General features: G+C 39.4%; 2 protein-coding genes and 1 long non-coding RNA gene across 9 annotated transcripts; all 3 read right to left on the bottom strand.

The window, feature by feature from the left end:
- Positions 1-68,139: 68,139 nt before the first annotated feature.
- Positions 68,140-80,473, bottom strand: ALDH8A1 (aldehyde dehydrogenase 8 family member A1). The gene is made up of 7 exons (XM_059842050.1): positions 79,161-80,473; positions 75,010-75,157; positions 74,483-74,638; positions 72,569-72,718; positions 71,697-71,953; positions 70,741-70,902; positions 68,140-69,344 (listed from the first exon to the last, which is right to left on the bottom strand). Exons 1-7 carry the CDS (start codon positions 79,296-79,298, stop codon positions 68,892-68,894), a joined length of 1,464 nt encoding a protein of 487 aa, XP_059698033.1. The 5' UTR covers positions 79,299-80,473; the 3' UTR covers positions 68,140-68,891.
- Positions 80,474-81,704: 1,231 nt separating this feature from the next.
- Positions 81,705-141,395, bottom strand: HBS1L (HBS1 like translational GTPase). Of its 7 annotated transcripts, none has more exons than XM_059842044.1 (19): positions 141,232-141,291; positions 138,585-138,650; positions 138,077-138,277; positions 136,662-136,799; positions 134,334-134,528; positions 107,053-107,161; positions 98,674-98,930; positions 98,047-98,212; positions 96,871-96,988; positions 94,134-94,280; positions 93,414-93,488; positions 92,535-92,652; positions 92,283-92,351; positions 88,949-89,053; positions 86,835-86,925; positions 85,117-85,225; positions 84,403-84,503; positions 83,351-83,495; positions 81,705-82,369 (listed from the first exon to the last, which is right to left on the bottom strand). In XM_059842044.1, the coding sequence occupies exons 3-19, from the start codon at positions 138,090-138,092 to the stop codon at positions 82,358-82,360; spliced, it is 1,971 nt and encodes a 656-aa protein (XP_059698027.1). In that variant the 5' UTR covers positions 138,093-138,277; positions 138,585-138,650; positions 141,232-141,291; the 3' UTR covers positions 81,705-82,357. The 7 variants fall into 7 exon arrangements, with proteins under 7 accessions (XP_059698027.1, XP_059698028.1, XP_059698025.1 ...); XM_059842045.1 differs by having other exon boundaries at positions 136,722-136,799; XM_059842042.1 differs by lacking the exon at positions 138,077-138,277 and having other exon boundaries at positions 141,232-141,389.
- LOC132325120 (uncharacterized) lies at positions 116,867-117,339 on the bottom strand. The gene is made up of 2 exons (XR_009485832.1): positions 117,244-117,339; positions 116,867-116,984 (listed from the first exon to the last, which is right to left on the bottom strand). It is a non-coding gene; the product is annotated as an uncharacterized LOC132325120 (long non-coding RNA).
- Positions 141,396-144,179: the final 2,784 nt, after the last annotated feature.

Raw genomic sequence — 144,179 nt, 5'->3', positions numbered from 1 at the left:
TCAGGTGAAAAAATGAATTATTGTTTTTTTACAGGCACACATATTTAATGGGGTATTTTTCTTCTCTTTTAAAATATTCACCTAGTAATTAGTGTCACCTAATTTTCAAAATTTACTGTATTACTCAGGTATTTATGCTCTTAATCCTTTGTTTTCATGAAACTTGTTTTTTCTCTTTTTTCTTTTTTTCCCTTATAATTTTTTTTGCTTTTATATAATCCACCATTTATTTGATTACTATATAATTCTGTAGATTTTTTTTTTTGGTGTGCATATATATACACATATATATGCACATATAAATTTTTTTCCACTTAATGTTTGAGTAATGAAGTCTTTTTCTTCCTGGCTATTTGGTTCATTACTACTTCACAGAGTTAACAAGCTGTACAGCTGTATCAAGAACACAGAAAGTAGTAGTGTCTTAAACAAGGGACATGTTTTCACTGACACAGACTTAGCAAAGCCTTCCTCTGATACAAAATCAAGAATCTCAATGACTGCATGAATTTTTGATTTCCTAGTTCAGAATGGGACATACACAGTTCCCTGGGATTGCAATATCCTGGCCTACCCTGAGCTACAAAAGACAGCAAGAGAGGAGGCTAAAAGCATTCCCTTTTCTTCTTGCCCCTCTAAGCGCCCTCTCCTTGCAGCCAGGCACCTCCAAAGACCTTCTTACAAAGCAATGCTAATCAAGGCTGTACAAAGTGTTTTAAAACAGGAAGAGACCTCAAAAGGGAAAAAAAAACTTACCCCAACACCTCTAAGATCTATAAATTGTGAAGCTGAGGTGAAGAATATCATTAACTGCTCAGAAGTCATTTCACAGGCAGCAGAATAAAGTCTTTGTTTATATGTCGAAGGAAATCCAAAACCCAGGTTGAAGCAACCCATTCCCTGGCCAGTATAAAGTTTATAGACACAAGTCACTTTCTTCCTTGTGCAGATAATCTGTCCAAAAAAGCAAGTTTTTAAGTATTGCAGTCTGTCAGGGGAGAGTGACTCCATCCAGTGAAGAAGCACGGAATATTTCACAAATTTCAACTCAGGAAATAAATAAAGGCATGGGGAGACAATTGTGAAGGATATATTGTAAACACGGGGAACTATTACAGGTCAATTATCAGCTTATCTGTGCCTCATACTCATTTATCTGTACAAAACTAAAGCTACTAATACAAGTCATGAATTTGTCACCCACTCTTCAGCTTCCTCTGCCAAACCTCTCCCTTCAGCTCAAATGTTTGTGAAGTTTTGACTCAGAAACAAATTCAGTTATAACAATAATTTTTAAGCTTTTGGAAGAAAGCAGTGTATTAATCATGAAATAAATGTCTTTATTCTGTTTGGTGTTTGGCCCTGCCTTCATTATCAGGAAATGGAGTATTTAAAATGGATGATTAATTTCTTCCCAGCCCTCCCTCGTACTTTTCCACCAGGATGAAAAGCTCCATATCCCAAACATAAAGATTTGACATTTAGGAGAGCAAGAGATAAGTTAATAGCAAGGCCAGGTGCAACAGTGCCCCCTTATCTACTTTTCTTTCCATTGTTCATAAATAACTAGTACAGTGGTCCAAGGAGGAACCCTTCCAGCAGAACTATCACAAGGCTCATCTGAAAACAGACTTTTTTGGCTCTTTTTTTACCTCTTCCCCTAAAGGACTTGTGTATTTTTACACTTTGATTTTTGCAGGCTTTGAGCAAAGACAAGGTGGGGAAGTCAGAATGCAAAATATCTTCAGTGTTAAAAGGGGAAAAAGTAATGAGATTTCACACCCCAAAGTGGCTGCACAGATGTGACTTTGCTGTTTATATCTCAGCCCTAACCAGAATTATGCTGTTACAGTTCTGCCCAGAAGCTCTTTCCCGAAGCAGGTGCTTTGTAGATCCACAAGAAAAATCCCTGACCTGTCTCTCAATGCCTGAGAAACAGTCAAAATCACTCCTGTACAGCAAAAGGAGGTGTGTTAGAAGTACAGGTAGACAGCATTCCAGTAGCTCCAACCCCTCATTCCCAGTGAACAGTAGCTGTTAAGATATGACAACAGGAATTTTGGAGTTGTACAGTGTGCCAAAGATCCAGGAGATTAAGTCACTTTTTATCCATCCAGTAATTTTCAACACTACCCACCCTTGCTAAGTTAAAGTGGAGTGGGTCAGCTAGCCTTATTACAATCTGTCCTTTTATTCAGCTTTCTAAAAATGCCTAGTCTGACCAGGGCCTTGTGAAAACTCACTATCTAAAAAGCTAAGTCTTGTTTCAAAAGAAGGACTGCCTGTTCCCCCTGCAACCCTGTGTTTTATTTAACATGCATTATGAATCATGCAATGCTCCTGTGTCACCATTTTGCACCAGTCATTCTCAAGGATTTACAGGGAGTGTGCACAGATGATGTGACTGGATGAAGTAACATGGATTTGCAATTATCCCCTGGTACACACTTTCAGTCACTGGCATTAGGAAATGAGAGTTCATTGCACAGAGCTAAGCTGCTTTGGGAAAATACTCAGGAAACATGTGGAAGAGATATTAACAAAAGCATTTCAGCTACCCCTCATTGGTGCCAGATGCTGAGTAGCCAGCAGAAGCAAATTATTTTTAGGTTGCTGCTCATCATCTGTCCTCGGGTCAAGAGTTTATGCCCTTCAGAGAGGGGAGGCATGGCACACTGGGAGGCAGCAGGGTGATGCTTCTGCTGTAGATTGAGCTTCCTTCACTTCCCTTTCAAATGCACGATAGTCCTTAATGAGAGCACTCTAGAAGGGAGAAGAGTTTGTGGATAGAAGCAAAGGCAGAGACTTGTGAACAGACAATTCACTCATTTCTCATGCTGATTTCTATTCTGTGTATCCAGGATTTTTCTGCCATGTTCCTACACCATGTACTGTATTAGATTTCAGGGCCCAGTTAACAAAAAAATGTTCCTCTGTATGGATAGATCCATCACAGCTCTGGTTAATTTGCCACTAGATCCTGCTGTAATGCTAATAAAAGCTAAGACATTTTTCCAAGATCAAGTGAGTCCCCTCAAAAACTGTAAAACCCCTGAAGTGAAACTTTTCTGGAGAGACAAGAGACTGTATAAGAAGCTGCAGTGGAAGGAACTACTTAAAATCCTGTGACCTCTCATATTGAACTAACATTGATATAACATTTTAATTATATCCTATCAAATGTGCACCATATATTAAACACTTACATTTACACTTTCAGCAGGACTGTTTTCACTGATATTTTGTGTGCAAATGCTATTATTTGTAAAAGTGCTTACTCCTGTGCATAGTTTCACATTACACAAAGAGAGGTATGCAAAGGTCCTAGGGTGAGAAGGAGAACCAGAACATTTAGTGCTCAGTCACTGACTCAGCTTAAGGTCAGTAGCAAAGTTGTTTCCAGATGAGTGGAGTTCAATGGTTCATATGAAATAAATCATCACTCTGGGCAGTCAGATCCATAAAGCCAATCATTTGTGCTCCCACAAAGCAACATGAAGAAAAGAGAATTCAGAAGCTTGTTCCTGAGCACACATGTCCTGCAAAATCCCTTGCTGCTAGCTCCTGTCCTGAGCAGCACTGCCATGATGGGCAGGAAGAGCCATGTATCCACCAAATTTCTTGAGCCTATTACATGAATCCAGAGATTTCCTTTTCCCAGCTTGTGAGATGGTCCTTGTCAAGGGAAGAAAATAAATGAAAAGCTTCAACATAAAGTTTTCAAATAAATGAAAGCTTTATGTTGAAGAAATAGGAACTTGTTTCTGTACACCACAGGAAGTAATTTGCATCAGCAAAAAACAAGTGAAAAATGCCACCAGAGATGTAGTGTCACAACTTTGAAAGAATGCAGGAGGTGAAAAATGCCCCACCACTATCAGCCAGCCTCTGTATGCTGATCACTTTTGTCTTGGCCAGCTTTGGGGTAGCTCTTCTTCAATCTGATGGTGGCTTCCAAGATAACATTTCTCTGCCACTGACTCACAGTCCAGATTTACTAGTGTCAGCAATCCAGTGTCATGGGCCAGCATTTGGTACAAGCCATCTGTCACTAAGAAGTCAGTGCCTAATGAATGCCTTTCTTCAAGGGAGCAGATTTCAAAATCCAGGTGCTTCTACTCAAGGCTCACCTCTGCCCAGCTGTGAGCTCCCCCTCAGTCTAAGAAGACCCAGAACAATGAAGGAAAAGAACCAGAGGAAATGGAATGTAGAGAATGAGGAGAGAGGAATCTTTGATCATGACCCCCTGAAACTCATAACAGCATCACTGTGCAATGCAAGGCAACACTGATGTGGACAGAATTTAAAAGGCACTTATCAAGAAGTTGAGCAGACCTGATTTTGGACTCCTTTGTCACACACTCAGTCTGGGTTACTCAAAGGTATTGCTACACATGGCAGAATTCATGAGAAATTTTTATTTTAGATAGCTGTGACTGAGATAAGCCTCAGTGCTAACAAAGTAAACTGTTACTAAGGCACACAAACTCTGTGATATCTGACAACAATCAAAAGGCAAACTACCTTAGTATCCCAACCAGTGGTCTTTTCCTCCAAACGAGAAAAGACTGACATATACCCCATGAGAATCTGCGAAAATTATAGCAATAGCAGGAGGAAAATTAGCATCTTTTGAAAGCAATTTGTATATATTTCCTGGTAGCTCAGCACACTCAGTTGGAAAAGCTGTAGATGACAAAATTTCTAATGACCTTTCTGCCATAAAACTTACCTAGGTGAGGTCATAATTCATAGTTGTGCTTCAAAGCAATAATGTTGTCTGATATTTCTGTCCCAAGCCTCCCTAAATTACCATTTTATTGTTTTGTTCAGACACTCTAATTTATAAAGGAAGGAAGAAAAGTTACTGACAAACCGAGTAACTGTTCAAGGTGTTGTATAGACAGTGTAATGAGATCCTGGTTATGCTGTGCCTCTCCCTGGAGAACAAATCAGCTCAGAGTGTCTTCTTGTGGCAGCGACCTGCAGTAGAGATTTTATCACAGGCTATTAAAAAGCACTGGGGATGGTTTCTTCCGGTTTTGTTTGATATTACAGCCTTGCTTTTTTAAAAAAAAATGATACACGGTGGCAGTGAGAGCTGCCAGAGGAGCAATTCAGAGAGGAGAGCACCAATTACTGGGTACTTTTAGTTCATGCTGGGTTTTACGGATGTTCAGCACCCCAAAATCAAGAGAGAAGATATACCAAATATTGAAAGTCAGATATCTCATCACCAGCCCACTTTTGTGTTAAGCCTATCTCTTTGGTTTGATTGACTTATGTAGGTCACAGTCAGTGGTGAGCCGTGAAAAGGGAATCCAGCAGCAGTCACACAGCTTCCCTCACAGATAGGCTGGCAAGGCAAGAGGTTGACAGTGTTGTACAATCAAGTATAAATGACTCAGCACAACTTGAAACTTCTGATTTCTTTGGCAATCCATTTCTACGGCAGCAGCTACTTTCCTGCAGCTACTTCAGTGACTAGTAATATCAACTATTATTACCAAAAGACACCTCTCCTTGTGACTCAACTACCAGAAACACTACAAGTGCCAAGTGTTTAGAAATGTTACCTACACTCCTGAACAGAGTCCCTATTGACATATGACTAAATTCAGTATTTCTATGCTTTCAAACTTCTGTAATGAGTATTTGAAGGTCAAAGAAAGAAGAATCATCTGAGATTTACTCAAATAAGCCTAGCTCAGCAGTTTCTATGGCATAGGAAGAATAACCATAGTAAAGCAAGGAAGAAAAGGAGGCTTAAGGGGAGACCTTATCACACTCTACAACAACATGAAAGGAGGTAGGTGGTGAGATTGGTATCTTTCCCCAAGTAACACAGGAAAGGAGAAGAGTAAACAGCTTCAAGTTGTTCCAGGAGTGGTTTCTATTGGATATCAAGAAAAAATTATTCACCAGAAGAGTTGTCAAGCATTGGAAGAGGCTGCTCAGACAATGATTCACTATCTCTGAAAGCATTTAAGACATGCACATGTGGTTCTTGGAGCATGGTTTACAGGTAGGTTTGGCAGTGCTGGGTTAACAGTGGGACTCAATGATCCTAAAGCCTTTTCCAAACTAAACAGTTCTGTGATTCTCTGCTAGCTCACAGAAGTGTCTGCACTGGAGTCTGCATTACCAGGAATTACACAGCAGGGACACCACTGGAGAATCTGTCTTGAACACTGAGCATTCCTACCTGAGTGCAGCACTGAGGACGTGAAGAAGGCAAACAGAACCATGCCAGTGTCACCCTCCTGGGGACAGGACCTGTGTTCCCATCACATCTGCCAATTCACCTGGTGTAGTTTCTGTACGGTGCAGTATGGGTGCCCTGAGAGCTGCTGCCAAAAGGAGCTGCTCTAGAACACACATATGATAAAGGGGGAGAAGGGTCTTCAGAGTCCTCTCTTTTTTCAGGCAGATAATACAACCAATAAAAAATACATCACTTGAACAGTTATCCCTCCCAGCACTCATCTGATTTATTTCCCAAGAAAAAAATGCTAGTTTGTTTCTGCTACTGAAGGGTTCCAGAAATCTACTGGGGACAAGCTCTGATGACTAATTTATCTGCTGCCTTATTCACAGCCCACATCAGGTTTCTGGGTTTGGGAATGGGAACAGTTCAAGAAATCTTATCTCTAGAAAAGCATTTACAGGAAATGTTCTGCAAGACTGATGCTCAAAAAAACAAGCAGAATTTGTTTTGAATAAGAACAATTTTAAAAAATATTTTAAAAATTGCAATATTTATTCCAATAGCCTTCAAATGAAAGTAAGAAAAATGGATTCAGTTTTAAACTGAAGCATTCTGTGTTGAATCAAACGAGAAAAGGTTGAATAATTTTTTCCATTTTGCTTTGGTTTTAATCACAGATGATTTTTTTTTTAATCAGCACAATTTTATCCCAGGGAATTTAGACTAAATAACATTAAATTAATTTTAATTAAAAGCTTTAGTTATTTCCTTGCATGTTTGTTCCAAAATCAGAAAGAGGCATGGAAGCTACTGGTGTTACTCAGCAAATAATTTTTTACTAAAAGTGTAGAAAAATTTGGGTTGGAGGGAATCTCTAGAGGTCATCTGGTCCAATCTCTCACTCACAGCAAGAGTGAATCTACTGAAGGCCTCCTCAAGGTAAGTTTTCAAAATCCAAGGATGAAGAGTCTCCACCTTTCTGGCATTAAGCTGCCTCTGTCAGATGTTTGCTCCATGAAGTAGCTTTTGTGGTGGTCTCCCACTGTGGGATGTGACCTGCACACTTATCAGAGGTAAAGTTACAATGGCTGCAAGTAGAACAAACTTCACCTGTTTATTCCTCTGGATTACGAGTAAACATGGACAGCTTTTAGGGAAGCTTAAACCTTCAGTGAGTTTTTCCCTGAGCTGCAAACTTTCACAAACTCTTTTTCAGGAAAGCAGAAATTAATGTCCTCATGAACAGCAACAGTTCATTAGCTTACCAAATCCTCATTCAACTTACTCTTAGTATTATAATTAAATACTAATAGCTTTTATCTAGCACATCCCTGAAGTAAGATCTGAATCAGACTCTGGAGGTACCGATCTCCCTCTGCAGTGTGTGGAAGGAGCTGCCAGTCAGTGAGGGGGCAACCTTGATTATTTGCCCAGATATGGTTAGGAGGCATCAAGGTCAACATGTATGTCTTTTAGGAAACACATGCCCTGTGCTTTCATCCAGCAGTTAAAAAAAAACCTGACAGTTTGCCATTGTTTTCCTTCTTCTCAGCTGTAAGAACCACGCAGCTATAACTACAACAGCATAACAGGAAAATACAAGACCATTTAAATCTTTGCTCTTGTTACCATTTCCTGTTCATTTTTAGTGTACTCATTTCCACACAGTTACCAAAAATTTCTCAAAGCTTCCAACAGTGTTGTCATAACAATTTAAAAAACTAGTTACATCCAAGTTTGTCAGATACCAATAAAGACTCAACTGTTTTTCATAAATCTCTAAAAATAAAGCCCATGACTCCCTACATACTGATAGTGCACAACAGTCCCATGATAAGCAGCAACATACCAAAATTCTGATTTTTTTTCTTCTGTAATCTGTTTGCAAACTCCTATTCAACTGGGATCTTCAGATTCAAGCCTTAGTGTGTTTCACATACTGATAGCAATATCCTGTAGATGTAGGAGTCCTTGACAATTTTTTTCCCTTGATGCCTCTAGATCCTTCATCTGGCTTCCTTCATTGCATTTTTCTTTCTGCTCACCTTTGTGGTCCTCCCCACGTCCCCTGCTTTCATCTGTTATGCCCCCTTCTTCCCAGCCACATATCCCAACAGACTACTTTGCATTTCACTTTTTGTCCTGTGTTTTTCAATACTCTGTCCATAATTGCTGCTGACATTCTTTCCTGATGGGCAGCAAGCTATCATTCAGTCTTGAACATGCACTTCTCTGTCCAGAAGATGTCTATAAACCATAGCTCTTCTCCTGAGAAATGCTGATTGACCAAAGGAGTTAGAGAGAACAGATGTTCTTGGGGGTGAGACTGTGGTCAGCAGAGCACAGAGCAGAAGCAGCAAGGGTTTGATACTCTCCTTTCTTTGAATATGGTGCATTTGCCAGCGGGTTTCTAAGATCATAATTTCATAACTATCTGTAAAATGCCTCATTAATAATAGTAATAATAACCACAGTCATCAGTTCTGTCCAGTTAATCACAATTATCAGTCTTAAAATTTTCAGGGAGGTTTTTCCAGACTGAAAACTGGCAGCAGTGCACGGGGCAACAAAACCTCAATGCTTTACCACTCCTTGTTTCCTGTTTCTGGAACAGTCATCCTGCAAAGCATCTCATCTCAACAGCCTCATGCAAGAAGGGTTAGTGTCTTTTGTACAATTTTAATTGGCTGGAAAGTATTTTCCGATCCTCAAGCCTTTGAATTCCAGCTTTGCCAAACAAAGTAGTCCCAGCAGGGTCCCAATGGTTATTTCTGCATTGCTTTATTTGAAAGGCTCATTCACTTGAGAATGAATTATAACATGTGATAGTAATTAGCTGCAGAAGTTTCATCAAATTCTAAATAAATTCCTTGTGATCAAAATCATATTAGGAAAATAAATACAAAAAAATTGATAAACAAAGGCTTCTGCAGGAGTTCTTTGTATGAAGAATAGCTAATGAAAGTATTGTGTCCTCAAGAACTTCCCTGAAGAATGGAAAAGCAGCAGGGACAAAAAGGCAGCAATAACAGCAGGATTAACATGCTCTTAAAAGGAAACAGAAATTAAAATAAGAGAGGATTGACGAGCCGGCCAGAGGATGTGCATGGCAGAAAGTTGACTCACTCAGAGACTCCTGGGCCTGGAGGTTACATGATCACTCCTCAGCCTTCTTTAAATGCACTGAGATGAAGTAGGCTGGATTATTTAGTGCAAAAAATACAGCCCTACTGATCTCAGTCTACCTTGCTAGGGTAGTTCTCTTTTACACCAGATGAGAACCTGTCCTACTCATTAGACTCATTCTTAATACCAGCAGGTGTTTTGTTGGCTTTACACCAGATATTACAGAACATCTCTTGCTATTTAATCCAGAATTTGAAATAAAATAATCCAAATCCATTTGGTTTTTTAAAAAATATTCTTTACACTCCATGCAGGAAGCTAGGGGGGTAGGGAAAAGGGGAAGGGCAGAGGCAGGCCTTTTGCAAAAGGATGAAAACCATTTGAATTTTCTATATTTTGTTAAAAAGAAAATGAAGTATGAAATTTAGAGGAGCAAATTTTCTCAGTGAAAATCAAAATCCACTGGACTATGATAGAGTCTCAAGTTATCCCTTAGGGGATTCATAAATCTTCTGTTAATTTGAGGAAAGTTACCCTCTAGGGAGATAATACTCTTAACGGAATTGACAAAACAAGTGGAAAATGTCTTTCCAGTCAGATTCACACTCTTCCTTACTCAGGAGGAATAAAGACACAACTGAGAGCTCAAGGCGAGTTTTCTTGAGGTTTCTTAAGAACTGGAAGCTGGAATAATCATCTTAGTCATCAAAAGATGAGTATTTCATTGGACCAGCCATGTCCTGGATTTTAGAATCAGAGCATGCAATGCTACCTATAAGCCATATTTATTGAAGACAGCTTTGTCATTTGGAAGAATATAAATAGAACCTTCCTAAAGCAGAAGAATTTTCTGTCGAAAAATCTCTTTTCTGATTTGAATGTGGAAAAAACAAATATGTATAAATGCAAACAACTGAGGAGCAGCAGGTAAATGAAAGGCCTTTCAATGAAATATTTCTCCTCTCATTGCACAAAGGTTTCATGCTGTTCATCCAATAATAAATGACCACACTTTCAATTTAAGGATATTTTCTCAGAAGAGAGTGCTATTCAGAAGACTTCAGCTCCATCTCTAAAGCAAGGTACCTACCTCTGTGTCAAATAAAATAGTGCCAAATTTGTTGCTGTGATGACGGGACAGTCTTACAACAAAGACCACACACAAGATAAGGCAGATTGGTATCCTGAATGGTACTTTCCCAAATCATCTATCTCTGGGCATCAGGGAGGAGAAGCATTGAAACTTTTAGCAGGGAAAAAGAACATCTCTCCATAATGCAGAGGTGAAGAGTTCAGTCCATGTCAGGGTTGGATAAATTCAGCTGCTGGAATGGACTGTGCTATTTTCTGCATCTGTGATCTTCACCAGGTGAATCAATATGAAAATATGACCAAAATCTTGATATTTGGCAGCCAACTGACTGGATTTGCTAATTAATCAGCCAGTGCATTTATAAAGGTCTTTGTGATGATCTTCAGGATTCAAGAATAAAATTCAAATTTCCTTGAATTACATCTTCAAACCAAACAGACAAAACACATTTTTTGCAACCTTCTTTCAAAGCACAGCCATGGGTTTTCAGCATGATATAAACCTTTCCTCTTACTGGAATATGATATTCAAAGCTACAAAGCACTTTCAAACGTGTTTAAACCCCAAATCTCAGAGCAGCAAGGACATACTCAGAGTTAATATAGCCAAAGCATTCTTGACACCACTTCATTTTTCCCAGTTGGTGCGCACACTGTCTGCATGCCAATAGCTCTTACACAGCAAAGTGTGCCTGGAATAAGTCTCCAGGCCAGCTCTCAGAGCTGCTGGAATGAGCAGGCAGGAAGGTTTTGCTGCTAGGTCACTAATTAAACACTAGCCTTGAGATAATAATGACTAATCTCTTTTAGCTGGTGTTTAATAACACGTGCAAAGCAGGGCAGTGGTGTCAGCCCTGTTTCCAGCAGCCAGAAGTGACAACACAGAATGCACTAGCACCCCAGGAAATTAGTAGTTATTTGTTTGTTGCATTGAAAGTCTCCAAAGCAGAAAGATACCAAGGACATGAAAAAGAAACTCGTCAGGCACAACTGTGACATTTCCTAATGATGCAAAATGTTAGAACAATGGCATGGGTGAGCTCCAGGACTATCCATAGGCCTAATTAACTGTCTCACTCACTGTTATGTCAGGGCAAGGACCTGTATTCCAGTTTTCTTATACCAGGGCCCAAGAAAATCAAGCTTTTCTTCTACTGACATGTAAAGAGGGTCAGGACCTGTGTTCCCTCTCTCCCATTCCATTGTCCTGCAGCAGCACAGGCTACGTGCTGTTCTTCGGGGAGGGCCTCTCTCATCTCCTGTCTAAAATCCACCTTCTACACCTCCAGCTCAGCCCCATTCCTTCTTCTTTAGGAAATCAAAGGCTTTGCCTTGATTTGGAGGAGCCCTGAGCTGGGGTAGGAGACCTGACCTGCTCCAGTTCCAGTCAAATGGAGAGCTCACCCACCCCACGCTGTGAGTCTGTCTCCCCACCCACCCACACAGCCCAAGCTGGCTGCCATGCACCACTGCCTGATGTCTGGCTGTGGGACCTCCTCCACCAGTCCCTCTGCCAAGTTTTCACTGTAAGAGTTCATAAAGGAATTATTCTAATAAGAGCTTTGCACTGCTTAGTGCAACATTAAATCCCACTACTATGTACAATGGTAAAGGAAACTTCTGATCATTACAGTATCTCTGTGTATCTCTAAATGCAATTTGAAATCCCTTTGGCATTTCTAAATGTATCTCTAAATGCAATTTGAAATCTCTTCGGCTTTTCTTCAGGTATGCTGCTTTTTTTTTTTTTTTTTTTTTCCTTTTTAAGTAAAGATTAAATTGCTAGAAAAATTGCTTCTGAAGACTTGACCTTGGAAAGAAATTCAAATTCAAACCCTTACATGCTTAGACTGTGCAGTGGAACCAGTTACTTCCTCTTGCTAGCTCCAGCATTTCTCAGAGAACTGCAGTTGAAATAAAGGCAGCTGGTGACAAGGAGAAGTCAGACAAATGTGTACACTAAGGATATCTTCTGTCTAGAGGATTCCAGCTTTCTTCCTACATTCCTTTGATGAAAATATGGAAATGTCAAACTTCCAAAGCAGCCCAGACTTTCCTTTGGACCTCTTAAGAGATAAAGGCACTCAAGACCTGGTTAGGAAATGACCTTTAAAAAACCCACAAGCTGTACCCTGCAAAAACTTACCGACTCCAAAACCCCTGCTGACGTAAAAGAAGAGAAAGAACACGAGCTGTTTTTCAATATCAACCCTGTTAAATGACATCTTACAAGCACTTCATAAAAGAAATCCACTCGACTATACAACAGCTGTAGGAATTTACTTTGCAGGCACGCACTAAGGCACACTGAAAGCTGTGCTCAACATTCCTGCCCAGTCACATGGAAGCTGGCTGCTCCTGTGCTCACACACGTGAGGCAGGAGCGCTTGGCTGCAGCCTGTGGAACGCTCACCCATGACACGTGAGGGTGGCTCTCCCCCAACACCAGACTTCCCCCTGGCTTTTCCTTCCTCCTGCAAATGTCAATCCTACAGTTATCCGCTTCTTAAAATATTTTCATTTATTTATCACTGCTGTTTTGAACTGTATAATGAATTCTAAACCCATCTCTACATGCACATGAAGGGGTCTTTTTGAACGAAAACCTCGGAGGAGACAGGGAGTCTGGAACAGCCATCTTAGTGCTGAGGGAGCCTCGCAGCACAAATTCTCACAGGCTGCTTCATTAATTAATAATCTGTAAGCATTTAATTGATACCACTGGATATGTTCAGAACATAGAGAGTCTGAGAAATGAGGCAGCAGAGGTAGAGCTCTTTCAGGAATGCACAGGAAAACTGTGAACATTCCTGTATCTTGTAGCCTGACACTGGAACACAGCTCTGCCTTCCACATAACATCCAGGGTGTTTCTGTGGGGTGCCTACATCTCATGCTTACTTCAAAAGTTGTTGTTGGTATTCTTGGGGCTGTGGAGCAAGGAGAAAGGCCCACCCTTGGGCCCTGCCCAGAGGTCCCAGAGAGCAATGGAAAAGTTCCTGCTGACTTTGAACACAACTTTTCCTTAGCATACATTCAAGATGGGGGATGGGTTTTCTTTATAAGGGCTTGAGGGTCTGCTCCAGCAGAGGGCTTTGGAGTCAGTAAAATCTTACCCAGCTGAAGGTCATGACAGTGCCCTTAAAAGGTCTTTTATTACCTAAGGGTAAGCGTTAAACTTGTTGAGGACTATTTCTAAAGCATCAGGGCAGAAGGCTGAGCCCCATTAGACACAAGGACATCACTTCCCACTCCTCCTCTTGCTAAATATGTGCATGACATAAAAGGAAGCACATACCTTATTTTCTGAAAGACATAGGTGGTCAATACAAATTAGGGCTGCTGTTAGCAGGATTGGAAAGCATCTTGGTAAACTTACATCTTCAATTGTATAAAATGTTCATTGATTCAAAATCCTTCATTAAAGTACTGCTTTGCTTCCTCTACAAAAGGAACCATGTCCCTGCATTGAGGCCAACTCCCAAAGGACAGAGTGTAGGAGTGTGAGCATAGCTGCACCTTCCCAGCTGGACTGGCAGGTATGCCAGCACTGTAGAGGCAGCTCACAGCTCAGAGCTGCCACCAGGCCAAGGTGGAAGCTGCCATGGTGCCCACTGCAAGACCAGAAAGACCTGTGACATAGGACACCAAGGTGTGAGAGGTGGAAGGGAAGATGCCTGCTGCATGAAACCTCTTCTCGCCTCCTTGCCTCAGAACAAGTCCCACTGCACAGAGCAGGGACAGGACTCCTTCCCCCTGCCACATCTCCAGGAAGAAACCAAGAGGAATCAGAGCTTTGTCCTGTGGAAATCTGCTGAGTCCAAAACCTTTTAAAAAACACACTGCAGTTTCAGAGAGAAGACATGTTTTTGTTAAAGTGCTTTGTCAGAAGATTTCTGACTAACTCCAATTACAGCAAGAGCTTTCAAAACTCAACAGTCCCCAGTGTTGTTCTTGAGTTGTTCTACTAATCTTTGACATGGCTCTCCTTCCAACTTCAGCTGGGCCATAGCATCACTTACACTCTTCTTCTGCTGAACTCTCTAATTTGAAATCTTCTCTGCAGTTTCCTACTTCCCCAGGACTGGTATGGAACCAAATTTAAGCTCTGTGCCCGCATTATTCAGGTTGTTGCTGACTAAAAGTCTCCCTGTGCTGTCTGACCTACTGACTTTGGCTTTCAACTACCCACTCACCATCTCACCCAGGTCTTTACAGACAGCTAAGGGAGTGATTCAGCTTCTAGTGATGTGAAATGGTTTCTATTTCACTTTGCAGCACATGCAGCCTGAGAGGGGAACTTGAGCCCCACTCCCTGCTCTGTGAGCAGAGCATCATGCATGGAGCAGGCTCTGGACAGGAAGGGTGTGGGGGTCTCCAGGGAGGGCAGGCGTGGGCTGCCGATCCTGCCTGTCAGAGTGCTCAAGGCACACGTGGTGGACACGAATTTCCAGGTAAGTTATCCTGCATAAGTTAGGTTTATACCCAAACCACCTTCTCTGTTCATGGCATCATTTTTCAGCTGGGCCTTTTGGAATGTTGGCATTCCCTTCCTAAAGTGTGAGTCATGGCAATATTGAGGCGAGCACAAAATGCCTGGCTTCCCAGATCAGGGCACCTGACCCCACAGGCCTGGGCTCAGATACTCACTCAGGCAGGGAGCTGTGCTCTTCTAAAGAAAGATGATCAAATTCAAGGTTGAGTTGAAGGGCAGGATTGCTTATTTTTTTGGCTAAGTTCCAACTAATTCCCACCTTAAGTACATAAGGCAACAGTCTTATATATCAGTCTCTGTGGTTATTTAGAATTTGTATGTACAGTTTGCATAGGAAATCTGATTAATTTATCTGCCAAAAAGCATCTGGCAAATATGAGGTTAATGTAAAGACATAAAGACATTCCTTTGAATGCTTTACAGAAGTGGTTAAGGAATTTACATTACTTTTTCAGAGGCATTACCTTATACCTGCTGAGTTATGACAGACAGGTATAATAGCAAGGACATTCTAACAAACAATAGCTCCTGCTGAGGAAAATAATATTTGCTCCTCAGATAAACCAGTCAGGGTATGTTCTGATCGTCTGGTGACAAGACCTTGTAAGTGTGCATAGTATCTGCCAAAGGCATAACTTCCAGAAGGCAGTGATGTGTTCTCAATGGGTGACATATTTCTAATCTTTTGTGATTTTTTGCCATATTTTTTCTTATATAGCAGCTATTATATTGTATTTAGGGATAAATACTACTTGTGGACAGCAACACTTGAGTCAATCATAGCAATCAGTGGTCACAGCACATTAGCACCATTACAGACCATAGGGCAGTACAGCAGAAATTATTACATATTTTATATTAGACACTCATTAGATTACTCATTAGATTGCACCCACGTCACACCTCCTTTCTCCCCCACTGCCCCAAACAGAGAAGACAACTAAAAACCTAGCGTGATAAAACTAACCACTAGAGTGTTAATTCAAGCATTAATCTACTATTATGAAATCTGTGCAATCACTTTCTTGTAGGAAGGAGAATTATAGGCCATAGGACCACCAGTTAAATGTATTAAATGGCACTATAAATATTTTTTCAAGCAAGAGAACATCTCCTAAGTAAGCAGTAGAGAAGTAAAAGGTTCTTTTATGGATATTGGAGATTGTTTTATATATGCTCTACTTTTTCACATAATGCTGTTTCTCACAGATCTTTGTCTAACTGCATTTTAGAGCCATTTACTAAGGTTCTATCTCTGTTCACCCTTGAGTTGCAAACTTTGCATGCTACCTCCTCTCAACACCTGCTTAACAGTACGGTGACAGACTGCAGGTGCCTTCAGACTGCTGATCAAATTCTAAATGCAAGGGAGGGGAGAATTTAGAAACTGCAAATGGACACATAAAAAAATACCAACAAAAAAATCTGAAATTTTTTATTCAGAAACCTCTCTTCCTCGCCTTGCTCATGGCATTTGTTACAGTGAGAGCTCATTTCCAATAATAGCAGCTGCAGAGTTTGTCATACATGATTAGGTCACACGTGTGGAGCTTCCCCAGCCTGTCTAATTCCCTGTGCTTATCCCTTCTCCTAGCCTAGATAACTTTTTTTTATTGACCCAATTTTTTCTTTTTTTTTTTTTTTCTTTTTTTTTTTTTTTTTTTGGTTTTTATTCAGAAAGTTCTGCGTGCTTTCATTCATCTGAGGACTTACATCAATCCTTTATCTGTGCTCAGCCCCAAATCTGCCCTGGGGATACAGCTCTGTGTACCCAGCTCTGCTCCTGGCTACACAGAATAGCCCATACAGACAGTCCATAAAGGCTTCATTCAGATGAAAGTCCTTTAAAATAATCAGCTCCCTAATACCAAGGCTGGCTTCCTTTTCTTAGAGATGCAAAGCTGAGAAGTTGCCAGAAACTTTTATTTCCAGAGATTTAATTACCAATTTTAATTTCAGATGTATCTGAATTTTGATGTCTTCAATGGGAAGGTTTCTGACTTGACTTGTACCTACACTTTGAAGTTGACAGCATTAGCTGTCTCACCTAAAGTATCAGGTGTTTAAGTGCATCTTCTTGCCTTGGTGGCCAGTGCCACTGGCTTTGAGGATGTGCTTCTTAGGCACCCCCTCTGAAGGTGGGCTCAAACTTGTTCCACTGCTGGTCCTATACAGTGACATGGGACAGAATTTCTGAGTTGTCTGATCTCTTAATTCTCTTCCGAAAGTAGAAAGTTGATAGTCATAGTCTGGGGATGTAGCTAGAGGGTAATTTCAAGGGGCAAATGTATGGTAGTGATAACTGATCATGACCAGTGCATTAAAGAAGAAGCAAGTTCACAGCAACCATAGGTTCTATTCAGTCAGGACTATCAATAGAATGCTTCATACTACTGAACTTCCTGAGCTACCTACTTCATGAGAAAAGGAATGAATCTGACCTCTGGGTATTATTCGTAGTGCTCCAGTACTTGTAATTGAGCCAAAGTCTTGAACAATGTTTTCTGTCTAACATAGTCTTGTATTTCCTAAAAGTTTTGCTATGGGGCCTACCAATTGTAACAGAGATTTTCAAGAGGCCCACGGAGCAGAGTTCATCTGTCAATAGCTATTATAATTCTTTGAGCCTCTGTTGTGAAGAATTGGGCTATTGTCTTTCAAGCATCTCTTAACACCAGGTTTTTAATTGTTCGGCTAAATCACTTTCCTAAGATCTGAGTCACTAATGTTGTACATCTGGTGCTGTCATTCACCTTCCAAAATAGTGATACATTATGAAATTTCACTGTTCTGATTGGTAACAAGCCAAAAGATTCATTACATTATTCATCCTGTTAAGATGCAACCCTCTCTCTAAAAAAAAAAAAGCAAGATTGCTTCAACTGGCATAACATTCACTTGCCCTAAAATTCCTCTGATGTCTTCTGCTGGTGGAAAATGCCACTCTGGCAATTTGGTGCAGGGAAGTTTAAACTTTAAACTAAGATGGCAAGATTTGCACTGAAGTATAATGAATGGTGAAAATTTTCTATACCAAAGTTGATCACAGGTTTTTCAGAGCATTTGTGAACATCTGTCATTGCCAATGAAAACAATGCTGTGCCTACACTGCAGTCACTAATCTCAGCTCTTGAACAGCAGATTAGAGAGCTCCATGCTGCCTCACCTGCCCATTCCCCAGCAGCCACCCCAGGCACCTCACAGGGCTGACAGGCAGCACAGCCCTGGCTGACAAACTACTCCAATGAACTAGGCAGCATCGGTGGAGACCAACCAGAGCAGTGGCATGAAAGCTTCATTTTCCCACAGAGCACTCTTACCTTTTATTTCAGTGCTGCCTTTAATGGCTCATTTAAATTGTGCTGAGCAATTGTGGTGTTCCATTAAACCAGGTCCAGATGTTCCCTTGCTCGAGCCCTATGACCACCCCCCCTCACATATCACAACCTCTTCATTCTGAGCCAGCTTCTTGTCTCATCCTCACACTCAGCAGCTGCTGCCAGCACTGTCATTCCCTGATGCCAGCTTACAGCCTGCTTAGTGGGTCTAGGTGACATTGCAGCAGATGTCACCATTTAATAAAGGAGAGAGGTTATATATATATTCTCTTATCCTAGAAGAAAGGATGGGCCAATGTATATGCGAATAACATACAAGTGAATTTCATCCTTTCAGAAATAACAAATGATTGCTGTGCCTTGAGAAACTGAATTCAATTAAGAAACATTTGCATCACTGTTTTTTGCTCTGATCCTCCTGCGTTACAGTTCTCCTTGGAAATCTGCCTTCCTAGCAGAGAGCTGCACTGGCACAGGCACTTTATAAAAACACTTTGCAGAGGCATCCACTTCTAACTTGATATCCGGGCGATTACATAGCAGTTTTAATGAAATCATGTTAATTCAAAGGAAAAATCTCTTTTAAAAACAAAGTTTTTAATGATGGAAAGCAGACACATATGCTTAAGGGAATTCCACTGTGTGCAGTCAGTGAATATGAGAAACCAAGAGCTGCTATGGGAAACATGGGTAAGAGGGCCACTGTTGCCTAGGTTTGCATGAAACACATCATCTGGTTTTGCATAAAGATTTTTTTTTGTGTTTCACTGCTACCTGATCTCTCAGTGGTCTGTTTTCTACTAGACAAACACGAGATAACCCACTGTTTCTCTGGTGTCCTATGCAATCATCTCTGGAATTTAAGATTATTATGTTGCTTACCGTAGCGGCCCGTCCCTTGGTTAATGACTACAGTTATAGATGAACAAAAAGCCTTTCATGTACTTACCCAATCTGCCAGACACAGGGCAGCATGAAGCAGGGTTCAAAGTCCAATTGATTCTAATTCCACACCCTGGTAATTTTCACAGCAGCTGTTCTCTGATGATCTTGCTGAGCGTCCCTATATGTTCATGAGAGTATGAGAGTGTAATAGCAGAAAATGTCTTACCACCCATACAGCACTCCTTGCCTAAGGGCACATTCTCTGAAGAACATCATAACCATCCTGACCATTGCTATTCCCACCACGCTGGCAGCCCCCAGAGCTATCAGGAAATTATGAAAGAGTTAGTTTTGATGAGAGAGTACTCCTAATAAAGAGAGAAAAATACTTGATCCATCCACATCATTTCAAGCAAGAAGAAACATATCCAAAAATAGATGATTAACCAAAATGTGAATCACTTGTTGAAAACTTTGAGAACTTCTCAGACTCTGTGGGCAGAATTGAATTTTGGTTCCCAACTGCAAGCAGATAGGATAGTTTGTAAGATTGCAGATAACCTTCCTAAAACCACATCTACAACACAGCCTTCTGCCACAGCATGAAACTGTACACAGATGAGTCTTGGCTGCTGCTGGCTTTGTCTAAGTTACAGTGGAGGCTTCTCTATTTTGCTTACACCCAGGCCTGTCAGCCAGACCAATGAATGAATGGCAGCATGTTTGCACACACCCTAATATAAGCTATATCAGAATGTACTCCAGGTATAATTTATCATGAACATGGAAGTAAATTATATAGCTCAGAGGAAAGTTTTTAGGGCCAATCTATATAAGAAGTGGGATGAATGGGCACTTCCCAAGATGGACCCATGTGCTCTCCCCAGTTGTGTCCTAGCTCAATGCTAAAAGGAGACATGGTTGTGACCTCTCTCACACCTCAGAGTTCCTCTGCATGGCAGAAGGGAGCCAGAGCATATCCAGGGCTTCTTTAGCTGTCAAAATACACCTGTATTGCAAATATAATTGTGAAATGCCAGACTCTTCTCCTGAGTGCTACCATCTCTCTACAGCTTCTCAGAAAGTCATCTGAAAAGCTCTGCAGCTCTCAGTGCTCAGCTTTTGCATTAGAGGTGATCAATTTTTAGCCTTTGAGGAGGCATGATCCACCAACACTACAGCAGAGATCCTTAGAAAATGAGAATATGCCTCATGAAAGGAGAAGAGGGTAAGTCCAGATGCTGGTTTTCTTATGGTTCTACTACATCATTGTATAGTGAATGCCAGCTATGACAAATTGTGGAATTTTCATATACCTAGTGATGTAAGCAGCAAAACTGTGGTAATGCAGACAATATAAAGTCTTTAAAACAGTGTCATAGAGCAGCTGTCATAGTGAGCTGGTAAAACAAAGGTGCACAATAAAGTGTAACACTGCAGCTTTTCTCTACCACTGCCACTTCCCAATCACACCTTGTAAGGAGAAATCCACTCACTGGGCTGCTTCTGATTCTCATTTTGAAGTTGTTACTGCAAGTGCAATCCCCAGCAATGAGGTAACAGAGATATTTTAGTTTCTCTGTGGGAGAACTCTATTTTTCAGGCTTGTGATTGCAGGGATCTTCCAGAGCATTACACCTCCCCTGCTGACAAGTGTATCACATCAGAGGCGTGCTGGAGGGAGGGAGAAAGCAAAATGATGCTCACATAGCAATGTCACCCACAGCATCACTCTGCTCTGGTAACATGGGTTGGAACACCTGCAACCAGACTGAGAGGAGCTGAATTTCTATCAAAAGGCACAGCCTCAGAGAAAGAGCCTTACAAAAGGAATCCTATGAGATATATGTGTATGCATATATTTATATATGTACGCATGTATATGTGCGTGTGGATATGCATTTCTGTAGGTGATGCCATCTGGGATGCTGTGCCTCTGGCTGGCAGCCAGCAGGCAGTGGTTGTTAGAGCCTGGTTCCCCCTCCCAAGAGTGAAAAAGCTGCCAGCTACCAGTGCAGGGCTGACTTTGATGCAAGATTGTCCTTGAAAGAGATAAGGAAGCTTGAGGATAGTTAACCTGATCATGAGCAGGTCACTGAACTGTGTTACAACTAAGCAGGTATTATAGAAATGTTTTTCCTTTAGTTAAAATTCCAGTCCCACAGGAACAATTGAAATTTTGTAGATTCATTTTTATGTGTACTGTTAGGCTGTATGATGACTGAAAATAAAATCAGTTCTGCTTCAAATCCACAAGCTTTCTACAGTTTCCTATGATAAAATACTGTTACTGAGGCACATTGTTTCAAGAAACTTGTTTTCCTGGAAGCGTCTGGGAGTTTAGAAATAATCAAGAATAAGACAAAAAATCAAAATGACCATTAAGTTCACCAATGAAGCTAAGTAAGAAAAGAAGCTTTTGAAATCCTTCAAGCAACAGTTGCAGGAAAAAAAAAGCAGTCCTCAGAGACATGACTGACAGTTTTGTCTTTTAATCCCAAAAGCTGATGTTGCAAATTTTAAATTTTTATGCAATTAACTATGGTCACAGAAGGTTGTTTGGGGGTAACCTGATTCAACTATCAGTGAGACATACATGCCTCTAGCATGCAGTAGAGTGTAATTGAACTAAAACCTTTGTTTATTAAAGGTGGGTTATAAAGGTGAGTGCCAGTTTTGACTATTAACAATATTTAGGTTTATGTCATTGTTTTTTTCCTTGAGAAATAAGCAGAGCCATTTACAAATCTGAGTGAGTGAAGCCTTGCCATGCCTTTGCAGTCATTAGTGCCCCTTCCCTGCTGAAGACACCATGTGCACAAGCACAGAAAGGTAACAGGACCTTGCAACAAGCAGCAGAGAGGCTCGTGGTCAGGCTAGAAACAGGAGCAGAGGAACCAGGGTCCTTTGCATGCCTGCTACCTGCAGAGGTTCAGTCTGAGGCTTGCTTCCCATCTAACACGAGCAGAAATAAAATGAAAAATGCCACAAGGCTTCAGACTACGCCTTATACCAATATGCCTGTCTCTCAAATGGCAGTACCCTCCTTCCTCTGGGTCACCCAAAGTGGTCTGGCTTCTCCTTCCCTCCCCAGCAGGAAACAAAGATCACAGCTAGGCTGTGGCTGTCTGGTGGCAGCAAGGGCACACCAGGCAGGGAGTCAGCCCATTACTGAGCACAGCCTGGCCTCCTCGTGCCCGTGAGGAGGGTGTGCAGGATCCTTGTGGATCTGTAACCAGCCCATTCTTGTTACCAGCAGAAGCACAGAGGTGATTTCCACAGTCACCCAGCTCAGCCTCTGGCATAATGGTTATTATGAAATGCAGCCTGAAACCAATGACATTAAATAGAGGAAAGTGTGAAAGTGTGTAAAAGGGCTGGCAGTGAAATTCTGAGATTAAGTTTTAACTTTGCTAGCTCCAGGTACAAGTATAGGGACTTGAGACAGACATTTAACATTATTTCTTCTACCATCTCCAGATTTCTATGCATAATTCTACAGTTCTCAAGGCCTTTCCAGAAGAAGGAATGAAGATGAGCTTCATGAGACAAGAAAATTTCACCTAGGAAAAAAGGGCCATTTTATACCAGAAGAGAATTAGAGCTGTGTAACTGCACATACTCATTTAGAGCAGGCAATACGGTGAAGCAAAACAAGGAAAACAAAAGCACAGACATGGCTATCAGTATGAAATCTTCTCATTTACTTCCCACTGTGTAATTTATTCATGCCATAGCATAAGGGAACATCAAGAGAAACAAGGAAAAAAGTGGTTTGTCAGAGTTCAATCAGTGTTGTTGAAAAAGAAAAAGCCCTCTTTATCCTCTAGGCAGCCCTTAATTGTGCACAGAGTCCAACATTCTTACAAGGATGCTCATTGCAACTTCTCAAAAATTATTAGCATGGATGATGTTCACAATTATCAGTTTTAAAGAGGCCAGAGGAACTGAGACATCAGTGTAAATCCCAGCTTCCTGCTGCACAGCATTGGAAGAGCAGCAGACCAACCCAGCCTGTTCACCTCATTATGCTGCTGATGGCATGTCCTCCACATGCCCCTCCAGCTCTCACAATGAGGAGGAAACAGGTATGCAGTAAGGACAGTCTCTCTTTGTTGAATATTTTATGGGAATGGAGGGATCCAGCCACTCCATTTCCTTCCTCTGCCTCCAGTGCAATGAAAAGGAACTTCAGGGCAGCAGAGAGTAATGCCTGAAGAATTTGATTCCTCAATTTTTTATGCCTTTTAAAAGTTTTTTAAACCTTACTGCGTAAGGATAATGGCATTTTCTACCAAAAGTGCATTGCTGCTGACAATGGCAAAGCATTGAGTATTCAACCCCTGCTTTTATCCGATTCCCCTCTGTAATCTCCCAGATAAGAGCAAGCAAAGCTTTTTACTTGTAGACCTTTCATATCCCTCCCGGGAAATTAAGAGTTGCAAAAATCCACCGTGGGATACTGAGAAGCTTAAGGGAGAAATAATGAATGCTTGTTAGTGAGAAAGGAAGAAAAGTCTGAGGAACCTGAGGACAGAACTGTAAGGAAAGTCAGCAATGACAGAATGGCTCTGGAGAGGAGGATATTAGCCAGCAGCACTGAATGGATCATTATGTATATGGCCTTAAGGGACTCCACTCAGAGATAGCAGGGAAAGTTTCTGCAAGACAGGAGGGAGACAAAGTTTCTCATCCCTTTCTTTCAGATTTGTGAGAGAAAAGGAGCATCGCACCCTAAGGATGGCTCCATGCTGAAGGGCACCAGTAACCCATCTGGCCTGCAAAACTATTGAGAAAGACCAGGCTTTTCAACTGAACTTCATTTCAAGTAAAGAATTTACTTTGAAGAGCCACACAAATTTGGCATCCCTTCATTTTTATTGTTGCAAGTTATTTGCAGCGGAAACAAAGAACAATGACAGAGAGGATATACTCTGGTTTTGAAGGATTTTTTTATTATTTATAGCTGAGGAATGAACACCAACATGTTTTACATTTCCCACTTGCAGATGTTGTTTGATGCCCAGTGTTAAGTGTCCAGGTTGCCCACTGCAGCCTACCTGTGGCCCTGGGCTGCTGGGCAGTAAGAGTATTTCCTGAGAGTTTAGGACACTCACAGAGACTGGGGCAGCAAGTGCTCCCAGCAGAGGTGAGATCCATGATCCCACTCTACAATGCCCAGCACTGTATGAGACTGATGGAGTAGAAAAAAGCAGAGGGAATGTGTATAAGGGAGGCTCAGAGTCTATGAAAAATACATGAGGAGATGAGGGGCAAAGTGGAGTTGAATATCAGCTGAGAACCATCACCTCATGTGGAACCATAATCCTTACTTTTACCATTGCTGATTGTTCTTAGCACTCTAAAACACACACACAGATCCATTTCAGGTGAGTCTCAAACCATGTGTTTAACAACCTCCCGATGTACAGGGTTCAAGCAGGGTCCTGTGTGCTAAGACAAGCCAAAACAAGAAGTCACTCCTTATGTGTCAGTCTATAATGAAATGAATCTGAACATTCAGAGTGTGTTATTGAATAGCATGCAGCCATTAGTGAAATATTAATCTATTTTAATAAAACCTTAGATGACAACTTTCTAACCTGAATACAGATGGCTATTGACCTTATAATAGTAATATGGGTATAATGAGTACTGCAGCCAGAGAGTCACCATTTCCTGGGTACAACATATGGATGAACAGGTCATCTCCCCCTCCACAACTTACTTTTGCTACATAAGCAGGAATCATGACAGAATCAAAGACAATCAGAGAAAGTTCCAGTCAATAGTGTTCACATTTCTGTTTTCAAATAGCTAATTTGAGGATGATCAAGAAGAACCTGACTGATAATGATAAAATACTTCCAGTTAATTTGCAACGAAGTAGGAAGAATATTATGGAATTTTAATTGGAGAGAAATGGATGAGTAGATTAAGACAACTTATACCAAGGAGTGCCAAAAGTGATGGATGAGGTGTTAGCTGTTGAGAAATTTTCATGGTTCTGAAAATTTCAGATGCATGTCAGTGTTTTATTTTTTACTAAAGGAAAAATTGAGGTAATTCATGTAACTCTAGCTGACATCAGTTTCAGGCAGAATTGTGGCAAACTAGGCCAGGAGTTTATGTCTAGCAAGATTGGAGTGCAATGGAAAAACAAGCCCACTGGAATGTGAGCATTCCAGTGAGATTTCACTCCTGTTTGATAAAGTTACCAGCACCGGTGTAGAAAATTCTGGTAACATCAAGAGAAGTAGCTGTACAAACTTGTGATGAAGGAAATGCAGCCATAGCCCTCCAGCCCCACAGGCAACAGCATGGCTGTCAGAGAGGGAGTGACACAGATGTGGTTTTACATGCCCTGTGGAGCTGGGTTGCAAATTCGGTTTGGAGACTAAGGACCAGAAGAGCCTGACACTCTTTATGGTGTGGATGTTTCATATGGTCAAAAAATTAAGAGTGTGTTGAAGTATGGAAATGGCCTTTGATGCCAAAGTTCAGACTGACACAAGAAGACCTGGTAACAGCATAAGAAAGAAAAAAGGAGGAGGGAAATATGCCAAAAATTGCAAATTAACAGTTATTTAAAGGAATTGTTTGGTTGATAAGAAAGGAACTGTGGTTGATAAGAAATTAACTGTGTGGAAGACACGCACACTGTCAGATTCTATCAGGTTCATAAATCCTCCCCTTTTGACCAACAACCTCAGCTAATAAGCAAAAGTCTTAGAGTCATGTGCACAGCTGGGAAATGAGCTTTTCAATGCACAGGTGGTCCAAGCCCCAGAGGGAAACAGCCCCACGTGGGACTGGGACAGGGATGCAAGGGGACGCATGGGACCTTATGGTTGGCTCCCTGGAGATGGGAATCTAAGTCTAAGCCAGAAGAGATCTGCAGCTGCCAGCTGAATCTGAAGGAGACTTTCCACAGATAAGACTTGAAGTACTCCCACTTTAGAGGGGCAGAGATGGCTGACCTGACTGCAGGCTGAGAGGGAACTTACAACAATTGTGAAGCTGAGCTCATCTCTAGATTCAGGCATGCTGGTCATGCAGCAGTAACAGAGACTTTCTGTATATCTCAGTGAGGAATTTATTCTGATTTTGAAATTTATTATCTAAAAAATTACTAATGTTATTTCACCTTTACAGACAACTATAGCAGGGCACAATTTTCCAAGGCACTGATTTGTGAAATATGTAAGATAGATAGATGTGAAATATGTAAGATAGATAGATATGAAATATATATAGCCAGTGATTATGGGCCAAAAAAGGAACCTTCAGATTCTATTTGCAGTACAATTCTGCCACAGTAATCAATAAAGGCTTGTAAAATGCTAGTGAAGAGAGAATAAATGGGGAAGTAGCATAGCAGAAAGATACCACTGAGATTTCAATTAGCTATCAAAACCCTTCTCTTTTTAACCTCCAGCAATTCAGCATTATTTGGCATTGTCATTTGTCTCCTTTACTTACATAGTCACTCTGAATGCTTGCAGCAGTCTGATGGGAAACATTAGTGGAAAAAGATATTTCTGAAAAGACTTTGTTGTGTTTGGAAGAGCCAATTCAATAGCACTAAGAAGAAAATGTGCCACATACATGCTTACATTTTTATTTTTAATCACAAAACCAGAATGTGAACTAAAAAAAGGTTTGGAGTGTTGCTTTTTTTCCCCCAAAACAGAATTTTAATGGAGAAATGGGAAAAACCAACTGAAACTGGTTAAAACCAGCATATCTGAGCAGTATTGTCTTCATGTTACCTCGGGTTCTCTCTTCTGAGTGCTCTTCTGGCTTTAGCACATGCCCAGGACACAGAGCACAGCGTAGCAGTGAATGCCTCCAGCTTTGAGCAAGCTTCCTCAGGCAGGCCAACAAGTCCAACAGCCTGTGCTGCACCTCGTGCCCTCACTCTGGAGAGGTCAGGCTCACCAGCACTGGGTCACAACACCAGCAGCAAGATGGTTGCTCACAGACTGAAGCTGTCCACAGTGATGCCACAAGTCTGGCAGTCCCCAGGACATGGGTACTGTCCCCACATGACACCAAAAAAAAGTAAATGTGCTGTATTATAGTCCTCCCAAAATTCAAGACCTTTTGAAGAGTTCAACCAGACTTACAAAACGGCTCTCTTCTCAGACAGATTCTCTGTTATAGAGGAGAGAGCAATTTTTCAAGAGGGAATATTCTCCATTCAGTGGCTCTCTGGATATAACTAACCATTAACATGATGAGGAGATGAAGCCCCTGGGGATGGTGCAGCCACATACCATTGCTCATTAACTACCAACAGCAATGCAAACCAAAGCCTAACTGGCAGGTTTTTTTAATCTTAATAATTTGACATTTAACAGCTAGGAAATGCACCCCCTGGAAAAGGATTGTCGAGTTAGGGTGATCACCAGGGAGCAGGATATTAAAAAAGAAAAACAAGTAATGATTCATAAACTGCTGTAGTGCCACTGAATGTAGCAGAGTTCTACTGCTCCATGTAAGCTCAGGCTCTGTCTGAAAGGACCAGATCCTGTCAGGTCTCTACAACAAATAAGTGGGCCACACTGCCCACACACTAATTCCTCATGCTGTCCCACAGATTTTCCCAGTCTACCCACCCCTGCACAGCTCCTTTGACAGCATGGTTTTGCAGCACAAATATTCACATGAAATACTGCTCACTGCTGACAAAGGTTCACAATGTCATTTTCACCCAGGACAGGTGCCAGGGAACTACTGCTCAGTCAAAGTGGGGAAGATATGCTTCAAGGAGATAAATCATAAGCAGTAAATTAAATACACTGAAAGTCTCCTTGAAGAGTCATCTGCAAGCCCTTGTGCTTATCCAATGCTGACTACACAATGAAAAGCTCATTTGATTAGGAAAAAAGGCTGACAAATCCATGTGACTAAGAAAAACACGTCCTGAGGAGGCTGTCCCTGCTACAGTACAAGAAAGCACATTGTGAAACCACCATGATGTGGGTGGGAGAAGCAAATTCCAGAACTGCAGATGGTATGTGGAAGCATATTGATCACTCCTGACAGGATTGTCCCAGCTCCACAGAGGCAGTTTGCTTGAAGGAAACAGAAAACAGAGAAGCAAGTATTCCTGCAACACAGGAACTATTCTAAACAGTCAGTTCATCATCTGCATGAAATTGTCCACTGAGTTTAGAGCTGTTTAGTTTATTCAAAAAGTCTTCATACTCCTGGGGTTTGTGCTTTGAGACTACAGAAACTGTGAAAAGGACTTTCCAAATCAGCTGTTAAGCTGCATTACATTTACTTTAGCTCATTATACAAAAGTACAGGTTCTGTTTTTATAATAACGTAGATTCCTTTGTTTGTCTAAAGCCCTATGCAAACTGTTAGCTATGTAGCACTAAACTTTAGAAGACTTGACCTTGTTCTTCATAACAAAAACATGTGGTAGGGAACCTCTAAGATGAAAGGCTTTCCTTTCTCACCATATTCAGCTGTAAAAACAGTCTTCACACTCCTCTTGAGAGCTATTGAGCAGGTTTAGCAGTGTGCTGCCTCAAAAGGAATTGCCTTCATGGCTCAGAGAGCCAACAACCCTGTTTTAGCTCATAATGAGGGAGAAACCTGAGGGGAATGCTGCTGAAAGGCCATCACACACTGGTAAGTGAAAATGGGAACAGATTCAAGTACAGACATAAGGTTTTTGCTCCTCATGACTGAGGAGCATGTGGGCTTTTTGCCCACATTTCAGGCTTTGTTTGACCCAAATCTTCCCAAGTCATGCACCTACAACTCACAGCCTGAGTTCAAACACTTAAGAGATGGCAGCATCCCCTGAGCCCAAGAAAGCAAATTACATCTGGAAATGACTGCCATGCCTTCTGGGAGACCTGTGGTGAGTCCTGGACCTGCCTCTGATCCATCCAGGCTGCCTAAACAGGCAGACTCGGGTCTGCAACATATCTCCAGTATACTTGATGCTCTGCATCTCCAGAGACTGGGATAGATTTCAAGCTGTGCAGAGACAGGGAACAGATCCAGTCCTTGATCACACACCCAGGAGTTATCAAAAACATGTTCTGCTTCTCCAGCCATGTCTTGTCTCACTTGCCTGCTTGGTGGTCTTCAGTTCCCTGAGGTAAAATGATAGCATTTCCTATCACTCTTCTCACACCTTTGCAGATAGTCACAGCGAAATATTCTTGTTAATGAACATCAGAAACAGGCCTTTTTGGAGTGAAACACATGCTATGAGCAGCAACAGAGAACTTCAGGATGAAGAAATATTTCCAGCTCAAACCAGATCTTGTCAGTGCAGATGCAGATTCAGGATCCATCAGCCTTTTCCCAAGCTTTATCCAAAGCAGGCAGAAATACTGTTCTGCTTCTAGCTGGATCAAGCAAACAAGCCAGCCAACAAACAAACACGCAAAGCTCAGAGATTTAATTTTGTAATAGACAATTTTGCTACACAGCTCTTCCACAGCAATAGGGATGATGTTTCACATCAATACATCAGCTCTACAGGCACCCTGACACATTTTTGTGAGGATGAGAGATTAAGGTTTGTGGTAGTCTATTTCTGTTAGGCAGTTGGACCAACTGTCAGAATTATCAGGTGCCATTTACCTTGGATGCCTTGTAATCTGGGTGCCAAATTTAGGATATATTGACACAGGTTTTCAGGTTTCAGGCACCAGGTAGTGGCAAGATGGTTTCAAACCTGTGGAAAATACAGCTCTCCACACCTCAGAAAGGATACTGACCTCTTTATGTTTTAAAACAGGTGATACTGATAGGGACAAAAGATCAGAAAGATCAAAAGACAATCTTTCAGGTACACAAGCTTTTGAATGGAATGAAAGGAAACTCACTCTATTTGCCTGATGCTGTGCACCTGCAGACTGAATCACATCACAGTGCAGATGTACTCTTTTACATCGTGGCTCAAGGAACTGAAAAAGTTATTTGCTTGTTTTACGTGACAGCTACTGATGTCCTATTGAGAAACAGAACCACTCTCTTTTAAGCTGCTTTCTTTGCTTTAGTCACTGGATCGTGTTTTCTGTATTGGGGCAGCTCAGTGAAGAGTGGGAGGGCTGAAGCACAAACACCAAATGCTAGGACTTCTCCTCCAATGGCTCTTTAAAAAAGTAGAAAGCCATAGTCAGTTGAGCCAGATGATAAAATAGAAATACAAATGTACTACACTACTAGAATAGTGGGGAAATAAATGAAGGCAATGAAGGAATATGCCTGCTCAAAATGTAGTCATGTCCCAATAAAAATGAACTCATATAGAGCAAGGCACACTTTTGGTTCTATCAGAAGTCTACAACCTCATGAGTTTAGGACCTCACAGACAGATATTAGCCCTTACTGAAATCATTTTAAGTACTTCTAATGACGTGTACTGAAAATTTCCATGGTCCAACTTAATGATTAGGTGCTAGATAACTAAATTTTAAAAATTCTAAATAAAAAAAAAATCCTCCTAATTCTAGTTCCTGCTAAATTGTTCTAGTACTAATTTAACACATTCCCAACTAGGCTGAGCCATTCTGTATGGCTTACTGCAGTACATATAACAATATTGTCCTGTGCACACTGTTTGTTACCTCAAAAGCTTTTCATTCAGGCCGTAAAAAATTGTTATAGATGGAACAACAGTTATAGATGGGCTTGGAGAGGCTAGAAAACTGGCAGACAGCTGTTTCCTCCCCAGCATGGCTGTACCCTGACTGCTCTGGGCAGGGAAAAATCCTGATAACAGGTGGAAGTACACAGAAGTGAAAGCATCTCTATGCTGTCAAAGATCATACTTATGGCTTTCACTGAAGAGCTGTGAGCTGCAAACTGTGCATTCTAGCCATTCTCCCTTCATTTTTAATAAATAAAAATGCTCTCTTGCAAAAATCAACGACTCAGGGAAAGGTTTGTTTGTTCTCTGAGTGATTTGGGAAGGCAGAGGAGAATGCTGTTGGGGAGTTCTTGGCACGGATTTATGGTGTGGAGACAACAGCCTGCAATGGAAGTTGGGAAATATTTAGAAAATTTGAAAACAGATAGCTTTATACTGTTCTTGTCTCCAGTGATGTGTGGATGGTGTTCACCTCCTGGTGGGAGGGATAGGGGTGAATGGCTGAGGAGGGAGCCAGTGGAATTCACACACTCTGGTCCCGCTGGCCTCTGCTTTGTTTAGGTACAGGGGAGGATGGAGGGTGAGGAAAGGACACTGCTTGTATATCTGAGAAATAAAGAGGTTTTTTAACTGTTAGGAATATATTGTCTTGTTTTAATAGTTTATGGGCAGGGGTAGAGGTAGCAGGGAGAAAAAAGGTGGAGGTAATTTTTACCCCTGAACCAGGCAGCACAGGAAAGCACATATTTAGATGGCCAAAAATTTTTACCATGTTAAATTTTGCTAAAATTCTGCCCATTTTGCAAAACAGAAGCTGTCATTGTTTTGACCGGAAGGAAGGAAGAGGGTGGGGAAGGGGAAAAAAGTAAAGAAGAGAGGAAGAAAAAGCACATGAGAACAGACACATGTAGCACTTCCCAAACAGTTCAGAAAAATATGCATAGGCTAAGAAGAATTAGAGCACTTCAGGAAGTTTGGGGTTCAATTAGGATCACCTGGCAATTTAACCAAAGCAGCCAGTCCATAGTGACCCCAAGTAAACCACCCCAGATTTTGACAGATTACAAGAGGGCATTTTCAACATGATTGTTTGCCTTCCAATTACAAGCAGTGATGCCTTGCTTATGTAAGGTTACCCCTATTACATCAGGTGTAAAGCAGATCAAGGTCTTAGCAAAACCAAAGCCCAGTAGGCTTTGTTTCTAAGCAGAAATCTTATATTTCAAGATCAGTGACAAGATCCAGGACTGCTCAGCTCAGAATGCAATGGGTTGACAATGGCTGTAGAAAAGAGCCAAGTTTTCACCTTCCCTGCCTGCCACTGGCTGCAGCAGTCACAGACACATGTCAGGAAGGGAACTGGACGCCACATGTGGTTACAGAGCAAAGTGTCTGCATGGTTCCTAGCATCGCTACAGGCCATTACTTAGGAGGGAAGACTGGCAAGATCCAGGCATCTGGAATTTAAAGTCAAGAGGGACTCAGATGTGTGCTCCCCAATGCCCTGTGCCACACAGCCCTTCTACATAAGCCTTCCTCTCTCCTAGACCGAGAAGAAGCAGGTACTTGCCTGCGTAGTGCACACGCAAGTATTCATCACATCCTGCTCAACCAGAGGGACCAGGGCTAGATTTCAATATTTGCTACAGCCATCAGTCTATTTCATTCCACTTACGTGATCTGTGGGAATCCTTAGGGGAGTGCTTGCACAAGCTAGTCTGCAAAAGAAGGTCAGCCAATGCTAATCTGCTGAGAAACTGGCAGCCCTATAAGCTCATAGCACCAGAACTCATTTGCTTTCAAAAGCAGCAACGTCAGATGCAAACAAGGTCAGGTCAATGACCTCCAGTTTGGTGCCAGTGTACATCATGGTCAGACTGGAATGGACAGTCTTGCTAAATGTGATAAAGTGCCTTATCATATCTTCCCTGGCATCTAATTTCCATGTTAACCCTTTGCTGAGTTTTGTATTCCCCATCCCTTAAATATCATCATGTTCAACAGTGTTCTAGTAGTGACTTAACATAGCTGGGAATGTCTCCATGGTAGAGGTACCAGTTCCAGGCATTTGTTTATTGCACACTAACCCTGTCACTGAGTCACTAAAAGTCTAATGTATGTGATACTCTGGCTGGTGTCTTTCAATGCATGGTAAACCATGAATTAGGTTTAAAACAGCAGCATTAGGTATTGCTGTTATTATGGCCAGCAAGAGCTGTGCCAATAAGTTAGGGTGAAAAATCTTAGCTCCTCATAAAAAATATAAGAAAAGTTGTTTACTGCTGTGTTCACATCTTCTTGTGCATTTTTACTGGAAGCAGTCAACCAGCTATTAAATTAGGCTACAACATCTGCAGAGCTTATGCTTACACATTCAAGGGTTTTACATTTTTACCTCCCAAAGTCGTCACAGAGACCTGGTTGCAATCATATTCTCACACCTGAGTGCAGAGAAACAGTGCCTCTTATCCTATCCAAACTTCCAGTTCTGAGCTACAGAGTTTGCATTTTGCATTCTTAGCTCAAAAACATAGGGTCAACAAAAGCCAGGAACAAGTTTGTGAAATAGTTTTGATTGATGATGGTAAGTTTGTTCACAGGACATTTCCTCACTGAGCAGTAGGAGACATTTCTACAGTGATGAGTCAGTGTTTGTAGCTGGAACTAGAAGCCTAACAGCAGGTTAATACAAAATCTAACACAAAGGGATCACCAAGGACTAAAAATCATGCTAGCACCTTCAACACCAACAAGTTGCTGCAGGAAAAGGACACAAATATCCTTAAGTATGCTCTTGTCACATATCCCACAAAAGCATTTCTCCAGACTAGCACTGGATGGCTTTCTGAAGGAACTGTTGGCAATCAGGACTCCCAGGTGTTTATTTAGGGTTGTGATTACAGGGCTATGCTCCAGTATTCTCTGAAGTGCTCTCTGAATGGGAGCACACAAGGAATGTCAATTGCCCTGAACTCTTCCCATGCAAATTGGCACATGGACATGGTGATACTCTCTGAGACACATCTGAAAGCAAAAAGTGATGCAAGCCTGCATCATAATGAGACATCAGATGGCTAGAGGAACATCAGGTTCTGTTAGTGGGTTACTAAACCCTTAGGGAACAAATAGTGCATTTAACCTGTACTTCCTGAAAAGATCAGGGAAGCAAAATAATCCAATTTATTTCCTGTGTTCCCTTATAGGACTTGCTTTCTAAAGACCCATGTATTTTGGCACAGTTGTCGTGGCAAAATTCAATGGTTTTAAATACTTAGTACAGATGCACAGTCACATTTTTCATCATACACACATCTGGATACAGATCTCTCTATTTTTTTCTTAAGAATGGATGGTATGTGTTGTCTTTGCTTCTGGTTTAAAATTTAAAAAACACTCAGGTGCAACATATGCCAAGAGGGGCATCTGAATTAACACACAGCTTTGAACGAAGCACTAAGTATTATCACATGTTTCACTTGTGTATGCCTGCTCAGTCCTTCCATGTTCATCATGGAATATCCATTGACTTAATTCCATTCAGCCCAATTGAGAAAAAAATTTAGCAGGTAGAAACCTGCCTACTTTACAGTGAAGGCTGAGAGATACTTGTTGGTTGGATGATTTCAAGTATCCAGCTTGAGAATGTTTTCATCTGTCCAGGTTTTGAGCTGAGATAATCACATTTTATTGGCTCTACACCAGAGCAGTTCTCCCAATTGAAATATGATAGCTAGAACACTCATCTGCTGAAAAACAGTCCATCTGGAATGATGAATCATCAGCTCTTGTCTGCCAGTACCCACCCATGCAAAACGTATGTGTGAACCATCCTTTGGATTTACCGAAAGTGGATTTACCACACTTGTTTCTGAGGAATCCGCTAAATTAAAAGCCCATTCATTAAAGTACAGCTTTAATTCATTTCAGGCTCTTTCATGCCCTGTCATGTTATGGATATTCCTATTTCACAATCCAAGCAAGCAAAACAGAACAATCCATCCTTTGATTTGTCAAAACATTCACATGAGTTGATGACAAATATCCATCATGGAAGAAATAAGAGCTTTCACATGACGCCTAAAAAAGAAATGTTCAAATGAAGTAACTTCAGTAAACAATTTAAGTTATTTTGAACAAATATTTGTGCACATCAGGAAACAAAACACTCATTTTGTTTTTCAGCTACTCGTTATAAACAGCAAAAAATGAAGAGCTTTTGTGAATTCAAAACCACCACCAACTCCCTTCTTTCCCCTGATGTTTGTAAATTGTCTGCAGCAACGTCCCACATACACTGAGCAGAACTTGCTGATCACTGTCAAAAATGAGACAAATGGCACTACAGAGAAAATCTTAGACTGAAGACGAGGTGATTGACCTTTCCATCGTGCACTGTCTGAAAGGGAGCCACTGCTGATTTGTGAAGAGGCAAAATAAAGGAGCAGATTTTCCTGATTCTTGGGCCAAAGGGCTTGCAGCACAGTTTGTATCTCTACCCTTCACTCAGAGTAAAAGGCCAGAGTGTGCTGAGCTTGTTACTCCCAGCTGCCCCTCGAGCCATGCAGCAGATTCAGTTTAGCCTCAGTTACGTGACTCAAAAAAGCAATATAATAATTACAGGATACTTGTAAAAACTGAGGGAATTTTAGAGTCTTTTAAGTGTCTTCTCTCCTCATATATCTTTTTTTCCCTTTCTTAATTTCCAGATTGAAAGTCTTTCGGCTTTTGGTCTTGACTTTTTAAACCCTGCACAGGATGTTTTAAGCTCTCCTATCTAAGTGCACTGGATCCTTTAAGGGGTTCAGCCCTGAGGACATTGACTCTCTATAAACAGCAGGAAAACGATCCATCTGTTAAGAGGGAGTTCTATTGCAAAACCATACACAGCAAAACTTTGATTTTGTATGCATTCCATGGCTGAGCTGACGCCATTTTCTTTAAAAATCTTTTGTTTCTTTCCTTTAATTTGATTCACAGTTTGCTCCTTTGCACTCAAAGGCTGTCGGTAGAAAAGGAAACTACAATAAACAAATACAAGAACAGCAGAAGTGTCTTGGTACATTTTTTTTGGTTCTAATCTTGAAGAAGTTTTACCTTTAGAAGGTCAGCAAGGGGGTACCTGCTGATCATACTGGACATCATGAGTTAGGCAAAACAACTACTCTTAAATTCCTTTTTACTATGACTCATAATAGTTAATATGGAACCTTTGAAATAGACCCCTCTTGCTTTGACTCACTCTTTAAATTGTCTGAAAATTCAGGACAAGGGTCTGCTCTCCAACAAAAGGATACAAAAGTCAGACAAACCAGTCCAGGGGCAGCAAAACTACCCCCTAATTTTTCCCTTAGAGGACATGCCCACAATGCTCCCCACCACAATTGTTTCTTTTGAACTGCTTGCAGAAGGTGATGCAGAGGATGATTGTCTGGCACCCTCTGGCAAACATCTGTCTCACAACTTGACAGGCGACTCACCGATACAGTGAAAGTTACATTATGGGAAAGCAGTCCCAGAGTGTGGAAAAAGAGAATTTGTGGCATAAGAGGGAGGGAAGGAGCCCTCTAGCAAGCTCAAGCCCACTAGAAGAAGTGGTCTTGGTTTTTCAGCTCAGCTCACAAGGGATAAAAAGGGAAATTACTTCAGCCACTTAGTTCATCAAGATTGTATTTAACAACTTCAGGTGGGAACTATCGGGCCATAGGGAGCCTAGACCAGTTAAAAGATGTGGGAAGGATGTATGAATTACACAGATGGAATAAAGGATTTGAGTTAGATAGACAGAAAGAAGGATTTAGTGTAACAGCATCACTTCTTCTCTCCCTGTTTTTCTGCTCTGTCTCCACTCTTTTCTCTCCAAGAAATGGAGGCAAAGCAAGGGTGACAGTGCTCTAGAAACCCGGACAGCTGCTGCCAGCAAAGAGGTAAGAAAAATGCATTTATGTAACTTTATGAACATTTTGCTTACACAGGAAATTTAATCAGCAAAGACATCATGTACTTTAGGACTTCCTAAATAGCAGTATTATCTGTAAAAGGAATGAATGCTATTGCATGAATTCCCCTTCCGGAGGCAGAAGTACATTTCATCCCCTTTGCCTTCTTGACATGCCTATAAACCCCAAAGTATTTACAGGTAGTGCACTCCAGGGCTACTGAGCAGTGAATATTTGATTTGGGCAGCTCTTAACCTCTTAAGCTCTTCTGAGTACCATATGTTGTGCAGAGGTGAGTTATAAAAACTCTAGGTTCTTTCATACTAGTGACTTCCAAATCACTCATTGCTCTACAGATGTGGTAACACAGGTCCTGCCCTGTGAAATACCCTAAAATCTCTCCTCTTTCAGAGTTACACAACTGAAAATCACATTATAGGTCTGAAATAATAGAGTCATTTGTTCTAAACTGCAGCATCCCCAAACATTTCCCAAGCCCCAAATCCATTTGGTGAAAAGGAAAGAGGAGGCAAAGCCGGTGTCCATACGCTCATTGGAAAGATATTGACCTAGTCAGGCTTTAAGTTCATGCTTTCTTGTCGATCTCTTGTGGTCCCAGAAAAGATACCAGGAGGAGGAAACAAAAAAAAAAAAGTTGCCATAAGCTGACTTATTCTGTATTATATTCTTCTCTGAGATTTTTTACACAGCTAGCTTGCTGGAGACTTCCTTAGGCAGCTCCATGTCACTGCCACATGGGAGCTAAGGAGCTTTTTAGAATGTCTTACAGGACTCTGCAAGTCCCTGGGGCTTTACTACAAAAATTAAAATATTATGATAAAGACTGCTTATATTATCTTTGTAATTCTTAACACTTCTTATTTCCTGCTTGTCAGGGAAGGAAGAAACTAGAAATAAAGAAACTACATATTAAATCCTTTGAATCTCCCTCTTTTTAACAGATAGACTACACAGTACCTGTAATGTCTGGACAGGAACCTCTCCTACCTACATATCCATATAATATATATAATATCTATATGTAAGAGCATGAAAGTCAAGCTCATTTCATGTACATAAATTCTTCTCAACTTTGTCAGAAAAAAAGCATATCCTCTCCTTTCATTCCTGATCCTGAGCACCCCTAAAAATGCAGGTGTTAAAGTGGTAGGTCATGGGATGTTACAGACCCCCATTTAGCTTTATACCCCTGCTGCCATAATTTCAGGACATTTCTTTCAGGGTTAGTCCTGCCTGCCTGTTGTCTGACTTCTCCCCACCTGGCCCACCATATTGTGAAAGGTGTTTATGCACAGACAGGTGAGACTTGTTTAGCCCCTCACATTATTAACTGACAGGATTTGTAACAATTACAGCTGCTGATGTGACTGGTACTCCAGCTGGGATTTATTTCCATGGGCTCCAGAGCTAGCCAGAAGAGAAAATGTCACTTCAGTTAGAAAGCAGGCTCTGCAAGGGGACTGTAGTGTTCTTCCACCTATGTGATCCATTAAGGCCAAATGAAAGATTCTCTAATCCCAGTACGTGACAACAGAAATGAGGAATACGATGCTGTCACAGGAGATGAGTTCAGACAGTGACCAAACATAGAAGCAGATGAATTCATGGGCAAAACCTATTCTGTCTTGCAAAATCAGTGTAAATAAAAAGAAATAAAAAGCAGCAGGAAGGACTGTGAAGATATTCAGGCAAAACTGTTCATCTGCATTTAATGGAATCAGCAAGTCTTTAATAGCAACACTGTCACTCTTCAGGCCATGTGTCCAGTGAATGACAAAGTCCAGTGCAGCCTTTTCTAGATGTTCTCAGTCCTTTTATCCACTTGAGCAATAAACTATTACTCATTCATATGCTATCATGTCAGTAATTCAGTGTGGGTATTATTACACTTGCTGGGGAATTTCCCAACAAAATAGATTTTTATTGGAGCCTGTTGACTAGTCAAAACCAAGAAATTTTAGGCAAATTGTAGTAAAAGACAGGACCTTGTCCAGAATTTGTCCTGCCACTTTTCCTTTGGGGCATCTTATGGTATCAAAGGTTCCAGCACCTCAGCTTCTTGAGCGTTTGCCATAACCAGCACTAGCTCACCCACAAGGTCCCAAGCTTTCAGGCTTCTTAACTTGATTTTTGGATCATAAGGAAGAGCCTCAACTACCAGATCTCTATCCATTTTTCTTCCTCTGTCTGTTTCCTTTGCATAGTGCTACAAAAAGTTATATCGGATGATCAGCTTCACTTATTTCACTTTGCACTTCACTTTTTCAGGACTGCATTTTAGTTGTAGGAACAGCCTATGCTGCTGAAATACAGAGACACTACAATTTCTATAAAGCAAGGAGCTTTCTACTTGAGAGCGAGTTACCTCCTAAGACACTGAAGGACAAAAATTGAGAACACTTCTCATTTCACCTTATGCCAATGTACTATTTGTTGCAAATATCTGAAGAGACAATTTCTTCTTCTCAAGGTGAACATTAAAACCTGATGGGCAATATGCTGGCCAAAATAAAACCACACAGGCATATTAGGCACTCTTAGAGGCAAATGAGCTCTGCTTGTTAGGCATGCTGTTGAAAGAACCAGAATGAGAATTAGAAGTGTTTGAAGACATCCCCTCAGGGCTAAAAAGAACAAGCTGAATTGAATTTGACTTGTACCATGAAAAGTACACTACCTAGAGCCCTAGCAACAGCAAGTCAGTAAATGAAAGCCATGCTATGCTTGGGCACTACAGGAGAAACAGAACAAATGTACAGCGCATTAATTATGTCTGTGTAATTGCTCATTAATCTGAAAAGACAGAAGGGATGTTCATCATTCATCTACTTCAACATATGACTACAGAATAAATAAATACTTTCATAAACTTGACAAATTTGGGGAAGAAAACATTGTGTTCTCAAACAGAGAAAGCCTGGATTGTAATCCAACCCATACCAGTGAGTGACAGAGGACAAACACAGGTGTTTGATGCCCTGAGAATTAGAATACATCAAGGGCACCAGGGGAAAGAGAAGGAGGCCTTCATCATTCTTCATTGATTTTAGGTTACAACAGGGGAAAAAAGAAGTCCAGGTTTTGATCTTATGGAAAAATTGACAAGTTTACCTAACTATGTACTTTGCACTGTTATTATTATTTTATTATTTGTTTAATTCCTGTTCTCAGATGTTGATTTAAAGCTGAAAGAGAATAATAGGAAATCAAAGTTATCATCCTGAAGTCAAGAAAGGATTTTAACTGTTACCACATTTTACTACACATACAACTATGACACAGTAAAAATTGACTGCTTGTTAATAGCAGCACTGTATAAAACAGACTGACTACAAGCCTCTTGGTAAATCTTCTGAGGATTGTAGCTCTCCTCACACAATTTGTTAAGATGTGAAGCTGAAATACCCAAGCCGAAGCTCTTAAGCAGGCTCCTACTAATTTGTCAGGTGGCATCAAATAAACAATCAACACTTCAGATTATTCCCTTAGAATATGGGGAATTATCAGTGTGGAAAAACACAAGATTTTTTTTTTTCAAATACTGACCAGTTCATATGTCTCTGTGTGAGTGTGTTTGTGTGTGTGTTTGTGTTTGTGTGTGTGTGTGTGTGTGTGTGTGTGTGTGTGTGTGACCCCAAAAAGAAGGAAATTAAAGTTTTAAAATCCCAGACTTTGAACATAATTTTGCCATTAAAAAAAGGAAAAAGACACGCAGTTTCAGCTAGGCAGAAATGCTTCTTTTCCAAAAATGAAAGTTATTTTGATATTTCTGTTAGGGAGAGGTAGATACTCCTTTCAAGACAGCACCAATGTTGCAGTTCTTAAATAGGAGGAGACCTTCTATTCTTCTGCTGCCATTTTACTTATCCAAAAGTCTTCAACAGTCCCCATTACACATCTCTGAGCACTGCAAAATCTTTTAATCTGTTTATCCTTATGGCACCCCTAAGAGACGGCAGAGCACTGTTATCCCCATCTGCCAGGTGAACTGATGAAGGGAAGCCAGTCCCTCATGAACCCACAGTGAGCAGACCAAACAAGGGCAGAGCAATATCCTTCCAGCAAAGTGGCAGCAGACTTTATCCATGGTAAGATACCCCACCAGGCAAGGAAGACTTTGAGTCTTTGCTCTCACTTACGCAAAGAACTGAATTCTTCTCCTTGTCATCTTGGATATTTTTAATGTAGTCCAGCAGCTACTCATGCATATTGTTTGGTACCACATTTGAACAATGAGACAGCTTCAGGAAAAGGTGAAAACAGATAGGAATTCTGTAAAGTATCCACTTTTTTGGATAGACCCTCTATGTAGGTCCAAAAAAACACTTCCAGTGTATTTTGCTCATTGTTGCCTCTACACAGGAGGCTGCTTCTCCTGGCACACAGCATAGGAAACCTCCACTTTCAACACAGTGCATGGACTGGCCCTGAAGGAGTCAGATCTCGCAGCACTGAGGAGCAAACCTGAGTACAGCACCTCTGAGTGGTCTGCCAACAGTAATAGGAAAAAGGTGGTTAAATATGAAGCAGAGATAAAAATCTAGGCATTCCTGACTTTGCTTGTAAATTCTGGTGTTCCAGCCCTTGGACTATCCTCACTGTTGGGCCATATAGATTTTTGAAATGAGATAAGAAGCATTCCTGCCCTGACCAACCAGGAGTGTTTTCATCCAGGAATATATTAAAAATTTATTCTCTCGACCATCTGCCAACAAGGTGAGCACACATGGGCTGGGAATGTTAATGCTTGACATTGTCTTCCTTCACCTCCTCCAATTGATTCCTGGAGTTTACAGCTATGTGAGTCTGACTTATGTAGAAAGAATAAAATCATTAAGCATGGTTGACTTGGCCAAAAAACATCTAAGACTGAGGTAACTGTAAGCATTTGGAAGGCATAAAAATTAAGTAAGGAAATTAACTGGCTAGGTTAATCCAAAGGAGTGGAAATTGTTCTATATGGTGATGGTTAAGTGCTATCAATTTTTATACTAGATTAATGCAGAGATTAAAACTTGCAAAAAGCCCAGTTTTCTCTTACAGCTCCCAATAAGACATGTATTTCTAGAGCAAAATAAGGTAGTCTGTGTCTCAGTATCAGACTCAAAAAGGGCACAAATAAAGGACAAGTGTATGGTAGAGATGAAAGGATTCAACTTCTGGACCCGGATACGCAAGCTGCAACACATTAAAGGCCCAAATTGCTGCCTGCATCTTTTCCACCTAAAGGCAAAATGGGCTGCAGTCGTCCCTGTTTGCTGCTTTGCCACATTTCACAGCTCAGTCAGCATAAACCCCAAAGGTTTTCTCATTTACATTGAAGTCAACGCTTCAGGAGAAAGCAGCAAATGCTTCTGTCTACCCCACCACAATATTACAGGTTTGCTTTCCCCTTCTGCGTTCTATTTTCTAATTTCTGTTGTATTTCACAGACTCACAGGCTGATCAAAGTTGAATGGGAGCTCTGGAAGTGATCTTGTCTAAACCCTCTGCTCAAACAGGGTCATCTAGAGTTGTTCGCCTAAGTCTACACCCAGATGTCTTTTGAATAAATATATTTATATTGTCTAAGAACTTCATTCAGCAATAAAGTCTAAAACAAATTAGAGCTAACATATATCCTAGGAAGTAAACATTTTATGCTTCTAGGCATAGCAATCATTCAAGTTACAGATGACCTTAGAGAGCCCACACAGGGCAACTGACTATCCACCTACAGTGAACTTGGATATTGACTGTCACTGACTGTCATCCACGTTAGATTCCCTTCATGTTCAGTCTAAAAAGATACGGTGGATGAATAGAAGATCTGCCCCTCTGAAAGGGGCATCTGAAATCTCATTTGAGATTTCAGGTGATATTGGTGGATTGGACCTGAATCTCTGTCCCAAGATGTTACAGTGTAAACGAAGCTAATGAGCATGAAAAAGGAGAGCCAACAGTAGAAGGAGATGTCTCTTCCATCTTTTAAGAGAACAATGGCACAGAGAACAGATGAGCTTCAACTAACTTGCACCAAGTTCAATGCCTTGTACCTTGACCCGAGGTGTCTGGATCATCCAGTTTGAAAAACTGATCATCCAGCCTTTCCCAAAATACCTTTCTTTCAAAGCTGTTAAAAATAATACTGCTTACCTATGAAACATGGCTGTAAACAAACATTCAAGTCACAGACACAACGTTTTTATGAACAGTTCTGTGAGCACATACTGAAGGAGTTTTTTCAGAGATTGGTCTGAAAAATCTTGTTTCCCTGCTATTTGGACAGGTTTTACTACTGCATCAGAAAGCTTTTGCATTGAACGCAGCTCATCACACAGAGCACAGCAGGCCCCAGGTTTCAATCAGGTTCCTACATTGCACACACTGCTTTCTTTATAAAAGCTTGATTGATAAGACAAGCGTGCCACCTGAACCAGAGAAGCACATTAGCAGTAAACTTTCCATGCAGGCATAGGCAATGGCTGTAAACAGCAGACTAATGGAGCAGAGTCAACAGGGATCTCACAATCCATGAACTGATTATGTAAATGTTCTCTGACTGTTTACTTGAGCCATTCTAAGCATGGCCTAAACACAAAGCACATGGAGTTTTTCAAATGTGAATGAGACTCTACTAAACATCTAGACACTTTCTTCTTCGGGGTGTTTTTCTCCAGTGCATTTGACTTTCTCAAACCAGTAAGTTAAAGGTGCAGCTGCCACTGGAATGAGGAGCTAGCTAGTTGGTATCCTTTAAAAACAATATTCTTCTTCAAATATTGCAGAAAGGAAAAAAGAAAAAAGTGTATTATGAAGCTTGAAGGGTAGCTGTTGTAAATCTTGATGCTGAAAATGATCATTTCAAGTTACACTCATGCACCTATAAAAGGCTACAATAGCTGGTTTTTTGTTTGTTGGGGTTTTTTTTTTTTTGGTTTTGTGGTCCCAGACAGTTAGTTCTAAATGGAGAATTGTACTTCATAGACTTAAGTTAATGTAATGCTGGAAATGGTAAGGCACAACTACAGTACTATAGATGCCCAGTTCACATTCCTGCAACTTAAGTACAAACCCTCCTTTCCATCTCTCTAACCAAGCATATATTCTTTTTCAGCATATGCAAACATTCCACAGCATGTACCTGTCCCACCTAAAGCTCCAGTCCTTCAGTATTCCAGGTAGTCCCACATAACAGATGTCAAGATCTGAGGTTTGCCATCCATGGCCTGCATGCCACAAGTGGTGTTGAAAACTCTTCCATGGTGAATATGGGATGGGTGGCAGCAGCAGCTCTTGCCTCTGGCTGCACAGATGTTTCCCCAGGAGCTGCTGGATAAGTCCCCCACATTTCTCACAGAGCAACTGGGAGTTGAAGCAATAGCAACCAACACAACCATGCCTTTAATGACAATGAAAATGTCAAGAACTTGGATTAGGATGGAAGGAAGGCTAGATCATCTTTACCCCTAAGGTGAAAGAAGAAGAACAATTAAGAAAGAAGGATAGGATTGGATTCCTCATTTTGGCAGACAGAAAAAGAAGGGAAGAAAGAAGCCAGAGAGTGAACTGCTGCTTAAGGGTGTGTAAAAGGAAGCAAGGAGCTTAAAATTGGGAAGGGAAGATGGCTGGGAGCAAACTCCTATTTTGGAAAGCAAGCAAGGACATGCAACTTGCCCTGAAAGTTAGCAACTGCTGCTGCCTTGAGTAGTGCTTCCCAAACAGAGTGGAAAGTGAATTTCAGAACAAAGGGTTTATGGCAGAGAACCCCCTTCTCATTCTCCCATCCCTTTTCTTTTATACAAAGAGGAATCAAGAGAAGGGCTCAGCTCTGGAAATATGGCTCTGCTCTCTGTCCAACTAGTGTCAGAACCAACTTTGGGATCAAAGTGCACCCACAGGACTACAGGGAGCCACAACAGCTCTGAGGGCAGGGTGTTTATCCCATATTCCCTCTCAGGTATGCTGCCTACTGACATGATTCTTTTCCATTGAGACTGGACTACTAAGAGAGTACTATGCAGCAGCTTCCAAGTCTGTGAAAGCAGAGATAACATTTGCGGTACAAAAACCGACCAAACAAAAAAACCACAAACTCACAACATGTGTCCACTGGATATAATGCCAGGGAATGTCAGTCATAATTTTTTTTCTTTTTTTTTTCCCCATTGACCACTAATGAACACTGCAAAAATTTCATGTTACTGAAGAAAAGCTCTCCCACAAATGCCGATGTAATTTGGCCTAGTTAAGCAGGTGGTTCTGAGCCCTGACTTCAACAGAAATCAGTGATTAAAGTTAAACCCATCCATAAGCATCTGCAGGATCAGAGACTGTGTCCCCATAGTCAGCTTTTCCAGTACAGTTCACAGCACTGCCAGAAAATCATATAATATCTTAGTATATCCAGTCTATTTAGCTGGTAAGTTGTGCATCTCAGAATAGATAATTTCCACAAAATATTGTTGAAGATTTGCTTTTCTGACTCCGAGTTCTCCTGATAATATGCTTTCTTTTTTTGTCAATATGTGATTCATTAAACTGATTTAAATGTACTTTGATTTTTCTTTAATGTTGACATCAATCATGTTTACTGAATTCTGTTTTTGTATTATTTGTGATATGCATAATGTTTAGAAACACATGAACAATACACTCACTAACAATAGAAATTACCAGCTACAAAGGCAAGAAAATGATGTTCATTCCATTATCTAGATTCACCAACAGAAATCTCATAGATGAACTCTATTCTAATACACAGCCAGATAAGCAATCTTCTTATCTCATAATGATTTTTTTCTCATTTAAATCTCCATTACTTCTGCCATCTCACTTTTATGTAATTTCCTTCTTACAGATGCTTTTATGTTAAATTTCCCCAAGCAGACAATAGATACTGTGTTTTCTTGATATCTCTTTCAAAGCCTTTTATGTGGAATGAAAATAAGTGTAGAGAAGCTACAGGAAGGTTTTGTGTTTTTACATGCACTCCCCAGCTATACATATTATACACTGCAAACTTCTTCTAGATGGAAACTACACTCCTTCTTCTTAGAAACAATATCATTTCCAAAGGTAAGGATTAGGAAGCTAAGTTCCAGGCTTAAAAAACTCTTGATATAATAGTATTGCTCATAATACTGGGGAAAAAAAAAATCCAGACAGTCCCTATAAGCTGAAACATATTCCACAGACCTGATGCAATAATATCATCCTTGAATTCACTCCTGCCCATCAATACAAATTTCTTCCTCTAACAATCCTATGAACCTCACCACATTTATCTTATCAAGGCATAGGTTCTGGAATCTGTCTCTAAAAGATGGAGGAGAGAAACCAATCCTGAATGAAGTGCCCCTTGGCTTTGACAACTGTCATATCAACCAGACAAACCTGATTTTTCTCTGTGAACTTACTGAGGCACTCAATCCCCTCATCCAGACCATCAATAAAGATGTTAAACAAGGCTGGGCCCCATACTGACCCTCGGGGAACCCTCACTAGTGATCAGCCATCAACTGGATGCAGCCCCACTCACCACCACTCTCTGGGCTTGGCCATCCAGCCAGTTCTTAACCCAGCAAACAGTGCACCTGTCCAAGCCATGGGCTGCCAGCTTCTCCAGGAGAATGCTGTGGGTGACAGTACTGAATTCCAGGCAGACAACATCTGCAGCCTTTCTTTCACCCACCAGATGGGTCACCTGGTCATAAAAGAAGATCAGGTTGGTCAAGAAGGACCTGCTTTCCTAAACTCATCCTGGCTGTGTCTGATCCCCTGGTTGTCCTGTATGTCCTACATGAGAGCACTCAATCTGTTCCATAACCTTCCCCTGCACCAAGGTCAGGCTGGCAGTCCTGTAGTTCCCTGGATGCTCCTTCTGGCCCTTCTTGTGGATGGGTGTCACACAGACCAGATTCCAAGCATCCGGGACCTCCCTGGTTAGCCACAACGGATGATAAGTGATGAACAATGACTTGGCAAGCTCTTCCACCACTTCCCACAATAACCTCACATGGATCTCATCCAGCCCCATAGACTTTTGAGAGTCTAAGTGGCCCAGCAGGTCACTGACTACCTCCTCCTGGATCACAGGAGGTCCATTCTGCTCTCCATCTCTGCCTACCCGCTCAGGGGCCAGTTGCCCTGAGAATAACTGGTCTTTCTGTTAAAGACTGAGACAAGGAAGGTATTAAGTACTTCAGCCTTTTCCTTATCCATGGTGACAGTGTCCCAAATGCATCCAATAAAGGATGGAAATTTTCCTTGGCCCTCCTTTTGTTGTTAATGTATTTATAAAAACATTTTTATTGTCTTTCATAGAGTGGCCACATTGCCTTCTATCTGAGCTTTAGCCTTTCTCATTTTTTCTCTCTGTGATCTAACAACATCTTTGTACTCTTCCTGAGTTGCCTGCTCTTTCTTCTAAAGGCCAGAAACTCTCTTTTTTAACCCTGAGTTCCTGTGAAAACTCCCTGATGTCTTCTCTTTCAGCACATAGGGACGGGCTGCCTCTGCACCTCTAAGATTTCCTTCTTAATATATGCCTGGCCTTCCTGGACCCCTTCACTATTAAGAACTGTTTCCTAAGGGACTCTCTGAACCAGTGCCCTGAACAGGACAAAGTTCACCTTCCCTAAGTCCAAGGCAGAGGCTTTTTTGACCACTTCCTTAATCCATCAAGAACCATAAAGTCCTGTAGCTCTGTGGGCACTCTGCCCAAAACAGCGTCTGACCACCACATCTCCCACCAGCCCTTCTCTGCTCATAAAGAGCAGATCTAGCAGGACCCTGCCCCTGTAGGCTCCCTCATCAGCTGTGTCAGGAAGTTGTCTTCCTGATGCTCCAGGAACCTACTGGACTGACTCCTTTCCACTGTGTTGGGTCTCCAGCAGACACTGGCAGGTTAAAGCCTCCTGCAAGAACAAGGTCTAGTGATGGTGAAGCGTCAGCCAGCTGCCTGTAGAATATTCCATCTGCCTCTTTATCCTGGTTGGTTGGTCTGCAATAGACTCCCACCAGGATATCTGGCTAACCAGCCTTTGCCCTGATTCTCAGCCCTAGGCACTCAATCTTACCATCACTATCCTCAAGCTCTTTAGAGTCAAAGCGCTCCCTGAGCTACAGAGACACCCCACTGCCTCTTCTTCCTTGCCTGTCCTCTTGAAGAGCCACCCCCTGCAGCACTCCAGTCATGACAGTCACCCCTCCACATTTCCCTGATGGCAGCTACATCACAGCTTTCCTGCTGAAGGATGGCCTCCGGTTCCTTCTCTTTGTCACCCATGCCACCTGCACTGATGTAGATGCAATTGTGACTGCTCTGCTCTCCTCCAAAATCAGCTTCTATGTGTCTCAGGTTCTGCACACCTGAAGGGAATTGTAAGCATTTGAAATACTGATCCTTAAATCAATGAATATTTCTAACCACCGCATGTTGCTGAAAAACAAGAGTGTGTGTGGCTCAGATTGGTTCATGTGTGTATTTTGAGACTCAGAAGAGAAGAGGTTTTGAATTAACAGGTTTGAAAAACAGTATGAAGAACATCCTGAGGGCAAATGATCTAACAATTGTGTCATGACATGTATTTTAGTAAGAAAAAATATTAACTGCCATGGTGAGCTAAGTGATCATTTAGACATTTGCAGACAAAAGAACCACTGCCCTGCTGAGTTTTTAATGACTTGAGAACAAAAGCATCTCCATTTAGACACCAGAAGCATTTGACCCTCACAACCCACTGTTTCTGTGTTCACTAGGCCCATACTGCCCTTCTGGTTCAGTGTTGAAGTGAAACCTTGACTGTCCTAATTCACCATCTGTCAGTTGGATTTGCAGTGTGGTTTTAGTATATTCAAACTAGATTTTCTGAGCAAGAAACCTATCCAAAAGCTCTTCTCCATCCACCTATGCACCATATTTACCCCAGTCTGTAATGGAGACAATAAACAGATGAATTGATGACTTATCCTTCAGACAGCCTCAAACTACCAAATGATCAAGACTGCTGAGAGAATTCAAAGATATGGTATCAAAATTTGCAGGGACTAGACACCAGGTTTGAGTTACCCATCCCAGTTTACACAGGCAGATGTTCAGAAAAGCAGTTGCCTTTCAGCTTTGGGAATAATGCTCAGTGTTCCTATTACAAAACTCTAATGGATGTCTCCATCTCATCTGCCTATTGCTACTATAATTTTATAGCTAAACATGTCTGGGTTTTGTCCCTCAACCATCAGTCTAGAATTACTCTCGCAATATTGCCAAGTTGGGTCATTTCTGATTCTTTTTTCCTCTTGTCCATTTCAGCTGCAGCACTGAATGCCACCTTCAGACCGTGTAACTGGTTATCCACATGCAAGGTAAGTAGCCTCACAAAGCACATAATGCAAGATCCACACGGGGTTGCCTACTGCCAAGGTACCCCAGCACCAAAGTACTAGGACACCCCTCCTTGCTGCTGCTTCTCTGTGTTCACCATCCTGAGTTCTCCCTGCATCCCAATGTGCTGAATATGACTGTACTTTGCAACTGAGCAAAGCAAAGGTTTAGTGACCGCTGAAAAAGCCCTCTTCCATGATAACTCTTGGCTGCAGCCCTAGGAAGTATCATCCATGAGAGCTCCAGGTGAGGATAATGCAGGGCATTGTGGGGGCAGACTACTGCATCTGCCTTCCCACAGCTGCTGTGTGCCAGGCTGCACCCGTGCTTGACCCATTTACAGTTGCCATGGAGAGAATGAAGCGTATGGAATTATCACTCCTCCAACTGCAATGAGATCTCATGGAAATAAACATCTATTTGTGAATTTAAAGGGGAATACAATAAAATCATTATGAAAACCTATGTCCAGTGACTGCTGACAAACACGCATTATTTGACAACGCGAATCCATCACCCTTTGTTATCAGCAGGCTGCTGCTCTACCCGAACGAAACCTCTTCACAAGAAAAGAGAGGAAATTGGGCACAGTGGTGGCACCATTCCTTTCAAGACTTTCACATTCAAAACTCAAATACTTTTCATCTTAATGGTCTTGTAACACAAAAATGGATTAAAGCAGCATTAAGCCAGAAATCAGATTTTTATGTGCAGTGTAATTTCTTGCAAATTCTGTGAATAGGTTGATCTCCCTCCTAACAATTAGATTTCTTCCCTCTGTAATTGTGTTGCAGCTACTGCAGCTACTAAAGAGAACAGCACAGTGAGACTGATTCTCTGAGACTGCAAAGAAGAGCTCCTTCCAAGTGTTACTACTCAGCAAGGTTTCTCAAAGAAAGAAACACTACTATGTAAAGGGTCGTTGAGTTGATAAGAAATGACCAAAAATTTTTCACTTAGGCTTCAGTAAACATTTTATACATCTTAATGATTTTTTCATTAGTTTGTTCTCTTTTTCTGGTAAACTGTGAATTTATGAATTTCAAGGATGTACAAAAATGTTGAGCTATTGCAAGCAATTCTGCAATCATGAGACAGCTCAATTTTGCAAGCTTGGTGGCTGAAAGTAATTTTGGTCAAGCCTCCGATTAAGGATATTTGCATCACATAATAGCAATAATTTATTGAAGCTATGGCTCAGTGAACAATGCTATCTACACTCACGTGTCAGTGGATGGCCCTTGATTAGCCATTTATGTCCATGTAGCCAGGCACATTCATTAGTTCTTACTTTCATTTTTTTAAACAACTTAGAAGCTTAGCTGGGGATCAGCGTTCCCAAACATCACCCACTTTTGGAGAGTTTAGTCTTATACCAAAAATCTGATCCTGCTTTTTTTTTCACTGAGCCTTCTGATTATTTTACATTTTTGATAACAGGGAGAGACAAGTTAAAAGAGCAGAGTGCAAAAATCAAGGCATAAAAAGTCTGTTATTCTAACCAGAATGTCCCACAGGGAAATGATTCAGGGCCAGCAACCCTGAAGAAGGAGGAGGAGAAATTGTGCTAAAGCACATCTGAGTGACACAGACCCAGGCTGTGAGTTTGTGAGGGTTCGGGTTTGGTATTTTTTTTCATTTGTTTTCTGGTAAAAATTAAATCTGACAGCTGAAAACTCAGAGGTAGGCAATGCCTTTCATCCATCTTAGAGACAGAGGGAGGCGGCTTGTCCTGCGGTAACGCAGTGCCATCTACTGATTCCTTTCTTTAAGGAAAAAAAGGGGAAAATAAACACAAAAAAGAAACCAGACTAAATTACCCCTCGTGGTAGGGCAGGTGTAATCAGTGGCTGCAGCATCAAATGGCAGCTGTCCTGATTCTTACTGTGAGCTTTGCAGCACACCTGTCTCAACTACCCATAGTTAACTGCAACTAAACCCAAAATATTTATTTCACAGGTGTGAAAGACCACAAAAATGGGAAGGAAGTTTTTCTTTTAAAGAAAATAAACCCAGAATTTCTCATCACAGAAGACTTCATGACATACTGTGATCTTTGGATGCTGGCAGTTACTCTAAATCTGATTTATCCCCATTCTGTGAGTTGAGGTTGAGGTGCAGGTGCCTTCCAGAAGCCACACACTCCCATGAGCTAAGTGCTGGGCTGCATGCCGGGAAATTCCACATATTTCATTTCTGTTCCCATTTGGCCTGCAGACACCCATCCCTTTGTATTGCTGTGTAGCTGCCCTTGGCCAGGAGACAGCTGCAGGCTGCACAAAAAGGTGGGGAGTGGGATGCAGCTGCACGGTCGTGACTTTGGCAGGTGAGCACCATGTGTGTCCACTGCTTCAGCAGTGCTGTGTGGGACTGCTATCCCTCACCAGCAAACCTATGTTTTATCTTCTTTATTCCTAACCGAGAGGAAGATGAGTGAGAGGAAGACAGGCAACAAACCTGGGATTTAGAAGTGCCAAATACACCTCATAGCTTCCCACAGATGGGTTTTTTCTCCATATTCTTTCAGTGAGAAAGAGCAACTTCTAAAGCAAAACCCAAGAGAAACTTTTGCACATTTTTGATTGAACAAGTTTTTACGCACTGGTGCAGCATTTACTTTTTCCTAAAGATAACATATTTTTTTCTCTTCAACTCAAAATACTATCCTGAAAACTATTGTTTGCCTGTTGGGCCATAACAACACCATGAATATACAGAGTCTGAGATGGTGTATTAAAAACAATGGTGAGCAAGCTTCTAGAATAGTAGAAGAGCAGATCCTGAGAGCTTTAATAGTTCAAAGCTGATCTATATTCACCACTAACACATCATTTTCAATTTACATGGCAGGTAGGAAGTAGTCCTTTTGCCTGTTCTGTCCTGGAAAGCTCTCACATCCAGGATTTGGTGCCACCTTCACAATGTGTGTGAAGAGACCCAGGGGAAAGCAGGGAACAATGAGAGATCTGGAACACATGACATGCAAAGAAGACTTGCATGAGGTAATATCACCTTAAAATATCTTAAAAAGCTACTGAAAAGAGCAGTAATAAAATAAGAATAAAATGTTCCTGTCCATTACGGATGGGAGGAAGATGTAGTGACCTTCATTGGCAGTTAAGAGAATTCAGGTTGCATGCTAGCAGAAAGCATTTCAGCAGCAGAGGCAGAGATAGGGGAATAGGGTGCCTGAGAGGCTGTAGACTCCCTTCAATCAGAGGTCCTTACTAACAAATTTAATAGAAATACAGGTATAATTACCCTGGCCAGAAGCAAAGCCTGAAACAAGTTCATGAAGTTCTTCAAACCCTCTTGCTCCGTGAACTTCTGATGTTAAAATTCTAGCCTAGAGAAAAATGAGCTTCCTTCCAACCAGTAATGCAGGGTCAAAATACAAGAACAGCCTGATTTCACACATACTGGTGTAAATGAGGAGGTACTAAATGAGTGGCAGTGGAATTACACTGCTATAAAGCCCAAAAAGATGGCCTTTAAGATCATTAAGCAAGTGGGTTCTACTGTAGCAAAAGGCAATTTCCAGATCTTTTGTGTATCTAGTCTAGTTTCTTTGTTATGTTCTATTCTGGGTTTTATAGCAGTAATGATATGATCACCTCATTGCCCTGGTATCTAAGTAGTATAGCAGGTGGGAAAAAATATTAGCCAGGAGAAAGATAAGTTGATGTGATGCCCCTATACCCTATTTTAAACCCATCAACAGAAGAATGGAGATGAATACATTCTTTTTATTAAACTCTACTTAGTAACCCAGTTTCTCTGCCTTCTGTGTCTAAATCTTCTTTTGTGAACTGGCTAATTTTGTATAGGAAAAATGTTAATTAAAAAGTAAACCAAAGGGCTTAGCTAAATCTTTGATTTCCTCTGTGCCCCTGTTGCTCATTTGTAACAGAGAGATCATAGTTTTCTCACCCCAGACATCTGCTGTATGATTCATTAAGACTTGTAGGGTTGTTTGCACATTCCCAAGTTATTAAAATAGATCACAGCAGATAATCCAACACTACATTAGAAATTGATTTCCCTTTACTGGACTTTTGACAGAATGCAGAAAATTACTGGATGTTCTGTGGTTTTCTTTCCAAGCTATACAGTCAGCCAGTGTGACTGCCCATGCTGAGCCCAGCAAATAAATCTCTCAGCAGCCTCAGTGGGAATGGGATCAGCTCATAATTTCCCCACTTTTTCTACAGGAAGCCTGACACCTTGCCCACACAGTGAGCACTCTCCAAGAAGTACCTTTATTTCTGCATTTGCATCCTCTCCCAGTGGATCTCCCTCACTAGCACCTCCCAAAAAGCTGATCTGCCCCTTTGTACATGGATAGACAGCTCTTATTGCACACAGGAGTATTTAAATGTCCTTTCTATTTAGAGTGGAGGGCAAGCAGTCAGTACAACTTTGGTTTTGAGGTAATTTACTTATTGACAAGGATCAGCCTAATATCACCGATTGAAGGGTGGAAATAGTTCTCTTTGGGGTAAAGGGGAGGCACAGTCTGCCTGGCTGCATGAAAAGCATCATCTCTTGTAGTTGTGATAATATTTAACTGCCCATGTGTGGACACTCTTACCCTAGGAGTAACAAGTGCAATTTCATATTTAATCCCCTTCTGAAGATAAATGCTAAGTGTGAGTAAACTAAGCAGGAAGAAGATGCTCATTTGCCAGGAGCTGATAAAGCAGAGTTTATCAGACTTAGCACAAAGACAAAGCAAGACACCCCTGAAGCTGTGGATATCAAAAGTCCAGGTTCCAGGCATGAACAAATCACCTTAAAGCATTTGACCACAGACGAGTAGCCTGCAAACCAGGAAGCAGGCATTTGGAAGTGTGAGGCAATGGCCACTAACCTGCCAAGGGTATCTGGGACAAAGTGTCCTCACTTTCAGCTCTTGATGCCGTTGGCCCCAGACAGCTTTATTTGTCATGGGTGTTCACTTCCCCATAGCTGAGAGGGTACCAAGCAAGGACAGCTTCCACTGAGCACTACAGCAATGCTCTCACTTGAGCAGTGCAATACCTTTGCTACTTCTCACATTATTTGATAATTGTGTCCTATAGTTTTGCTGCAGCAAAGCTCCTTAGTTTCCACTGTTTCAAAATATAATTCTGAAATAAGGAAGCCTTAACTTTGGATTATTAACTTTGAATGCCAGATTGTGATTTCCATCATTTATTTATTGCAACAGACTATTAAAGAGGCATCTCCACCCAGCTAAATGCAAGATTTTGTCTTCAGGCATAATAATATCTCTGGGAGCTGCTCAGCTCTAATAAGTATTTAAACATATATTTAAATTTAAGCATGCAAGTTGTCCCCTGACGTCAGTAAGAATTCTGTTTAAAAATAAATCACTAAAGACTTTGTTTTCTTTTACTCAATACAGCATAGTTGCTATGGCAATAATCAGTGGCAGAGCACTTGTGGTGAAAGGCAGAATGATTTGATTGTCATGTGAAGATTCACACCTCCAGAATTCAATTCTTTTACTAGCTGTTCCTCCTGCTGGCTCAACAGACTGCAGTGAGTCTTTATTAGCTCTGATAAGCAGCACCAAGACAACAATTGTCCAGCTTGCTCTGAAAGGCCACTTAGCACTGAGGAATTAACAAGGCCTTCACTCCCTGTTCAAACAAACACCCCAAAGATGATACTACAGAACAGGTGTTTAATCTACAAGGAAAATTCCTTTTCCTTGGTGAGGAAGGCTTTTCATTCGCTTCCTCTATAAAGCACACCTGATGGACTCTATTACGCAAATGCTAATCACCATCAAAGCAGTTGTAAGAGGGGATATCCAATCCCTGATCACAGATCTGCTGTCTTCTTGTGTGTGCACAATATGTATTCAATTTTTATCAGAGTTTTATGGAGCAAAGAACAAATATAGTACCAACTTGTCCAAGAACAGAAAAACATTCCCAGCTAGTCAGACAGAAAAATAGATGTGTGGGAAAGAATAAATGAAAAAGTATCAAAGCAGGCAGAATGGCAAGACAGAAGTTGCTGTTTAGCCTTAAGGTCACAAGCAAGTTCATAACAATTTCTGAAACTATTTGCTATGTTGAAAAACTGGAGACCTCCTAAACTACCTGCTTTTATAAGGTATTCTTAAGGCTGGCCCTGAGCTACTTCTTGGGAATTTTAGGAGAAAAACTCAGTTCCCCAACAGTGTCCTCATGACTCAGTTGAAGCACAGTTGGACTTCTGCAGCTTCCAGATATTCCCTTCACCCTTTCAGTGACCATGCCCAGTATAAAAAAGTCAGATGCCTTCCTTTAGGTCACTGTAGGATAATTAAGGACCCAGTGTCTTGCTGCCACCTGTCAGAAAGGCTCATGGCCTTTATATGCAGTCTGAATACAAGCTGCTACAAAGACAACATCCCCACAAACAGTGAGGTCCCAAGGGTGTCCTGGGATTAAGCAGGCTCTGATGCTCTGTTTCAAAAGTAAATCACACACAACATCCCTGAAATTCAATGCAAATACTTCTCTGATAGCAAGAAACACACATGAAGCCTTTGAGATTATAGCTGGGAAAAAAAAAAAAAGGTAGGTACTTTCCATAGCACGTTCCTAGGGAATCTGTATTTATTCTGACAGTTTTCATGTTAGAGAATGGTCACATGTTAATACAGGAAAGTAAATAAGTAAAAAGAACAGTGTTAGTAAGAGCTACTTCACAGTGGATCTGAAAAGTCACTTTATCTCTGCTTAATTCAGCTGGCTCTGAAATGGGAACACACCAGTGGAAAATTTTTTTGCTTCTGCTACCTATTTTTGGACTTGTCAAAAACATATCACCTAGATTTTTCCAGTTTTCAGCTGATAAAATGCTTGTTGCTTTCTCCTATATCCTTTCATCCTGTTAAGCTTTTCCATACACAGTAAAGTAACTGAGCTTGCCTTACCTCAGTTAAACCCTGCTTCATAAACCCTGATGTCTATGGTCCATTTCATAACCTTAGAGTCAGGTCTTACACAACTGCAAATGTCCAACACCCTCCCATTTACACACTACACTAGTTTAAAGTCTCAGCATAGAAAGTGGAAGCTGAATAAAACCCCAACAGCATCTGCCACTAGAAGCGGCTGGACCTTTTCACAGGCATAGGTTGACACCAATTTCAGGCAAATATCCAAAGATTTGTTATTTCAAAGTATATCACATCTGGATCTGGTCTAGTACCTGAACGTGAAGCCTTAGGTATTCCTAAGATTCCTCACAGGAAAAACTTTCCTGATACCTTTTTACTGCTTTGTCTTTTTGCTGTGTTGTACTTCAAACTTGCAGAGGCAAAGGTAAAGCAGACAAGAAAAACATCACTGTAAAAAGATGAGAACAAAGGGGTTTTTAATAACCAGAACAAAATTTATTTTTTAGCAGTTGGTGAGCTTCAGTAACTAATTTTTAAAAAAATCTTACTTATGATTTTAAAATATTTTTGAAGTCTTTCACCATCTTTAATACTGGACACTGACCCCAGTGATAAAGACAAATAAGCTTTGAGATGGAAACCAATATCTTCTCCTTGTCCAGAGAAATGCCTGAGAACTACTTGCTGGGAAATCATCTGTGACAGGGACATTGGAAAGCCTTGTGAAAATGTTCTTCACAAACTCAAAAGTAGGGAGGCCCTCCAGCCATACACCTTCCACTGTTTGAAATGAGTATATGTGACCCAGTATGAGAACTTTTGTTCCTTTTGTTTAGACACTAATCAGCTTTCACAGAATGGCGGAGCAGTTTCATTCATTCTCTGTTCAATTTATATAAATATTAGATTTGTAAATATATAAAAAATCACTTTGCACTTCTAAAATTTAAATTACTACAAACCTGAAATATAGCTTCGTACAATACTTGAAAAAAACCCATAACAAAAGCAGGAGGGAAAGAACTGAGAATAATTTCCTAATATATATGATCAGTCAGATAAGTTTTCTACAGCTAGCAACAAATTTGTTTCAAGAACATTTCATTTGCATTTCATCACTATTAAAATGCCCCTAAACTTAGCCCTCCTTGCTATGTATTTCCACAGAAGCTTACAACTGTCAGAATTTAGTCTTGCTCAAGCAAAAAATCATGAAAACACATGCAGCACCACCACTCCCTGCAAATTATTATTTTCATAAAATTTCTTTTGTGCTTAAGGTAATAGATATAAAACCACCTTAATCCTGAAGACTAAGCCAAACCATTCCTCCAGTAAAGAGCCACCTGGCAGAAAGGAAAATTCCTTTCTTGGCCCAGAAGTTTGTGAATGCTGAGAAGGAGAGAAGACCTCTGCGGACAGGGGTAGTTCCTCAGCCTCCTCCCATCCCATCCAAATCAATCAGCAGGACAGCTCTACACACCCTTCAGGGCTGGTCCATGTTTAGAAATTAATAAAGAATAAAAAATAGCAAATCATACACCCACTCTGCTTTGGGGAAACAAATGTGCTAGTCAAGGGAAGATATAAATAACCGCACGACGACACAACGAAACGCCTCGTCCGGTGGCTCCAGTGCAAGCCGCTGTCCAGGGGCCAGCAGAGCTGCTGGATGCATTCCATTAATCCCTTTCTCAAAGTGATGGATTTCTGGTTTTGGGAACGAGCCCAGTTCACCGAGGAGTCATTTTTTCCCCCATCAGCTGAGATCAGTCACCACTAACTCATCGCTTCTCATCCAGCCTGTGCTCTTCACTTGTAGCTGAGCCTTTCCAGCAGCGATAGCACAGCTGGCCTGCAGGAAACAACCCCGACCTCCCTATTCATAGTCTGGCAAGGGCAGAGGAAGGAGAGAGCAGGCAATCAGATACTGAGCCATAGGAAAAGTGTGACCTTCCTTTCCCTCCATAGCGACACCATTTTCTCCCTCAGCTTTAACCTTTTAAAAACATTCAAGAAGCCACGTGAAAACTCGCAACCTCAATGCAATCTAGACAGAATTACTCAAAATTTTTAGGTGTCAGAGAAAATCCATAGTGCTGGGTATAGATATTAGGCCAGAGAAGGTGAACATGACCAACAGCTTCAGGGAAGAGCCATGCTGGGTTATTACTCCACCAACTACAGGCATTTCTATTAAAAACTGGTTTTATGTTTCGTTAAATAGGTTTGACATGCCGTCCTGAGAGCAAGAAAACAGGAGTTTTGTGTACCTAGCTCTCCAGCTGTGGCACAGTTTACCTTTAGGGGATGTATGAAAAATAAATCTTTATCAGGGACTTCCATGCCCCCTCCTTGCCAGCTGCAAGTGAGGTTGGCATGAGGCAGAAGTCATAATGCTTCTAGACACTCATGGAGAAGCCTGGAACATTTGGATGCTAAATGCAGGGAGGATGGCAAGTTTGTGTGATGGCTAAGCAGAGGCCTGGGAAATTGCAATGGAGGTTACTCAATGTCCTGCCTTGGCCATCCAAAGCTGGCTCTGTCAGTCTACTCAGCTTCACAAGAACTTGCAGATACATGGCTGAAGGTGTACAGGGACAGAAGAGCAAAATATGTGATGGGTTTATAGGGGAGAAACTGAGATTTTTACTGCTTTCCAGCTGCCTTACAATAAAAGAGGGCTCAAATAGCAGGCTTGTGCTCTCAGGGTGGGCAACAGCAGGGTGTAAAATTGTTGGGAAGTTTATTTACATGCTCAGTCACTCTCTCTAATAGGAGCAAAAGCAGCATGAAATGAGGCAAATGAGGCCCCAGCTACTGTGAAGAACTGCCAGATAATGGGATTTATGGAAGAGTAAACATGTTTATGCACACCCCTCAGCAGTCAACCACTGTATCGAGCAAAAGACATGCTGCCACTTAAAGGGTTAAAACAGAGTCATAATTAGAAGGGACAGTACAAGACCGTGGTGCAACCCCACTGTGTAGGACAAGGAGGAGGGTGGTGAGTGTGCACACACACCTCCTTCTGCTCGCAGCAACAATATTTTTATTCACTTTCCCAGATAACAGAATCAAAGAATCATAGAGCAGTTTGGACTGGAAAGGAACTTTAAAGGTCATCTAGTCCAACCCTCTGTCACAAGCAGGAATACCTATATTAGATCAGGTTGCTCAGAACGCCTTTCAACCTGGCTTTGAATGTTCCCAGGGACCCTAGAGCAGCTATAAATTGCAGAGCTTTTTGTTAGCTGGGCTATCACTGCAGTCCTGAGTAAAGCTAGTGCTGTAGCTCAAAGCCTGGGCTGCCCAGTGCCTCTCTGAGGAGCAGCACAAAGTGAATGAGTTTGATCCAAGCCTTGGCATTAACACGGCTGCCCGCACCTTTGCTGGTAGTTTCTGGGCACACAGAATTTTTCTTAGTCCTAGCAGGGCAGAGCTGAGGCACTACTGCAGAAGACATTGCTTGGTCTGCCTCCATTTGGGGAGGAGTGAATGTCGGTCTCTTGGGCTGTAAATCCTACCAGCATTTCTCCGTATTTTTACTTATGGTTTTCTGAGAATTAGGGGTGGTGGAGGAAACAACTCTAAATAACCACAATGCAAGCACTTTACAGTAGAGAATACACCACCCTAAAAATGGCACAGAGCCATCATTTTAAATTACCCAGGGCAAGAGCAATGCCCCTTTGGAAAGTGTCATTTCAAGGTAATGAGGATGTTGAGGAAAGACTGTGTGACCCTGCCCATATTTATCCTCCTGAATAGGTGGGGATGTGTCACAAATCACCAACCTCAGCCACTCCTCATTCCCACATGGCAAGCTCTGCCTTGCCACCAAGGGACAAAGCACAGCCACCACCATAACTATTCCATGGAAGCAGCTCACTGCTTCCATGGAATAGTTATCACTGTGAGCCTGCATCAGGGAGCCAGCAGTGCCAAAGGACAGAAATAGCAGCACTCCTTTTATCACCCAGGGTTTCACAATGCACAATGCCGTGCCAAAAGTTCTTGGATGGGGTGGGGAGATTCACCTCACCTTTTCCCAGGGCTCATCACTTAGTCTTGACGTTTACAAGAACTGTAAGAAAAGGTTTCTCATTTCCAGGTGTGGCAACGTGACCCTCACCTCTCAGTTCAGGATGAGGTCTTTACAAAGATTGGACTGCACGGGATGCTTCCTGAGGAAAGGGTGCAGTGTCACTCCATGTGACTGCTGCCTGAGACCATGAGCTGTATTAACCTTCTGGAGGGAAAGAGGGAAAACGAGACTGCCCCTGATCTGAGATATACAGTCACCTTTAAACAATACTTTGGTCACACAGTCTGACCGCCTCTTTACCGTAGCTCCATCCCACTCCAGGGAGAATTGCTGCACTAAGTGGAAAGTTGAGAGCTGGAGCTGTGCTTGGCCAAACTTCCTATTGTGATGACCAGAAGCCAAGTATTGAGAATGGGCTGAGTCCTCCCAGCTCTGGAGGGCTGGTCTGGGCTCACCCCCACACTTACCCACCCAGAGCAAAACTATCCCTGATGGGAGAAAGGCCTCCATTGAAATTGGAAGAACAAAATGCTGCATTCAGCATCTTCCCTAGGACTAGAGAGCACTTTCCTCATTCACATTTTTCCATCCACAAAGTATGTATCAGTCTCCCCTACAGAGAAATAAGAGTTATTACCATTCTGATGTTTCAGATACCAAGTGTTCTGCATGGAGAGCTACAGGACCACAAATCATATCTATTCAAAGCACGATAAATTGTTCAGGGCCACATTGAATAAAACCAAATCAAAATTCACATGAATTTCATTTGTGAAACCCCAGGAAACTTCCAGTTCAGTTAAGAACTAAACAACCCTGATTTGGCACACCTAATGCACCTGCTGCTCTGATCATGCAGGGCTTAGTCCATGCACAATCACTGCTTTGAGTGTTCACATTCCTCAAATTTAACTCAGAGGATAGCTAAGTAGCCACATGTAGAAAGAGTGCTGTGAATTAATCATAAAAATTACCTGACTTAGCTTCAAGGAGCAGAGCTCTTTTGAGAGCACTCAAAATCTGACAGCATCCCAGCGACAGCTCCATGGAGTACAACTCCAGCCCTTAAGGGCTGTTTCCTAAAACCAAAATAAGTTAAACTCTTATATTATTTCATGGCAGTGAAATCCAAAAGAAAATTTTGTGTTGTTCCGAATATTGCCATAGATTTATTATTTTCCTTCACACAGATGAGTGTCAGCAGTTGCTTTTTCTCTCTCTACATGATTTGAATGATCTCAAAGGCAAAAGCCAACACCCCCCAATAAAAGTTATTTAATTTTTTTCTTTTCTGAGCTTCATCTGAGTCCAGTCCTCACTATTCTGCCTCTTTACATCTGCTGTTACTTTAAGTATCTTTATGATTTAGAGGAATATAAATTGATTTACAATATTCATCTACAGTGAAACAAGAAATAATCAGCCTTCCTGAATTAGTGTCTGACCTCCCAGGGATGCACACTGAAATCTTTCACTCTTTCTACCTCAGCTCTGCTCTAACTCATCCCTACCAGACCCAGCAGCCAGAGTACACACCAGCTGACACCTTTTTCCTGGAGTTCCAGCAGCTAGTTTTCCAGGATGCCTGAAGACAACATAAATCATATTACCACAAAAGAAAGGAATAAGCAAGAAAGTTTCAGCCAGGAATATTCTGCCTCTTCCGTACAAAGCAACTTTCTTCTCTGCTGAGATTAGTCAAACCGTTCAGAACATTACTGCATGAGGGAAAAAACTACCCTCAACTCACTTTGAAGAAATGTCTTGCAGGCATTACAGTATAGTCTGTCCTTAAATAGCCTCAGCAGCAAGAAGAAAAATGGCTCGCATTTCCAGATGTAAGATGTGCAAAGAAGGTTAATTAACTGAAATTCATACACTGCTTTGAAGGTGGAAAGACCTTCAAAGGAAGTGTTGAGAACAGATAACCAGAATTCATCTTTTCCAACCTCATAAAAAGCAGATCAATGCTGCATAGGATGTGTACAACAGAGAAATTGCCTAATTGAAGGATTATTCATCTAAGTTTTTCTTAGAGCCTAAGGGGTTGCTTAGAAACTGATGTTTCCCAGCTGTATGTCAGTCGAGCTCTGATTTCACCACCTATTTTTGACAGGTAACCCAAATGGGACATTGGAGTCAATATGGCTGGAACTTTACATCATTTTCTTCAGCATTCAGGGCTCATTGTGTTAAAAAGCAGATTTCTGACAGCTCCCTCAAAAAGTAATTTTTTCTGTGTCTGTCCAAATACATAACAGCCCAGCTAAAAATGCTGTTTCTGTTGCACAGTATGCCCATTAAATAATTCATATCACTGACTAACACTGGTGAGAAGTGGTATGTAGTAGCAAAACAGCAAGTGAATCTGAGTACATGGCAGCACATTTCTAAATATTAATTAGGAAGGAAAGAATGAGCATATTTAAAAATCAAACTGATATGTACCTCTTGCTGTATTTTGTCCTTAGACAGAACATTATCATCCTTACATCCAAACTGCATGAACTGCAATAGCTTAGCCAAACCTCAGGAAGAATAATGGGAGGAATTACTTTCCTCCCCAGTGGTGAAGAGCTACATCTCTCAGGCAAAGAAGATTTGCTTTGGTAAACAATGCTCTGATTCCACTGTGGAAAAGAGGTATTAGTCAGACCCTTGGAGGAAAAGTGAGTCTCAGGCAGGATGACAGCAAAACCAGAAGCAAACCACCAGCTGACTATCAAAGGTAGACATTGATTTGTATCAGCTAAGAGGAATGCGACCTCCTCTGAACCCTTGTTCTCAAAATAAGGTAGTTTTATTATTTAGATGAGTGGATGGTGTTAAGTACAACAAATACATAGCGTGTTCTGCTATAGAGAGCTCAGGAATCTAAAAAACTTGTTTTCTTCCAGGTTGCTCATGGAAAGAAACTGAAGTAAGGGAAGTAAGGTCTCAGACCAGAGAGAGAGTTTCTTTGGAAGCACTTGGATCAATACCTCAGCTTGCCCTTCTAACTGAAGCACCACACTGTGGAAACGGCATATCTAAACAGTTATGCACATACACATAAAGCAAAGGTTTCAAACTTTTTAATCACCAGCAGAGGAAGCAGCCTGAAGCTCCTTGCAGGGGTCAACTGATTAGAAGAATCTCACAGCGCTGTAACAGCAAATTTCTCTCTGAATCACCAACAAACTCTGGTGCATGTGGCTCTTGTAGAAATTTGATTTTCACCCCTGTCCCATATGACTCAAAGCCACAAAGGCCAGAGATACATCTGAACATCCAAAAAGCCTCTCCACACTATGCATTTGAATAGGCAAAACTGACAACTCGGGAAAAAATTATTAACTGTAGGAATATAATTATGGATTACAAAAGTAGCCTTTCCATCCTCAAAAAGCTTAGTGCAGTTCTGGAAGCAAACCAGCACAGGAAGGAGGTAATTTCCTAGTCAAACTTTTAAGGATATCTTATCAAACCTACTCCATGTCCTCTGCTTGGAAAAGTGGCTCCAGTGTCTCCTTGGAAAAGAGTGACTGAAATATAGCCATTCAACAGGACTGAAATTACCTACTTTCAGCTAATAAGTACTCATGGGAAAACATGGATATTTCACCACAAGAATCCCAAAGAGAATCCCAGACAGACATTCTGCTGTTTCCACCAACAAACATTTTGGCATTCATCCTGAGGACAAGAGCTCATATTTTTGTCTGTGAAACACAGTCAACTCACTGCAGCCAAGTAAGTGTAAACAAATCAGTTTTAAAAAATTAAGGCAACATTAGGAAATGTTCCTTTTCTTTTTTTCTTTTTTTTTTTTTTAATAAGTCAATCCCTGAAAATGCCATATTACAGCTGCAGAAAATGTGACTTTGCCTGACTTTTTTGTTGGGTCAGCCAAACTTGAAGAAAAACATGAAATCTCTCTGTAACCAAGGATATACTGCTACTTTAATAGGCACTGCTCCCAAAGGAAGAGAAAATCCAATTACTAAAATGGTAGCATAATCTTCTCATTATTATTTCAGGAGCTCAGAGTTAATTGGACAAGTTTAGCACCCTGTGAATGAATGTGTGTCCTCATTTCACAATAAATAGTCTCTAATTACTTCCCTTTCTCTGAAATCAGGAGATAGCTCTCCTTAGCAATACCCTGGAAGAAGCCTTTTGTGGGTTTGAATAATATTACAAACCCCATCATTATCATATCTGGGCACCCTACAGAAGCTCTTACACACAGAGAAATGTCCTTATTTCATCTTTCATGTAACTACACAAAGGCCCCACATGCCTATGGGGAAGCTGCACAAGTGCTTTTGCCTCAGCCTCCACTGCAGCCCAGCATCTGTCTGTCACCTCCTCATGTCCCAGTGGGCTCCTTGGACCAGGCCTCTTTGCCAAGCTGCACAGCTTCCCTAAGCACAGGACAAAAACAGAGGCGTATCATCCAGGTGAGAAACCTGGGCCTGATCCACCTGGCAGGTCACAGCTTCCATCTTCCTCTTTCCACCTTAAACAACTGGCAATCCAGGACCCTTGTGCTCCCTTCTGTGGGAGCATCTGCATTTTCTAGGATGTTATTAAGGACACCTGGTGCCAGAGAGAAATGCCACGAGGCAGGCTGTGCAGTGGTTAACTCATCATCCACCAGAGAACACACCAGCCAGGTGTGCCCAATCACCTCCTGTGTTTTAAGAGACAAAACTAGCTCATCAACCCAGAAGCCCAGGAGTGTGCATCTGCCCCTCTAGACTCATCACTGACCCCTGCAATTTCTTTCTGGCATATGAACACACACACACACACACACACACACACACACACACCCACCCCAGTTGTCTTGTTAAGACAGGTGTTTGTGAAGCCAAAAGGTGTTGCAACACATCATCCAAGTCCCACGCTAGAAGGACTTTTTTCAGAACTTGGAGTCATTTTTCTCCCTCCAAATCTCTTGGTTAAAGAGAACAGAAATAGATGCACAACATGACAGTAATGTTATATATAAGGGTAAAGACTGTTTGCAGATTTAGCACAGTTCTGCTTATTCTCTCCAGCATCATGCTGGCTCTCCTGTTAATTGCAATGACGTGGCAGAGCTCAGGCTGAGTTCTACACTGTTGGGCTGCTTTGGCTGAACTGGTATTCTCACACTGATTGCACTTTCCCTCATCATCTCCAAATCCATTTCAGCTGCTCCTTTTCAGGAGGCAGCACCGTACACAGAGGTTCTGGCTGCATACCCAGCCTTCAGCTGCATTAAGATGCATCCTGTTTAACCAGTTATAATATTGCAGGGCTTTCCTCTTTTTCTCACTATACCCCAATCTTCACCTAAATTGCAACTGCTACCAACAGAGATTTGATGTATTCTAGAAAAAAAACCTTGTGCATTGTTGTCCCTTAAGTACAAACATCACCCTCCAAGTGCAAAAACAAATGCTTGGAAAGGAGGGGAACAGAATTCAATGAAGAAAATGTCCCAGAATTTCCTGCAACTGTTGTTGGTTTCCTTTATTCATTATATTTAGCTTTCTATAGCATATTTAATTACCATCTAGGGTGGAAAGTGAGACCCTGATCTTACTCTAAGACTAAAATTTCATTCCATTTTCATTTTTCACTCTCCCACCACACAGAAAATCCTCTAATTTAATAAGAAGCTTGAGGACAAGTACTTGGACACTCCAGCCAGTATCCTTTCTAGAGCTGAGACAAGTGCTGAGCTCAAGCTTCAAGTCTGAGCAAAAACTTAAACCTAAGCCCTGAAGACAAGCCTGGACAGAAACTCCTCACTGTTCCCTCACAATCCCACTGTCTTTTTTCCCCCTTTTTCCTTAATTTGTTGTTGTTCATAAGAGGAAAATCTTAAGTATCTGATTCTACCTGTGAAGTTGAATCTTAAGGTATAGCTTTCTGAAGTTCAGAAATTCAAAGCTCGGGTTTTAAAACCAGTCTAGCTTACTAGACTGGTTGACATTCTTGTTCTGCAGATTTAAGTTACACATGAAACTTTCTCTGACCCAAAAAGTCAAGTCTGTTTTCATCCCTGAGACTTTTCCAAATGTCTTGCTTTGCCTAAGTTACACTGTGGGAACATGTACATAGCTTGATTTGAATATAAACATTACAGCTGATGTGTCCCCTCTCCAAAGTACATGCAGAGTCTCCCTAAGCAAAGCTGCTTTCAGGCATTATACAATAACTGGCTGCAGACATAAACAGGTTGAGAAAAGATGTGAAATAGAACAGAAATAACCCTATGCTAATTGAGAGCTGTAAAGGATGGCAAATATATTAATACCTCCCCATGTAAAGTAATCATCTCACACCAGTGAGATAATCTTCTAGTGTTAAACTGAACTGTACTCGCTCCATCAGTAAGAATTAACAGATGGAGCAACTCTTTGAGACTTACATAACAGTAATTAAACAAATCCTCACAATGGCCACATGATTTCATGCTCAAGCCAGGGCAGTATACAAAAAAAAGCTGTACTGTCATCTTGGAAAATTCCAGAAAACGTAGCCTGAAGAGCTCTGCAAGAGCCATCACCTCATAACTTGGATCAGCCTGCCTCATCCTCCAGGATATCCTCTTCACTGTCCACTTAGAGTGAGAACAGAAAACTCAGAAACAAAGCAGCTGTAATAGACACCTTCATTATCTGTAGGAAGAAGTCCTTGGACTGCTGCATCTGTAAGATGAGACAGTTATCCATACACTCATACATCAGACTACACTGGAAGTCAGTCTGAATAAAAAACATGGGAAATCTCGTAGCTGTTGGTATATAGGAAAATTCTGTGTGCCCACAGAGAGCTCCTGGTACAAGCAGGTAACCTGTCCCATGGCACCTGCTTCAGTGCCACAAGCACCAGCAGCTCCCTGTGGGGCTGGGACCTGAGGCTGGAGGTAGACATGGGAAATGCAAGAATTACCCATTACTACTGTCAGGAAATGTTCCCACTGGGTAACACCCTCACATCTGTACATGTGTGAATGTAGAGTAATCTAAAAGGGCAAGAAATAGCAGAATGAGCAAAGTACTTGAACTGCACATTAACCATAGAAGGAAGAAGTCCAGCCATTAGAGATGGAAAATGCAGAAAGGGACAATATTTTGTATCTTCACATGAGCTCTCCCTCCTGCAGAAACGTCAGCAGCATCATTAGCACCAGCAGACTTCCCCTACCTCTCTGAGGTGCTGGACACAGGGATGATGAAATGGGGCTTGCCAGAAGTTCACCTCTGAGAAATCTTCACAACCATGCTGGACAGAGGGTCACCACCTCCACACCCCACACCTGGGGGTCCTGCAGAGCTCTGTCTCCACCTCACCCAGCACTCCACCTCTGATGTCTTGGGCCAGAATCACGTAGATGATACACAGACCTTTGTTTCCAGCATGTGAAAGACTTCTGAAAATCTCCCATCACATTTGATGCAAAGATAAAATCAACCCCTGAAAGCAAATTCATCTCATTAAACCTGAACCTAGACCAGATCCAGGGAAGGTATCCATTAATTTCTACTAATTATGCAATATTCTATTTGCTGTTGCTGAAAATGTCTGCCCCCCACGTGCCCCCATCACCCCCAACTAATGAACTGTTCCACAGCTTTCGGGTTCTTGTGCTCTTCCAAACAGGATGTGTAAATAGAAAAGAAATTGGCAGAATGAAACACGCACTGATATAGCTGCTTATTCCCCTCCCAGCTGAGCGACTGGGGATTAAAAACACCAAAGCAGGTCTTCTGCTGCCACCACTCGGTCATGAATAGACCTAGGCATTTTCAAAATAAAATGTTTCTGCTTCTTCAGAATACATCAATTCAATAAGCCTATAATTTTTACATATTTCCTTAACATGCCTTCAACTGGGGCTTCTTGTACCAAAACCATCAAATGCCCACAGTTCCAACCTGGCTGCTAGGTCTGCCCTGCAACCAGGTGGCATCCAGAGATGTGGAGGTGTGTCCAAGTCTCTCTTTTTGTTGAAGGCAAAGAAGTTTGTGAGATAACCAATTAAAAAATCTCTGCAAACAAATGAGGAAGAGTTGGAAGTGGTTTTATATTTTGGTGATAAACATTTCCAACAATTCATTCTCTCAGGAGTAAATTCTAGGTTTTATTAATGAAGACGTACACTGTGTGTGATGCAGCCAATATTTTCGTGCAGGGATGCAAAAACCACCATCACTGAGGTCTTGAAGTGACAAAAGGTTTTTCATTTCAAAACAGTCAGAGAACAGGTATTAGGATGATTCAGCTCCCTACCATAAAGAAGATTATAATTAAAACATTTATTGTCTCCATGAATATCAAGAGAATGTCATGACCCCACGGTTTAAAGCCACTTAGAGTAGGTTGAAGATAGCTCCTCAGGCTTTCAGTGTAGTGTAGTATCAATCCTGTCTGATATCAGGGAAGTGTGGACCACACTAGAGTGAAAATGAGCTGATTCCCCTTTACAATATAAGTCTCACCACATGCTTGCTACTTTGTCCCTCAAGGTAATTCACAAACCAGAGCTATTGTCATATACTCTTTCTCCAATTTGCCTTAAAGGGACAGATTTTTGAGGCAGGAATATCAAAAATATCAAAAAGATCTAGGATCTGTAAGACAGGCAAGTCATCTGGCTTGGGATGGGTTGATTGTGGAGTCCACACTGACCTTCTCATCCAACACGAAAAACTGACTTTAACATCAGCATTTGGGATGATCTTTTAAGCTGTCATTTATGTTACTTGACCAAAGTTCAAGAAAGGAATGGCCTGTATTCTAAGGAGCCATTTTTGGTAACTCATATTGCTGTCATTTATTTAACTCTAAAATACTTCTGTTGACATAGGTCAGTGCTTTATTGTGATGGTTTTGACCTCAGTGAAGAACTCATAGGAATCCTTTGCTCCCTCCCTGCCTATGCCTGAGGCTTTCATCCCGCCAAATGGCAAGTTCAGGTCTCTCACAAGCCAGCAGTTGGTCCACACCAGTCCAGACTGCAGCCTGTGTGCCACCCTGTGAACGCGTCCCACGTTGCCAGACCACACCGTGGCTGCCAAGCCGTACTTCACACCGTTGGCTCTTCTGATCACCTCCTCTTCTGTATCAAATGCTACCACACACGTCACAGGACCGAAGATCTCTTCTTGCATGCAACAAGATTCATCCTTGACTTCAGCAATAACTGTTGGCAACATGAAATAGCCTTTCTGGTTGCCAGGTGGGAGGGCCAAAGGATCCACTCCCTCTCCACAGAGGACTCTGGCTCCTTCAGCCCGGGCTTTCTTCACGTAGGTCCTTACCTGGGGAAGCAGCAGAAAAACATCACTGCTAAAGGACACCAAATTCCAAGGGTTCGCACATCAGCAGGAGCCCCTGAACAACTCCAGCTGGAACATGCTGCCCTCTTACAATAGAGGGCAGCATTCCCTAAATTTTGTTGTTATGCTGCTTTGTAGGCAAAGCTGCATATTCCTTACTGAAAGAAGCAATTGTTTTCTCTTTCCTAACACTTATTAGCCCAGCAGACAACACTGCTGGCCCTTCCCACTAAGTATTGTCAAAAAGGTAGGACCCTGGGCTAAAATACAAGTGGTTCCAGAGCCTCCCTCCCTTCTCCCAGGAGCAGTTTGCCATGTATCTCATGCCATGGTTCACTCATTTACTCCAATGAATCAGTAGTATTTTCCTGCCTCCAAGCAAGGCTTTTGAATGCTTACATGCCACTATGATGATGAATGCTACAGAAAATCTCATCAATAAATGATTAAAGATGTTTCCGTGGCTGCTGCTGACATAAGCTTGCTACCTTGAACACATGTTCTTGTACTGTTGATCCTCTTTCTGCTGTTCTGCAATCATTGCCTGGTTTCCCTCCTTACAGAAAGACCACAGAGATACCACAGGACTTCCTTATCTTTTCCTTCTTTTAGGCACCTTGGTAGGTAAAACTTGGAAGTTCTCTTTGGTGCTACAAAGACCTCAGGAAGTGGGTGTTGCTACCACTCTACTTCAAAACAAGAGAACCTGGAGAACCTTCTGAGGCATCAGGAAAGCATATCAAAGGTCTGGCTTTCTCTCACTCTGTGGTTTTTCAGTCTGCTTCTTGCATCAGAGTGTTCTGGGATATAAGCCTCTGCTCTCCCTGAACTCTGACACCTTTCATTTCATATAAGCCACTAAAGCAGACTGTGTCTAACTGTGCACCATCTCAGCTGCTCTCCACACACAGGCCATTACAAATTACTGCAAACAGTTCTAGGAAGCTGTATTGTAAAAACCAGTATTTGCCAGGGTTATATAAAAATAAAACTTTTACCTTGTCAGCTAACTTATTAGGTAAATTAGTGATCTTAGCAAATGCACTATTAAAATCCAATAAAATGTAGTTGAACTCTAAGATTTCTGATTATAAATTCAGGACTTAAAAGACACTTGAATTATCTCATTCAAACGGGAGGAAATATTCTTTTAAATTATTTTCCGCAGGGAGTTTGATTTTTTTTTTCAGAGTAATCACATGATCCCAAGCCACAAGCAACAGAAACCTCATTAAAAAGATACCTTATGATGGCTTTGAGTTATCATCCCTCAGAGCTGATCTTGGAGATGACAAGATCCTTTCCCACATAGTCCTGCAACCACCTTTTAGCCCTCTAAAAGATGAGATGAAATCACATAAACTTCACATAGCATCACCTTTTCTAGATGCTCTTTACTTATTAGTGCTCCCACATCACTTGTAGGATCTGAGGGATTCCCAGTCTTCCACTTCTTGGCCTCTGCCACAAACCTCTTCAAAAACTCACTGTATATTCCCCTCTGAACAAAGATCCTGGAGGTGCAGAGACAGATCTCACCCTATCAAAAAGAAAGAAACAAACTAGAAATCAACAATATTGGTTCATATTACATTGCACTGTTGACATGTATTAGGAATTACAACCCAGTTCAATTGTGTCCCTGCATCCTTGGGAGTGCAAACTACATTAACCAGCACTGCAAAATGGGATTTTTTTCTAGATTAAAAAAAAATTGGAGATGCAAAAGGCAAAATTGTATCAGTATCATGCAATCACTACCATAAGTAAATTTAATTTTATAAATTACATGTTTTCTTCTCCAACATTTTTTATAGGAAATATGATCTCCAACTCTGAATGATCTCTCTCCATTTCCTGATAATCCTTCTCTGATACCAAGCTATTTTTCTAACACCTGCCCAGATACAATTTCCTGGCTTTGGTGATCTCTCCTGAGGGTGGTGATGAGGGAAGAATAATGTTGGTAAAATTTTGGGGGAAGCTCCCTAATTTAATTCCAAGAAAACAACGAGCTTCCCACTTTCTTACTCAGTGGAACTTAAAGCTGCTTCCCTGAGAGAAGAAATGTACGTACTTTGAGAGGAGTAATAACACCTTGTTATCTTCTGATGGAGAGCACAAAGAGCCTTCTATTACTCTGTGTCCCTCCTTGTGGAAAAATGAAACCTTTTTCCTAGTTTTCTACTTAGGATTTTCTCCAACACGATCTTGAAATAGACCTTGACAATTTGAGATTCAGATCCAAAGGCAGGTGCAGCATGCACACAAACCCTCAGGCACGCACCCCTCCTGCTGCCAACGGGGTTCATGTGTTACAGGGGCGGGAGGCACCTGGTTGGCAAAGCTGGACCTCACGGTGGTGGGGATGCACTGGCTCAAGTCGGCGTCGTCGAAGATGATGGCGGGGTTTTTGCCTCCCAGCTCCAGCGAGAGCCGCTTGCAGTGCGGAGCGCTTCTCTCCGTGATCCGCTGGGCCGTCAGCGTGCTGCCCGTGAAGGAGATCAGAGGCACGTCGGGGTGGCACACCAGGGCCTCTCCTGCCTTGGCCCCTGTCCCAAACACGACATTCACCACGCCAGGAGGCACCCCTGATGGGAACAAAGGCACACGGTCATTGTACCCTCCTGTCCCTCCGAGGGTGTCGCCTCACTTTGTGAAAAACACTAACCCTTAGCTTCAGAAGTAGCTGAAATGCACGTGTTAGACAGCTCTATGGGTCACGGCTTAAATGATAAAAGCAGCCCCACTAATCAAGCTTGTCTGACGTGAATCACCAGGGATGCAGTGTACAGTCATTCAGGGAACAAGCAATTGTTCTCCCAGTTTTAATTAGGAGTGCACCAAATACAGCTGTGACAGAGTGACACTAATAAGTAAAGAGCTCACCAAGAGCTGATTCTCACTCCTTTATTCTCTCATGGCTCCTTTGCTTGCACCACAGACTTAGGATATCTGTAAATGGAGTGCAGGAGGGGCAAAACTTTTCATCAGAAGATAGTGGAAAAGAATGAGCAACAGCTGGATTGTGGAGACAGGATAGTACGAGGACAGAGAAAGCCTTTTGTTCTCCAGTGCAACATTCAGCTACAGCAGTCTTTCCCAGAGCCTTTAAATACCTTCTGGTTTATGCAACTAAAAAAAACCTGGTGCACCGACAAGCACTTCCATTCTATTCCTGTTCCTTAGCATGCTACAGGACTTACCTGCTTTCTCCAAGAGTTGGCACATCATCCAGGCTGTGACAGATGTCATCTCACTTGGCTTGGCAACCACAGTATTTCCACATGCAATGGCAGGAGCTATTTTCCAAGTCAACAAATACAGTGGCAAATTCCAAGGACTGATTAAACCAGCTACAAAACAAAACCACAAAGACAGGAGGTCAGTCTGCTGGGATACAAAACTCATTTCTCTGACCTCAAGAATTATATACACCAATTCAGATCTATGAAGGGAATTTGGCCATGGCTTTTATTTCCAGACAAATTATGTCTGGAAATTACATATTACATTATAATTATATTTATAAGTTATTATGTAAAATAAATTTTCAGCATCTCTCACAGGGAGATAATTTCTCAAAAGACCTGTGCAAATGATTCTAAAAGTGATCAGCTGAACTGTCTGAATAAGTTTTGCTGCTTCTTCTGTGCAGAATCTTATATTCTCAGGAAGTTTTTTAGTGTTTTGCAGGAGCATTAATGCAAGGTTAGCTGTAACAATAATTTGCAACAATTGTCTGTGGTAATACTTTGTGTTAGCAAAGAACAAGTGAAAGTAATTATAGAATGGTTTGGGTTGAGAGGGTCCTTAAAGATTATCTGGTTCCAACCCCCCAGGAACACCTTTCACTAGACCATGTTTCTCAAAGCCCCATCCAGCCTGGCCTTGAACACTGCCCGGGTTGGGGCATTGTCCATTTCTCCAGGCATCCTGTACCAGTGCCTCATCACCCTCCCAGGAAAGAATTCCTTCCTAACATCTAAACCTACCCTTGTTCAGTCTGAAGCCATTACCCCTTGTCCTATCACTACATGTCCTTGTAAAAAGTCCCTCTCTCTTAAGCTCTCTTGCAGGTCTCCCAAGAGCTTTCTCTTCTCCAGGCTGAATGTGCCAGCTCAGATCATATTCCTGCTTTCTCTTGCTCTTTAAAGCTGTTTTTTATTTTTCAATTTTAATATTAAACAAACTCTGTATAACATACAGTATGCATTTTCCAGAGAAATTTTCGTCTAACTTATGAGTGCCAGCATTTATCACTATATAAACTGTTGTTCTCATGAATTGCTGAATGACCAGAATTATTTTCAGTCATTGCCTTTAGGAATATTTTCACTTTGCATATTAATAGGAGTTGTAATTTTCAGGTGTGACTCCTTACAAAAGCCACGGGATTTCTTTCTGTTTGATGGAGCAGATTGAGTGAAGGACTTTTCCTTATGAGAATAATTTTACCAGAAAAAGTCATGTTCTCCACTGCTCAAGAAAAGTTTTAACAGGGTCCTTCCTCTAAGCTAGCCAATTTTATGCTTTAAGTAATTGAAGTGTAAATGTGGAGAACTCACATATATTTAATGGTAGATGTTATTTAGACTATTATGTATAACATAACCTAATAATGAAATTATTACAACACTGTTACTTGTCACCTCAGGACAACCACTTTATTTTCTGAAGCAGCAGCAGCATCTAGTGGCTGAGTTCAGGAACTCCCCAGCTAGAGTGGTTTCTTCACCCATGTGCACTGGGGCCACAGACTACTACAGCTTTCCCAAAGGAGAGGGGGATCCAGTCTCCCGCTGGAGCAGGAGCTCAGTGCTCTGCACATCACACTGACCCACAGCTGTAACGCTCACCCACAGACACACAGAGACAAAACACAGGAGACACTGTGAAGGCAAGAGCAGTAGATGAAGCTTTTTTAGGTATGCAGACTTTTTTCCTTTTTTTGCCATGAAGTCACATAACTGAATTTACACGGAGCTGCTGATGCTTTAGCAGACAAGCCCATGTTTAGCACATGACTGAGATAATAAATGCTTTCAAAAAACTCTTTGATGAGCCCCTAGGGAGGCAGACATTCTGCCAAGCTTTTCAGCACGTGAGGATCATCATACCAACTCCCACAGGTGCCCTAGAGGTGTAGTGCACACAGCCCATGGCCGGCATTTCGGTGCATTCTGTGACATGATGAAGGATGGAAGAGGCGAAGAATCGGAAGTTGTGCACAGCCCGAGGGATGTCCACCGTCCTGGCAAATGTAATCGTTTTTCCTGAAACAAAAACAAACATTCTGTCATCATGGACAGAAACATTGCTTTATAGTCTGCTCTCAAAGTTGATTTGTGTGTCTTTTGGGAAATTTCTTTTGTCCTGTGCCCAAGGACAGCACAGTACAAACGGAGTCAATGACAACAGCTCTCCTCTAGTAATTCCAAATATCTGACAACTGAAGTCAAAGTCGGTAATTCCAAAAAGCAAGAACCACCCAGGAATCCCAAATCCAAAACCTCCTCAAGGTTCATGCACATATACTCCAATTTGGTCCAACAGTTCATACTATAAAAAAAAAATTTCATCCAAATCCTCCATTTCAGTATTCAGCAAGACACACTTATTTGAGATCAACAATTCCAGTTCTTACCCTGATCCTTTGACTCTGCTTGTGCAAACGCTTCCAGGTCATGTTCAATCAGGTCTGCCAATTTGTTCAAGATTTGAGATCTTTCCAATGGACTTTTTGAGGACCAAATTGGGAAGGCATCTTTGGCAGCTTTGACAGCAGCTTCCACCTAAAAAAGCAAAAGAGGGATGGTGAACGCTAATGAAAGGCTTAAGAAAATATTAAACACTCAGCAGATAAATTAATATTTCAGAGACTAATAATCCAGACCACATTGCTGGGGAGATGACAATTTCTTAAAGCTAGTAGTAGTGTCATTGTTATCAAGACACTACCCCATAACTCAAGAAGTGTTACTGAAACAGAACATCTAGAAAAGAAGCTTCCACTGGAATTCTTGTTTTTCTCCAAATTACAGCAACTTGTGGGCCACCCTCCAGGCCTGGAAGAAATGCTGGAATGGTCAACTGGCACCAGCAGGTGCCACAGGCCAAAACAAAAACAATCTTTTTTCTCATGGAGGAAGGAGCAAGAATCTCCCCAGAGCAAATGCAGCTTCAGTCTAAACCTGCACAACCCTTGCAACACAAGACTTCAGCCACAGCAGGCAGCGGTGAAAGTAAGGGGCTGGATGCTCTACCAGCTCTTGATTTCCACCATTTGGTTCAAGCAAGGACTAAGAATATATTTAGGGAATGGACACTCAGAGGAAAATTTTATCTTACCTGATCACAGCTAGAATGTCATTAATGCCCTCACAGAAAAAAGAAAAAAGTTCCTTTTTCAACTCTGGGAGTTTAGTCAGTTCTCTTACCAGACACCCAACAAAGCCTACAGGTAAGAATACTTATATGCATTTATACAGATACACAGCACTCCTATCAGTATTTTGCTTGAGATGTACATGACTGCTGCACAGTTCTTCAGCCTGAGGTTTCTGAACAGTGGCAGATTAACAGCACTTTTCTGAAGCAGACCCATCTTCAAAGGATTAAAATTCAGCAGAAGGCTTTCTGTCCCATCAGTCATTTCCTCTGGACTCTTCAATGGAAGTTACCTTCATGCATCATTCATCTGTTGATTTATAAGCAGTCATGTTTACCAGTCTCACACTAACTAATATCAATATCCATCCATATTTTAATTAACTGCCCTATTTCCCAGCTTTTGCTTCCTGTGTAACACTTATGCCATACTCCCAATATCTAAGATATGTATCAAAATGGTGGTTTAGTCAAAGCTGTCTTAGCTGAGTTCCTAAAATTTTGCTCATATAATTTCCTCAGTTTTGCCAAAACCAATAACTAGTAGGATGCTGATGTAATATTGATCAGACCATTATGACCTCTCTGAATGTTGCCATATTGCTAGCTCCCATGAAGTCACTGAAGGTTCCTTTCCACCAATTCCACAAAACTGAGTTTTGAATTTGTTCCTTCAGATTGTCATCGCTCTTATAAAAACCATCACAAAATAATTTACAGATACTCCAAAGACTTCTTACTAATGAGGGCCCAGAAGTTCAAGCAAGCAAAAAAATAAAATCTATCTACCCCTTCTCCTTCCCCCTCCCACACGCATCAGAATTTATGGGCACTGTAAAAATAACACCCAGAATTTGAAAGCCAGAACACCACCAGTGCAGGGGGCAAGGTGGGAAATTAAACCAAAGTGCAGAGTCACATGGATCACTGGCCAAGCTCAGACAACTAGATTCTTCTCTTTCAACTGTAGTTCAACAACCTCCCGCTCAAGTGCCCACGGCAGCAGGCTGTCAGCCACTGAACAGCTGAAGCTGGACCAAACCAGGCCTGGGAAAGGGGAACTGCAGCTTCCTGAGTGAGTCCAGTGCAGATGCCATGCTAGCCTGAAAACGTTCACCCTCTGTGAAACCACAGCACCTTCACTAATTAACTTGTTCTTCCACCCTCCCAACCTGTGCTGTCCATCTGTCCTCTTCTCTGCAGCCTTTTTCACCAGGTGCTGCCAGGAGAGGAGATAGTCAATACTGTATGCATTTTTAACCCTTCAGTGGGTTTAGAAGAAGGACAAAAATACTGCTTTTTCACAAACAGCAGCAAACTACCAAAGGAAGGAATTAAGTGCCAGTAGATTAATCTAAGAAAATAAAAGAGGAAAAAAGGAGAGAGATTTGTAGAGAAGAACTAAGCATACAAAGGTTAAACAGCTACTTAGTTTGACTAGCAAAAACCAGCAAGCAAAGTAAAGCCACAAAGAATGCATAAGAATTCAACTATGAACTCCTGTGTCTGAAACACTTCCTTCTGCTTTCCTCTTCTGCATGAGACAGACACAGAGAAACAACACACAATCCAGACCAATCATAAAAGGTTCCTATCAAAACACCCCATGCTGAACATCCCTCAGGACAAGATGTTTGCTTTTTCAGGGGATGAGGTGCAGGAGCCAGGTTCTTTAAAGAGAAACGTTTTTAAAGTAGATATTTGCCAGCACTAATTAGTCCTCATCAGCCTCTCTTTTGGATATACAGGGCACCTGCTAGCCTTGCTGTGGTACTGCTATGCAGAATTTAAGATATCTAGCTAGGGAAAAAACTAACCCCTAGAAAAAAAAAATACATTTAGTGTTTTTGGCAGAAAATGGCTAAAATGGCCACAGCAGCCAAGCTGGTGTTAAACTCCGAGGTCAGCAACAACCTCACTGTCTCCCCTTGTTTCACCTGACTTCCCAGAAAAATGTACGAAGATAATATGCAACTGGACATTGAGCCTTGCCAGAAACCAGCAACCTGAGTCCTTTGCTGAACTCTGGTCTAGATGCTTATTTGGTATCTCTAGATAAGCTCAAGTAGTATGTGATTGCATTTTCTTCAGCATATTCCATCAGTCCCCAGTGGATACTAGCTCTGCAGAGCACAACTTTCTTGTACAGTTGTCTAAAGGCAAGACCAAAGCACTCACCAAATTTACAGGTCTTTAAACTGCGTTCCCATTGCTACACACTAACACTGACTCAGAAAGCTGAAAAAGGAAAGCACTGCTCTCAGGATGCTTGAACTGTATCTCTAGAGTGGCCAGCAGCCTCTGGCATTCTCAGATCTCTTTGGTTTTAATTACTTTGTAAATGAGTGGACAGGAAGATTTGCACCTCCACATCAAAGAGCAAACTTTTCAGGCATAATTAGGAATGGACTTACACAGACATATTCCAACAAACCCAACCTGTTAGTCTTTAACCCTTGGTCATCAGCATCTAACAAATATTTACCCAGTTGAAATTACAGTGCAAAGGTTTCTGCTGAGAGAAGCTGTCAATAAGGCTGAAATGCAAGCAAAGTAGTAGTCTGTTTTAAAAACCATTTTCAAAATGCTGTCCATATTTGACAATATAGTGGACAAGCTCTCAGTGCTATCCAAGCTTGTCCAGTCACTTTCCTCTTCAGGAAGTCTGAAACACTATTTTGGACACAGACTTGTAGGTCCTCTATAAAGAAGCATCAATGAAACTGCAGCTCCCCTGATGAACATCATTTATCCATCCACACCCGAATACATACAATGCTCCAGGAAACATTCCCCCCCCCGTAGAGAGCACAAGACCAGGAAACCCTATGGATGCAGAAGACAGGGTATAAGGAAACACACTCATCACAACCACTGAATATCCAACTGCTAGTATCAAAATCAGAGAGGTCTGAAAGCTTTTTACCATTTTCAGAGAAGAGACAGCAAGCCAAAAACCCTTTTAAATGAAAACTGCAAATCATCATGACACTAAGGGAGAACACAGTTGCATATGGTGCCTCTAAATTTATTTACAGAAACAATCAATAAACACTGTTCTCACAGATTGTTTATATTTACAGTCTGTCTGGGTGTTATTCTGAACTTATGCACAAGGCATTTCCCACCATGTGAGCTGAAGGAGCTCCATGCAAGTTACTGAAGCTTTGATTCACACCAGCTTAGAATCCAGACCATGACTTTCTAATAGCAAAATGTAAAAAAAAAAAAAAAAAAAGACAGCATTTGCTGCCGCAGCAGTGGATTATGCAATACTACAATATAATCAAGAATTTACTTGTTTAAGCATTGGAGTCCCCATTTTTCTGTTCTCTCACCTCCAGCTTCTCTCACTCAAAAAGTTATTGTTACATTTTTCACTTTTTTGTACACGTGGATAATACTCACCTCTTCTTTGCCACTGTCTGGAACCCTGCAATAGACATCTCCAGTGGACGGATTATAGGAGTCTATGTAGGAGGAACAAGGAACAAATTTGCCACCTATGAAGTTTTCCAGCACTAAGAGAGCCTTTGAGTGAGCCATTGCTGCCTGCTTGCTTCACCTGTGACTTTTTTCAACGAGGCATCAATTTAGATTAGTATGTTTGTATGTATTTGCACAGTAAATCCAAACTCCTCCCCCATCTCTGAGTCTTCCCTGCACCACTTGTTTACAAGTGGGAACAAACCCTGGCAACAACAGCAGGAAAGAGCAAAGGGGAAAAAATTAGTATTACAGTAACACTTGGTTCTTTCCTAGGACTTGAAGCAAAGAGGGAAGAACAGCACAGTTGCTGGAAACCAGCTTTTCTCATCTGTAGGAAATGAAGGACTGAAAAAAAGAGAGAAGAAGAATGGTTTGACAGGGGAACTTCTACCTGTAACAGTTTTTGAAGTTACAGCTTGAAGACATTTTGCAACAACTAAACAAAATAATTCAGCACTCAAACATCTGGCCAGGAACCTTCTTCTAAGAGTCAACAGATAAAAGACACTTAAGACCAGCATGTCTGCAGCTCATGTTCACTGTTCAGTCAATACTTTTCCTTGTATCCCCAAAACCAATGCACCTACAAAACCAAAAGGTTTTAAGCACTAAGAAACTCTTTTCCACCAATATCGCCAAACATCAAACAATACAAACAGCTGAGTGACACCTCAATTCAAACAGTTGAGAAGCACAATCCTACCTGGTACACTCTTATATGTTGTCAGAAATTCATCAGGTTTTTTCCCCAAAAAAAGCAAGACACTGGCTGTCATGCTCTCCCTTCCATAGATATTCCAGTGGAAGCCACCTTACTACAGAGAAGCCTTTTACATATAATTAGCTTTTCCATTTTTAATAATTAACTTCCCAAGAACCTAAACTGACCAGTAAGAGTTGTATAAAAGACATTTTCTCCAAGACATGCTGAGGATTATCAAATTGCTTTAAGATTGTATGCCACCTCATTGTTCTCCAAAACACTACATCCAGAGAGCAGTATGGTCTCACCAGGAGATTGTGAATATCTTAGGAAGGTTTTGCATCCTAGACAACTGCCAAACCATCAAGTTTCACGTGGATCAACATGCAATCATATTTTGATTGAAGAAAGGTGATATGCTTCTATTGCACAACAACAGATCATTTATGCTTCAACCAAGTGGCACCTCTGGGCAGAGTTCAAATCTGTGTTGAAAGGCAGTGCAGTCACGTTGAAAGTGGATTATGCAATACCTCTGCTTCTCCCAAGCTGCAAACTGGGAAAGCATGCAATTGCTTTTCAGTCATCACGGAAAAGTGAGCCTCAGAATTTAATGCAAACATATGTGAGAAGAGTTATCAGAGGTTCACCCTGTTTGACATTTCCTTGTCCATAAACAGTAAGGAATTTATGCAAGTCTTAGAACTGAAGACAGTAACTGCCCCCTGACTTAAGGGCAACCTAAATATTTTTCAAGTTTGAAGGCAAGCTCAAGTAGAGCCAATTCAATGCAGGAGCTTGGCAGTATAAAACTCTGGAATCCAACAAGGGCACCTAAGCCTTCACAGTGGCATGTTGAAACTGGTAAATATTTAAGTGCAACTTTTGGTCTATAAAAAGACATAACAAATAGTGGTAATTCATAAACTTGGCAGTAACAATTTTCAGGTATTTCAGATTCATAAGCTTTTACAAAAGTAATTTCCATATAAAGCATTGCTGATACTTCCATAAATATCCATGCAGTCAACAGAACAATTCATCAATGTGGTCAAGGGCAGGTAGCTGCTCAACTGGGGCTAAAGCACCTACGCACAAAAAAAGTTACCTACCAAAAATAATCATGTGGGAAGAGTAGGTGCAGACCATACAGGACTGTGAACTAAATAACTATAGCATTTTTGTGTTCTCCACTACTCTGGACACAGCTTGATTTCAGTTTACCCCCTAGACCAATGCTCTGCAGTGAGTGCTTCAGTTCCTGCCTCCCACTGCTAACTCCGGGCAAAGGTGAATTATCTCCACTCTGCACTCACATACAGGTCCTGAAATACCTGAGGTCCTCTCAAAATTCCTACCAACATAACTTGCAAGTTGTAGTAAAGTGTGTCTGTCCTGAGCTGGAGGTGGCAGAAGGACCCTCCTTTCAGCTGGAAGGTCTCATCAGCCCCATTACTGAAAAGCAGGAAGGAGCTACAGGCGTAAATCAGCACAATTTGGCTTTAGCAGACACCACAAGATTAAACTGTCAGCCTTTTTTCAAAAGAGCACTAAGTCCGGATAAAAGAGATGTGTATGCACAGTGGCTGCACTGACTAACATGAGAAAAACTGAAATTATTTCTTCAGAAAGCCAAATTGGATGCCAGTTTCGCATTTTAACTCATAAGTTTACTCTGAAACTTCTCAGTTATGGTAAGTAAAGAATGATTTAACACAATTTAGGAGTGTTTAAATAACAAAAGATGAGGGAGACAAAAGTGCTCAGACAAATTTATTTTATTATTCTCACTGTTTAAAAAATAAAATTAGCCAAAGTTGGCACAGCTTCCACTACACAGCAAAAGAAAGTTTCTTTTTTCTTAAATAAATTTTGGGACAGGGAAAACAATCCCACAATAATATTACATGCCATTCTCTTGAAAACAAGGTAAATAGGTTTTCTTTCCCCTGAATATGCATTCAACTCAAACCTAAAAATATTTTAGACCAATAAAGTTACTTTACTGAATTAATGTGCAGCAAAAAAGCAATCAAAGAAAATATGTAAACAATTTGTGTCTGGAAGTAAGAAGTTTTTTTCATGATAATTCACCACCTTTTTCTCTAATTCAGCTTTCTAATATTTTTCCATCAACTTCTCTAAGGGCTAAGTTTCACATGGAGAAACTCAAAAGATTCTTGAGATCAAGAAGTGCAACACTTGCAGTTCCTTGTCAGTTGGCATCTTGTTCTGCAGCAGGAGAGACTGATGAAGGGATCCCCAGATGTCTCACACAATTCTACTTTTGTCACCAAAATCTTCTCCCCAGTTAATTGCACTTGTTCCTTCAACTGAAATAACTGGATTCTTACACAGAAGTTTGGATATCTGATTGAGTTTTGCTTGGACGGTGGAAATTCTGTCACCACTGTCATTCTTTAATCTAAAAATATAAGCAAACAGAAAAAAAACCTATGGTGAAAAATTAAGTACTAAGTGTAAAATGATCTCAGTGTTTTTCAGTATTATATAGTTGTGGAAAAAAATAATTGCTTTTCCACTTAAATTCTCGGAACAAGAAGACAAGTACGTAAACAGCAATTCCCAAAGAGATTATTTAGTCCCAATTCTACAAAAATTAGTCTAGCTCTAAACATTACAGATCTAAATAGAATCTCACTCACCTCAACTTAAATTTAATGAAAAATGTGTTCAATCCATCCATATTTCTGGATCTTATTTAAGACCAGACCAACTTTTAGGAGTATTATACATCCGTAAGGCCTCTGACTGACCTAGCACATCATTCCTACACATACATGGAGAAACCAGAAAAGCTCATGCTCTAATTCTAAGTTTTGACATTAAATGACTCAGCCTTAAGTTCTCAGTACCAGAACTTGATTAATGTGCAAGATTTTTTAAACAGACAGATAGAAGGACATTCACATTTTTTGCTTCTAGTAGAAGATAAAACATTTATGTTTAGCCCTACAGTCTTTGCTTCCTCTTGGGAAGAGGAAGCTTCCTCATAGGATCAGAAAATGTTTTTTGGCATCAGTAAGAATCAAATGTACAACTGCCTTTAATTTTAACAGAAAAAGACCTTGGACTCAACCCACTCACAGTTAAAATGGCCAACACTCCTTATTTACAAACTGCTTCCAGAATATTCATACAGGCAGATGTCAAAAAGACTGATGCATTTCAACTCAAGGAAAAAGAGGGAAAATTTTAAACACAGTAATTTTTACTCCTAATAAATTAGACAGAATCATGACAAATTTTTCTCACATCTTGCTGAAGTATTGTCTCTTTTTTAGCAGAAAAAAAATCCACTCTTTGGGCTAGAGGATGTAAAATAGGTCTTAACTGTAACACCATTTCTCTGCAGTACAGAGAGTCTATTACAAAAATGACATACCTCTGTAACAACTCCTGCAGCAATAGTGGAACCACTGTAGCGTAACATAAACCTCCCCAGCTCTTTAAAATCTTTGTACAGCTCTAGAGCAACAGGTCTTTGAGTTTGTAGTTCTATTAGAGCATTCTGGCCTTTAGCCAAGAACCTGCAAGTAAAAAAGCAGAAAACTCTATTAAAAATGTATGCATGGATAAATGATGAAAAGAACAATGAATAAATGGGAAAAATCATTTTAGAAAGCCCAGAGTACAATTATCAAACTTGATCTCGATTATAACCCAAGCCATGAGACTGAAAACTCATTTGCCTGGAGTACACATTTTAATAAGGCATCCAAGTTTTTGAAGAAAACTTCTTGGCACTCACCACAGCATTTAACAAATTGTTTTGCAGCTAATTATCTCATTAACACCATGTTTTTTCATGCCATGTGGAAATCAAGTCTTGTTTCAACCCCACAGCTAAAAAGCCCATTCATTACTTTGTAGAAGTCTGCAACAGTTTCAGCCCTAAAATTTCTGGAAAAGGATTATTCTGAAAATGTTGTATGTCTCAAATAGCATTTCTATATTATTTTTAAAATCTTATTTTAAATAACTAGAGGGCTGTTACTGCAGTTGTATAGGAAGATTCCCTAAATTTCTTTCGCACCGACCCATTGTCTAGTCAAGCACGTTTTAGGCAGTTAGCCATCTCCAGAATTATATAAGGATCCCATGCTTTAACAGTAAAAGAAGAATTACTGTTAAAAAAAAAAGAGAGGAAGAAAAAAAATCCTTTAAGTTAAGCGCTGCTGATCTAGGATTCATTCCCAATTATGCAAGTGACCTTAGGCCTAGATCACTGTACTTCTCAGGTGCTCTGCAGTTATCAAGAGGGCAGGAGGCTTTTCAGTTTGCAAAGCACATTGAAATCCAAACATGAAACCAACTAAAACAATAAAAGGATATTCTTAAAACATACAACTGATTCATAGTAGAACCTGTTTGATATACTGTGTATTAAACATCAACCCATTTCTTGAGTAATTATTAACTATTCATAACACTTACTTAGGTTTTTTCTTTGTCACTTCACCAGTACTTTTGTGCAGGACACTCAACAATCTTGTAATAGTAGCAGGTTCACTTACTGTTTGATAGTGTAAAAGCACCTGAAAATATTTTTTGCAGTTATTAAACATCCTACAATAATCAGTAATCCTAGGTGCTAATAGCTGAAAACAGCAGCTTGTTTTAAGACTTATTTTTTTTAAAACAAATACTTATAAAAAACTTCTCTCACAGGAGTGTGTGCGTCACATCTAGCAACTGTTCCTAGCTCCTAAACTTTGTGATCACAACCAATATGACACAAAGGCCATATTTCATGTCATCATAAATACATTTTTCATCCTTCAGTGTTTTGCCTTTGCCACCTCAGTGCAGTTCTGTAGCATGAACTGCTATTTTATTTCTTTAAAAAATTATGTTAAAAGGTATCTTACACTTAAGTGCACCACTGTATTTCCACAAAATGTGAGCTTCTAAAGCCTAGCTGTGGTAGAACTCACATTCTCTGAAATGGCTCAGCTATGTATTAAAAGCCAGTAAGAATATTCATAAACAGCAACAGTAGTCCCTTCTATCCACTTCAAATCCTCAAATCTTTCCTCTGTAGAGACAGAACCACTTCTGGTTTCTGACTGTGTTTCATATTCAGGAGGTCAAACAGAGAGGAAAAGCCCTGAGCAACCTGCCATGAACACAGTTTTCACCAAGACTTACAGGAAATCCTTTAGTGATTGGAATCTCAATATTGAAGATGAGAACCCGAGCTCTGAACCGAGTGCAAACTTTAATGGGCTCCTTGGGATCACAAAATACACAGCCCACACTAGGAGAGAGAACAAAAAACAAAAAAAATCAAACAAACAGATATCTCTTGACATAGAAGTGTCAAATAATTATCCTTTTCCAGGGCAGTGATTAAGACAAGCAAAGGAAAAGCAGCACCACTTTAATATAAGCAGGGTGGTGGGGGGTGTAGGTGTGTGGATCTCCAGGAACACTGTATCGACACCTGTAACAAAATGCATTCCTAGACAATGCCTACCTTATTTTGTGTGTATGCATGAAGGGCTCTGTCTAGTTCAGTGAACAATTACCTCCACTGCTAATCAGTTTCTGAAAATGTCATTGTTTCCTGTGCGTAGATATTTTTAAGAATTAGACTTTCATTCAGAGATTCAGGGTTTCCGTTCAACAGCATAAAATAATGCAGGGTGCCCAAAACTGCAGTACTGCTGCCTGTGGCTCAGGTATTTTCTGGATAATAAGGGGACATCATGATCAGGATTCAAAACCTGAGCTTTCAGCAACACTCATTTCCTAAAAATTTGACTTTGAGTCGCAAGAAAGCTGCCACTTGTAACAAGTTGGTAAGCAGCCTAGACACAGCTTTTTCACAAGGGCTAGTTTTAGCCATGTGAAACGAAAGGAAAATTAATCCCACACAGGAAAACATGACAGAAGAGAAAAAAAACAACATGAATAAACATATACATCAAATTTCATTAATATCAAGAGGACTTGAAAATTGACAGCTTTTTTTTGACAACCCTAACATATCTCCAAAAGATGAAGACATCAACGTAACAAATTGACTCAAGACTTCATTCAACAACTAAAGCAAGACTTCCCTCAACCTTTCACCACTGAGAATCCCACCCCACTATGAAATGGCAACATAGAATACCTGTACTTTTCCCTTAAATCAGAGGACAGATTTGAAAAACTATCAATGCAAGGAGATTTTCCAAGAGTAGTTTGAAAGCTTGCTGTCTTAAGTTTAACTGAAATGTAAAAAATGTGAACAAATTGTGGACATAATTATCTGGCCTGAGCAACAGCTGACACTTAAAAACTTGAGGCTAATGCTTAGCATGAATCCTACAGACTGGAGAAGACACAAAGAGATTTGCTGCACCTCACTATTAGACCACCCCTTAGCAAAACATTTAGGAAAATAAATCTTACAAGTAGCTAAATGTGTTGAATAAACAGGTTCCATCAATTCCACTTGTACAGATTTACTTAGTAGTACAAAATGACAGTTGTTGGCATGTGTGCTGCTAGAACGATTGATAATTTGAGAAGTTCTTTAAAAATTTTCTGTTTTATTTAGCAACACGGGTTGAATTTATTTGGCAATTAAAATGTCCAAGGGGTAGTCTAAAAGAAAAGGGCTCAGAAGGTTACTGGTGTCAGCACTAGGGCAAAGGATGAAAACTGACAGTATTCTTCTGAGGCTGCCGTTGCACATGCAGCAGATGTTTCCAACGTTTGTACATGCAAGCCAGGTGATATGCATCACTTTGGTTTTAAATATCCCGGTAGCCACATCATTCTTCAAGTAAACCGCTGTAATATGGCCCAGTGTAATAGTTATACAGCTTTTCATTAAAAACAAACCGTTACTTAGACTGAAACCCAGCTTTGCTCACTTGATTTTGATGATATCCATGCCGGTCAAAGTGAGACTAACGTGATCTCCTGCTGCAGCCCAATCAACTGGTTCATCGTGCAGTGTGATTCCTGGAAATGAGTAAGAACAGAACCTCACAGTGAAGTACCTAGGTTCTGAGCTACAAACAAACAGCTCTGTTTGGGCCATTTGTGCTTCATCAACCATTACTCATCAATTTTCAGTATGAATGGGTTGAGAGTAAAAGCTTTTTAACTGAGAAGACTGAGGAAGCCTTTCTTTCCCCTTGGTGAGGATTCACTATTCTCTCTCACCGCACCCTGCACCATAACATGGCCTTATTCGAGCCAGAGGAGGGGACCTGGCCCTTGTCAGCAGCACAGATGACGCAATCCTGAAAACGCTGCACTACTAATATCTCCATATCTGCCCCACCCATCCTTTGAGGCACACGCACACCCTAGACCGCATCTTTCATATACTTTAATGGTACTGTGTCAACTTTCATTTACCTTGAGTGGGTTTGCTGACTCTTTCATAAAAAAGTGTAACTGAAGCCTTCCGCTCGCGACATCGTGTCTGTTAGAAAGCACCTTTACAAGCAATTTAATTCTGATTTTTATGTGTTTTAATTTCTTTAAAAGACAACCTGCCTGATGGGGGAGGGCAAGACTAATTAGCTGTGACCGAACATCCTGAGGTTTCGGGTGGACACCAAGAGAGAAAGAAAAAAAACCTGGATTTTTAGAAACACTACATGTATTTATAGGACCTAGGTCTATTTTGCTGCAGATTGTACCTCTTGACTTGCAGATTTGTTCCCAAAACCACTTGCCAAAAACATGCCAGAAAGCATGATTCAACTATAACCATGTTAAGTACCATTTTTTAAGCAGTGCTGATAATTATTGATAGATATATCTGTCATCATCACAGAATGAAAGAAATTCAGCCTCTTGAAATTAACAACTTGAATCTTAATGTGCACATTGCATTAATTAAATACTGTATGCTAAATTAAATTATTACTTCTTTACATTGAATATAAATAGTAAATGCTTAATGAACTTATATGCCCAACCTTCATTTGCACTTCAGTCACAGGAGTGGCAGTACAAAATAAAAACCATAGAATCATGCTGCAGGAGATACTCAGACAAAATACATCTGTTTCCATGGTACTTCCTCTACTACCGACACAGAGGAATGACTACAGTGGTCTGCTACCCAAATTCATCCACATTATTGTAACATTGCTGTGCATGTGAATAAAGGGCACAGAACTGGGTAAGTTGATAGACAGAAGAGCTTCCCAAATTAGCACTGAACAAGCTGGGTTTGGAACAGAACAGACAACCAAACCAACACATTGCTGTATTCAGGCTAAATACTTAGATACAAAAACCTATTTGTATCTCAAGGACTCAATTTTTTATTTACTGGCCAATGTAGGAAAATCATAATTTTATCTTTGTATTTGCATATGAAGCAAAACCAACTCTGCAGTACAAAGACAGAAAGCTTAATCAGGAAACAGCTAAGCACTTAATGTCTAGCTATTTCTTTCCAGAAATCAAATACATTGAAATTTAAATCCAATTTTCTTCTATTTTCTAGTTGTTCAAGACAACTGTATCCTGAAAGTTTGACACTATGAAAGGATCAGTGACAAATCTTACAACATCAAACAGGAGCAATGACTTTATTCTCAAGCTTTTTCACAACCAATTCATAAGATTAATTTCTAAAGGTTGTTCAACATCCTCACACTTCCTAACAGCAGAAACACTCCACAGTAAAGCTGAATACTAATGATTCCTGTACTGAATATCTTTATAGACATTGCTGGAACTGAAATGCTTTTACAGGCTCTTCATAAAGCCATGTCAAAAGCCACAAGGCTATAGCATTTGGATTATCTGATACAGTAAAAAAAAAAAAAAAGGCATGCAAGATTTCACCTACTCTTCACAGACATATTTATACAGACACAGTCACATCTAAAGAAATTCGTTTTATGCTTTCACAATTTATGTTTGACAGTTAGTATCAGTTTGACAGTCTGTTACCATTTCAGTAACTGTTTCTAGCCCAGTATTGACCTGAAAGTAAACACGCTTCTGAAGACTGTACCTTTTGCAGTGCAAGTTTCATTGGGAGGCATTGCCAGAAGTCGTTCTCCAACCTGAATATAGCCTGCTTCTATTTTACCAGTCACACAAAATCCTGAACCTTGGTCTGTAATAAACACAGCAACAATTTCAAAAAACTTCATATTACAATCAGTTGCCCATCAGAAGTTAGTCCTTCACCAATGCATAGACAAGTTTTTAATATAATGAAGATTTTTTTCCCTTCTCAGCAGTGTTCAGTACTTGCAAGTTAGCCAGCTGTGCATCATAATGAAAATGAAACATTAAATTCAAAACCTCTAGATCTTAGTTTTTCAGAACTAAGCAAGAAATATTCTTCTTTAAACAAATGTAGGTACATAAAGAAATATTTTTTTAGTTTTTTCAGTATTAGACTAAGCCCCTTAATTTCTAGCAATATTTAATTCAGCACTTTCTCACTATAATTACAGATTAAAGGAATATGACAGACCTTTCATAATAATTTTCATGCATACAGGTGCAAATTCCTATGCCATTTACTGTTTAACTGAGTCAGAATCCTACATACTCTGTCCGCATATTACTTTTACTCCTGGAAAAGTGAAAGAATGATTCAGTACTATTTAATATGAGAAACCATTATAACTGGAGATTATTAAGTATTTCTGAATAAAAGATCTGCAAAGTTTTTATCTTTAATGTCATAAGAGCCTGTTCATCATTTGAATGATATGCCAGTTACTTTCCAAAGATATGCTACACATGGGCATTTCTGCACATACACCTTAACAAATGCCTCATCTTCTTAGCATGTGTTTGCAGGTGTGTTTAAAAACAACCCTCTGAACTGATTCTACAATGAGATTTTTAGGATCCACACAAACAACAAATAATCTTTTGCTGAACATCAGAATTCAGCGATTCAAGCAAGCATCTTAGTATTCTGTGTCTCACATTTAATTAAAAGCTGAACTTGGAGCTGAATTTCAAAGCACAAGTTGATCTCCAGTCTTGAGGTCAATTACTACTTGCTCTTTCCATTTACCACAGATACTGATGAATGCTTCTGTGCAGTGAACACTTCCATCTTTCTATCTGGAAAAATATTACCAGTATGCCTGCATGCTAGTTTTCCTCTATTCCTTTCAGCAAATGAGTTGAAACACAGACAATTAGCAGATGACATCAAATGTCAAACAGAAAACTGTCAAAGCTGGTATTGGCTAGAAAAAGAATTCCCAAGTCATGTTACAGACACCACCTCAATACCCTGCACAAAACAACCTGAAGTTGGCTTTGCAAGCACTCGCGGCAACCAGAAACATGACTGATTCCAGGGTCTCAGCCACTTCCAAGCACAATCAAGAACAATTTATGTTTTGTTCCCATCATCACCAGGTTTGGCTTGGTAAACCAATGTGATCTTTGAAGGTTCACCAACTTCCATGCTGATAGCTTCCTGAAAAGTGTCAAGTTCCTTCAGTTGCCCCTGAAATCAGTGCAAGTGCAAAATGGACAGTGGGAGACAGAATCGGGGCATAAAAAATGGTCCAATTTCTGTGCATCATTTGGGTTCTGCTAGGACATGCTCTTTGTACTCAGGATTTGGTTGGTGGACAAGGCGTTTTAGGGTCAGATCAGTCAGACCCTAGACAGAATTATAATATGGTAAGTGGGGACTGATGCAGCAGCAAAGGGATTTACAGAGACCTCTCAGATCAAGAGATAGTTAGCTTGGAGAGAATGAATATTAGGAGGACTGTGGAGGATAACAGCTAAAAGCTGGCTGAGGCAGGTGAATCATATGTGAGCAGCCTTAATAGAGAAAGGGGTTTTCCAAACTATGTAGGAGTACACTCATCACTCTCACTTTTTACACACTTCTATGGACAGCTCCTCCTGAGCCTGCACTGGTACTGGAACAGAGTTGAGAACAACTGCTGCTCCATGTACTTGTATCTGCAGCTACTTCCTCTGGTGGCATCAAAGCTGATTAAGTTTTTAAATCATAACGTAAGAAAAAAATAGCCTAAAAAACACCTAAAAGGCCACAGTTAGTGATAAACATTCTATATGTAAATTGTGTCCCTTTCAAAGTCATATTTTTTTGCATACTTTAGCAAAATAGATGTAGTCAAAATTGCTCATTTTGCAAAACCTTTCTCAACCCAAAAATGATTATTGCACGCTGAAAAGCTGTGACATATTATTTTGAAAGATTTTAATCAAGAATCTTAACACACTTTCCCACAGCTCATGAAATCAAAGAGGAAAAAATAAACACAGAGATGGCATAGATGACAAAACCAGTGATATCACACTAAGGTAATTTCCCATGCAACTCTTCAATATTTAGCATTATGGCTTCAGTTAAATCAGCTAACTGAGGGCATGCACAATATCTAGTGTTTTCTCAAAGGCCCACATGAAAATTGCACAAACCTGGTATTTCCAGGTTTATACTATTTACAATCAGTATTTCGATCTGATTTTTTTGTACTTCCCCTATAAACATCCTAAATAGAAAGCAAAATTTCCTAAAATATGAATTTCAATAATCATATTCGATTACAAATATTTACAACGGTTCAAATCATGCTGTCATTTGGTTTGCAATATTTCTCAAGGGACATACAGAATGTTTCAAATTGGCTGAGTCTAGAAACCTTATTTCTTCAAAGTTATCTGCAATTGTAAATGACTAAATGGAAAAAAAAAAAAATCAAGTTTACCATGAAAATCTTATAGCCTCAACGCACTCTATTTCTACCAGACAATCAAAGTAATAACTGGTTATAGCTCTTGCTGTTCCTATCTTTATTAATGCTAGGGAATAGCTCACTGCCTTAAATCCTTGGCTGGTTGTAACAGTCTCACCACCACCATCATTTTCTTCCACCTCACCTGTCCAAATTTCTATACAAAAATTAGGGAACACATAATTATTTACAACTACAACAATGAACAGAAAAGGAACAAGACATACTTGTTTAAAATCTAGGATTGGAAAGCAAAAGAGCCCAAAGCCACACTCATAAAAAGTTTGAGAAATATTGATTTAGTCCAGCAGAACCAGTCTGGGAAAGTCCCACATTCTGTCCCACAGAACCATGAACTCATTACACAGACAAGTAATTGGTCATGCAGATTAGCTTCCTTAATTTCTTTTCCAGGATGCTTCACCTTCAGCAGTACTATTTAAAATTTGGCAAGGAATAGAACTTGAAAATGTCCTATTCTGGCCTAGGACTACACATGAAGTTCCAACTATAAGTCTTATTTTGACAGCATTTTTTAACATTTGTGTTAAATATCAGTGAAATTATGGTAAAAACATTATAAAAACAACCAACCTTTAAAAACATCAGCAACACACAGTCTAAATGGTTTATCCACTGATCTCTGTGGTGGCTTGAAAGAATCTGCAAATAAATTGATAAAATCTTTAGAATGTCTGTATGTAATAACTATCTCAGCAACTTCTCCATTAGAGAAATTAATTATGTTGCATTCCATTGACTTTGTCTCACGTTTTCCCCGAAATAAAACTTTTAACACACACAGGACTAAGAGGTATTATTTTAAATGAGGAAAATTGCACTTACCAATTTGCTCCAACAAACACTTTCCTTTATACCATTGTGTGAGGTCACTTGACTGACCCCTTGTGACTAGATTTTCTCCACCAAGGCCACTTGTTGGGATATAAGCCACATCTGTTTCCTAATAAAGAAAACAAGCAGATGCGAAGCATACATTAACAAGAGGATCTCCTAGCAGAAGGGAGAGGTGCATTTTTTCAATGTTATGCACCTGAACTTTAAAAGAATAGTTGTCACATTTGTATTTCCCCTGGAGAAGGCAGGTTACCCAGTGGATCCATTTCCTTTGTGGTTACCTCTTGCCTGATCACTCTGCCCCAACAAAGAGTTGGAGATAATTAAATATGATGGTATCAATGCTGACAACTAGAAACTGAGTTCAGGTAATAAACTCTTCAATGTTTGACAGGAAATTTGGCTTGAATTGCTGCTTTATGCATAGGGATTGCAGCAAGATCAGCCAGTCCAAAAGAATAGTAGTTGGAACTCAGAAAACATGAGAGGAGGGCTCTCATGAGCTCATAATCCACACTGATACCTTCTCCAGTATAAAACTATCTACTGTCATTCATGTAATCCTGAACATTAAGATAGACAATCCTTGGTCTCTTCTGCTTCGTAGACAACAATCCCAAAAAACTACAAGTGATCTGAGTACCCCAAAGATTCAACAGACCTAAACAAAGATGATGACACAGAGTATCAAAGTACTGACTACCCTTATGCAGTACTCAATATCATCCTACCAGGAAGAAAAGGCATCTGCTACATTATGTGCATGTAGCAGTTGCAGGAAAGTGACACAAAATAACCTGATTGTAGGAAAAGTTCATCCCACCCAAGTGCTCGAAAAAAGCAACAAAGTCCTCACAAATATATTACCTTAAAGCCAGCTTGCTTAAGAAATTGGCCAAGCTTACTCGTAATTTCCTGAAATCTTTCCTGTTGCCAATTGACCTAAAATGAAGGACAGATTATGATATGATAATAAAATTATAGATTTTTAACCATGACTTGAACATACAGCTGCATGTCATCAATTCTGTAGTAGAAACAGATGTGTATTTATAAACATGAGATTTCCAGGTGCAGTCATACTTGAATATATTAGAGCATACACATTAGCAATTACTGATCACAAACACCACTAAAATTGCAAGCCCTTTTAATTTCAAGAGTAACTTTTTTTTTAAGTTTACACAAAATTCAAGTTTGGTAAGATATATTCACTACAGGAGTAACTTGTAACATAAACAGGAATCTTTAACACACTTTGCACATTTAAATAAAACTATTGAGGTCTTGACCTAAATGACCACCAAGATGATCTTACAGATTCCACTGAGATCAACTGTTATGCAAGACTTCCACAAGTATAAAAGGTACCCCTGCTCATTTTAGCACCAAAATTAGCTTTCTGTGTATTTTGAAAATACACTCATAAATAAAAAGATTGGCATCATAAAGTCTAAACATAAAGAACAGAGCTGGAAAGCAAAGAAACAATGCTTTATCATAAGTTTCACAATACTGATCCTTAAACTTAATATCTACAAAACTAGACAGAAGCCCTTCACTTAAATGAAGAAACTGAATGTGTACCTGGTCCATTTTATTGACTGCAACAGCCAACTGTGTCACTCCAAGAGAGCGCACTAATAATCCGTGCTCTCGAGTTTGTCCTCCCGTCTCAAACCCTGCCTCAAACTCTCCTCTGCTGGCATCCACAACCAAAATGGCCACATCAGCCTACATTATTAAAAAAAAAAAAAAAAAAAAAGTGGTTAAGAGGTGGAAATAATCTGGGTAAATACCTCAATCAGTAACATTTCACACAAAATGTACTTTGCACAGAGGGAATTCTGATGTGCTCCAAATGTAAATCAAACTGCTCAGTCCCATCTGTACCACACCCATTTTGGTGAGATATTATGGCATTATGTCATCCTTTGTCACAAACCACCACCTCCTGGTTAAACACAGGACAACTGCTCGTTTGGGGAACCTGTCCCCTTCAATCTATCCACTGTGGATGTGGCACAGATCTAAACAAAAGCCGCTTACGCTCAGAAGCTTTAGAACAATGTATGAGCACAATGTCCAGTTCTCTCTGCCTCAGTCTGTACACTGTCTTCTTAGTGAGAAGCTGCAAAAATTACAAACAGATCACCACACTGTACAACTGGGACAACCAGTTGTACTGTACTGTTGACTGTATGCTGGATGTGAATGCTTCACAGTCCACTCAAGACACTGGAGCATGCCAAAATCACAAGGTGACAAAAGACAAAGTAGCCTATTTTATCACCTAGACAAACCCCCTGACAAAGCATTAAGAGCAAACAGCCTATAGCACTGCATAAAAGTCAGCATATAAGCACTGGGAACGACACTGATCTTGCTGCTAGCCTTAAATTCTGCTAATATTTTTTGTACTTTTCCTGCTTTGGTAAGTAATTGCCAGTTAGATCATCATCATGTACTAAGCGACGGCAACAGATGTGAACAACAAAGGTACTGGTGTCAGCAGGTAGGTGTAAGACAATTTCAGAGGTCTGAGGAGATGGACATAATGGAAAGATAGAAGAAAAAGTGGTACTTTTCCCCTTTTCCTTAAATGCTTATGCTTTAGAATTCCAGGAAAAGGAAGAGTCCTGAGTCTGAACTTCCCTGGTCTCATCCTCGGCATGAAATCTCCAGAGCTCAGAGACAGCAGAAGAGTGAGAACAGGAAAAGGATAACTGATGAATTTCCTCAGAGCTCCCAGCCTCAGAAGTGCATTGCAGTGAACTTCTCCTCAAAACAAAAGACATTCTGCATTTTCTAAATTATAAAATCAGTACCTCAAGGACTTGTTGAATGTGTATCGAAGGCCAGATGCTGGCCTTGATAAGGCTGATTTGCATTTTGCATAGCAGCAGTTGGGGGTTCACCTCCTAGCAGCATTCTCCACAAGAAAAAGGCACTAGAGCCATTTCCAGCCGTTGCTTCAGCACTAAGCAGGCAACAGAAAGTTGCAAAGTTTCAGTGATTCCTTAACAGGCTCCAGAACAGACCAGTCCCCCATCACCCTGAGAGCTGGAGCACAGAGATCCCAAGCTTTATTCAGTCAGACCTGTCTTCTGCTGAACTGATACAATTGCTGGGGGATCTGCAACTCTTCTCTTAATACTTCTGCCCGTGTTACTTTTCCCCCAAAAGAAAAAAACTATTTAAACAATTGCAAAAAAATAGCACAGCTGAGTCAATATTTTCCACTGCTCTGAAACCAAAGATTCACTTTTAATTTTAAAACTCATAAAATTGCTACAACACATATTCTTCCATATGGATGGCTGTATAAGCACAATACCACAATTTGCAAACTTCTGACTATTCTGCAGCCTAACCACTGGGTCACAAGGTCTGAATTCTCACCCAGGCTCTACTTCAGAGCTAAAGCAGAACTTGGGACAAACCAGTCTTCCTACAGTGCAGTTCTCTATCTAAGATCATACTAGCAGTACTCGTCCAAGTACTCAACAAAGATCTTCAGATATAACCCATATTTCAGACAGTTATGACACAGACAAAGCAAAAACCTATACACAGCTTAGCTCTGGAAAAAAAATTATTAAATCCCTACTCTGGAGAACCAATCTTATTATTTAAAAAAGGGTGCCTTTAAGTGAAAAAAAAAATCATTCCTTTTACATCATGTAACCATGTTATTTTTCCCTCATCTCTGAGGTATTATTTCAACAAATAATAATCTATAGGAGACTGGTAAGTGCCATACTGATTTCAATGGGTAGTGTCCAATGCTATTAACTTCACCTACTGCTCCTGTACAAGTGGTATGCAGTCTCAGCAAATACCTTCTTGACAAGATAAATGCATTCTGTATAAACTTTGTTATCTGTTTTCTCATCCCCTACAAAATACACTGTAAAATATAAAAATGTGTTTTGCTTGACCTATAAATCCTTTTTCTTTATGCTCAAAATCACTTAAAATCTTAACCTACAATGTGACTTTCACAGAACCACTCATTGACTAGCCATATATCATATCTGAATAGCTTTCATAGCCCAAGTGTGGTTTTATCAAACTGCAGCTTACTATTAAATTACTTGCATAATAAAACCCTCCTCCCAAACATTAGCATCAAAAAAAGTAACTACCTTTAATGTTTAACGAACACATTATTTTTTAAGTTTAGAAAATGCAAAGACAGGTTAACACCATCAATGATTCCATTCCATTCCATCTTAGATTTTAAAAGAAAAAAAAAAAAACAATTTAAGAAGAAGTTTCAAATAATACTAATATTGGAAAAAGCATTTTGGACCATCTTTACCTGTGCAGCTCCTGTGATCATATTTGGAATGAAGTCCTTGTGGCCTGGAGCATCCATCAGTGTAATTACTTTAGTTGGTGTCTCAAATTTGGTCATACCTACATCCATTGTCACTCCCCTTAAATAAAGCACACATGCAATGCACCATTAAAACTTCTTTAAAACTTCACAGAGACATAAAGAAAGCTATTAAAAACACAGCTATGGAATGATACCCTTAATATCTTTCACTGATTTAGTCTTCACCATAGGGATACCAGTGTGTTGGAAGAGGAAACCTCTAAAGCTGCCTTTTAGTAAATCCAGTTGTGAAGAAAAATAGCCAGAATTCCCAGCACTCCCATGCACCCTTAGACTGTGTCCCAACAAGCACAGCAAAACCATGAAAATTGAACTGCATATTTAAATTGCTACTAATTATACTTTTGATATTTAGTTCCTCAGAAAAATGTAGGAGAATGTAATGTAAGAGAAACATAGCTGAGCTTAAAAAAAAAAAAAATAGGTGGTATAGGACAATTGAGATACAGTTACACATTTGCAAAGATGCACAGGCAATACTCTGGATTACCAAGGAAGGACCACAACACACTTGGACTCAGTTCCACGTCTCACTACCCTCCACACGTTCTGCACGACACACAGGATAGGATCCATCTCATCAAATGCAAACACCTACCATGCACATGTCTGCATCTGGGATAGTCATCTGCATCTCCCTTACAGACAATCAAGGCAGACAGGAACTTTCAAGGGACAAAACATCTTGTAGTAGAAGATACTTTCAGTATGCTACTTCCAATCACCAAAAATCCCAACAACAAAATAAGCCCCCAAAAATGCCAAACATTTACAGATAACTCCAGAAAGTTGTTTTTTTTTTTTTTAATAAAAAACTCAGAGCAAAAAAAAAAATCAATCAAAAATACCAATTCAGAAAACTCACTTCTCCAATATAAAAATGCAATTTTAAATTTCATAGTTCAAATTAATAAAGGCCTTTTATAAAGAATACAAATATTGTTAATTTAATTAATTTGTAGATTTTATTTTAAAAGTAATGTAAGTCACATGATGAACTGACAGTTCAATGCTTAGTTTATCAGACTAGTATTTTCTGACAAAAGCTGCTCTTTCAGAGAAAAAAAGGTAACTCCCATCAAAATGTATTTCTACCTTTCTCTTTCTTCACCAGTTTCATCCAAGACCCATGCATAGGCAAATGAAGCTTTACCAGCCTTTTTAGATTCCTGTTCGTATTTGTGCATAGTTCTTTTGTTCACATTTCCCAAAAGGTAGAGCAAATGACCCATTAAAGTACTTTTGCCTGCATCAACATGTCCTGTGGAAGAAAATAAATATTATAGCAATTTTATTCATTTATGCAATTTAGGTATAGCACAAGAAATATACTAAACATATGATCATCACATGCACTGACAATTCTCCTGTAATCCATACAACTTCATAATCCTGTGAGACAGAGACACTGGAAGACAGGTTACAATTACAGTCAGTTAGCATGACAGCCACAGAGCACCTCCAAATTCACGCTAAAAAGAACATGCTGCAACAATGAAACCAAGCCAAACATGTTCTGTATGCTCAAAGGGACTCTAACTCAACCTCACAGTCCAAGTCAAAGACATGTGAATGTACTCCCTCCAAAAAATGCAGATGCAACTGAAAACAGTATAAGATTTCTTTCTCAGGAGTGAAGACAGTTTTGCTTCTGTATCACTTCCAGATTCAGTCAACGCAGATTTTAAAATTTTTGTCAGAAATGTAATTTAACAGTATTACCTATTACCACCAAATTCAGCAGCTGCTTTCCTCCTTGTCTCTTCTCCAACTCTGCTTTCACATCTATTTGTGGTTTTGCCTTGCTTGACTTTTTTGCTGGAGTAGCCACCATATTCTGTTCTTCTGAAATCTGCATTACTTGGGGTGAAGGAGCAGATGTTGAGACAGCCTCAAGTACTCCAGAAGCTACACTGGCATCTTCAGGTAACAGTCCTTTCTGAGGTGTATTAGTGTGGCCATTTTCCTCAGCAATCGCACTAGGGGAAAAAAAAAACACAAGGAATGCAAATGGCAAAGAAAACATAGAAATAAGGGAGAGAAATTGAGTTTTCCATTCACTATCATGTAAGCTCAAGGAATATGTGATAAGCCCATTAAGGTGGAACTGATAAGCAGCTGAAAAAAAAACTGCGCAGATACCAGCTCTGAACATCTTGTCTGAAAAGCAGCACTGTTTACAAAAGCCAGATAAGATGAAATCTTGTAAAATATATGAAAGAGATAAACAAGGATAAACAAGCTTTCCATAGACCCTTCCTTTAACAGGAAGGGAAAGGACAATTATGCAGAATAACCACAGAGTAGGTTTCCTCTGAACTAAAAGCCCAAGTCAACTTTGAAGCACAGATCCTGAAACAGTTTCCATGTACAGTACCATTACTACAGTTCAACATAGTAATGTTGGATTCTGAGAACAGCAATATAACATAAAGAGTTGATATTAAGCACATGGAAGCTGCAATTTAAAGTGCAATGCTTACACAGAACTGTAACAGATGAGTTAAGACTTATCCATGTTGAAAAAAAATTGTTTCATGCATCAAACAAGACACCCAGGACTAAAGAGATGTGGATTCTCAAACTCCATTTTTCTAACACCCTGTTCTCCTACAAATCACCATACTAATCCTAATGGTAAATAATCTTAAATATATTATTTTCTTACACTGTCTCTTTTTTATCTACATTTTATAAAAGAACATATTTTCCTGATTGACACAAGCTTTCTGAGAATGTACAATATTATTCTTTATCTGTCATAGCAAAGATGATCACTAAAAACAAACACTAAGTAACATTTTAAAGACAGCAAAAGCTTTCTTACTGCCTGATAGAGTTGCATGGTGAGGTATTAATGTAAGAAACAAGACTGGAACAGAAGCGGTTATTACAGGTCTGCCAACTTTCTATTACAGCAAATGTCAATATACAAACCACTGATTATACAGAAAATGAAAATCCCTGCAAAACACTATACTCAAAATTTTATCCAAGGGGAAGAAGCTTCTTCCCCTGGAAAACTGGAAATCCTTTCAAGTTCCGTACCATCATGCTGCAGACTGCTTTCTCTGGAACAGCTTCATGCAGGCTCTCAGTCAAGGGTTTCCACATCCACAGTGAAATTTTCACTCTCCACTTTCTGTTTGCATGCCACAATTAACTACCCAGTATTAATCTTTTAGACTTCTACAAACAAAACTATTTGTTTTGGTACTTTAGAATCCCACATTGTGACATCTCAGCTTTTATTTGACATTACTTCTCATTTTCTGTCTGCACAGGAGTATTTGCATTGCCTTAGTCCCTCTCCATTACATAGATCTCATGGAACAATACAGCCTCAACATGTTAGTCTACTAAAGAAAGCTGCTGAAGAGTTATGATCTAAAAAATTAAACATTATAAATGTTCAGATCAAATGCAAACTTAGCCTCTCATTACAGCAGTAACATGGGACATTTTATGGCTCCCCCTGCTTCCCCACAGTTTCAGAACCCACCTGTGTTATCAGTACTGCAGCCGACTGATTGATTTTGACACCTTTTCATAAGGCCCAAAGCCAAGTTTTTCTCTTGACTGTGAGACCAAAGCAAAAATTCCAACACTCATTTTTTTGGCTACAAAACCCAAGGTGAGGTTCTCGCCTCAAGGCTGAATACCCCGTTTTTTTGTTTTTTTTTTTTTTCCCAAAACCCAAGGTCAGGTTCTTGCCTCAAGGCTGGATACCCAGGCATGCTTCCCAAATTAGCTAAGCAAACAACCTGTTTTCTGACAGCCATGATGGTTGCAGGGGTACAGATGGTACCTGTCCTTCTGCATAATGGATAAACAATTCTGTATAAAGTCTATTTGATATTAAATAAAACATAGATGTACAAAGTCTATTTATACTTTTGTATAAAAGCCTTTTCTAAAATGAAGTTTCTCTATCAAAATATTCTAAACCACTTTTAGGAGAAGGACAAGTTTCTATCAAACTACTGTCTTAGGTCACACAATCTTGACATTCTAGAATTCACACTACAAAGCCAAAGGTTCCAGATCCCAACTATCACCATGTTACAGAGAGCATTGCAGCTTGACAAGCTGAATGAACTTGATAACACTTGATTCTCTAAACCAAAACAATAGTTGGTCATCATTGCTTTACATGTAGCAATGAAGAAGTTGATTACATACCAATTATTCCACAGGGAAAAAAGTCACTACAACTATTTGTGCTTTCTTTGACTGGAAAAGGTAAGTGCATTTCTATAAGAACAGAAGGCTCTGCCTTTAAAATTTCTTAAATAGTACATTAAGTTTTAGCAGAAAACCTACTTTGGAATGGCAAAACAATTATTTTCTCCAATGTCTCTGCAGGGAAATTTTACTTCATGAAAACAAACTGGAAACAATCAAGTTGATAGAGGGTAAATATACAGAGAATTGTGGTAACTAACTTTTCTACATAGGCATTAAAATAATCTGAATGATGTAAAGCATTAAAATAATCTGAATGATGCAAAGCATAACAAATAATTTTTGTCTCAATCACTTAAAAGAGCCTCATATATTTACAATTAATTTTCATTAGGCAACTTTCATCAAGATTAAGACTCTTCCATCTTCTTCCCTTTCTTCAGGCAAACTTCAGTCTCAGCATAATATCTAGCAGCATAATATCTAGCATGTTCACACTGAAGTACCAGGACTAGTGCCAATATGCAAAGGTCACACTGAAATGCAAATATGGTATTTTACATTGGTATCAAGTTTTCTTCCTTGAAAGTCTAATATTTGAAGTTCTGGAGAAAACTATTTGTATAAGAAGTCATATCAAAACAGCCTTTACAGCTGGCAATAGTTCTCTTTCCTTCTCAATGTATGCATTTCTTCCAAAACCAAATTTTCAAAAGTGAAAAAAAAAATTAAAAGGCAGTTATTTAGATGAAGCTGAAGGCAATGTGACCTACAAACATAACTCTCATATTTTTCTATAGCTTTCCAAAATATATTCAAGCATTGTCACATCAGTCTATTAACAGACAAGAATGTATTTTCATAGAGAGGTTATTTGCAAGCCTCTAAGTTTTATTTCATTAAACTAGGTAATGATTCTTTTTCTAATCCCAGATGCTAAGATCTTCCTGCAGGCCAAAGCCTATGTCAGTAAGGATTCCCCAAAATAAGATGGATTTTGTGTGGTAGAATTCAAACTAATTACAGCATCTGAAAGAACCATGGCTATTTCCAGAGACCAAGTACTGTCACATTTCTATGTAGCTTTTATTGCAACCACCACTGCTTAAGGCTGCCAAATAGCTTTTATTTTGGGTGGTGCAAAGAAAAAGTGCTAGATACAAATGAAATTAGTGAAACAAATCTCCAGCCATCATTAGGCCTTGCTACTTTTTCAAGGGTACAGTATTTGAAGAGCCAGTACACTGCTAGAGTTTAAAAGTTTCAGATATTATTATGTTTTGGAAACCTGGAAACAACTTGTGCCACAATAAACCTAGACTTATCATTTCAGAGAAGAAACATCAGAATGGAGAGAGCATATGGTCTCCTTACACAGTACCCCTAATAACACAATTCAGCTTTTTGCTGACCCGTGTCAGGGAAAGGGAGAGCAAGTTTATTGCTAGATACCTAAGCAGGAAAGCAGGCAGGTTAAATTTCAGTCTCATGGAAGTGCATGAAGAGAAATGCAACAGTAAGACCTTGACAGATAGTTATGCTTCATGGGAAGCAGATGAGTAGTTTATTGAAAGCTTGATAACCGCTCCAAAAAATGCTCAGGAGCTCCATTTCTGACTGTCAATTAAAAAAAATGAATGACATTGGAAATGCTCTTCAGCTAGCCTCTTCCCACAAGGTTTTACAGAATTACTGAATCAAAAACCCCTGTCAGAAGGCAGTACAAGTGTGTCACTAGTGCAGGCAGTTGAGAGTATAACCAAGTCAACTGCACGAGAAAGCATCTTGGTAGTAAAGTTCAAGCTTGGTCTTAGCCATGACAACCTACCATATGAAAAAAAATTTATACTGGAGGAAGACCACTTCCTAAACCATTGCTTGCATCACTGTTTGAGAAGTTGATGGACTCTCAAAAGCAGTCTCAGCTTGCCAACCACTGGTTTCATGGAGCCATTGATTGATTATATAACTCAACTTCTTTGAAAGGACAGAACTATTACAAACCTTGCATACACACTGAGATGATGTACTCAAGAAAGCTTGACCATCAGCAATTCAGGCACAAATCTCAAAACAGCCTATCACAGCTCTTTTGGAAATCAGCAGACAAACCAAAGCCTGGCAGGGACCAACATTTAGTAAAAATTAAAACTGCCAGGCCAGAAATTTCCTATGCTGTCTTCACAACAAGGACTATAACAGTAAACTGAATAAAATGTTATGGTTACATTACTGTTTTCTGGGGAATATTAATAAATACAGCATATGTTGTTATAAGACATGTTAGAAGGCATTCAATCTCCCACAAGTATTGAAAGGTTCACCCCACCACGCATTCAAAGAGGAACCTGAAAGCTCATCTGCTCAATATTAACTCTTCAGAATTTAGCTTTTAAACATTATTTTCAACCTTCTAGTCTCGATGCTGGCTGAATTATTTTTACACAACCGACTCTTTTGGAGTACTTACAGTCATTACAGAAACGTCTACATTTATTTCCCCTTTCAAAATTATTAATTACAAAATATTGGTCAGACTAGTTAAAATAATCAACCCTTTTTTGGTCACAACTTCTGGCTTCCTTTATTACTTAACAGAAAGAAAAAGCCCAGTAAACAGTTTTGCTAGAGCATCAGTTTACCAGCAAACTCCATTTTCTGCAGACAATCCCACTAAGAATACCCAGCAACAAAGGCAATCAATGCTCAAAGCAATTAATGGCTACTAATTATCCATCCATTTCAAATAAGATTCACTGATTAATATGAGGTTATACCTCAAAACAAGACTGAATTATTGTCTGAAAAGCCAAAGAATGGGGTTTTTTGCTAATGCAAGGCTGCTGCTTTTAAAAACACGGTCCAAAAATTGTTTTTAAGATCCCATATAGGTAATAACAAAAACTAGTTCATATGTACTATACAATTTCCTTCTGGTGGTATCTGCACCAGCACCATACAAATATTTTTGAGTAAAAGTAGGGGGTACAGTTACAGATGTTTTAGAATCCATTTAGAATGCTTTGAATAATTTATACTGTTGCTTTTGGTCAGTGACATAAACTATGTACTTTTAAAAAGCTGTATTATTATAAACACTCTGCAGTAAATTAACAAAGAGACAAGAACATAAAGAAGCTATAAAATAGGTCAAAGGAACACGTCTTTCTTTGGTGTTAATAAAAACAGACTCCTTCTGTTCCTTAACAGGTTATCCTTTTCCTGCCATTAATCCAGAAGGTAACTGCAGAAGAAAAAAACTAACACTCATTGAGGTGGAGGTTCATGTTTTGAAACAGATGATTCTCTGCTTCTATAAAGTCAATGTCATAGGCCTTGGCAGTGCCTCCACAGCAGTCTGTTAGGCAAAAGAAGAAAGGAGGCCCCATCAGACTCCTTGAAGGAGGGGTCTTTAAGACATGCAGGTAACTTTACCATTTAAATGGTACCTTCTTCCATATTCATTGATTGGCTGTGCTCCAAATCTCATGCTCTTTTACAAATCATTCCACTTCTTACCTATTCCTCCCACTTACAGCTAAATACTTTAAGAATATCCAATTTCAACAGTAAAAAGAAGTTTGTTTTCAATTAGCATTTCAGCAGTACCACTTAGTGAGATTAATTAAAAACCATCTTCACAATCACAGAATGACAGAATACTTTAGGCCTTTTAAGGTCATCTAGTTCAACCCCACTGCAATGAGCAGGGACATCTTCAACTAGATCAGGTTGCTCAAAGCCTGGTCCAGCCTGATTTTGGAAGTTTCCATGGGTGGAGCATCCACCACCTCTTTGGCGAATCTGTTCCAGTGTTTTAACACCCTCACTGTAAAAAACTTCCTTACATACAATCTAGACTCTCGTGCATTCTAAAACCATTACACCCTTTGTCCTGTCAGAACAAGCCCTCCTAAAATGTCTGTCCCCATCTTTCTTATACACCCCCTTCAGCTACTGGAAAGCTGCAACAAGGTCACTCCAAAGCATTCCCTTCTTCAGGTTGAGCAACCCCAGCTTTCTCAGGCTGTCTTCACAGGAGAGATGCTTCATCCCTCTAATAATCTTGGTGGCCTCCTCAGGGCCCACTCCAACAGGTCCATGTCTTTCCTGTGCTGAAAACCCCAGAACAGAATGCAGCACTCCCGATGGGGTCTCACAAGAACAACATTACAGATTTATCTAGAGGAATTTACCCACAGGTCCTGAAGGCCTAATCTTTTTTCTGCCACTGAACTGTAAGCAAGCATGGTCAGTGACCCTGAAAAGAAGCAGAATGGCTGAGAACCATGTTGGAGACAACCACCTTTCATCAGAGACTGAGTCATCACTCGCCTATCCAAGAATTAAGTCTCAGATGAGGAAGCATTCTTCTTATCTCCTCCTTCCCTGTGGAGTAGGCACACATGCTAGGTATTGGAGATAGAAAATTCTGTACTTGCTCTTTTTCAAAAAAAACCTTTTTAAATAGCCATTATTACAGATCAAAAGAAAAAAATCAATCACAACTACATAAAATTAGCTGGCAGATCTGCTTCACTCACTTAATATTCCTTTCTTTTTCTAAACTTCTATCCAAATTAAATTACTACATAGAAGTCCCCATGAAAAACTCCAACTTCTAAGAAGTTTAATAAGAACAAAAGAGATGAAGGTGCCTGGAACTTCATGAGTCCAGTTGTCAAACCCAGACCTACTGATTAGTAGACAGCAAGTGAAAAAAAATTATGCTTCCTTTATATTTTGCAATTCTCAACCAGTACAGACAAAATACTTTGAAAGTCCCAGAAATTTTTCATTTTATTGCACCTAAGGAGACTGAATGAAGGTGATGTCTTTTAGCAATGGTAGCATAAATGAATAATGACAGCAGTTTCACACCTTGTATTAAAAGTGCTTAAGTAGATGAAACTTCTTGCTTTCCACTCAGTTATCAAACATGCACAAGATACTGTAAGATAAAGACTATGCTGCCCTCTTACTTCTAAGAATGCTTTCCAGATCAGAATTACAAATACTGCAGGATGAGGTTGGGATGTTGGCACTTACACTTGAGAATTTTTTGACCTCAGGATGAACTGTGGGATTTCTTGCCATAAATTAGATAGCTACTGTAAGATTGCATTCAAAACAGAATAAGAGTGCCTAAGTAAGAAAAATACATTAATCATTCTTAATAGAAAAAGACAAAACCAAAAAATAAATAAAAATTGTGCGGAACCACAGAACACTACTCCATGATATGTCATGGACCATATTCCCAACACACATGCCCTGTTCTTGTATATTTCTTTCACTATTCACTGCTGGCTATTGCTGTAGGTAGACTCTGATTCAGATGTCTGTCTTCTTGCTCTCATGAGACATCCCCCTTAACAGTTCCAAGTCAGGATAAAATTAGAAGCACTAATTTAACTATAGCACAAGTAGGACCAAACTCTACAACAGTTGTACCCTGGACACCTGTTAAAGTTAATAAAAGCTGCAGAGGAAGGCATGGTTTAGCCATAAGTGATTGTTTTCCCCATCAACTATTCTTAAATATATTACTTCCTTTGAAGAACAAGCAATTACAGTTAAGATTTATTGATTTCATAATTCCACTTAGAGAACTAAATTTAAAATAAACGAACACCAAGAAAGTTCAGTATTCTATGAAGCGGATGTTTAAATAATCTGACTACCTGATATCTCTATGCACTATTCATAGTGAAAGGATTTGTTAAACTCAAAACGTGAGGTACCATCTTCTGAAAGTAATTCTGAGTCAAACAAGAAGCTGAGATGGTTAGTTCTGAAGAGTGACACTAAAACTGCTGTGAAAAATAGAAAAAAATAATAAGAGAACTTGCTACAGGTGCATCAGTCTGAAAGAAGAGTTGCTGATGTACCTTGATGTATGAGGGCTTGGCTTACCATGGAACTTCAAATCCCATAGATTGTTTCTTTCCAGACACTGTCATTTTGGCAATTTTTGGCACAATTTCAGATTCCATTCTGGCTGACTGGGAATCCCTTGTTTTTCCTAGTAATAGACAAAAAGTAAGTTTGAACTTAAGGTTGTGACTAACAGGTATTAAATATAAACTTTAACAAGTCCCATTACTTCTCTCCAGCCCAACAATACCAGTCCTTCGTGAACAACACTCACATTTCAGTGTCTTATGTGCATATATTACATAATTAATCAAAATAATCTACAGTTAGATCTATAGAAAATCTCACCTCTATCTCTAAGCATTCACATGACACCTACACCATGCAAGAGCTTTACTAGAAACAGCTCTGCAGGGTGCCAGAAGCATTTCATGCAACACGAGATAAAGAAATAGATTGCAGCTGCTCACTAGATGATTGGATTAGTTCTTCTTTAGAGTTTTCCTTTTGCCTTAATATTGCTAACATTGTAAAGTTAAAAAATATGTCCAACTCAGAGAATGCTAGCAGCAGCACCAGCTATATGTGGGCTGCCAAGCCTTCCCTGAAATCTGAAAACAGAGCTGTCTCATACTGAATTACACTCAAGAAGCCAAGCAAAACTCCAAAGCTAGCTAATTTCAAGGTTATTTAGAAGTAATTACCAGAATTGAGTAACTTAATTACTTAAAGGTATTGACTTTTACCCTAACTTAAATGAAAACACAATTACAGCTCATTCTTAGTTTTGGGAAACTAGTTACACAACTAATAGCACTACATGCTATTAGTTTCTTATCAAGCTATAAAAAAAAGATGAATTGTTTACTCTGCAAAGGAGGGGTTTATATAAAAGAAGTAAACTAGACATTTTCTTTGCACAGTTCCCTTGTTATTATTTTAGGATCCTTTCTTCCTTCAAGGAAAAACACTTCCCGTATTACAGCATTTGTGACAGCTGCTGCACATTGTGTTCTGAAGGAGGTTACACATATGACAAAGCAAAAATATAATCCAAATTCAGAATTAAGCTGCAATTTTTAAACACACTTTACCTACAAGTGTATCTGAAAACTAGAAAAACGCCACTACTCTTCCAGTATTGGACCAATTTGGATACTCAAGAGTCAAGTGAATACCAAGTTACTCTTTCAAGTATTTCAGATACACTACATTAGGATGAACTACTGGAGCCATTTGGCCCTACTCATTTATGTTAATGCTGCACTTCCTTCTAAAGCACAACGGCTACACCTTTAAACCACAAGATCAAATTGGTTTGTAGGTTACATAAATGATTGCGGTCAAGGCTGCTGAAGATTTCAGGCAAGGAAGCAGAATACCACAGACATGTCTACAACAGCAAACCAAAAAGGCAAACAATCACAATACAGATGGAGACATTCTTATTTATATGATGACTTGGTCTTCATCTCCCTCATTTGTCTTATCTGCTGATACTCATTTTATTTATATGCCACTTCTCTGCAAGAAGTAATCTGTATGTGGTTGATGAATAGTTGCATACAAATAAGAAAAAAAATTTAGGAGAAATAAAGGCAACAACAGAAAGCATGGCTTACAAGACTCTCAAATCATGTAACTAACAAATATAAATATTCAGAATATAAAATTCTCACTGGACAGGGACTCTTAGTTAAGCACAAAGATAGTGTTTCACCTTCAAGCTCTTAAACAGATGGCTGACAGCATTTTTTAAATAAGGAAACATTGCAGTTACAGTAAAAATTACATTACTTTTGTTGCCAAATTGGTATGATATTTTTCTGCATCAGTTCTAACAATTTTCAAGCAGACATCATTTTCAACTGACAGGTAAACATGAATGCTTTACATTTCATATTCTCAGAAAATACCATGTTTGAAATCTGGATACAAGGAACTAATAATTACAAATAATACAATTAAATTGAAATGAGACTAGTTGAAAGAAAAGACAATACTTAGTATTATATAACTTGAAAATAACTTGCAATCTATTAGTCCAAAAGTCAAAGGTTTTACAAAACACATCATCTCTAATCAAATCCAAAATCAAGTTTTACTCTGCACAAATAATGCCGTAGCATTTGACACAGACTCAAAGTTAAATTGTACAGGGAGACTTAACACATTCAACAAATGGAGTATTTGAGACAGAAACAAACACCTTAAAACTAGAATTTAGGAAACACTACAAGTTGAAAGACGATACAAAACTAAAATCACAAAAAACAAGAGAAAGGAAAATAATATACAAAGAACAAGAGAAAGTAAAATAATAGTCCATTAAAGCTGACAGTTTGTGTAGTTCTTTATTTATTTATACTTTAGTTTTATAAGTAACAATAACAATGATAAATAATTATATAAATAAATAAATACTAAAGCATAGGTGCAGCAAGGAAGCAGACTGGGATCATATAAAGACAAATCAAACCATAGAAATAATCCAAGAATGGCGACATTCATACAGATGAAAAGGCAAGGCAAGAATTATTAGTAACACTACTGATAGAAGCATCAAATACAATTTTCAGCCTTCAATGTTTTTATAACCAAGTACAATAAAATCAAGCAGAACATTTGAGATAAGGACCAAGTCTGTCTTTTATGCATTGCAGGCGCCATTAAAGATTAATAATTATGGCTTCATTACAAAGGACAGAAGGCTGGGAAAGGAGTATACTTTACTATCTAATCTATAGGGAACCGGAGAAAACTGCATGATAAATTCTTATCTGCTCTAGCAGGCAAAGCAAAAGCTATTCGGCACTTAACAGATTGCATGCAAATCCTTAAATTGCACCTTGGAACTAAAAGGAAGTCAATGCACAAAGCCGATACAATTCTTAAAACACTTCTTAATCTACAAGCAGGGTACCCTATGGCAGCTGAAGTGTACTACAAACCCAGAAAAAACATAGAAACAGTAATCCCAATCTGATTAGGACAAGAACAGCTGTGGAAAATCAACTTCTGAAGGGAAAGGATTACAAAGATATACAGATTTTTACCAAGAAGGCCTTCATATAGTTCTTCATACCTACTGCCACTTGGACATTCTCAAACACATACCTATGTAATTCAATGGCAGTATGTTTCCTAAATCGAGAGTACAGACAAAATAAAAACAGATACATCTTTCACAAACTCCAAAAGAAGTCCCAATACTTCATTATATTTCACTACTCTAAGCATTGCAAGAAATAAATCTAAGTGTGTATCCCTACACGTTAATGCACTGCTTGACATAACACTGGGAAAATTTAAAAATTTTTCTTCCAGAGAAACACATAGTATACATTTATCAATCATAAAAATTAAAACTGAAAATAAAGTAAAATCTTAAAGGCTCATCAGCATGATAGTTCTCACAATTCAGAATGTTCAGAACCCCAAACTTCTAGCCTATTTTAAGCAAAGTAGCTTCCAGGTATTTGGTACTTAGACTGCACTGACATCAGAGTACCTGGGCTAAAGCACGGTGTAGCTACAAGTCAAACACTACTACAAAACTACAAGTGTACTGATCAGCCTTGTCTCAGCATTAAACTGGAATCAGCCTAACACCAAAGGGAACAGACAGACCAGCACTGCCATTACTACAATACAACTGGAATGTATGACACCTTGACAAAGTCCTCTTCTATTATTCTTGGCTGTGTTTTTACCTTTCCTGTGACTGCCAGTTGGTCTTCTGACTTAACAGACCCACAAGTCTGTTAAGACTCATTCAAAAAGTATTATTAATGACACCTGATATAACTTCAAAATTGTTAGCAATACAACCCCAAAATCTGATGGCACAATAAAGTACCTGCAGGCTAATAAGCATAGATGATGATGATGACATAGACAAATACATATGGGGGAAGGATGTAAAACATTTGGGTAGTCTTTAAAAATTAACACAGTCTCTCTAGATGTTCAAGATGCAACAGTAGAAATATATAGATTTAGTCAACCACCTCCCTTTACTGTGAGCAATTCCCTCTGGATTTCTTTTCAAAAACTGGTTGTAAGCAGTACCAGTAGAAGATCTGTACAAACAAATAAAAAGATTGCTCTGGCTACATTATCAAACATAACAGGCTTGATAAGTCTCTTTTTCAATTTTGATACTTAACACTGAAAGTAACAGGAAGATAAAAATTAATCTTTTCTCTAATTCTGTTGGAGGTATGGTATGTTTCAGTAAATGGAAGAGTTGATTGATAGCATAGTCTGTTCCCAGGTAGTTCAGAGGTGAACGACAAGAGGAATCTGTTAAACAGCCACTCTCTCAAGAAAGACATGTTGATACCAAATGGATATTGGCATATTTGGAGAAATGCACACTAGCGCTGGGTATTTAAATGCACGCTGACTTTGTCCAGATGAGCATATCTTTCCAATAGCTGTAACAAAATGCCACTGCTCTCAATTCCTATACACAGAAGCTTCTCCTCCCAAGTAGTCTTTCACTCATCCAGCTGTAAATTGGCACTGAAACTTTACACTAAACTAGCCCACTGCACAGAGAAGCCTGTTTCTGATACAATGAACCAGAATGTTTCATGTGCCTGAATTCAGCTTGAAAAACAAACATCAAGACAGGCATGTCTTGAGCTTATTTTTTTCAGATGGCAATTCCATTTAAATAAATCCATGCCTACTCACAAACCAACTACTAGTGGTATATAAGCACTGGCAAAGGATCACACCTTCAAGGGAATTATGTTCCAATTAACTGCAGGCAGCTTGCTGTTAGTTTTTCACTTGCATGATTTTGACATTTTTATTGGTTATACTGATTCTTCTCTTTTCAAAATTGGATGTGCACTCGAAGGCAGCTGCATACTATTTCAGTTTTGAATGGGGAGAGAATCTTACATTTAACTGACACTTGATAGAATAAAGTTACTTAAGCAGATCCTCCTAATGCTGTCTAAACCAGCACTGCCATGAGAAAAAACACAGATGCAACACCATGCTTTCTAATCTACAAGATACGGTTTGCATCCTTTCCTCTGCTACAGACTTTCTATATAACCACAAACAAGTCACTTACACCTCTGTCTGCTCATTATACAGCAATAGCCACCAATTACATAAAAGAAAACAGGGCACTGGTTTTGTGCACCATGTCATGAGCTTGGTGCACATGTCATGAGAAGACATAGTTCTGTCTGAAAAGCAAAATTAATAACCAAGGCTCTTCTCAAGATAACACACTTCCCTTCCTATGCTCTGCTATGATTTTAAACTAATTTTAAGACCCTGTAATTGTGAAAATATTTCAAATATGGACTACACATGAGTGAGTCAACCAGATGCAGACACCCACATGATTACACACAATTTCATGCTCAGAACCATGTTTCACCTGTTTGACCACATATATCTGGGTTTATATTAATATCTAATAAATCCATCCTGTCACACAACCCACCTGAAAAACTTCAAACTGTTTACATTTTTCTATTTATGCCACAAACCTCATGAGCTTTAAAGCCATTAATTTTTTTTAATTTTCCTTAAAACAGTAGAGTTTTATTTTTTATCTCTTCAAATGTCAAAGCACATGGAAAAAAATAACAAAGAAATATCGAAACTTGTCAAATTAGAGATATGCTACTGAAAAGAATTTGTTTTGGTTTCATAATTAAACTGAATTATTTTACACTCATGAATGCTACAAAATGCTGTATAATGGTAACTTGCAGTTAGTTAAGTTTGCCCTGGGATGCAGTACACTATCACCAGTGGCACTGGTACTGTTGGTAATTAGTATTACCAACAAATCACAACTCTGAGAACACTGTCAGAAGTCCAAGACTCTTAACAATGTACCACCAGTACATAATACGACTACAGAACTCAGAACATCCCAGATTTCCTAAATTTAGACAGCTTCCTGCCCTTTAAAACATTCTGTCTACATACAATTTGCTGCGCATCATCCCTATAGGTCATCAATTAAATGTCTTTTGATGCAACAGCAGTGCCAAAGTCTGTATATGTGAAAACTTCAACTTACAGAATTCCTTCCATATGCAAACTTTAGTACTTAAATTAAACTGCTTCAAAACAGCCACTTTTAGAAAACTGTATGACATTATGCTACTATGAACTGCAACGTACAAGTGGATGCTACTGAACATCCACAGCACTTCCAAAAAAAATGCAACACTGCAAAATAATAGAAAAGACAACTTGCTAAGTCACCACCCAGTGATGAGACACAGCCATTCTAAAGATATTACTGAAAACAATTCTCCAAACAAGAACACTGAACTTTTTCTTTTTAAAAGAAAGGTTATTTCCTAATAGAAACCACAGTCAGGGGCTTTCCAGGTAACTTGGTCTCCTTGTTATAACTATTACCTTCTCTGCAAAGTTTCAGAGGGTGAATATGATTTTTTTTTTTCATGTAACTCAGAGTAGGCATTTTCACTGAAAAATGCTCAAAATAAAAATGTTCACTTGCACCTAACTACAAGAATTTTTTTTGTGTGTTCTTAAGGTTTGATACAACAAGAGGGAAGAGAGATACAGCAGGTTCTTGACTGGTGATATTCCTGAGTCTGTCCATCATGGGCCAGTTTTCTGGGATCCACAACACACAAACAGCACAACTTGCTACCCTAAGACTGAAGTTCCAGAATAGTTTGCTTCACTATGTGCAGCTGCAGCAACTGAGTGCTCACCAGCCCCAGTAAGAAGAGCTGGCAGCCTACTACAGCCAGCAGCTGGCACTCCTCACCTCTCTGGCTTTACTTTCAATGTTTGCAGTTTTCAGCAAGTTGACATCACTAGTGCAAAAATTAATTTGTTCAAGTGAGGCACCTGGAGCTGACCTTTTTTTTTTTTTTTTTACTTCCAAACAGGGAGAACAAACTGGAAGATAAAAGATAGAAGGTTGTTAAAAATGGCACCTGAGGAAAGTATTATTTGCATAAACTAAATCCATCAAGTGATCTTTCCACATTCTGAAAATCCACTTGATTTTGCCTTAGCAAACAGTTTGCACATGCTCTTATGGCTTAAGTTTTAAAAACTAAATCCCTGAAACACTTCATCAACATTCAGTATGTAGCTGCTAAAACAGTTTTTGTCCAGGCAGGACACAACAGTGTCACCTGAACTCAAATTCTACCTCTCCTGTGGTCTCCATAGTTTCCTACCACAACAACAAACTGGAGGCACAAATCTGTCCTGGATACATCATAAAAACAAACAAAACTGGAGGTCAAGAGAAAAAAACCATATAGTGAGAACTTGCAAGGAGTAAGACACACAGATTATCAAGAACATGAAGAATGAAAATCAGTCAAGCAGAGAAGATAAAACAGAGTGATAGAGTGAACATGAAAAAAAAAACCTACAGTTTTAGTGAACAACCTAACTTGAGGAAAAACTGTGTATAAGGAGAAAGTAAGAGGCCATATACTCTATGACAAGTTACATGCAAAGCTAAACATGAACAAAGGAAGCAGAAAATGAGCAGAACTGAAAGCAAATGCAAAGTATGTCTGGAAAAGAGCAAACATGGAAAATAATAATGGCCAATTTTTGGAAAAATAGGTAAGAAACTGGGAATTGCTAGATAAGGAGTCTGAAATTATGAAGTAGAAATAAATGGAACTGCAATAAAAAATGTAGAATGACATCAAGAAATAAGCACTGTGTTAAGGGCACACAGACATATTCAACAAAAAAATTGTACAGAACTGAATAAGTTAGAGGATTAGAAGGACAGAGACATGGATGTTAGATCAGGTTGAAGTGGATGGAGTAGAATGTGTTATAACAAGGCAACAACACATTTTCTTTCCTGTCTGAAACATAGCCAAAATTTCTGGAGTCTCATCATGTCTCTTGCCATCAATACTACCTCCCCAAATGAAGCCAAATGATACAGAATCCAGCAGTCAGTTACAGCTGCATTCTCTTGCTCTCCTCACTTGAAACATCTTCCTGTGAGAATTTTCTGGCCATCAGGACTTATTTAATTTACACACGGTCAAGCCTGCAAGCAGCACAAAATTAATGTTACCTATTAAAACTATTTTTTCCAAGTGACTCCTTACTGCAATCATTCCATTGAATGGTGCACATTTCATTTAGAATATCCAATGTTGCCAGAAACACATCTCAGAGAACAGTATATATTTTTATAGAAAAGATTTTACTCATGTCTATTACTACTAGGAGCTTTCAGCATTTTCACAACTTAAACTTGTATGTCTCAATATCTGGATGCCTAAATCAACATTACCATTTTTATGAAATTATGTTTAAGCAACACATGACAGAAAAGAAATGCACAGACCAGTTCTATATGTAGACTATTGGTACAGTCTTTTCAGAAACATGGATAATTAGTCTGGTTTGCATTCATGGTTCATCTGACAGGGGAAAGACAGGCACTGATGCTATAGCAAAACTCTTAAGATTTCCCGTTTCACTAAGCCAACACCTCCCCTGTAAAAGAACGGAGATCTCCTGTGCAGAAGGGCAGACTGGGGGGTGGTGCGTGTTTTCCTTTCGAGAGAACCCAAACACCAGCTGTCTCCTTTTGATGTTTCCGACATGTAAAGGTCCAATAGGAACTCGACTATCAAAACAGCAACTTTCTCATCCACCAAGTTTTTCAAAAGGATGTCCCTGTGATATTTCTCATATTTACTGCTTATAGTTCAATGGACTAAACGGCAGCCCTTCACATGACCGTAACTCAGCACAACTCATCCTGTAACTACTGAAACCTAATTTGTGGGAGGTGTATTGCTCTGCATTCTAGCAATGCCAAGGATACCCATTACCCATTCTCAATCTGTAACTGAAGCTACGATCTCCTGTAAAAATAATTTATTAGATTTTTGCAGTTGTTCTGTAACAACACCTTTACTCTCCACCAGATACACAATCATAAGTCGTTGGTGGTTGAGTTTTCTAACTCAACGAATTCTTCTTAAATGACTGTGAATTGTCTTTCACTGAGATTTACAAAAAGCTCAGTCTGGTATTTCTGAAGTGCAACTTCCTACCATAAATGGTCATGTAAAGAGCAGAGTCAGCACTATGGGCAGGATAACCCTAAAAAGATATCCCCTTTAGCCACTTAATTGAACAGAACACAGAGTCCATGCAAATTACCAGAATTTCTGTTAAACCTTGGACCAAAATGAGTATGTAAAACTGAAAGTACAGTATGTACATTCTATTACAATTATATCAAATTTCCAAAAATAACAAATAGCAATTTCAGGTTTAATTCATAACTAATGTTATAATGCCAGAGGATGGTGCTATCTGCACATCATCCAGATAATTCAGAAACATCATACCCTTTACATGTTGACATTATTTATGCAAGTATATTCCTGCTGAGTGTATTGCAGGAGTGAAAGACATTTTACAAAAAGAAAGCCTTCCTGATGCACAACTTCTATTTATGCACTAAAACTACTTCAGTATGAAACAGAAGTTTAAGAACAGTGAACACAAAAAAAAAAAAAAAATAGAAGCAATCTGACAGTATTTAAAGAGTAAAATCATCTTACATTTGTTCAGCTTTTCCACAACCATTCTGCAAATCTTTTTCAGAAACATAATGAGATCACATTCTAAAGCTGCAGAAGAAAATGTATTTACTAGCCCTACACAACTGTTTAAGCTGTAAATATTTACAGCATTTTTAAGTTCCAAAAAAATGCAAAAATGTTGTGTGGTGAGAACTTCTAGGCAAGACTAGCTAAAACCTTATTTAAATTTAGGTTCTCTGAATTCTCAACCCTCTCATTCTGCTGGTGACATTACAATCATACCAGATCCTCTCCATGACTTCAGGGCTGGCAATGCAGACAGCATAAAGCAATGCCACAGCACAAGGCGCATTTCAGAGGGGAAGACTGGTGGCTTCAGAAGGCCAAAAGCCTAATCACCTATCAAAAAAAATTTCAGTTACTGAAAAAAGCAGTTCAGGGGGCTTATGTAAGATGTGATTTTAAAGAAGCAAGTGTTCAACAGGTTGAGTATAGGTTAAAAGAAAAAAAAACCACAAAATAAGGTCCAGCAGTACAGCAATTACTCATAATACTGTGTACACACAAACAACCATCCCCTACTGTAAACTGAAATACAAATGCATTTAATCAAAAAAACTAGGAGTTGTTCATGAGTGTAAGGGAGAAACTCACTGACTGACATTGATTTTTGCATTTCAGCTTTCAAGGTTATGGTAATCAAACAGCAAATCCTCAGAGACATCCCCTTTCAGTTTCTGGGGTTTTTTTCCTTAAAAAGACAAAAGAATAGACATATTCTACTTACATATTTTACAAAAAGTCAGCCAAATACTCCCATTTTGAAAGCTTTACCTATAATGAAGATAAAGGAAGAAATACTATTTACTAGAATTTCATTAAAGGTAAAGAGAGTAGGAGTGGAAGGATGGGATTGCCAGCAGAAATGGAACTGAACAGATGGAAGTACACTATATGGAGTAGTTTGTATTTCAAGGGGTTTTGCTTTGGTTGGATGGAACTGACTTCTTGATCGTCCTTGCCATGCCCACCACCTCCTACTCAGCATAGATGGAGACATCTTCCCAAGCCAGTAGTTAGGGTACTTCCCAGGGATGTGGCCAAACTAAGTACAAAGTCTTTACTATACTTGACAGAAACTGTGGATGAAATGGGTATCACGCACAGCACAGTAAATGTTCAGACTCTTGATGTTTTGGGGGGCTTTTTTCTTCTACTTAAGCAAGAGACAATCTTCCCACTAAAAAGCATTTCACTATAACTACTAACCAGGTTTGGGTGTGAGCCTCAGTTGAAAATCATCTTTGTGTTCAGTATTTGTTCACATACAGAACTCTAAGCAAACCTAAGTTGCATTTTTGCTACAAATACTTAAATGCCTTTTGAATTCCACACTCCATAGCTATAGTGGTGATCCAAACTCAAGAAGAATTGCTTCAGTGCATCGTGCTGCTTTCACTAAGAAAACTGCTACAGTGGAAAGATACTAAGGAACAAAGTATTAATAAGTTCCAGAACTTTTTCTTCTGAAACTTAAATAACATTCTAAATAGTCATAATAGAAAAAATGTACCAAAGAGTATTATGGTTCTCTATATTGAAAACTACAATTAAATACAAGAACACAAAAAAGAAATCATTACCAACATAAAAACCTCTCTCTAATACAGTGACAACAAGTGTGTTATTTTAAATCCCAAAAGAAAAATCATTAAAAGGTATTACTTTGACCAAATAAATTAGACACAGTCATTTCCCAAACTGCCAAAAGACAATGTTAAGTGTTTGGATTTCTTCATCAGGAGCAATTTTAATAAACTGAGGAAACTGACAAGGAAAAAGCTGACAGTATTAAGTAGAAAGGAAGTAATGATGATGGAAGGCAGGCTCCAGTGAAGATAAACCCAGTAAAACACAAGACTGACATTCAAACAAGCTCGCCTTCAGAAACACTTGTGTTCTACGCAAGGCTGCTACCTCAGTGAACCCAAGAATAAGAAGTGAAATAGGAGCTAAGATGTTACACCTAATACTTGCTCTCACTTTTTAAACCAATCTAGCAGAACAGGGCCTGCCCATATGTCCCCAAGAAAATGGGAATTTTCATTTTCAATGAATGGAATTTTCATATTCAATGGGAATTCACATAAGGTAAATATCTAACTACTGTAAATAGCTTACATTAACTAATAAAACACATGAATGGTGGAAAAGGTACCTCTGATTGGTGACAGGTGCCAATACACAACTCCCAGTCCTAGGAGCTGATAGGCTCCTAATTACGGGAGATGTAATCAAGTACAATAGAGTAGGAGAGATGGTATTTACAGTTTTACAAAATAGAATAACTCAAAGGTACTGTAACTTGAAAATCCTACCTCTTTTGCTATTGCAACTAATCTCTTATCCAAAATCTCTTATTCCAACTAATCTGCTAATATACAAAACTTAGGCAGCTACTGAAAATGCATAACTTTGTAAAAAGTTAAATAATAGATTAACTGAGTTTATTTTTAAAAATTGAATCTTTAATCTCATTTAATCTCTCTAATCTTGAATCTCAGTTAAATGCATACATCTAAAAGCCACTTGAATAATCACTCTGAAGCTAAAAATGTAAAATGTTCAAATTTATACCATTCAGAAAGAGCAAATGTTAAGAAATAACAAATCAGACACAAAAGGAACTAAAATACATTGATCTTCACACATGCAAATTAGGTCAAGTTAAACATTTCACACAATCTGTTCAAAGGAAACATTCTGAGTGAACATACACCCTTTGACAGTGCTTCTTGTACTAGGATTAAATGTAAAATAATGAAGCAAAGACACTTTAAAGAACCAAGAAAAATAATTAACAAGGTGCTGTTTCTCCTTTGCATTTTTTCTCCAAATAAGACAAATACTGATCAACCTACTCTTCCCCACCTTAACTGTTCCAAGATTGCTGATTAAGGGATGATGTGTCCTGCTATTGGGTCAATTTTGCATTACTACTCAACATCAACATATTAAGTGGCGGGGTTAAAAAAATAACTGCAGGATCACAATTCTTCCCTAGAAATTTTAGAAAAGCAAAGTTTAACACTTTTCCTTAGATTCAGTCTAAAATAATTTTTTAATATTAGATTTACAAATTATTTATATGCAGATGGGACAGTTTAAGTACTCTAGAGGCATTCAAATTTAAAAACATAATACCAGTAAAAAACATTTAAGATTTCCTCCTTCCAGCTTTATTTTATTTTCAGTGTTCTTACATCATGAAACCAAAGGTTGTAGGTGCACCATCAATATGTTACAAAATGCTCAAAACCTACAATTCACTACTAGAGATTATATTTCACAATGTGCTATTATTTAGCAGAATGCTTTCCCTATTTTTTATTAGATACCATTTTAAACATCTTCCCCTCTCAATACTATTTGCCACTTATGGTGGAACATCAGAGGAGAAACAAAGGGAAATGAGGCTTCAAGTCCAGTCACACTCATATCTGCTAGTTGTTGGTAATTTGTCATAACATAATGGGGTAGGTAAAGTTGTGCTATTCCACATGTGACTGCTCACAACTGGAAGAGACCTTAACTGCTCATAATGATGCTGGTGAACCAGTATTTTATTCTATCTTACTACTGGCATTCAAAGCTCAGCTTTTCTGACATAACTAGCTACACCAACACCAGTATCTCTTGCTGGTAGACTTTGCAGATATTCCTGCGCTGTAAAGGACACTTTTTTTTTTTTTTTTGCACATACCTCCTAAACTCAAGCAACTCCAGTCTTTTGGAAAGAAAGGGCCATCTCAGTTTTGTCCTCAGTGCTACACAATTATCACACACACAAACCTACTCAACAGCAGCTACTTTAACACAAGTAATAATCAAATATGTCTACAGGAGAGGATGACCACATTCTCAAAGCTTGAGTTTGAAACTCTCAGACAAAGAAGTTTGATACTACTAAGCCATACTTTGCTGTCATGTCATTTTCTTCCAGTTCGTTTTTGTGAAATCTTCCGGAAGTCTTCACTGTAAGATCAACAGGCTTCATTCAACATCTACTTTTGCGGCTTCCTTTAATTGTAATGGAAAGCACCCTACTCATTCCCTAAATAAACATAATTAGTTCACCACACTGTCATCTTGTCCTGTTCATAAATAGAGTACATTTGAGGAAGGGCAGAAATGAAAAGGAAGCAATGGTTAACAAAAAAACAAAGAAGGGGAAAAAAAAAAAACAAACAAAAAAACAAACCAAAAAGCAACAACTTCAGAATTCTTTCTTATTTAAATATCTTACTGGTAATCCAAAGAATATTCGAATGCTAGGTGTGAAACTGTTAAAGATCTCTGAATTTAACTCGCAAAACAAACTTAAGCTGCATCAATGCAGAAGACTGATCAAAGATACTTATTTATCTGCAGTCCAGAGCCTCCACAGTATCAAAACCAACATATGAGCAGAAAATACATAACTGAAAAAAGTTCACACAACTATTACTACAAATTTAGAAACTAATCTTAAGCTTTCTGAAAAGCCATGAAGTTTTCCTGGACCACTGCTGTGCAGTTTGTACAAACACCTAATTACAACAGATTATATACCAGAAAGACATATTTCCCTAAGGAATATATTATGTATGCTACCAGCAACACTGAACATTGCTAAGGATTTAGAGAACCTACCATTAATTTGGTAATTTAGTTGACAGTAGGCCTTTGAGTGGCTAACTGATACAAAATCCTAAAATTAAGCTCTAACTGTATTTATCAGGGAAACCACTGCAAGGAAGAGCACAGATACTGGCCAAACTGAAGTAAACAAGGTACAAAAAAGCTATTTGACATGCACAGCAGCACACATTTAGGAAACACAATTCACCTTTAAAAACCTCTTCTGTCTTAAAATTTAGGAAAAAATCATAAAAATTGCACCACATTTCAGCATAAGAATGCTTTCTCTTTTTAACTGCAGCATGTTTTACATTATCTGCATTACTTATCTATACTTGCAATACTTATATATATTATTATTCTGAAAATTTATTTATTCCACATTTTCCTATGAACTCATATGGTGTCAGCCAAACTTATCTGATTTCCAACATTATCAAAGATGAACTTGTTTAATCAAGACTAGAAAAAATTATAACCTAATATTACTATAATCTGAAAAAGAGACCCATATTTAGAAAATAACAACCTATATATAGATGTAATGTGAAACATAACACTGGAGGCTCTGTTCTCCATTGCCAAAATAGTTCAGAGACACAAACTGATTTATAAAAAGCTGCATATCTGAGTTTAGAAGCAAAATTGAATTTAGACAAGCTTTGAAAGATTTATCAGATGGAAATCAACCAGAAAAATTTCATTTGCCAGCCTGAAGCAGTGCATTTCACTCTGTCATGACTTTAGAAGGGAACTCACATGGACTCAAGCTCATTGCTTCATGTTCTTCTCTACACTTCACATTTACAGTAGCACTTGTAAGCACACAGATAGCATCTACAATCTTGCAATAGTTTGTTTGCATTCATGTTATCATAAAAATAGCATCAAAAGCATAAAATTTAAAGCACATTTCTGCCTTGAAAAGTGTTTATTTAAGATCTTTGGGTGGCACTTTTTTTCCTTTTTTTTTTTCATCTCAAGCACAGTTACGCTATCTTGCCTAGTGGACAAGCAAAGTTAGTCACTTTCCTGTTTATGTGGGTCAGCAACAGGGAAGAGGAAAACATTAAAAATAGGAAAATTTGATTCTAAAACCACAAAAAGTTGCAGCAGGGACTCCAACAAGGAGTACCCAAAATAACTTCAACTCATATTTTGGAATTAATTAGATACGAAATTTCCACTTAGGGTGAGCTTCTATAAGCAGTAAGAAACATAGAAAAAGAACAGAAGCAACAACCAGTCAAAGCTCTTGCAGGTCTTTGACAATATGGCATTACAACTTCTGCAGACACAACTATTTTCCACAATAAAGTCAGCTAGTTTTCCAAGCTTTGGGCATTTTAAGCATTAGTTTCTGGCAGTGGACTCATGAGTTTTAATTTTAATGGCCATTTCAATTATCACAAGTGTAACAGAAGGGAGAAAACTGGTACTCCACATATTTTTAAGTGTCCTCACTGAAGACTGAAAGGCTGTGAACATAGAAGCTGAGGTGATGAAAAATGGGTGATATCTTGTCACCCAAGAAGAAAACAGTTCAGGTGTAAATAGAGGCACACAGGTGGTGGCATTTCTGTTATGTCTGATATATATGTGCCATAGTACACTAGACTATGGAACTAATGTGTTTTGTAATACTCTGAATCATCCACAAAACTGAAGAAACATATCCAGAAGACTGTACAGAGATGAAGTTTGCATTGTTGACACAAATTTTCTAGGGAAGGAACAGTATTTGTAGTGAAAGACCCTTAGCATAAACAGACATTGTGAAGTAATTTTGTGTTTAAAGCCTGCATTTTTACACCATCCTGGCTTTTATTTTTCAACTTATTTTCTGAATTTTCCCAGGTTTCCTGTTAGCACTCAAGCTTTTTACCAGTAGGTAATGTATTTTAGTCTGCTTCTTTTGCTCCCACTATTTTGGATTGGATATGCCACTTCTAATGTTTAGATGTCTTACTAGTTTCTAGAGCTGAAATGCACTAGTTTTCAACTGCAAAACAGCAACATGTCAGCATTCCCAACAGCATTCCCTCGCTTTGAGTATTCCTCTGGTACAACTTGAAGTACAGCTTCAGGCAGGATTTACAATCTTTTAATTGATACATGATAGGACTACAGCAGCAGTGATTCATTCATCCTTAAAACGGGATTTTTTAAAAAAAATCTGACTCCAATCATATATTCCCAACAATCCCATCTGAGAATTTAGTAAATTCTTCACTTTACCTTCTAAAGACACTGAGAAAACCAAGATTTCTTGGTTGCTAGTTGATCTTTACCATGACCTAAATGGACTGAGATAGGACACTGTAAGAACAAGTGGAGCTACAGTTTCCCCATGGATCTCTGGTTCTTCTGGAATCCCAAAGTTCTAAAAAGGACACAATCATTTTTAGTTTCATCCAAGTTCTCTTAGCTTCCAAGCAAAACACCCAATTTTCATACATGATACAGTCAACTATGGAAATGACTTTGTATTGCTTTACACTTTGTCCTAACAAAAGTAAACCAAACTAGTGTTCAGAGGACCATGAAGGAAAACTCAGAAAAAGCCTGGAGTGTCACTTTTTCCAGTGTAGGTGTACAGTATGTATGAGGAGAATCTCAAAAATGTATTTCAAAGGATTTTAAAAAGCTTTTCATTGCTGGTGACACATTTTTCCCTGAAATAAGCCACTTCCTTTCTAAACCCACACAGTACCTCCGTGTCAAGATTCAGTAACTTCACAAAGTCTGTGTATATATTTTTCTTACCCAAAACACGGAAGTCTTAAATTCTCATTTACTTTCCATGATTTAAGATACATCATGTCAGATTTCAAACATTTCCATTGAGAAAAGAACACATTTTCTTTGTCACAGAGAGAATGCATAACATACCTGAGTATAATCAAGTACAACAGGTTCTCATCTCTATAGCAGGCATTTGAGAATTGTAATGTTACAGAAGTTACCACATCCAACTGAAGATGGGAATAAAAATTTCTTCTCAGCTACCAATGTATAAACAATGGATTTTCAAATGAGCAAAATCAAAGCATCAAAGCCTAATATGATAAATGGCAGTAAAACATGAGGAAATCTAAAGCTAATGAAACAATATTGTACATCACCGTTAAACTTCTGAAAGTTTGATCTTCTTTGGAATTCTCCCTATAAATAAAATCCAGCAATATCAGTTTGTCTGGTTTTGCTTGGGTTATTTTGGTCATTGAAGGCTCCCAACTTCATTTGTCCATTACCCACAACCAGAAGCAATAAATGCTATCTGTTAAAGCACAATAATTGCATTCTGACACTTTGCACTAAGTAACCACTATCAAAATGACCATCACAACATAAAAAGACAGAAAACAAGTAAGTATTTGTCCATGGAAAGAGAAACATGTATCATTCTGAACCAAAACCAAAGCTTACTGCATTGAACTGAGTAAAAAGAAAGAGCTAATTACATCAAGTCACATTGTAGTGATGTTTGTGTGACTTTTTCATTTTTAACTGCTACTGATGTAAAGCAAAGACAAAGGAAGATACTACAGGAGAGGCAAAAAAAAATTTAAAAAAAAAAAATCAGAAAATTAAAAGAAACTTTAACAAAATACAAGGTAAGCACCTGGCAATTTTATTTGTTCTTTTCTTGAAACTGCCCATACTGTATTACCAGTTATGTCAACATCTAAAATAAATGCAGAATTAATGAAAAGCATAAACCAAAGCCACATGTCAGTGAAGAGATACCTGTTTCTCTATTAATATCTATTAACTGCTTCTCTATAAGAAAAAGAAAGTAGCAAAGCCCAATATCTACAAACCTAGACTTGAGACGTGCTCTATTCCTAGATTATCTGGCATGTCATGAGTAAGGCTTTTCAGCTTCCTGTGCCTTACTTTCAACTTTAACTCTCTATGTGAAGTTTATTTCTTATTAAATATTTATAAAAATTGACCTGTTCTTGTTGCTATTCTTGAGAAATTACCATAAAACAAAATAGCCAGTGCCACCACAAAGACAGCTCAATTCTAGATTCCTTGCTGCCCCAACAACAACCAAACCAAACAGACTCAGTTTGCCGTGCTTTTTATTTCCTGCAAGGACAGCACATTTACAGACACCTGACCTCTTTCTTGCTCAAGCATCACTAAAATCAAAAATCTTAATGTCATAAAGTGGTTAACAAGTCCATTAATGGTGCCTAAACTGGAATAGAACCTTGCTAAATCACCAGTATCTGTTTGTTCTGTAACACTAACATGAGCAAAAAGTAATGAAAATGTAGTTTAGCTAGGAAAGAAAACATGAAGAAATTAAACGAAAATGCAGACGTTTTTCACTGAAGGTACCATTTTCACATAAATACTTTTCAGAAATTTGATTTTTAAGAAAGATTTCTCAGAGAACCCATAAATACCAGCCACATTTCCTGAAACAAAATCTTCGCTTGTCTTGACTATACTGAGAACAACTTACTACGAGACTCTGTTCTGGTATTAGTGATATTCAGAGACTGCAATTTGAAACAAAGGACACCTGAGAAATGCTACACATGTCAAGAACATATGCCACCAGTCAAAAGAGAGAAATCTGAATTAAGCTATCATTCCTTCATGTTATGGATAAAACTACTCAAATTATCAAAATAATATCCATCTAGATCAGCCATTACCTCCACACACTGACAGAAGCACAAAATTACAGTATAATCTGAGTTGGAAGGGAGCCACAAGGACCAAGTCCACCTCCTGCCCCTGCAGAGCACCAACCCCAAGAGTCACACCATGTGCCCAAGAACATTGTCCAAACACCTCCTGAACTCTGTGAGGCTGGTGCTGTGACCACTTCCCTGGGGAGCCTGTTCTAGTGCCCAGCCACGCTCTGGGTGAAGAACCTTTTTATTATATCCAACTTAAACCTCCCTTGACACAACTTTAGGCCACTTGCTCGGGTCCTGTCACTGGTCACCACAGAGATCAGTGTCTGCCCCTACTCTTCCCCTCATGAGGAAGGTGCAGACTGGGATCAGATCTTCCCTCAGTCTACTTCAGGCTGAACAGACCACGTGACTTCAGCTGCTCCTCATACAGCTTCTCCTCCTGGCCCTTCACCATCCTCATGGCTTCCTTTGCATGCTCTCTAGTGGTTTAATGTTATGTTGTGGCACCCAAAACTGCCCCCAGCACTGGAGGCGAGCCTGCCCCAGAGCAGAGCAGAGCAGGACAATCCCCTCCCTTGCCTGGCTGGCCATGCTGAGCCTGATGACCCCAGGACAGGGTTGGCTCTCCTGGCTGCCAGGGCACTGCTGGCTCATGTTCAACTTGCCACTGACCAGGACCCCCAGGTCCCTTTACATGGCACTACTCTCCAGCCTCTCATTCCCCAGTCTGTACGTACTACCCCAGGTGTAGAATTTGACACTTGCTCTTGTTGACCTTCACTTGGCTGGTGACTGCCCAACTCTCTAATTTATTGAGGTCTCTCTACAGGGCGTCCCTGCCCTCAAGGGAGTCCACAGCTCCTCCCCATTTCCCATCATCTGTGAACTTGCTCATTATCCCTTCCAGTCCTGCATCCAAGTCATTTATGAAGATGCTGAAGAGCACAGGGCCAGGGATGGAGCCTCACTCACTATAAACCTTTGTGTCTGATCCATGAGCCAGATGCTCACCCATCTCACGATGTGTTTATCCAGCTGCATGCCGGACATTTTCTCCAGAAGGATCCTGTGAGAGACAGTATCTAAAGTTTTACTGAAATCCAAAAATGTGTAAAATGGTTGTAGTCTGTAGAGATTAAAATGATATTTGAAAGAGAATCTTTGAACCATTTCTTAAGAATTAGACTTATGAAAACATAATGAATATATATGAAAACACAAATGTTTGGATTGCCTTGGCCAACTAGGCAGGTTACCTAATAATAAAACAATAATCAGACAGGACTTTCATGAAACCATACTGGCTGTGACCACTGTGTTGTCATTCAGATGTTTTTCAATACCCCCCAGGAAAATCTTTTCCATAACTCTATTAGACACTGAAGTGATATTGATGGGCCTGTAGTTTCTGAGGTCTTCCTTAATGCCCATCTTGAAAATCAGGACAATGCTCAGAAGTTTCCAGTCAGCTGGGACCTCACTGATGATGAGTGAATACTTCAGGAGCAACTCTTCTCTAAAATCTCCATCACCTCATTGTAAAAAGAGTAAAATATTTTTTATTATGTTTTCATAAGTCTAATTCTTAAGAAATGGTTCAAAGATTCTCTTTCAAATATCATTTTAATCTCTACAGACTACAACCATTTTACAGGTTCTAGTCATCTTCTGGTCTTGTTAGTACCAGAAACTTAGGGCAATGGGTTATTTTCTAAAGGAATCATACCAACAATAAGTACACTAATCAATTATTTGAGCAACAAACCACTGATATACCTCAGAAGTCACTGACAATTGTTTCTAATAGGCCATTTTTAAGAATGCAATGTAATGAATCCACAAACCAGACAAAGAACATTTCCATGATGACACTAGAAGCTGATGAGCACTTCATACAGATGGTTCATCTCAAAAATTACCTAAAATCACAAATTGCCATTAGCTTTTACTTTTTGGTAATATGGTGTACTTGAACAGACCACACAAAGGAGCAACTGCTGGAAAACACAGCAATACTAAAATAGAGACCCATTCTCATTGAACTGCATTGAAATAGCAATTTCAGAAGACAAGAGTGTGATTAAATAAATAAATAAATAAATCACCATTTGCTTTTTGTTTCCTCACATTGTTCTCCAGTGCAGATAGGTGACTTGAACTAATGTCATTTCCTATCATCTATTTAGAAGTCTGGATGCAGTAAATTGAACATAAAATCTAGGTTCATTAGCTGTCTACATTTCAACAAAATAAAACACAAAAAAAAGTAAGATAACCATAAAAATTCAATTCTATTAAAGAAAATACCAAAAAACCGACAAAAAAAAAACCAAAAAAAACCCCAAAACAAAACAAAAAAACAACAACAACCCAAAAAATTGAGAAGTATCCCCTTTCAGCACTTTAGGAAGTTTACCTTTACTACATGAATTACAATGGGATGAAATATTTGCTTGAAATATTAATCCATAATCAAACCTAATACAAAAACATTTTAAAAATTTGAGAAGTTGAGTACTTTAGATTTGAAAAATATGTGACTGAGTGGCTGTATAACCCTAGTTGTGTATGAGCTACTGCCCTTGTATGATGGCACTGTAATAAAGTACATATGCTTCATCAAAAGACAAGCCATATTCAATCTTCACACAAATCTTTTGTCCAGATATTCATTTTTGCAGTACTAGTTTGCATAAATGCAAATTTTCAGAAACTGTTTATAGATTACAGAAAAATGTTTTTGAATGGCACAGTAAGGAAATAGGGCAAAACACAAGACTGCAAAGACTATGCCCCTGCACCAATTAGTCTCTTAGAAATAACATTTTGAAATACTATTGTGCAACAGTTCTAGAAATTCAAGTCGTTTGCTGCATGTGAAACTTAAGATCTTGAGAACTGTCCAAATAGATTCTGCCTTACTTTCTCCAAAGGAATCTTCTGTGCAAAGAATGTCCGTGCAAACCTTGACAAGAACTGGAGTCTGTTTCCACAACAGACATAAATATTACAGAACATTGAGCCCTATTTCTGTCAGGTAAGTTAACAAGAAATTGTAATTAACTCAGTCCTTTAATAATATGCATTTTATTTACATACATAAAGCAACATCCAGAAGTTAGATTTGTATTAAAAATAGTCAGCAGCCATTTAAAAATTATGCACAAAATAGATTTGATGTACTAAATGCCTTAGGAGTACATCGTAGTAGTACGTGTATGCAGTTTAATATTATCTTTTTCTGTTTATATGCAAACACAGACAAGTATTTTGCAATGTTAATATGTGAATTCCAAAACAAGTAACACAATTAACCCATATTAGCCAAAGATAGACAATAGCTGCAAAATGAGGGGGGGATTATATACATAAATTAAGAAAATAAACTCACCATGTCAAGCATAAAACAGGCAGATTTAGTTTACTAGAATTCTAACTTTCACAAGGCACAAACCCTTCAGTGTAAAGGCCAAACACAGTTGCTACACAAAAAGTCGCATACCAAATCATGCAGTATTCTATTACACACAATTAAACCTATCCTTAATACCATATACCTCATTCTCAGTAAATAATTAAAGGAATAAATAAAGAAATTATTACAATACCTGTTTAATTTAAAAAGCAAATACAGTGGCCCAATACTTTTTGTTTAGAAAAACAAAACTATAAAATTGTCTAGGCATGAATATAAATCTCTGCTGAAAATTAATTTGGATTCAGGTTAATCTACCACTTAGGTACCTTCTCCAACGTTTAGCCTGCAGGTCTGTATTAATTCAAGGCTCACTTCAGGATTCAGGATTGCAAACTGAGGAAAAATCCCTCCCCTACTGTTTACACAATGAACAGCACTTACTGCTCCTTCACGACCACTAACTCCTGAGTCAAATGCCAATGAAAAAGTAATTATATATGAAAATCTAGCTGCCTAACAAGATCCAAAGTTGTTTACTAAGATAACAATCCCACAGTAAGATCCATGAAAAACATACAATGCTGATGCTCTTTTGCCCCCTACCACTTGTTCCAATGGTATCCACAGAACCTATATTTAGCTGTATGTCCAGTTCATGCTCTAAAATTATAACAAATGCTAAGGAGTTTTATGCAAATAATGGCAGCCAGGGGAATGAGAAAATAGGCCAGAACCAAAGAGAAGTTAGACAGAGAAAGTAAGAAAATATTTAGATGTGAAAGCAAAGCTATTCAATTTTAAAGGACCCACACGTATTAGAAATCTCTACTGACATTAATGAAGTCTTCTGGAGTATTTGAAACATAGGAAAGCAAAACCACCTACAAATCTAACAGGCATGACGACGCCAAGCTTTGCACTCTTATTTTATGGTGAAAAATTAAAATTTCTCTACTAGAAAAATACACACAATTTTGGGAAATGTGAGCTTTAATTACAAACTCTGCTAACAGGACCCTTTGGTCAGTAGGAAAAACAGACTTGGATTTTTAAGCAGGAGGAAGTTATAGCTTGGATTAACTGCAGAGAAAGAGATCACTGAAAAGCACTTCATATTTTTGACACAGTAGAATATGTTATTATGACTAATCAATAAAACAATCAGTAGTACAATCAGTATGCACCAGATTCTATAGAAAGTCTTCTCAGGAAATCAATTATGCTCCTGCTAAAGAACTTAACAGACCATAGTATATACACTGGATTGTATTATTTAATCCTTTAAAGGAACTCCAAATAGGTTAGGATAGATTAACACATCAACTGGAACATAAACACTGCAGCACTGTCATTATATAAAACTTTTATTAATTAGGGTAAGAAACATTAATTTCATTCACAAGGTCAAAGATCACACTGCTCTTAGTCCTAAGTGACAGATGCATCAACTAGCCAAACAAGCAACATATACAGACCATTAAATTTGTACCTGAGAGAACTGGAACATGTTTTGTTTTATTTTATTTAGAAACAAAATTGTAGTGCAATCTGAAGTCAGGAATAAACCTAAAAGATTTGTTTTTTTTTTTTTTGACCTAACATGCTCAAAAAAATTGGATTAAAACTAGATGAAAGTCATATCTACTGTTTCATACTAGCTGCCAAGTTTAGCATAAGTTTATGAACACACATTTTTCGAGTTGCAGCAGTATCTTTTATTGAACTTATTGCTGTTCTGAATCTAAAATACTGCCAATGACACTAGAAACAAATTAGAGGTCAATGTGTACTAAAAGGAAAGTTAAAACATATATGCAGCTACTAATTTGATTAACAGGGCACCATAGTAAATCCAGAATATTCTGATTTGGATCTTTCACTTAAAGATTCAAAGTAACAGCAACATGTACAAAGAGCAGAAGAGAATGTATTTCCATTTCTGAAGGAAGTTTTCATCAAAAAAGACAAGAGGCAGACACAAACAGCACTTAGGCTTTGCCTTATTTTTTTTTTCCATTGAGCAAAAAATCTCATGCTACAGTTGAAAGTACTGAAACTTCAGCACTTCTCTGAAAGGCTTGAGAATAAGCAATAGAATCCTAGGGAAACTTCTTATGAAATACATGCAGCATGTACATACCTATAAAACTGCTGGTTTAAAATGCTGGATTATCACATTTTGATAGCTAACTGGAGTCACGGGGCACAACAACAATTTAATTGCTTGCTCCGCTACAAATTTGGTCCTATCAAAAACTACACATGTACTACTACAACCAGAACTGTCAAAACCTGAGGTCCTTAAGGCTTTTAAAAACTAAAGGCATTTCTGTTGTAATAGTGTGATCAGTATAAAGATAGAATAATGACATTGACTGGAAACATCCATTACAAGACTGGCAGTTTAATAACATACCTTTATCAGAAAATCTAACCTTAAGAACATTTAATAAAACAGTTGTAATATAAACTGAGGTTCCTGCTCCCCAAACTATACATATAGCAAAAGTAAATTACTTTACAAAATAATAATTCACTGTTCTTCCCAATGAACTGTATCTTCAACACCTAAAGTGATACTTCAAGAACTCTTAACGGTGCTTACAGAATTTTGTACATGCAGTATCTGTATAGTAGAGTTCAAGACTTTCCAAAAGTTAAAAATGTTAAACTGTCTGTGAAAATTATGCAAAAATTAGGATATTCAGTGTAGCACTTTAAAAGTTCACATACAAATTCTTACCTATCAGCAAGAATTGTAATATGCCAATTTAAAAAAATAATAATTTAAAAAAATCAACTCTGGATCATAAATAGGTCCTATATCGATTTTTTAAGTACAATTCAACATCAACACTGATGTCTTTTTCTTTTCTCATTACTGTCTTGTAAAAGCTTTTTTTTGGTTAGCTTTCACAATATCATCAGGAGATGCTGTTTTGAAGTCAAATGGTGTTATGGCTATTGTAGGACCAGTTTCCTTGGGTTTTACATCTTGTACTTGTCTACTGTATAGGAAAGTTTTGTGTATCCCAACTGTGCGCCGCTTATACCCTTTTGGAGGATAGCGGAGGCACAAGGTTAAAGCAAAGGCTGAAGGTCTTGCACGCAGCGCCTTTATCCATGAAAGGGACAAATCCTGCCTCTTAAGACCACCATGCCCTTTTTTGGGTTTTCTGTTTGTTTTGGCAAAACCAGGACATTTTTCTTGTTTTTCTTTTACAAGTTTTGTTTCAGGACTTAAGATATTTGACTGTCCTACCACACTTTTCTCTGTAGATACACCTGCATTTTTTACAAGGACACTTAAATCAATGTTGGTTCCTTGGGAGGGCCTCAATTCAATTACACTGTGCATGGGCAAATCCGTCCTTTGAGTTTTATCTATTTCAATAGTCTCTGCTATTAAATCTGAGAGTGATAAATTCTCAACCTCCTTTACTGGACAAACTTCAGAAAGGGCTAGAGAAGACAAAGATCCTGTTAGCTCTGGCATCCCACCTGAAGTTTGGGGTTGACTTACTAGTTGCGACAATGATGAAGTTCCCAACTTCCTATCAGTGAGACTTCCTGTTGATTGGGTGTAAAGATCAGCCAAAGAGTAACAGTGGCTAGCACTGCTTTCCTGGTGCTCCTGAAGCAAGTCAGCCAATGATGTACTTCCAGATCTTAACACTGGCAAAGCAGCCATGTCTGAAGAGAGGCTTTCTTGCTTTCTACTTTGTGCAAGTGAAGAAAAATTTTCAAGAAGTTCATTCTTTTTATTTATAGTATGACTGACTTCATTATCAAGAGCCAAGTTTCCTAAAGCACTTCCTAAACATGGAGAACTACAAAAATTTGCATTACTATTACAATCAGAAGTTTGTGAGGAAAAAAGTGGAATGCTGTGTTCAGGACTCAGAGAATCACAAACCACATTCTGCATCAGCAAGGATTTCAAGTCCTGTGTTTCCTTGCACTTCAATGGGTTACTTCCTATGCTAGAGTAAACATCTTGACTGTCAGGAACCAAACTTACTGCTTTAGCACTTTCTGGTAGTTGCTTCTCTGCTTGTTTATTCACAGGTGCACAAAATGATCCTTTACACAAATCATCACTGAACGCAGATGACAGAACAAGTGAAGAAGATTCCAATCCTTTCCTTTCACATGAAGGTATATTGGATTTTTCAAAATTTGTAGTTAAAGAATAAAGAGCTGAATCACTTTTGGCTGTCAAATTTCCAAACCCAGGCTTGTTGGTGTTGTCAGCAAAACTGTCTATTGCACAAGAGAAACTGTCTGTATCAACACACATTTCTGGACAACAATGTACGTCTCCTTACCTTACAATAGCCAATAATTTTCAGATGGAAGTCCGGTCACAATGAAATATCCCATTTTTTAAAAGTTGACAGCAGCAACAACAAAAAAAAAAAATCAAGAAACATGAAAAGGCATTTAATTACTAAGTGTCATCCAAAGGTAAGGAACATTCTACATGTAAATCACAGGTATCTACTGAAATACATAAAGAACTTTAAGAATCAGCAGAGAATGTCAGTAAAGACTGCAAATATTTAAGTACAAATCAGAATTAAAAAAGCTACTGTACAGACACTACCTTAAAAGGGAGATACTAGGGATGGGGGATGTCAGTTTACCAAATAAATAACAGAAGCACAAAAAATTTAAAGATGCTTTGCAAATTTAAAGCATGCATTAATTAAGTTAAGTCATATATTATAAATGAGAAATCTATCATGAACTGCAGATGGTCATAGCTTGAATTTAAACTGACACTGAGGTGTTATTTTGACTTCCCGCTCAAGAAAAGCTCTTTCCTTGAAATGTTTTAGAACACACATATAGTAAGTTAGTCTTCTTTCATTTTCCAAGAAATGACTATGGCAATGATAAGTGTCTTTACAGTCTATAAAGCCCAAATTAAACTGTAGATAGAAATGAATCACCTTGAATGTAAGCAATTAAATATAAGTATACCTTTTGTAGTCTTTGCTAAAATCACAGCATCCTTATTCTTGGTCTTCACATTTTGCTTACTGCCTTGTGAAAGCACGAGATCCAAAGCCTTTTGTACATCAAATTCAGTATCCAGTACTGCTTGCACCATTGTTTGTTCTGGTATGGACTCTGCCAAAACTTCTCTCATTTGATCAAGGCATGAATTAAGACGGGCTGAAAGAAAGACATGACTGTTATAAGCTGCCCAAAAATATGTCTTCAATGGCCTAACCACTTGCACCACACCTCTGAAATTAATTTCTAAAGATTTTAACCCTTCTTGTAATATTTTTCCTTCTGTTTGCTAATCAATCTCATTTACTGCCCTGATAGACTTTGTTCCCACACCCTGCATGATATTTGACCTACTTCAGATATTGTAATAAAGAACATATTACTGACTATTTATTAATCTAGGAAGTCTCAGTACTGAAATATGTTGATGTGGTAAAATAACTATCTTCAGAGAAGAAATACAAATAAACACCTTAAAATTATCCAAAGCAATAGAGTAAGTCAACATAGAATCCCATTGAACAGCACATTTTAGGTGTTTACATATGCTACAATTAACACCCTAAGTAAAACAGCATTTTCAGGGTCCTCAGGCATTAACAACTGAAAACCTGGATCAACACACCAGGTTTCAAACTACCTCTAATCTTTACCTTTCCTGAAACCATAATATATCTTTTGGCTGATAAAATCAATTTTCTTTAGAGTATATTTCTGCAACTACTATAAGCCTTTAGTAAGATACCTGCTGTACACAACAAAAGACTGAAAATTCACCAGGTTGCCACTCACTGGAAGCCATACAAACACTAAAGAGCAGAAAATCCTCCTGAAATCCTGGTTTCTGCCAGTTCAGATTTTAGAAAACAGGAAGAGAAGAATAGGAAGACAGCTACATATTTGAACACTTCCTGGAAGATGTTTAAAGAAGTTTGGGAATTCAACACTACAGAATTCCTCCCTCTACGAGGTTATTTATATTATCATCCTTTACCTGTAATTCAAATAGCAAGCGAATCTTCCCCAGACATTTGCCCTGCAAAACAAATGTGGGTAGAGCCCTGCACAATGTGCTGGTTTCCATTTTACTACCTAATACCCAACAAGAACAACCTTGTGAAACTCTTTGCAGCCACCCTGGCTACATCAGTAATTTTGTATTAATGGCCACCACTACACACTGTATCAAACATAATAGGCCTTGTGATACTACTGCTGTTTTCACAGTAGAAGTGACTATTTTGAGGTTTCTTCCCCTCTTTTTTTAGTCCAAAATGTTATTTTCCTTCCTGCTCCAATACCAGGTCTTAACTGATTGAGTCTGTCAAAGGCATTCTGCAAAGCCAGAGGACTGCATTGTCCAGATCACATGTACTATCATACTGGCTCATCCTTTCAAATTGCCCTCCACAGCTTTATTTCCTGCTGTAAAAACATGTATATTATTGCCCAATGTACCATATTTAACCATATCTCTAAGCATTAGCTTAACTTCTACCAATTTACTTGACATGGAATCCAAATTCTTTTTAATTCACTGTTCTGAATTTTCTGCAACTTTTTTAAGGACCAAATTTCAACACACTTTATTCTGCTCTTTTCAACATTTAAAAAATAATCCTGATTATTTCCAGAACATTAAAAACTATAGTAATACTTAGGAAGGAGACTTGTGAATCTTTTTCACAAAGCAAGTAATTAGGCAATTAGGCAGCAAGTTTAAAAAACAAAAGCAAGCATTTTCCCCCAACCGCTCAGTTCAGAACTCAGCTTGTAACATGGAATTGATGGCTGCAAGACTGAATGGAAACAAAAGTCTTACAAACTCAAAAGGTAAGGGTAAGAAAAGATTGTACAGAATATTGGCTACTCTTTCACAGAAATTAGAGACTTTGAAAACTCCTTAAATACTGCTAATTGCTATAATTTGGAATGCAAAGCAAAAAGAAATCATTCTAATACTAATACTCAGTTTATAATAGTCAAGAGTCAAGACTTGAGCTGTCAGTACAGCTGTTCTAATGTCTCCGCTTCACATAAAATCTCATTATTTCTAGTAAGAAACTAAGAACACATTTTAATGTATGCAACCAAGTTACAAGTAGTACACAAAAGGTAGTTATGAACTTGAAGAATGACCACTGAAGGTAGCTCCCTGAAGGGTACTGTTTTATAACAAGATTCCAAAATTGTGAGCAATGTCAGTCAAGTAAGAAACATTAATTTAAAACTAGTCTAGTAAATCTTTAATTCATGTAAGAGATTATTCTTATAGTTGTTTTCTCTAATTACCTCTATCAACTTCAGTCAACTGATGAGTGGGTGTAAAACAATCAGCAGCAGCATCAGTACCTTCATAGCCATATTCTTCTTCTAATGGCTCAGACAACGTGGCTGGTTTGTCTCGTCTGGAGTAAATAAACTGAGCTGCTGCATTAGGTAAAAAACAAAGTATTAAAAAAAGGTAAATTTTTTTTCCTCCTTTAAAGGCAAAACACAAATAAAGGTAAAATAAGTTAGGATGATGAACTGTTGCAGCGGTTTCAAGGGGGTGGTGAGACACTACTGCACAGTAACTAATAACTGAAGACTGCACAGAGCATACAACAGCTCATGCTAGAAGATAAACAAATTGCCATCATAGTGAAACTACAGGCTGGGAAATATCCTTGTATGAATGGAATGCAGTAATTCTGCAAAGTTCAGCATTACAAAAAAGATTATACTCCAGTTTTGAGAAACAGTATTTTCTATACAAATCTATGGCCTAATGTCTTCAGAACCTTACACCATTTTTGAATTTGAATTTTCAACCACTTTCAGTTTGAATTTTAAAAAGTTAGCATGAAATTACATGGCTTTTAAAGTATGTGACTGTTAAATTACTGATAAGAATTTAATGGAGTTGAACACATCCTTTCTTTCTTGGAATTTCATTAGAAATACAGCCCATGAGTAAAAACGCATATTCACAGAAAACTTTAAACAAGTGCATGGTTTCACTCTGATTTAGCAGCATTAAGGCATATACAGCTAAAACTCCTTGCTGAACAAGAGCCCCAGTCATTATATTCTCTCAGAAATGTGCAAAGCATAATGTAAACAAATTGCCTTTAACCATGTAATATTCTCCCCAGCTCTGAAATCCATACAGAAAGCACGTGTATATCCAGAAGTAGCAACTCCTAGCAACTGTTTCCCAAATGCATACACACCACTTCAAATTCAATCCCCACAACTGAAGCAACTATTAGGATTGTTATACAATCTGCATCAGATTATTTTATAATTGAAGCTTCCACACAAAGAGTTCTTAGGAAAATTACTGTGCACAGTCAGGAATTGATTCTGCCATTTATCAGTCTATACTTGAGCAAAAGGTACACATTGCACATTTTCATCACTGAAATCAACAGCATGGGAGAATTTTAAAGACTTAATTATCTCAAGTTCCTGTGGCCAGAGGTCACACGCTATGTCACAGTCACAGTGGATTAGATCCAAACCAGTTACCTGCAGTAGCACAGCTTCATGTCAACACCAGCTGTACTATTTCCAGGGCCCGTTCAGCTCTAGAAACACTGCCACCAAATCTGGGGAAACCCTAAACTGATAATCTTGTCAGAGACTTGACTGGAGAACACAACTTAGTGGTTCTACAGCCAGGCTGAATTCAGCTGGGCTGAGCCACTCCAACTGTGCCTTACCTGAGCACATAGCCATTGCTGTTTTTAATCCTACTTTGCAACACTGCAAATGCTGGAAGGCAGATTAGCTCCACATGATCTTGCATGAGAGGAGCAGCACTGTAACCCACAACGAGACTCCCTGTCCCACATGTACTCAAAGGTGCGTAGAAGACATCAACTACCAGGTGCACAATAACAACTGTTAAGCCCAGGTAGATCCTATTAACCACAGGAAAAGACACCAAATGTTTCAAGATTATCAACACGTTGCCACAAAGCAGATTTTTACATTAACAAGTACATTCCAACCATCTAGGATAACACACATGTAGGACTCAAGATGTGGCCAGTTGTCGAATGGAACTTTGAAACGTCCAATGCCTAACACTACAGAACTGACTGTAACAGGATTATGGCCACTGGGCACTTTTCAGAAGTGTCGCTAGCTTTTAAAATTTGTTTTCATTTAGAAATAAATATCAGAACAGGTATCAATGAACAACACTTGATAATTATTTGAACTAACCTGTTGAAGGAGAAATGCAATAATCATCTTCTACTGATTGGCCATACACATCATCATCTTCAAAGTCTATGAAGCAAAAACAGCAAGATTAATCTGCACAATTTCTAAATAATATTATAATTCAAAGCATATGTTTTGCACAAGGTTTTATGAAATAATGCATTTCCTGTGTTCCATTGAGGTTCTGTTTATTTACCTAGATGAGAAATAACCTTCCAAGTGACAATAACAGAATTTTCTTACAATAATACAATTTAGCATTTAATAGTCTATTCATTAGGCTGAAAATTCCCAAGAGCTACCATAATTCACACCTCCTCCTTCAGCATCTCCTTGGCCCTCACAGACTAAATCTAACTTTCTACATTCCACAAATCTTTACCCATGGCACTTCTCTTGATATTTTTGCTTGACCTCTCAGTCTTCATCCAAGACAGGCAGTTCAATTACAATTTCTACTCCACTCCTATGCATTTCTCACCTTTCTTCTCTATTTTATGCTCACACCCATCCACCTTTCAAATGAAGTTCATCAAGGCAAAAAAAATCAATTCACAATTCCCTTTGAATACACAAAATTGTTTCAGGTAAAAAGCAAGTAATTTATACAGTTACTTAAAGATAAAAATATTCTTTCCTCAGGAAAAAAAAAAAAGCACCAAAAAATACAAAGAATAAGTTATGCACTTTTCTCTCCAAAAATGAATCCTAGTATTATGCCAAGCCTAAAAAAATAGTGTAATTTTCACTAAGTAATAATGAAATACATGAAAAAAGTAACAAACTATTATTAAAGACTCTACTGCACTTGGCAGTTCCATAAGTAACATCTATTCTTTACTGCTGTAAAAGACAGACCACAGCATGCACTGACCATAAAAATTAGTATTTACAAACTATATAAATTACAGAGAACAGAGTAGAAGCTACTGAAGCATTCCAGCTGTATTGTCAAGATATTTGCAGATGGAATATCATACTTGGCTATGATCACAATATCTCAGAAAGGAGAGGAGAAAAAATGGAACATGGTCAAATAAAGACCAGAAGACCTAAGGCCTCAGAAGCCTTCCAATGAAAGGAAACCAAAAAATATTGTAAATATTTAACTTAGAAATGCGACTCATATTTGGGCATTACAGAACCACATGCAGCATAAAAAAAACATATTGCATTTAATAGAGAAGAAGACAAAGTCTATTTCATTGGGCCATAAATGATTCTGTGTGACTACAGAAGAAACATATGACACAAGGGTAAAGACCTGACACATAACCTCACAGTCATGTTTCCAATAGCAATAAGCAACTTAATAGCTACAGCAAATTACTGAGTATCTCATCAAACTCCTTACAAGAGAGTCTGATGAAATTAACTCTATGGATTGCACACTCAACTTCTCAAAAGCCAGCGACTCAGCTGAAATCAACATTTCAACCAATCTGTATTGAAAAATGGTCTCTACAGGATGAAAAATCAAGCAGTAAAATTCCCAGTCTAGTTCAGGATTTTGCCTATATTAGGTAAATTCACACTAGCAGAAACTTCTAGGTGAGAACACAAAGCCAGCACAGCTCACATGAAATTACAACTTCCAAGAAATTCCAGTATTAGAGTGCAAAACGCAATTTGTACTACTATAATACATAAAAACCGTGTAGTCTGTTTACTCAACAGAAGACCAGGGGCAGGCTGAAGCATTTCTTGCATTTTTTTAATAATCTGACAAAGTGAAGCAACAAAACTGAGGCTCTCTCACAAAAGGGCTCTTTAAAATATTGGTATGAATGGAAGCGTGTCCACAACCCAAGCCAATAAAAATAAAGACTTTCAGAGGAAAAAAAATTACTCTGATTTACAGTTTGTGAAAGTTAATGGGGCCAGGGCACAAAGAAAGTTGCAGCACTGCAGGTATAAGCCAAGTTTTTATGGAAAAAAAAAAATTTTTACTTAGGCTTCTTGCGTCATTCCACGCAAGAAGCCTAAGTAAAATAAGACAGGTGCCTGAAAAAGAGATTATTCCCTAAAAGCACTTTAAAAACTCCATCTTTAAGAACTACATTTCTTCCTCAAGTAACAGCTGTCAACTCCTATCTATTAACACTTTCCTAGAGTTTGGCCGTGAATATAAATTTTTAAGCTTTTCAAGACTAAAGATGGATGGATTCAATCAACCATACTGAGGCTTTTTTCAAGTGAGTGCCGCTACTAAAATGCGGAGGCAATTTGGGCAGCTCAAAGCAATGCAGCTGTGGCTTGGACCGTGTGTCAAGGCCACTCTCTCCCCGCGTGGCAGCTCCCGGGAGCCCCGGCAGCAGGAGGAGATCCTGGATGGCAGAGCGGCCACGTGTGCCCGACCCTCCCCACTCGGGCGGGAAACGGGCCGGGAACGGGGCGGGGAGAGGCCTCGCCCGGAGCCCCGTCCAACCCCCGCCGAGGGGAGGTGAGGGGGCGGCTTTTCCCCTCCCACCGCCCCTGACAGCCCCCCGGGCCCTCCCCTGCCGCCGTGCGAGCCCCGCTACACCCTCCTGCCCGCGGCCACCGGCCGGCCGGTGCTAGGGGCACGGGCCGGGGGAGCGCGGAGGGACCGGCAGCTGCGGCGGGCTCCGCAGCTCTGCCGCCAGCGCCTGCTCGCCATAACCGCTACCTTCGTCGTAGTTATATCCTCGGACGTTCCTATGCCGGGACATGACGGCGACAACGGCTGCGGCGGCCTCGCTGGCCCGCCCGCGGTGACGCTAGCGCGGCCGGCCTAGGTCGCCATGTTGAAGTACGGCGGCGCCTGGCGAAATTCCCTCTGGCGCAGGCGCGTAAGGCGCCGCTTCCGCCCTCGTGCGCTGCTGGGCATGCGCACGGCCCGTCCCGCCGGGCTCAGGTCGCGCGGGGCCGGGGGCGGCTCCCGGAGGCGCTCGCGCCCCGCCCTCGCGGCGGGCCCGGCTGAGGCGCCCGGGGGCAGCGGCGGCCCCGGCGGGACTGACGTGGAGATGCCGTGGTAGAGACCAGCCCGGGTTTGGTGTCCGTGGTCTTGGAGGCCTCTTCCAGTCTGAATAAACGTTGGTGTGATTCTGCAAGGTCTAGCAGCATAGAGTCTTTCTGCAGTAGTTGTCTGTTAAGTAATGTGAGTTACAAGGAAAATCTAGATAGGAGATGCCCATTTTCTGTCAATGTTTGATTCTCTTTGATTCAAGACAAAAATGGGAAGTTTTACATGCACTCATGTAAGCAAGTGTTTTAAAGCTTATTCGAAAACAGTTGCATCATTGATGAAAAGGGAGCATTCTGTATAGGCTTAAATTCACTAAGGGTAGGCTTATTTAAACACACTTGAAGTAAGCGTCTGTGATCTCTATAGCACCACAGGAGCAGGGTTTGACAGGCTTTGAAATTAGGTACAAGGCCTTTCTCAATTTTGGATCTGAAACAGCTCCAGGTGACCTGGCTTTTTTGGTGATGAGCAGCCTTTACAATCCAGGGACTGACTAGTGGCCAGGCTTAAGTGAGCTATAGGCTTAAATGAGCTGCTGTGGGTAAATGCAAGCTGTAATAATTAGCATTGCTGTTGGCAGTATTAAGAAGCAAAATGTCAAAGCATTAGGTCCCATGGAGCCTGGATCTGACTACATTGGCACATTTCTGTGACACTTCCTATTGCTGAGTTTCAGCCTGCAGGAGCAGGCCTTGCACTGCCAAGGGTATGGATAACCAAGGAATGTCCCTGCAGCTGTTCCTCTTGCTGGGGCAGACAGGGAAGGACAAGCAGATGAGACCTTAAGCTGTGGTGAGAAAGGGAGTTGGGATACAGATCCCAGTTCATGAGCTCCAGCTCTGACAGAATCTGTTTCTGTATCTGCCAGCCCAGTTGTTTCCCACATACCTGCATTCATCTGTGGGCTCAGGAGCTGCTAGGCAGATGACACCATTAATATTTCTGAAGTCAGGTGTCTTCATCTGTAAGACCTTCAATAATTTATTTACCATCTTTTCATCCAGTCTTGAGAACACCAGAAATCGATTCCCCTCCAGCCACCTTCACGCTCCAGGTGTCCTCTGACACCCCAGCTCACAGCCAAACATCCCTACAAATACACATGCCCTGCTTCTGTACCTGCCACCGAACTATTGTCTTGTCCTTGCCCACATGCCAAAATTGTCATTATCTGCCACTCCACATCCTTCCTGGTCACTGCCAGAGGCAGGGAGTATTAACCATAAGCCAAAAGTTTGTGTTCATATACAAATAGTATGCAAAGTTGCAGATTGTTTCCTTATATTATTTGCATATTTCTAACTAATTTCTACAGAGAAACACATTTGGCTGAACAGGCTTAGGCTCTATATAATGACTTCCGTATCATGCTAGGATTAAAAAAGAATTGGAAACAAAGATTTCTGGTTAATACTGGTGTCCTGTTGGCATTTAGTGTCCCAAATATTCTCTGCAGCAGAGGTTTGACAGTAGTTGTGCTTATCCTTATCTGTCCCAGTCTCTTGACATGAGTCAAAGACACAAAAGTGGAGACTTGCTATCATCCATTATTACTACAGCCAGGGTAGCACACTTCTAAATTCAAAACCTGATTCCAGCATCTGCTTTCTGAGCCTTCAGTGAAGTAACTTGAGACACTAAATCACTACAACTATAGAGCATCCTGCCAGTCTGCCTCCAACAGCTTTACTTTGGAAAAGACACACTTTCCAGTCTCTGAAATTACTTCAATCCCATTCTTCAAATGTTAAAAACTCCAGTAAATATTAATCATGTACATTTAGCTTTTTTTTTCTTGCAGGCAGTGACAGTTCTCATTTCTTGCACCTGACCATTGTGTTGCAAAGATACTTCTTTTATCCTTCTTATTGATGCTTTTTACATAAATCACTAGCTGCTTATCAAATAATAAATTTTTCATGTTTGAATTTTTTTCATTACTTCTCTTGATTTTCAGGGACTGTGACCTCCACAGATATAATGCTCATTTCATTTGCTTGATAGTCAAATGTAACATTGTTTTCAAGATTTCAAAATTAGTTCAAAACAGGGAAATAAATGACAGTTGTAAAAATATAAAGGTGAATATAAGGGTAAACCAAATGGAGGAGATTATATACTTTGTAGTCTTTCCATGGGATTAACAGTGAACTTGAAAGGTTGCTATTTTTCTTCATTTAAAGTGTAATAGGTTATATCATTCAAGACTTAAGGAAAAAAGAACCCGAAAACAACAATTTCTTACAGGAGCACAATTATTTCATATTATTATTTCATACACAGTATCTTCAAAGAGTCATATATACACTGTGATTATTCCTTGCCTTTTCTTAATTCTGAGACATATGTAAATGTTTTAGGGAAATATATTCAAGAAATAATAAGCTTTAGTCCTCAAGCCCTAGCTATACCTCAGTTAGTGCTACTTGTGTGTGAATGCAAGGTTCATGAAAAGTATTCCTCTGATAGCAAAGCAGTCCTCTACAACTAAACATTATTCCTTAAGCAGCAATTAAAGCACCATCAGAGAACCTCATCAGTCTGGCTCCAGCAGCTCTGACTGAGGAATAACTAACCAGGTCACTTCTGGCATTCATTTCCTTCCTGCC

The sequence above is a fragment of the Haemorhous mexicanus genome, chromosome 3 (genome assembly GCF_027477595.1).
Source record: "Haemorhous mexicanus isolate bHaeMex1 chromosome 3, bHaeMex1.pri, whole genome shotgun sequence".
Taxonomy (NCBI): domain Eukaryota; kingdom Metazoa; phylum Chordata; class Aves; order Passeriformes; family Fringillidae; genus Haemorhous; species Haemorhous mexicanus.
The sequence above is the reverse complement of the archived record's forward strand: the minus strand, read 5'-3'. Positions and strand labels throughout refer to the sequence as shown.

Excerpts from the sequence above, each read along its gene's own strand:
- HBS1L (XM_059842042.1), bottom strand. The coding sequence starts at position 141,274 with ATGTCCCGGCATAGGAACGTCCGAGGATATAACTACGACGAAG. Across the intron at positions 98,213-98,673 it reads GCTGAATTTGGTGGTAATAG|GACATGTTGATGCAGGCAAA; the intron begins GTAATACTGTTA and ends TTTCTTCCACAG. Across the intron at positions 83,496-84,402 it reads GTGACAAAGAAAAAACCTAA|GTTCTTGGCTAAAGGCCAGA; the intron begins GTAAGTGTTATG and ends TTTTACTTGCAG.
- ALDH8A1 (XM_059842050.1), bottom strand. The coding sequence starts at position 79,298 with ATGGCTCACTCAAAGGCTCTCTTAGTGCTGGAAAACTTCATAGGTGGC. Across the intron at positions 70,903-71,696 it reads GGTCCAGCTTTGCCAACCAG|GGTGAGATCTGTCTCTGCAC; the intron begins GTGCCTCCCGCC and ends TCTTTTTGATAG. Across the intron at positions 69,345-70,740 it reads GTAAAGAGCATCTAGAAAAG|GTAAGGACCTACGTGAAGAA; the intron begins GTGATGCTATGT and ends CTGCTTCCCCAG.